General features: G+C 41.7%; 3 protein-coding genes and 2 pseudogenes across 4 annotated transcripts; 1 reads left to right on the forward strand and 4 right to left on the reverse strand.

The window, feature by feature from the left end:
* Positions 1-5,471: 5,471 nt before the first annotated feature.
* LOC148101936 (uncharacterized) lies at positions 5,472-7,513 on the reverse strand (annotated as a pseudogene).
* A 23,471-nt stretch (positions 7,514-30,984) lies between these two features.
* LOC148101937 (liprin-beta-1-like) lies at positions 30,985-56,006 on the reverse strand. Its single transcript, XM_087843010.1, has 16 exons — positions 55,852-56,006; positions 55,561-55,593; positions 53,797-53,853; positions 53,643-53,708; positions 53,448-53,523; positions 52,971-53,071; positions 52,611-52,702; positions 51,109-51,286; positions 49,442-49,523; positions 39,446-39,651; positions 38,558-38,647; positions 37,523-37,636; positions 37,114-37,245; positions 36,272-36,364; positions 31,184-31,245; positions 30,985-31,069 (listed from the first exon to the last, which is right to left on the reverse strand). Exons 9-15 carry the CDS (start codon positions 49,503-49,505, stop codon positions 31,225-31,227), a joined length of 720 nt encoding a protein of 239 aa, XP_087699136.1. The 5' UTR covers positions 49,506-49,523; positions 51,109-51,286; positions 52,611-52,702; positions 52,971-53,071; positions 53,448-53,523; positions 53,643-53,708; positions 53,797-53,853; positions 55,561-55,593; positions 55,852-56,006; the 3' UTR covers positions 30,985-31,069; positions 31,184-31,224.
* A 1,852-nt stretch (positions 56,007-57,858) lies between these two features.
* LOC148101938 (uncharacterized) lies at positions 57,859-59,105 on the reverse strand. Its single transcript, XM_087843012.1, has one exon. The coding sequence runs from the start codon at positions 58,988-58,990 to the stop codon at positions 58,022-58,024; it is 969 nt and encodes a 322-aa protein (XP_087699138.1). The 5' UTR covers positions 58,991-59,105; the 3' UTR covers positions 57,859-58,021.
* Positions 59,106-60,367: 1,262 nt separating this feature from the next.
* LOC148101939 (liprin-beta-1-like) lies at positions 60,368-82,492 on the forward strand. Of its 2 annotated transcripts, XM_087843016.1 has the most exons (11): positions 60,369-60,491; positions 60,760-60,851; positions 62,176-62,353; positions 63,939-64,020; positions 73,807-74,012; positions 74,811-74,900; positions 75,822-75,935; positions 76,213-76,344; positions 77,107-77,199; positions 82,231-82,292; positions 82,408-82,492. In XM_087843016.1, the coding sequence occupies exons 4-10, from the start codon at positions 63,957-63,959 to the stop codon at positions 82,249-82,251; spliced, it is 720 nt and encodes a 239-aa protein (XP_087699142.1). In that variant the 5' UTR covers positions 60,369-60,491; positions 60,760-60,851; positions 62,176-62,353; positions 63,939-63,956; the 3' UTR covers positions 82,252-82,292; positions 82,408-82,492. The 2 variants fall into 2 exon arrangements, with proteins under 2 accessions (XP_087699141.1, XP_087699142.1); XM_087843015.1 differs by lacking the exons at positions 82,231-82,292; positions 82,408-82,492 and having other exon boundaries at positions 60,368-60,491; positions 77,107-77,321.
* A 5,881-nt stretch (positions 82,493-88,373) lies between these two features.
* On the reverse strand, positions 88,374-93,011 carry LOC148101940 (uncharacterized; annotated as a pseudogene).
* Between the last annotated feature and the right edge of the window lie 9,306 nt (positions 93,012-102,317).

Below are 102,317 nucleotides of genomic sequence, written 5' to 3' on the forward strand. Positions count from 1 at the left end.
TAAAGATTGATGATAGTGAACATTTGTAATATATATATATATATATATATATATATATATATATATATATATATATATATATATTGTAATATGAGACTTCCAGTTTAATTTATCATCTATAATCACACAAACTTATGTTCAAGTACTTTTTCAATTTCCACACCATCTATATGAATCTGCACTTGTGCATTTCTAAGGAAATTCCCAAATAAGATTCATTTAGTTTTACTTAGATTTAGGGATAGTTTGTTCCTGTTAAACCATTTTTTAATTTTGCACATTTCTGAAGTAATTGTATCCAGCAGCTCCTTTAGATAGACACAGCTACTCCCCCTCCACTTTTGTTCCTTCTATTTACAAAATTCACATCATATCCCTCAGTCCAAAGTCCAGTCCTTTCTCAGCATTGATCCATGTTTCAGAAATTTCAATAATTTCAAGTGGATTTGTCAACTCATTTAGATATTCCTTTATATTGTTGAAGTTGGCATACAGACTGCTGCTGTTAAAATGGATTATTGATCATTTGTTTTTCGTGTTGATGGTGTGTTTAAACTGTTCATCGGTGAAGTAGCAGCAGTTATTGCTGATGTTGTAGAAGAAATTATTTTCTGGGTCTATATCCTTTTCTAAGTCTAGAACATTATGGTCTGTGTATCGAAATGTTCTCAGTTCCAGATGATCATAAACAGAATTCCAAAGAGTTATATTGATATTGTTGTCAGATGCAGATGAAGTTCTTTTAGACTGTGTTGGAGTCAAATTGTTAAATGCTGTCATTGTGCTACTTAAATTTGTAAGTCTTAGTTCAAACTATAGGATCAAAGACATTCCTTTGTCTCTGACCGCCTCTCCAGCCAATTTGTTGGTGGGGGAGGCTGACGTTTTTTTTATTATAGGCATTTATATATGTTTCTTGTGTGGTAAGCTTCCTGCTTTTATGATCCTTTTAGTGAGCAGGACACACACACACACACACACACACACACATTCTTGCACATGCATACAGGTGCTTACACATGCACACACATAGTGCCTGATCTTTTAGAGCTATAGTGGGGTTTTACAATGGGAGGGGCTTGTGTGTACTGTAAACTGTGTTATGGAAATAAAAGGCTGCTTATTGAAGAAGTTGGGTTGGAGAGAGGTGAGGAGCGTTGAGCTCCAAGAGCCTGGTTCCGACCAGCCTTCCCTTGCAAGCAAGTAAAACCCGGTTCCGTTTTGTTTCCTTGCTTTCGTGAAAGAGAATAAGTTTCTAAATTAGCGGGGCCTGTGGAAGCGCAGACCTAACAGAGTGTGCCATGTGTTGTGCTGTGTGTCATGTCACATGTGTATTCATACCTCCAGTGTAAGTTGAACCTCAGTATTTGTCCAGCTCCTCCATATTTCTGATGACTAAACACTTTGGCTTGTTCTGGTGTTCCATTGAGTTTAATGAATACTTCAGTTGGTGGTCCATGTCATTTGAATTTTTCCCTGTTTCATCAACTAAATGAATTACTGTTGAACATCATGTTTGATCACAGTGAATATAAACCGCTAAGCCCACCAGCTAAATCCTGCAACCACACAGACCATACTGATGGATTACCACAGATTAAAAATGGCTTGAGCAAGAAAGATCAGAACTCAGCCTGAACCTCTTGTGAATGAGACAAACTGTATTTGACCTCCAGTGGGACAGATCACCTTAGAATTGTAGACATATTCTTGCTATATGACAGATTCCCCGACTCATCTTCAGCCTGTTTCCAGCATTTCCTTTGTCCTTTTCTGTTAGCTGCTACTTTAGCCAAGCAGCAGTATGAGTACAAATTACAACCTAAAAAAGCCAAAAAACTGTGACCTGTGAACTGTTCTCAATATTCTACCACGGTCCAAATTCTTCAGTCTATCCAACTCTTAAATCTTAATGTTGATTCAGATTCACACTACAACCTGGGTTTGCATCTTATCTGTATTTAATTTAATAACAGTACAGTACTTTGTTTTTTAGTAAGCATTGTTCTTAATGTAAATATGTAAAAATTGTGTGTGTTTCAGTTCTGTGTCTTGTGTACTGTTTGTTCGTATGTGTCTTTCTTGCTATTGTTACATCCAAATTTCCCCTTGTGGGACAATTCAAGGATTATTCTATTCTATGTCATTTGTTCTCAGCCTCTCCCAGTCAGAGCTTTTCTCCATGCCTGTCTTACTGCACATGATGTTATTAGCACAACCACTTTAAAGGTGATAATTTAGGACTTCATCAATAATACAGACAGCAATGTAGTTAAACATCTTACACTTCATTTTATTGGGAATGAACTTAACCTACATACACATTGTATTTATCACTGCTACTCATTACAATATTCATTTGTTAATATAAATAATTAAGTTTGCTCAAATGTAATTAATACTTTCATTTTTCTAAAAATACCTCAAAACACAATTGTATGGAAGTAATAAAACGCAAACAAATCAGTAAAATATGTATTTTACAAAATTGTGCTAGATAACATTCTGCAGTATTGCACAAACTCTTTCCAATGACAAGTAAAATAAACTATTTTGACCACTTTTTTCCATTTGACTGCATAAAAATGAACATTTACAACACATCTGCTATATCCTGAACATTTAACACATCTACACAGGCATTTGAAGAAGGAGCTTGAACTGTCACATGAACTGTTAATTTAGACTTCATCATTATGCAATGCATACCCTGCTGCATCTAAGCCCAAACCAGTAACCAGGCAGAAGTACAGAACAGTATCCCTGGTAAATGAAGAGGAATCAAATGGGGCTTGTGTTTGTGTGTATTTGTGTTTTAATACATGTTTGTTAAGCATCATTTTTAAGACCCAAAGGGTTACTTTGGATATTTAGAAGTCCGCTTTACCTCCAAATGATCAAAATTTAGATATCTATACATTTCCAAGAGATCATAGTCATGTTTCCATAGTCAAGCGACTAGTCTAAATTATGCGTGATGACACTGCACTATTTCACAGAACCAGACTTCTAAAGGTCCAAACTAATCCTTTAACATTATATAGAAACATATATGCACATTTACAAAAAACAACAAAAAGGAAAACAAAACAAATCAAGAACTCCAAGGATGTCATCTGACTTCCTGAGGAAGGCCAGTGGGCCGGAAAAAAAAACAAACCCTATTTTAAAAAAATAAATAAAAATGTATCCCATCCAAAGAGCACCTCTGAGCAGAAGTAGTGAATCCAACAAGCGCTCCTTTACAAACCCTTTTTTCCAAGTTACACATACAGAACATTCTGTTCTTACATCCCGTCATTGTAAGCATGAGTTCAATTTAAGGGCAATATCCCATATCCCCAAAATAAACTAAAAACACACAATCCTTTTGCACATTTTAGATAACATGGAAGGCAAACTCATGTTGTAAATATTATTTTATTGGGTGAGGAAATTGTGCAATATAATTTACTTAAGCTGGTAAAAAGATTGAGCATTAACCCTTTAAGACCTACCATAGAACCAAGTCCGCCAGAGCTTGTATTATATTTTTACATGCTGTAGTGCCATTTTTGGGAGCATTTCAAGTTGCTATACATCAATACAACCATTATAGCCCAGATTTTAATAATATGTCTGCATTAAGTGCATAGTAATTACATAAATTGCAAAAAAGTGCAATAAACTACAAAAAAAATTGAAAATCATTTGTTTTTTTAACATATATTTCTAGTTAGAGAAATTTAAGAGGCTTATCCCTCAAAACTGTAAATACAAAAAAGTTGCACAAAATAGTTTCCCACCACAGGAAATTTATTTTGAGTGTCTTCATAGTTTTATTTTTGAAATACACCAATTTTATATACTGCAGGAAAAACAAAAATAAATCTTATAATGCAAATTTGCAAAAAAGCAGCATATGCATCAAAATAAACTATTTCCAGCAGAGCAATATGAGTCCTAAGCATCCCAGAAAGTCATAAAGTCAAACATAACTTTTAAAAACACAGTATAGGCTCATGAGGCCCTGATGGTAAAAAACTATATTTCCACGAAAATGACATCACTTCCGGTTTCGGGCAGGTCATGGCGGACTTCACGCTGACGTCTATTCTTACTAGGAAGTGTTACGAACAGCTGATCGGATCGGCAAAGCGTGTTTCTGGAATATTATGTTTTTGTTGCTGCAAGCGCTTTTTATGCAGTTTTTGCAAAGCTATATGTGGAAGGAAATGTTGACTGAGGACAAGCTGATGGCATAAGATGTAAGTACAACTCCTCTGGTTTCATATGAAAAAATTTTTTTTGCGCTAGCTCACGTGGTTGCAGTTCTACAGGGATTTAAAAATAGTTGCGCAAAGCAGAGCAAAAGGGTTAAACTGGCTGGTGTCTTTTGGGTAAGAGGGTCTAAGAGGGGAGAGATGATATAGAAACATGACGTCGTTGGCCTCTTTAATAAGGAACTGACCTGCCTAATGTAGAACAAAACACATGTAGATTTTAAGGATTACTGTAACTTCAATGGCTTCAAATAAACCTTTGTTTTACAGATTCATTTATGTCATGTCACATTTTTTCATACTGCTTAACTTAGTACAAGTTAAGCTTTGGGGTTGTGGAAGATATCCTTCACAAAACTAAAGTGTAAAATATATCAACACACACACACACACACACACACACACACTGAGGGGGAGAGGGAGTCACCTTTATCAGTCAGCAAGTCTGGTGAACCATGTGAAGGAAAAGCTGGAATGCCTTTAAGGACTAAAAAGCACTGACATTACAGCCTCTGACAGAGAAATTCATAAATAAAACATCCTCACCTTCGTAAACACAGTTTCACAGCGAGCTGCTTTTGCAAACCTGGAACCTTTGAGAAAGGGAATACTTTTTCTTTCAACACTGCATCAAGCTTTTAAACAAATGTCCCAGGAAACATGAATTAATTCATGTTTCCTGGGACATGAATTAATCAAGATTTTCTAAACATTTCCTGAGATTTGGTTTCCCTCGGTTATGAACAATTTTGAAATTCTGCTTTTTGACTTTTTCTTCCACCCTAAATATCTGTTGTGTTAGACTTTCTGCCGTCTTTGCTTGATAGTCAAGATTTTGTAAACATTTTTTGAGATTTGTGTTCTCTGTCTTTAACTTGTTTCTCTCTCCTGGGAATTAATTCAGACATGAATTCATTCACTGTCTGACAGAGAGATTTGAGAGGAATCACTGAGATTGTATGAGTCGGTGGCGAGAGAAATATCTGAGCCTATGGAACTTCAAGAGAAAATTTAAGATTTCCAGCTGGAGTTGAGCACCGTTAACCTCAAGAAGAATTATTATAAAAATAATTTCCATCGCTCAAGAGATGAGCTTAAACAGATCCATTCAGTTTGTCATGAGAACAATTTAAACATTAAGGAAAGCGCTTAAAAGGGAGACAGTTTAGGACAGTGGTTCTTAGCCTGGGTTCGATCGAACCCTAGGCGTTCGGTGAGTCGGTCTCAGGGGTTCGGCAGAGCCTCCACCGTGACATGCACGGCTCATTTTGTGCACCAATATCCCATATCTATGTCTTGAATTTGAAAAAAATCATATTTTATTTTTCACTAAAGAGGGGTTCAATGCGCATATGAAACTGGTGGGGTTCGGTACCTCCAACAAGGTTAAGAACCACTGGTTTAGGATGAAAGCTGGCTTGTAGATGGTGTCGAAAGCTCTTTCCAATGAGTTTGGCTGTATTGTCGATCTAAGATGAGTCGCGCCCCTGAGCATCATCATAACCAATCACTAATCAGATGTTGAGTTGAAGCTTTCAAGCTTTGAGTGCATTTGTTAAAAATATGCTCCTCATTATTACCTGTCAGGCTTCGCTAGTAGATGTGCATGAGAAGATGGATGAGAAAATTTGACGAAAAGATGGAAGAGTTTAAAAGAATGACTCAAAAGTCAGATGACATCAAAGATCTGATTGTGGCAGAGAACGAGAATTTGCGCGCAGAGGTTAAAACCATTCAGAGGATGCACCGTGACTTTCAGGAAAAGGCAGGATCTCTCCTTGAGCAGAACAGCAGCATTGCTGCTCAGTTGTCTAGGAATAATGGAATAGGACTCCGGTTCCATTTTGTGGGTTTTCTCTCTGAACTGGGGCCATGATTAAGTAGGCGTTTGACACCATGACGCCATAAACCACTAGTCGGAACCCCTTCAGGAGGCTGTTCTGAGACAGGAGAATCAAGCTCTTCAGGTTCAGGAGCAAGATTCTCCTGTGTCGGGACCACATCAGGAGATGGTTCTGAAATAGGAGAAACAAGCTCCTCAAGTTCATGAGCAAGATTCTCCTGCTGCAGAGGTTCACCAGTGATGTTGTGAACAGCAACTAATATTTCTTCTTTCTCCTCCCTTCTCAGCTCATCCTTAAGATTATTAATTATTTCTCTTTTCATTTTTAGATGTTCATAAAGTTCATCTATGAGATCTTCGTTATGAACAATCTTGACACTTTGCTTTTTGACTTTTTCTTCCAGCAGAAATATTTGTAGTGTCAGACTTTCTGTTGTCTTTTCTTGATACTCAAGATTTTCTAAATGTTTCTTGAGATTTGTGTTCTCTGTTTTTAATTTTTTTTTATCTCAGCAGCAATGCTGCTGTTCTCCTTAAGGAGATATTCTTCTTTCTCTTGAAAGTCATGGTGCATCCTCTGAATTGTGCTTACCTGCTCCTGCATTTTAGCCTCCAGAGATTCCACCTGTGACTGATTTTCATCCAGTGCATGTCTCACCTGATGCTGAAGAGTACAAATTTTTCTTTTCAGCTCAACTGTGAGTTCTGTCTTGCGAACTATTTCCCTATATTGTTTTTCTATAATCTCTTCTTTTTTTAATTCTTTTATGGTGAGCTTCTCCCACTTGGTGCTCAAGTCTCTGTTCAAGAGTCTCTAAAGTTTTCTCGAGTTTTGCATTCTCTTTCTTTTTATCGTTTCTCTCACTTTCAATCTGAGACAACTCAGCAGCAATGCTGCTGTTACGCTCGAGGAGATATTCTTCTTTTTCCAGAAAGTCATGGTGCATCGTCTGAATGGTGTTAACCTGTTCCTGCATTTTAGCCTCCAGAGATTCCACCTGTGACTGTTTTTCATCCAGTGCCTGTCTCACCCTACACTGAAGAATACATATTTCTTTTTTCAGCTCAACTATCTGTTCTGTCTTGTGATCTATTTCTCTATTCTGTTTTCTATTATCTCTTCTTTTTTTGTTATTTTATGGTGAGCTTCTCCCACTTGGTGCTCAAGTCTCTCTCTCTCTTCCTTGAGATCTGCGTTCTCTTTCTTTTGTTCATTTCGCTCACTTTCAATTTGAGACAACTCAGCAGCAATGCTGCTGTTCTGCTCAAGCAGAGATGCTTCCTTTTCCTGAAATTCATGGGGCATCATCCGAAAGGTTCTAAGCTCTGCTTGCAAATTTTTATTCTCTGCAACAATTAGAGCTTTGATGTCATCTGACTGTTGAGTCACTTTTTCAAGCTCAACCATGCTTTCCCTAAAATGGAAATTCCTTTCATGCGCATCTGTACTATTCTGTTCACGCTCATTTTTAAAGCGATAGTAATTTTTTTTGTAATAATTCTTTTTGCGCTTTAGGGTGCTTAACTCCAACTGGAGTTCTTGTATTTTCATTTGAAGCTCCCTAGGCTCCGATATTTCTCTCTCCATCATCCCATACAGTCTTTGTGATTCCTCTCGAATCTCTCTGTCAGACTGTCAATTATTAAATGTTTCGTGTGACATAATTCTTTAAAGGTTTAATGCAAAGTGTCGACAAGAAAAAATGTTTGCTTAATTGTTTAAGTTTAAAAATAGTCCCTTTCTGAAAGGTTTCTGGTTTGCAAAACACAACTCGCTGTTTCTGAAAATGTTCCAAGTAAAACTGTGTTTGCGAAGGTGAAGAGGGGGTATTTAAGGACAAAGGACTTGGCAAATGCTTTCGCTTTCATCCGTCTTGCGCCGGTCCAAGAATTTTACCTCTAGCGGCACAATACGAATGCCCACGGCCGTCCCTCTTAAAATAGGTTTAGGTGTTGCCGCAGTAGGCCTTAAAATACCTGCAGCTTACTGGGGCTTTTCAAAGCTTAACAGGGACTGCACAGGTGGAATCTGCTGTGATAAACAAGTTAAAAACAGAGAACACAAATCTCAAGAAACGTTTACAAAATCTTGAGTATCAAGCAAAGACAACAGGAAGTCTGACACTACAAATATTTTGGCTGGAAGAAGAAGTCAAAAAGCAGAATTTCAAACTTGTTCATAAACAAGATCTCATAGATGAACTTTATGAACATCTAAAAATGAAAAGAGAGATCACTGAAAATCTTAAGGATGAGCTGAGAAGGGAGGAGGAAGAAAAAGTATTAGCTGATGTTCACAAGATCACTGGTGAACCTCTGCAGCTGGAGAATCTTGCTCCTGAACCTGAGGAGCTCGTTTCTCCTGTTTCAGAACCATCTCCTGATGTGGTTCTGACTAGTGGTTAAAAGCCACATGGTGCAAAACGCCTACTTAATATATGTTTAGGTCTTGCCACAGCGGGCCTTGTTATTTCTGCAGCTTAATGGGCCTTCTCAATGATTTTCAACTGAAGTGAATTTCCCAGTTGTTTTCTGTGGAACTGAGCTTATGATCTACTTGAGGCCTACTAAAATTTTGGACTTGAACCAGTTACCCTTTACAAAACGGTAATATTGTTTTCCAACCATGGCCCACCAACCATACCAGTTTGTGATAACTATACTGTGATCTCCTTTACGTTAAATTATGCCCCCCCCCAGACTGAGTGTATCTCGTTTAGTTTCTGTTCTTTGATTTAGTAGTATTTTTTGTTCTGTTTCTTGCCTCCCATGTGTCAATGTTGTTTGCGTAGTCTGTCGTGTCTCTCATGCCGGTGCAGCATCAGGGAGTACGTCCACGTCGCTCCAGAGGCAGTCAAGCATGTCCATGTTGTCCACGTCACCACCACCACTGCCCACATCATCCACGTCGTCCACATCTCTGTCAGGGCGGGCAAGTGAGCACCTCCACATCGCCTCGACCTAACCACTCTTTGACTGCCTCCTGCCTAGCTGGATTATGGTCAGAGAATGACGAGGCCACCGCTTCATGATTTCAGCCTCATATGAACAATTTGGCCATGATGATGTAAATAATGTGTCTCCTGAAGGTTTTCATAGTTCTGTTTTCAGTCTAGAGAAAAGTCTAAATAAGTCTGGGGTGGCTGAGACAGCCAGCCCAGTTTGTTTTCTGCCGTTTCTGTTCTTGTGGAGTTCACTGCGTGCTCTAGGGACAACAAAAACAAGAGAACATTTTGAATTTACTTCATTAAACAGTGGTTGCACACAGACGTTTTTATTTGGCAGCAAATTAAACTTATGTTAAATTAACACAAGGTATTCATATTAAAGTAAACGGCTGTGAAATTGGACGGTCTAGCCTTCAGATTTGCGTCACCACTGTCTGCTCCTTGCTATCTAAAATATAGTAGGACACTGGTGTAAATTCTCGACCATGCCACACTTCTGTTTAATCAGTTTTCTGTTTGACGTTTATTCAGCTGTGTGAAAGCCGAGGAGGAACCCACCCGAGGGATTAATAAAGTTTTATTTATTTATTTATTTAATCTAATCTAATAAATAATAATACATAATTATTATTTTATTAAATTAATTTATTATTTATTAAATTATTAAAATAAATAATCTCAGCCAAACCGATTTACTCCGGAACAAATAAAACACTGGAAAAAAAACTTTTTTTCAGATGATCTAAGTGACGTATATATTACGTTTAACCAGTGTTGGTAAGTTACTTTAAATGAGTAACTTAGTTTTATTACTTCTATCAAAAGTAACTCAGTTACTTCAAGTTACTCGTTACTTTCAACGTAACTAGTTACTAGGGAAAGTAACTTTGGTTGTACTCAGAATTCTCTTGTTAATGTGTTGCTTCCGTAACTGGATACCCAGCAAGATTGTCAGTCTTCTAGCGTTCTTACTTGCCACAAGTGCACTGTGCCACCTACAAATAAAAAGGAAAAAATAATGTGCATATTTCTACAAGAGAAATCCCACAACTGGACCACAGTCGACTGCTGCCGTGATTCTAGCCTACGTCACAACGTCATAGGGCTGGGCGATATATCGAGTTTTTTAAAAATATCGATATATTTTTATACGAGATATAAGATGTGACAATATCTTTTATATCGATATAGTCTATGTTACGTTATAATTATAGTTGTGGAGCCACAAGTTTGCCTGTCTTTGGTCCGCTTTTGTCTTTACGCAACGTTACTCGGCTTCGCCTCTCCTTCACTGAACACAACTCCCCTCCTTCCCCATCGCTGGTGAAGCGATGGGGGAGCAGCGACAAGATGGACACGGCAAATCAACGTTAACGAGTTACTGCGCATCGCCCCGTGTGTGGGGGTGGACGGCGTCAACGTGTTAACGAGCTAACCACGCTAACGAGCTAACCACGCAAACGAGCTAACCACGCAAACGCCATGCACGGCCTGAAATCCTTTAATTTTCTCAAAAATCGACAGTGCGCCTTATGTATGAATTCTGGTTGTGCTTGATGACCGCGAACCGATTTTATGTGGTACACGGCGCTCAGCAATCTGCCAAAAAATGTTTTAGTTCGACTTTGATAAGCTACGGAGCTGCACCGGCTTGATGGATTATCGGAGCATTACGGCTACCGAGGAGCCTAGCGGAGTGATACGTACTGTGCTTCAACGTAATATTACCGTACTGTGTGTGTATAAGGACCATAAATGGCACCTGTTAAGAGACACGGTTATGAAGAGGATTTCAAACTCCAGGCTGTCAGTCATGAACTTGGAAAGAGAGCAGCTGTGAAATCTGTCTTTGTTATTATGCTCAGTGTCTCTTAGTTTACATTTTGACTGCACAATTGTGAGCTCTTTGTTATGCACAAAAACAACATAGTTTTCTTTTATTTATGGAGCATTATTATTTAATAAATGCTCATCATTTATTTTTGAGTAGTTTTTTTCATGTACATCTATGCTGTATGTTAATGTGCCTGTGTGACATCTGGGACACAGCTTTGACTAAGAACTCTCTTTTTGTTCTTACCTTATGGCTTTAAAAAAAAAAAATCGAGATATATCGTATATCGCCATCCAGCTAAAAAATATCGAGATATGCATTTTGGGTCATATCGCCCAGCCCTACAACGTCATGTGCGCTTTTTACATTTTAAATGAGAATAAGAAAGAAAAGTATTTCTTTGTGCCCCCCTCTTCCTGTTAATGCCCTACCTGGCCCCCTGGCAAAACTTTGCTAGACCTGCCCCTGCACAGTTACCAGCTGTCAGCTACGTAAAAAAAGGATCCTGGTGTTATTTGTCTCTCAGAAACAGTTCATAACTTTCCTTCAACTCATTCATGTCACCTAAAAGGTAAACCTGTTTCTCCATCACCTGTTCAGCTCTGATGATTTAGTAAGGACGTCTCCTGGCTTCATCTTCATGTTTCCCTCTCACCACATATCCAAACCGATATAGTGACCAGCAGCTTTTACAGCTGTGGCTCCAGCAAACATCAGCTGATACTAGAAAGTAATATTAAATAAATTCTAACAACAGCTGATCAAGCTTAAACGTGCTGCTTTTGTTTAACGCGACCTCCGCTGCTTTCTTCTTTCTGGCGCAAAGTGGCCGATACACAAACAAGAGAGACGGCACTTGGACAAGCCGATCAGCTGATCATTGATCAGTTTCATGAGTGAAGTAGAAACAGAAGAGACGATTCCGTTTTTTAGGGGACGGTTGGCAACTCTAATAATTAACCTTATACATCATAGCACCCACCCAGCTGTACAGAAACTCCATCATGCTAGCTAGTACCCAGTACGAAAAAGTCAGCATAACGAAAAATAACATCCAACTAAACTTGGTTTATATCTGACCCAGATAGACTGCAGGTCATAACTTCTTACCTGAAGTTCAGTTCACCTGACACTCGGACAGGTGGCCGCCTGCTTCTCCTGCCTCCCCTTTCCCTCATCCACCTCCTCGTCTCCACCACTTGCTAATGTTACTGAATCTGTGGAAGCTCCGCGATAGCTACCGCAAGAAGTAACAAATAACAACCCTATTTAAATCCCAGTAACGATTAACGCGTTCCTGATTTTGGCATAATAACGTAGTTACAGTAACGCATTACTTAATAACGCGTTAGTCCCAACATTGCGTTTAACCTGAATAGCGAAAGACCGTTCTCGGCGGCTCTAGTGACCCTCGAGCACCCGGCTAGCTATCGAGCTGGTGGGTAACAGACGTCTTTGAAAACGTCGGATCACTTTTGCAAATACAGTGGCTTGCAAAAGTATTCGGCCCCCTTGAACTTTTCCACATTTTGTCACATTAAAGCCACAAACATGAATCAATTTTATTGGAATTCCACTTGAAAGACCAATACAAAGTGGTGCACACGTGAGAAGTGGAACAAAAATCATACATGATTCCAAACATTTTTTTTACAAATAAATAACTGCAAAGTGGGGTGTGCGTAATTATTCAGCCCCCTGAGTCAATACTTTGTAGAACCACCTTTTGCTGCAATTACAGCTGCCAGTCTTTTAGGGTATGTCTCTACCAGCTTTGCACATCTAGAGACTGAAATCTTTGCCCATTCTTCTGTGCAAAACAGCTCCAGCTCAGTCAGATCAGCTGGACAGCGTTTGTGAACAGCAGTTTTCAGATCTTGCCACAGATTCTTGATTGGATTTAGATCTGGACTTTGACTGGGCCATTCTAACACATGGATATGTTTTGTTTTAAACCATTACATTGTTGCACTGGCTTTATGTTTAGGGTCATTGTCCTGCTGGAAGGTGAACCTCTACCCCAGTCTCAAGTCTTTTGCAGACTCCAAGAGGTTTTCTTCCAAGATTGCCCTGTATTTGGCTCCATCCATCTTCCCATCAGCTCTGACCAGCTTCCCTGTCCCTTATGAAAGAAGCACCCCCAGAGCATGATGCTGCCACCACCATATTTGACAGTGGGGATGGTGTGTTCAGAGTGATGTATGAAAATTGTAGTTTTCCATGTTTTTGTTTTGTAAAACCAAATTACATTATTTACCAATTTTTTTTGCCAAACAAGCAATTCCATGTAATATTCTTAGTTTCCAATAGGGGCCTATGACGGCTTACCGCACTCCAATGGGCCAAAAGAATGACACAATTTTGATATAGGCTTGATCTTAAGGAAGTAATATTTTGCGTTTGTGAATGACATTGCCGCAAAAATATGTATTTGCGAAATAGCCTGAAATAAATTACGACGCATCAAATATCACAATGGCTGCAGTGAATTTCTGTTGATGCTGAGCCAAGACAGAAATGGACTGTTACCTCAGTGAGGAGATCGTAGATGCAGAAGAAGATCCACTGGCTTGGTGGAAAATGAATGAAGAACATTTCCCGTTAATGTCCCACATGGCACGGAAATATCTGTGTATTCCAGCCACAAGCACACCACCAGAATGGATCTTCAGCACCGATGGTAATATTGTTAATCACCTGAGCACGCAGATGAAACCTGACAAGGTATACAATACATAGGAATATAGGATTAAACAAGTTAGGGCTGTGCGATATGACCAAAATCTCATATCCTGATATAAGACATCTATCGTCCCAATAACGATATAAATCACAAACACTTTACATTTTCTGTGAATCTGTTTTGAAGTGTTACCAGCTGGGCGTCGTGTACCTGGAGTCTAATGTTTTAACCGATGCATGAAACTATACATTATTAGACATAAGTTGTAACAGCCGCCGTTTTCTATGTGCTGCGGGGAAAAGCCTGTTCTAACATTTGAGTCTAAGGTTTACTTTTTAGCACCTGACGACTCTTTTTTGCTTCTCATCCACAAACACTGCATACTCTTTCATGTGATTCAGTTTATTTTGAAAAGTCTCAACAGGATCTTGGGCTTTATTCTGAAAGGTTTATGTGGAAAAAAACAAACAAGCGGTCACGCAAGGGTTTTACCGTCGTTGTTGCTAACAAAAACGCATAAAAACAACGCATAAAAACAGGCTCTTGTCCGTCCATAGTGTGGTTATATTAAATATTAGAGAAAGAGAGAACTTTAAGAAATTAATATAGCCACTACAGTGACCATCAAAACGGTGAAAAAAAAATATTGGCACAAACTGTTTATTTTATGATACCATAAAACAAACAATAGCGTATAATGAAATGATAGATGTCTTTATATTGTCATCTGATATATACGTTATATCGAACAGCCCTAAAACAAGTGTTACAAGATAATAATAAAATGCAAAGATTAGTGACAACGCTTGGAACCATAAGGCAACAGATTTAAAAAACTGTGGGAAATAAACCAAGCTCTGCCTGTGACTCACTCACTTTGCTTCTCTTCCTCCTTCCATCGCTTCGTCTCATCTATCACTCTCCACTTCCTGTTGATCTGAGAAAAAGGCACAATTTACTATTACATTAACCTATTATTTAATTATCCACACTTAACAACTCTTGCACCTAATCCATGAAAAAGTAATGATAAAAAATGTTACAGAACCAAAACATTGCAAATGTGTTTGCTATTATTATTTTTACACTTGAATACCTCTGCAGTTCAACAACTGGTACATGTGTTATTGTTGCCTGTGGTCTGGTGATGGATCCACTGCCTTTAGCAGCCTCACATAGCTCCTTTTGCCACCGTTTCCTCCTCATGTCCCTACAGGACATGTCTGGACATTGTTATATCATGAGTAATAATTTTAAAACATCTATACACATCAAATATGCACACACTGTGCAGAGTACTATACATACTATTGCCACAAGTGTTCATCATGGTGGTGATACATAATACTTCCCTCATTATTTAGTCATAGTGCTATAATAATATATAACATATATAACAAGCACTCAGTGACACGTCAAACACGTGGTGCAACGCCACATGGACTGCCCCGGATAATTTAAACATATACGTGCATTAAACAGCATGCTTCACCGCTCTTACCACAATTTAGTGTAAATTTACACTTTATTTATAGCGTAAATTGCAGTGAGAGCTTCCAATACTCAGATTTTAATGTGAATTTATGTAATTCCTGGCAAGTTACAACATTTTAATATAAATACAAGACACATGCAGGCAGAATGAGCACCATTTCACTGTGTTCGTCAGTGAAGAATATGAAAGAGATTCCACTAGGATTGGTGGTTTGCCATGTTTGGATTTGCTGTTTGTTTGGTTCTTTGGCGTCTAGTGTTCTCCGGTTATTTGTTTTTTAAATTTGTAAATTAAAAATATTGTTAAAAGAAAAACAGTCATGTATAACACATAAAATCTTTACCTTTCTGCATCTGCCGGTTCAGATTCTGACATTTTCTCTGGATCAGACGGGCTGGGTGAAGGCGAGGGCTCTTCACTTAGTCCACTGGGGCTTTCCATCTGAGTCAGAAAGACAAAAGAAGATTTAAATGCATTAAAACTGTGACTTAAAAACTCTACAGAGTCCCTGAGAACAGTCTAAATCTGCATACAGAGATCTGACAAAAGATGTTATTCAACTAATTGGTTGTCCAGCTCTTCAACACTCATTTCCAAAGGAGTGAAATTAATGTGAAGTTTTTGTGAGAGTGTTTTACTGAGCACTTTAGAGTTTAATGATATGTGAAGTCGCTCCAGGGGAGGAAAAAGAGTAAAAGCAAAATTAAAAATATCTCATGTTCTCTGCCATTTAAATAGTGATACCATGGGTACCAGTTTAGCTTAGTGGGTGAACAGGTGTTACGGATTCAAATATTGGGAATGGATACAGGAGGAAAACCAAAATAACCACACTGGTCCGGCCGGGTCAAGTCAAACGATGATTTAATGAACACACGCGTGGGAGATGGACACCATACAGCAGACAGCATCAGATCTCAAAATGGTGGAGCCTTGATCAAACTCTTATAGCCTCTAGTGGCCCCCACCTAATCATAAAAGCCTAAACATTCACATCTTTCTCACACAGCGCCTAAGCTACGACCTTGGCTCCCTGTTTATCTGCTCCTGATGAGATGGGGCAGTATGCTCTGTTCTCTTCTAATCAGACAAATAAGGCGATGACTTTCTGTGAACAATATTTCTTATAACTCAGCAGTATAATGCATCATAAAACAATATCATCCATTCACAATAAATCAGCAGTCTAATGTAATGCAAATCAATTTACCAAATGTAATAGTTATCACCTTCTTCTAATTCAGGAGCATAATGCAAACTAAAACTACATAATAATTCACAATCTTTAATTAGGGGTCTAACATGGCATAAAATAATATTATAGTCCGACAATTCCCCCTGTTGAGCTCTTTAGACTTAAAGAGCTCACTTACACCCTGCAATCCAGTGTTGCCAGGTTCATTTCTCCTTACTCCTGAGGCCCTTTGTCCCCCTGTTGGGTGAACCATATGTGAGATGACCTCTGTGTTTGCGCAGTTCAGATGCAAGAAAAACTTTTATTACAACAACAACAGTAGGTACAGATGATACTCCCATCACTCCCCAGTTCTCCCACAGCTTTATTTCGGTGCTACCTTATACCCTCCAAACGTACTCAGACTAGAACCTCTGTCCGAGGAGCTTTTAACCTTTATTTTATGGCTGTAGGCACCAGTGTCTTCCAGTCGGGTAATCCTCTGCTCTTGTTTCCTTCAACCTCAGGGGTTAGACAACCCTTCAGTCGTTGCACAGATCAGGGGATTATTCTGCCCCGATTTCAAACAATGATCTGTGTATTCTGGGGTCCCAGCTGTGTTCCCCAGGAAAAGGAACAGAAAGGTGTTCCCCTTTCGCCCAAGAGCCTATCGAACCTTGTTAGTCTGGTGTTCCCGGATTTCCGTCAACCCCTTCATGATTATTGCTGTGTTTATGGGATCCATCCTTTTGAGGTGACTAATTGGAGCCCAAAATGCCATGACACTTGAACCCCGTTGATGTTTCAGCAGTCACCGTATCTGTCTCTGCTGCGAAGGATCCTCGTATATCTGTGACCTCGTCTGGTGTCTGTTCCTTTCTCTGTAAGAGACAGAAAACCAAAACACCTCTCTTCCTAGCTCTAACAATCTAATGTTGCTGTCTACTGATCTTTTCGTGGTTCAGAATTTGTTTAGAATATTCAGAATGTCCCAAGGACTTATCCTAATTATAATGTATGTATGTGTGTAAGCGTGTTTGCATTTAGCCCGCTGCACTCAAGGCATTTCCTACACTTTATCAGTCCGGACTATCGCCGAACGAAGCTTATGACCTTCAAAAAACCGAGTGCCAACTCATTATAAGCACATTTGCAAGATATGTATAAAAATGATTAAACCCACTCATTCTAATAAAAGACATCAAAACAAATTAGCCATTTCTAATTCTAACATGTGTCAATTCAACCAAGCTAGAAAATTAAAAGAAAAGGTTAGTGACCTCATATCTTAGAAAGTATCAGACTTTCTCCTATCCAGTGTCGTTGCTCCAGTCTTGTTATCCTGTGTTAGGGAATAAAATCAATTTAATTGTCATATTAGATCTGTTCAACTCCTGGCTCCGCCCAGAGCCTGCGTCTTCACAATCGTCTACAAACAAAACCTGTATTATTATGAACTTCACTTCAACATGAACTTGTTGACTACTTTTGACACCTGTAGATAGAAGATTAACATCCGGTTATAACAATCACTGTAATACAAATGTTAATATGTCAATAGCTTCAATAAATGTTCAATGCAATGCTTGTTATATGATTCTGATGTAACAATAATGCTAATGCTAAAATAACAGTAAAACACACCCTTTTTATCCCTTACTAACCACATCACGGGAATCTATGTTTTAATTCAGCCATCAAGCTCACCTCATTCATCACTGAGCCCCACCGGCACTGGCATTTGACATGGTGGCGCTGCATATTCTTCCTTTAATGTCACTATTTTCAATCTGCTAATTAGAGTGTTTAAACATGAAGTAGACTGCGTCCACAACAAGTCAATACAACTGTGAATGTGGCCAATTATCAATCAATAACAAAAAATAGCTTTAATTTTATGCATGCTTTTAGTCAACCACTCACCCACAGGATCTCCAATCCCAGAAAATTCCTTCTCCTCATTTAATGAGTCTGTCCTCCTTCCATGCCCTGGTAACTGGTCCATCCAGAGCCATATCATCTTGAAATATACATACAACAAGCCAAACCACACCTTGGTCACACCAACCCTTTTCTGCCCTAAAGATGTCCAACGCCATCTTAGTCTGGACTGTCAAAGGTGACTTTAACGCTGACTATTCCGACAATCCATTTATAACATTTCCTGGTCAGATTAGCCAATCCCTGCACACTGGAATAAACATAATCAACATGATCAACATTTTTCCTGCGTGTTTTTCACCATCTTATTGATTCCAACGCTCCATCCTTATGTGGTTTGCTACATTATGTTTATCTAGAACTCCACTCTGTCTCTAAATGTTTGAAGAATTTTTCATATTTGGGTCAAGTTTTAAGAATTTGACCATACGTGAAATTAATTATGTTATCACCCCCATCGGGGCTTACCTTTCCCACTTCTGATGATATTCCTCCCTATTCTTTGCAATTCCCCATTTTTTGTGGCGAGAAACTGTTGGTGTGGTCAAGTGGGTGCTGTAAAAACAAAAGCTCAGGACAGAACAGTTATCAGTCATGTACTTCATACAAAATTTGCATATATTAAATTTCATATTGATCCTCTGAGTGTAATGGTACATTTTAATTTGAATTTATCAAAGCTAAACACAATAATTTTTCTTTATTTTGCTCTTGTTCTTGTGCGGCACCACATCTCAGCACATGCCCCTGTCGGTTCTATCTTACTTTTCTAAATTATTGACTATTTCACTGGAGAACCTAAATGACATGGACCAGTGTTTGTTATTACATATCTCTATTTTAAATGTGACAAGTCTATCATTCCCCTGTTATTCATAGACATTAATAGAAGTCTTTTTTTACTTTTTTTCTATCAAAGTTAATTGGCTTTTCTACAGTGGCCTGCTATGGTTAATAATCATCATCATCATCATCAACTTTATTTATAAAGCACTTTAAAAACAACCACAGCTGACACAAAGTGCTGTACATTTTAACTGTAAAATAAAATTACATAAGATATAAGTAAAAACCAAATAAAATAAGAGTGAAATCATTAAATAACTACTTCAATTAAAAGAGAAACTAAGTCTCGCTGAGGTTAAAAGCCAAGGAATAAAAGTGGGTTTTAAGACGTGATTTAAAAGTGGACAGTGAAGGGGCCTCTCTAACGTGCATGGGCAAATTATTCCATAATTTTGGAGCCACAATAGAGAAGGCCCTGTCCCCTCTGAGCTTCCTCCTGGATCTCGGTACCTCCAGGAGCAGCTGGTCAGCTGACCTGAGAGACCGACAGGGTATGTGGGGATGAAGAAGCTCAGAGAGGTAAGGCGGGGCAAGACTATGAAGGCATTTAAAAACAAACATAAGAAGTTTAAAATTAACTCTAAAAGACACAGGCAGCCAGTGCAGAGAGGCGAGCACGGGGGTTATATGCTCTCTTTTTCGAGTTCCTGTTAGGAGTCGTGCAGCCGCATTTTGAACCAGCTGCAGACGTGAGAGCAATGACTGACTGACCCCCACATAAAGTGAGTTACAGTAGTCCAGGCGGGAAGAAATAAAAGCATGGATCACTGTTTCAAGATGCTGCCTCGAAAGAAAAGATTTTACTCTTGCCAGTCGCCTTAAATGATAAAAACTGGACTTCACCACTGCTCTGATTTGGTTGTCCAATTTAAAATCACTGTCCAACTTAAAACCAAGGTCAGTAACAACAGGTTTAAAATAGACTTCCAGGGATCCTAAAACAACAGAGGAGGACTCACAGGGACCACTGGGTCCAAACACCAACACTTCTGTTTTCTTTTCATTAAAATTTAAAAAGTTTAGAGCCAACCAAGCTTTAATTTCATCTAGACATGTCAAGAGAGGTTTTATGGAGATGCCATCCTTGTGTTTTAGTGGCAAATAAATTTGGCAGTCATCGGCATAACAATGAAATGAGATCCCATGCCTTCTAAGGATAGAACCCAGAGGCAATAGATACAGTGAAAAGAGCAGTGGCCCTAAAATTGAGCCCTGTGGGACGCCGCATGACAGAGGAGCAGAAGACGATTCATAACCAAGAAGGCTGACAGAGAAAGTTCTATCTGACAAATAAGACCTAAACCAATTAAGTGCAGTTCCACCAATACCCACTACATCATGTAATCGAGAAATTAGAATATTGTGGTCTACGGTGTCAAAGGCAGCAGTTAGGTCAAGCAAGACAAGAACAACATGGTTACCAGAATCAGATGCCAGAAGGATGTCATTAAAAACCCTTAATAATGCAGATTCTGTGCTGTGAAGGGTTTTAAAACCTGATTGAAAAACCTCAAAGATGCCATTATCATCTATAAAATCTTTCAGTTGACTAAAAACAATTTTCTCTAAAACCTTGGAGACTAAAGGCAGCTTGGAAATAGGCCTATAGTTCGCTAAAACTGTGTGATCAAGGCCAGGTTTCTTAAGCAGTGGCTGCACTACTGCATGTTTGAAATTTGCAGGAACCATACCAGAAGACAGACTGCTGTTAATAATTTCAAGGACATACTGTCGTATACTAGGAAAAATTTCTTTAAAGAATTGTGGAGGGACAGGATCCCGTGGGGAACCTGTGGGCTTAATATGGCGAACCACATCCTCTAAAGTGGAGAGCGTCACAAGCTCAAACTGAGTGAAAACAGCAGCGCAAGGGACAGAGACAGAGGGGTCAGATTCAGGAGCTGTGATAAGAGCCCTGGTGGTGACAACCTTTTCAATAAAAAAGTTCAGAAAATCATTGCAAATCTCAGGAGAAACTTCCAGACAGACATTCAATGGAGTATTAAGAACAGTGTCAATGGTCCTAAATAACACACGTGGGTTATAACAGTTGGAAGAAATAATATTTGCAAAATATTCCCTTTTTGCCTCTTTAACAGTGTTCTGGTAGCGATGCCAGCAGTCTTTGAGAATTTGAAATGATACATGCAGTTTATCCTTTTTCCATCTCCGTTCTGCTCGACGACATTCCCTCTTAACAGCACGACTGCTCTCATTAAACCAAGGCTCAGGTTTAGCCTTAGGCTGCCTGGTTTTTAAAGGAGCCACAGAGTCCATGATTTTTTGACAACAAGAATAAAACCAGGAATTTAGCTCTTCTGTATCAGAGGAAACAAAGTCAGAAGGGCCGCCGAGCTGATTAAAAGCAGCAGAAAACTGCGCGGCAGTGGCGGGGTTAATAACCCGACAGCACCGAGTAGCAGCGCCAGATTTAACTGCGGTATATGTCAAACCAACATATAATAATAACATATTCAGTCTTGAATGAAATCAAAGCTTCTCTTCACTTTAGCATTTAACATTCCCAACAATATAATGTGCTGCATTAATCGAAACACAGCTAATAAAACACAATTTTCTTGATGGAAACATCAGTAACTCAAAATTAGCAACCAAAGGGTTAAGTCTGCAGTTCACACTCATGTGAAGCTACAGCCTCCCCCTTTAGTCTCTGTCCTCCTTCTACTCCTGCAAAAACAAAACAAAGCAAGACAAAACATCCACCCTTCTGTTACAGGCTGGGTGAATTGTTTGTGAGCATTTACTAATCCTAAAGTCGGTATCGTTCTTGTCTCAGTATCAAGTCAGTTAAAACTTTTAGTCGTCAGTCCATCACAGTCCAGTCACATGCATACATTCACACACATTCATACCAGATATTGCTGATAATGGAGTCTCACACGCAACCTATTCGAGGCTCCATCACCAGCAAGATGACGTCATCATTTTTAAAGGAAAACAGTTCCTTGTTTTTTTTGACTGGATTGACTCGCTGCAATCCTTTTAGCCTCAGGACTTCTCATGTGATCAATGTCCCATATAAGTGAATTTCTCCCAAGCCCATTATAATCATGGAGAAAAATACTTTGCAACTGTTTTCAGTAAGAATGTTTTATAGCGCTTTAGAGTTCAATCTCTCAGGCCTGGATTAAAGAGCTGATTTGTTAAATCAGGAACTCACAAAATACTAAAATATCACCACCGGTGGATCACTCCTCTCAGATGTTCTTATTTCAGTGCACTGTAACAAAAGCAAAAACAAACGTAACCAATAAAATACTCATATAATAACAAATACTGGGGCCCGTTGGAAACATGTCCAAGCATAAAACCATCTTTCTCTCTCTTAGAGAAAGAAAACAATCCAAACCTCACTGATAAAATCAACCTAGTGTTAAGCAAAACCCAAAATCAACCAAAACTTCACCAGAAAGTTTTTCTCTGTCCAGGGACAATATTGTGTAAGCATACAGGTACCGTAACTTCTTTTGCACTGACAAAAACGTGTTGGACTTATTTGATTCAATAGTGGACACCAGTTGCACACAAATGTTTTGCTTTGGTAAAAACTTAAACAACTGAGTTAAATCAACACAACCTTTTCATTTTCAGTTAACCTGTGCATTTTGAGTTCATATTACACGATTAAGACATGTTCAGATGGAGTAAGTTGAGCTCCTGGAATATTTTAATCCTTCACAATTCTGTCATTTTATTTCAACACTATTTCAATAACTTTTATCCAAATTCTACTTGGTCCCTTAAATACTACATGTTGTCTTCATATTGCCTACGGTTCAACAAAGTCTAAATTCTGATTACCATAAAAATTGAATGGGTCTACAACAACTACCATCCTCCTATCTTTATCCTAATTGCACGAGGGCTGGGAAATAACTCTAAAGTGATAGGTTACGAGGCAGGGTGCACCCCGAACAGGTCACCAGTCTATCACCTAGAAACAAACAACCATTTACACTTACATTCACAGATAATTTAAAATCATCAATTAACCTAGCTCTAACAGCTGCATGACTTTTCACTGTGGCAGGAAACCAGAATACCCAGAGAGAAACCACTGCAAACTAACCAGACTGTGGACTTGCACCCAGGACCTTCTTACTGTGGAGCAACAGCACTCACCAGCATGCCAACAATGTAGGAAATACAGGGAAGCTATGATTTCCTGTTGAATTTTGTACAGATCTTTAAAGCCTGAGGCAATTGTATTAAATACATGTGGGATGCTTACGTAAATCCAAGGGCTAGCCCCCTTTTCTTCTTTTTATTTTATATTTTATTATTGTTATTATTTTTATTTTTATTTATTTTATTTTATTTAGTGTGTTCCTCCTTCAATTAAATCTCAATCACAAAAATGTGGCGCTCCGAAGTAAGGCCCACACCGTTAATTCATCATTTTCACTCTGTACCACTGCTCCTTATCAGGCTGTGCGAAGCACAGTAAACAATTCAGTCGAGGCCTTGAGCCATAAACAGACATCACTCACAGACATTGTTTTCATAACCAAACTGCTCTAGACCCTGTCCCCTAAATCTACACAAATGCCCTCTGGGTGACATGAAATGCATTTAACCAATTAACAATCAATGGCTTCTTGTTGTTGTAACAAATTCTGTATTTGGACGTTTGTGTGCAGCATTTTGCGTATCAGCATAGCATTTGTTAGCAAAGCATTCTTCATTGCATCAGCGTGTGTGTATCACTCTTCATTGTACAAACATGTGTATGTATGTGTGTGTGTGTGGATCACTTCTCAGTGAATTGAATCAGCATTTCGATTTGTGTGCGTGTGTGTGTATCATTTCTCAGTCAATCAACAAGTGCATATGTGTTCATATGTGTGTTTCTCTTGCTTCTGAGTCAGTGTATGTAAATGTGTGTGTTTGTGTTCATCACTTTCCTGTTCTGGTGTTCTGGGTAAACCATGGCCTGAAGCGCGCTCTGGGGTCCTGCCTCCCCCTTTTCAGTCCGTTTGCGTCCATTGGTGCTGCTGCCCAAAGTTCTCTCCATACTGGTTCTGGCCACAATTGAGGCAGTCCTTTTCTCCAGTGTCCTGCATCTTCTCCTTGTCCAGCTTCTCCTTAACTTGACCCTTTTTTGCTTCTGTAGCCCCTTCAGGGTTTGCTCCTGCTGTTGGAGCTTCTCGTCAGGTTTGGCAACCTCCTGCTCCAGCAAGCTCTGGCCTGATTTAAAGTCCTGTATCTGGGACTCTAAGCCTGACTGATGGGTTCGATTAGCAGCCAGCTCCTCCTGAGCCATGCTCAGTTTCTGCTCTGATGTCTTGAGCTCTCACTGAGGGCAGAAACCTCAGAGTCTTTTCCGTATATGTCAGATTGAAGTTTGTTGATGTTTTCCTTGCTTTGCTCCACGGCCTTCTGCAGCTCTGCTGTTCGGCTCTTCTCAGAGGTCAGCTCCTGGCTGAGCCCCGACACCTGTGCCTTCAGCTTATGTTCTTCTGCTGTTTTTGTCCAATCTGAGGTGCCTTCTGACCTCAGTTACTCCTCGTGTCTCTGGCACGCCCTTTTTGCTGCCCGATCTTCCGTGTTGGTCCGTCACTGTCCTGCACAGTTTTAATGCAGAGTTGTTAAGGTCAGCATTCTTTTGCTCGGCCTCACTTTTCATCCGGGCTTAACAGGCGTCTCGTCACAGCTCTGTCAGCTGAAGCTGTCTAGAAATCTCCCCCGTGTAGTGAAACGGGCCTTGGGTTTAACGTTCTCCGTCTCCGCTTCATGAGATCTTTTCCTGCAGCACTGTTGACATTTTCAGGTTGTTGTTGTGGGTCCAGCTGCTGTAGCATTTGGTCAGGGTCACATCAAAGATGGTAGAAGGGAGAGCAAAGATGGTAGAGGGGAGAGCAGGAGTCCAGGTCAGCCTCGGCTTTCCGGGCCGACAAAGCAGCCTGTAATTAAGCATAAAGAGAAAAAACAAAAACAAAACAAAAACAGACGAACAGGAAAATGATGTTGTTTTGGCTGTGTTATTCAGAGAGGGGCCAGGCCCTGTGTCAGCCTTCTCCCCCCCTTTTTTTTGTTTTTTCTCACTATATAATCAACTCCTAACCCACCAAATTGACAGGACAACACAGGTATACGTTAAAATTCTTAAGATCATGTTTAATAATTCAAAAACGAATTTTATTTCATTCAGTAATCTCTTGTATTAATTCAATTCAATTCAATTCAATTCAATTCAATTTTATTTATATAGCGCCAAATCACAACAAATGTCGCCTCAAGGCGCTTCATAGATACAGAGAAAAGCCCAACAATCATATGACCCCCTATGAGCAAGCACTTTGGCGACAGTGGGAAGGAAAAACTCCCTTTTAACAGGAAGAAACCTCCGGCAGAACCAGGCTCAGGGAGGGGCGGCCATCTGCTGCGACCGGTTGGGGTGAGAGAAGGAAGACAGGATAAAGACATGCTGTGGAAGAGAGACAGAGATTAATAACAGATACGATTCAATACAGAGAGGTCTGTTAACACATAGTGAGTGAGAAAGGTGACTGGAAAGGAAAAACTCAATGCATCATGGGAATCCCCCGGCAGCCTACATCTATTGCAGCATAACTAAGGGAGGATTCAGGGTCACCTGGTCCAGCCCTAACTATATGCTTTAGCAAAAAGAAAAGTTTTAAGCCTAATCTTAAAAGTAGAGATAGTGTCTGTCTCCCGAATCCAAACTGGAAGCTGGTTCCACAGAAGAGGGGCCTGAAAACAGAAGGCTCTCCCTCCCATTCTACTTTTAAATACTCTAGGAACAACAAGTAGGCTTGCAGAGCGAGAGCGAAGTGCTCTAATAGGGTGATATGGTACTACAAGGTCATTAAGATAAGATGGGGCCTGATTATTTAAGACCTTGTATGTGAGGAGCAGGATTTTGAATTCAATTCTGGATTTAACAGGAAGCCAATGAAGGGAAGCCAAAACAGGAGAAATATGCTCTCTCTTTCTAGTCCCTGTCAGTACTCTTGCTGCAGCATTTTGGATTAACTGAAGGCTTTTCAGTGAGTTTTTTGGACATCCTGATAATAATGAATTGCAGTAGTCCAGCCTGGAAGTAATAAATGCATGAACTAGTTTTTCAGCGTCACTCTGAGACAGGATATTTCTAATTTTAGAGATGTTGCGCAAATGGAAGAACGCAGTCTTACATATTTGTTTAATATGTGCGTTGAAGGACATATCCTGGTCAAAAATGACTCCAAGGTTCCTCACAGTGTTACTGGAGGCCAAGGTAATGCCATCCAGAGTAAGAATCTGGTTAGATACCAAATTTCTAAGCTTTTCAGCGCCGAGTACAATGACCTCAGTTTTATCTGAGTTGAGAAGCAGAAAGTTAGTGGCCATCCAAGTCTTTATGTCTTTAAGACATTCCTGCAGTTTAACTAATTGGTGTGTGTTATCTGGCTTCATGGACAGATAGAGCTGGGTGTCATCTGCATAGCAGTGAAAATGTATGCTATGTCTTCTAATGATGCTGCCTAGGGGAAGCATGTATAATGTAAACAGAATTGGTCCTAGCACTGAACCCTGTGGAACTCCATAATTAACCTCAGTGTGTGAAGAGGACTCTCCATTTACATGCACAAATTGGAGTCTATTAGATAGATATGATACAAACCACTGCAGTGCAATACCTGTAATACCTACAGCATGTTCTAATCGCTCTAATAGGATATTATGGTCAACAGTATCGAATGCTGCACTAAGGTCAAGAAGGACAAGCACAGAGATGAGTCCACTGTCAGAGGCCATAAGAAGATCATTTGTAACCTTCACTAAAGCTGTTTCTGTGCTGTGATGAGCTCTGAAACCTGACTGAAACTCTTCAAATAAACCATTCCTCTGCAGATGATCTGTTAGCTGTTTGACAACTACTCTTTCAAGGATTTTTGATATGAAAGGAAGGTTGGAGATTGGCCTATAATTAGCTAAGACTGCTGGGTCTAGAGATGGCTTTTTGAGTAAAGGTTTAACTGCAGCCACCTTGAAGGCCTGTGGTACATAGCCGATTATTAGAGATAGGTTGATCATATATAAGATCGAAGAATTAATCAATGGCAGAACTTCTTTGAGCAGTTTTGTAGGAATGGGGTCTAAAAGACACGTTGATGGTTTGGAGGAAGTAATTATTGACGTTAACTCGGAAAGATCAATTGGAGAAAAAGAGTCTAACTTAACATCAATGGAACTACAAGTAGCTGTAGATAATATTACATCTATGGGATGATTATTGGTAATTTTTTCTCTAATGATAAAAATTTTATTTGTGAAGAAGTTCATGAAGTCATCACTAGTTAACGTTAAAGGGATGGTTGGCTCAAAAGAGCTCTGGCTTTTTGTCAGCCTGGCTACAGTGCTGAAGAGAAACCTGGGGTTGTTCTTATTTTCTTCAATCAGTGACGAATAGTAAGCTGTTCTGGCTTTGCGGAGGGCTTTCTTATAAAGCAACAAACTATTTCTCCAGGCTAAATGATGATCCTCTAAATTTGTGACACGCCATTTCCTCTCCAGATTACGAGTCGTCTGCTTGAGGGTACGTGTTTGAGAATTATACCACGGGGTCATGTACTTCTGATTAGAGACCTTAGTTTTCACTGGAGCTACAGTATCCAGAGTCGTACGTAGTGAGGAGGTGAAATTAATTAATTGATTGATTAATTAATCAATCATAGGAAAACGTCACAATTTGACTCTTTTAACTACTAAATTTGTTGTTTCATCACTGGTTTGTGATTTACCAGTGTCTGTCTTTTTGAAGTCAAGTTGTTGTCCTGCAACCCAGAGAGTTTATTTGTTAGTAGTGGATAGACTTTATCATTTAACATCAGGTGTATGTTAAGTTTTGCTGCTTTAAGCTTGCTGGAAAATCTTCACGTGTTCATGAATGTAAGCTGTTTCTTCATTGTGTGTGTGTGCGTTTGTGGGTGGGTTATTTTAACTTTTTCTCAAACAAGGCATTTCTCTAATTGTGTGTGTTTTTAATTTTGTTTCCCAAATTTTGATTTCCCACCTTAAATAACAGCATTCCATGTCTTCAGCCAGGAATTAGAGCTTGCTTGTGAGATTCAGGGACACATGGTGCCAAAAACAATTCAGTGAAAAACTTGCCTGAAAATTTCCGTGATGGTAACCGATAACTGGAGGAGAAGATGTCCTTTAAGCTTCTTTTTCGGGTGGGGACAAAGTGAGAGATCAAACTGTAAAATTTTGAGCCAGAGCTTGGCCTGTCTGTCATCCCAATTTTGTTAATCTATCCTTTTGCTGCTGTACTCAGGTCTCCTGGTTGAGAGAAATCCACCTGTATTAAGAGACTAAAACATTCATTTACTATTTTTCTTAAAACATCCATTTGGTTCATCTGCCTAGATTTTACTCTCTCTCTTGGTGCATAGTTCACACAGTCAGGCAGTTGCCTTTTATGGGCATGCAAGTTTCCGGTCACTTACCCCCAGCAGCTGCGAAGCCGTCTCTCCCATATCAAAACTCAGCCAAACATTAAACATTCACCGTAGTCATTCAAAACTTTATTTATAATATTATAATCAGCAAAATCAGCGTTTTAATTACAGGCATGTATCATTGTTTGCAAATCATACGTATATAAAACTCAATAACCCGCTAAACAGGAAGTCCTCTGTGGGCTTCACAGCAGCCACCTCATTTGCATGTTCACACACTATCTAAAAATAGCTCGCAGCGCACTGTCGTCACACACAACCTCGTTTCACACTCAACTCTCTATCTTATTTTACAAAGACGTCTTATATTTACAATCACTCTCAGGCCTGAAAGTTTTAGCGCCTACACAATTTTGACAAATTTAAGATAACGGGTCCAACCGAAGAAAGTCCAACTTTTTTGTAATCAATTAACCAGTATCAGCCTCTAACTGTATCTGGCCTCATCTCTAAAGTCCCTAACTCAATTTAAAGTGTCCAAAAAAGCGCAGATAAGGAGACTCTAACTCCTAGCTTGTTCCAGGATGCCCTGTACCCCACAGTCAAGCCAACTGAACTAACCCTGTTCGCCGACAGGTCAAGGTCGCGCGTCCGCGGCCAGGAGGGAGCGTAACCTCCGGGCTATGCGCCTCTTAGTGGACTCTAACCACCGTTCTAACAAAATTTATAATACTTTTAAACAACAGACAACACCCAAAAAACAAGAGCATGACTGAGGCAGATGCAACGTTATGGACATTGGAGACTCTAACTCGCAAAATGACCAACACAGATGCAATCTTTAGACCAATGGAGACTCTAACTCACAAAATAACCAATTCCCTATCCAACTACCTGAGACTCTAACTCAGTATTATTACCTTTACTTGAGACTCTAACTCAGTATTATTACCTTTACTTGAGACTCTAACTCAGTATTTTTACCTTTACCTGAGACTCTAACTCAGTATTTTTACCTTTACTTGAGACTCTAACTCAGTATTTTTACCTTTACCTGAGACTCTAACTCAGTATTTTTACCTTTACCTGAGACTCTAACTCAGTATTTTTACCTTTACTTGAGACTCTAACTCAGTATTTTTACCTTTACTTGAGACTCTAACTCAGTATTTTTACCTTTACTTGAGACTCTAACTCAGTATTTTTACTTGTAACCGTACTTCAAATTTCAACACTCATGAGATTTTTTCCTCAAAATCAAAACAGACACTCACCGGCAACTTTTACTGAATAGACATTTAATTTTATCGTCCAATTCAGCACACTTCGGATAAAATCAACAGGCCTGTGCCTACCTCTTTTATAAAGGCGCCTGTCCACTCAGTTCGATTGCCGGATAATGTCTGCCCGTCTGACCACCTCGGACCGTCCAAGCCTCCAAAACTTTCCTCCTCAATACCACAGGACGAGCCCCCAAAACTGTTACGGATTCAAATATTGGGAATGGATACAGGAGGAAAACCAAAATAACCACACTGGTCCGGCCGGGTCAAGTCAAACGATGATTTAATGAACACACGCGTGGGAGATGGACACCATACAGCAGACAGCATCAGAACTCAAAATGGTGGAGCCTTGATCAAACTCTTATAGCCTCTAGTGGCCCCCACCTAATCATAAAAGCCTAAACATTCACATCTTTCTCACACAGCGCCTAAGCTACGACCTTGGCTCCCTGTTTATCTGCTCCTGATGAGATGGGGCAGTATGCTCTGTTCTCTTCTAATCAGACAAATAAGGCGATGACTTTCTGTGAACAATATTTCTTATAACTCAGCAGTATAATGCATCATAAAACAATATCATCCATTCACAATAAATCAGCAGTCTAATGTAATGCAAATCAATTTACCAAATGTAATAGTTACCACCTTCTTCTAATTCAGGAGCATAATGCAAACTAAAACTACATAATAATTCACAATCTTTAATTAGGGGTCTAACATGGCATAAAATAATATTATAGTCCGACACAGGCAACCGCATGCCACATGACTGAGACGCACCGACCAAGTTTGAGACCGACCCGTGGCCCTTTGCTGCATCTCCTCTCCCTCTCCACAAACCTCATCTGGGCTTTTCCCTCTCAGTTGTTCAGCATCCGTGCCTTCTTGTTTTTCGGACTCCACAGACGGAGGGCTAGCTCGGACTGTGGCCCATCCATCACCAGAACTCTCAACGTGCTCATTATCATTTGTCTTTGTTTCTGTAATGGACCAAAATATAAAATCAAATTATTTAACACATGATCCTGTTCACAAGATGTAGGAAGTAGCTCAAAAGTTTTCGCACACAAAACTATACAAACAACAAGGGGAAAAGGCAAGCAACCCAGGGATAGCTGAAGGGTCTGTGTGGCAGCTAAAGCTTAAAATGCATTATTTTAGCACATCATTAATGTCAGTTTTTAAATGCTGTGAATCAAATTTTATGTAAATTTGTCAAAATACTTAAATTTTTAGATTGTAACCTTTCTTTCCCTGCACGGACATCACCATGTCTTGTACTTTCTTGTACCGCAGCAGTGACTGTTTCAGTTCTTCAATTTTACGATCCTGCAAAGGAAAAGGTAATGAAAAAGAAAAATGAGGTCAGTTTATCCCCCCCCCCGGAGCAGCTTTGGGTAGCTGGGATGTGATACACGGTGAATCCTAGTTGGTCACATGTACCTTTTCTTCATTTGCTGCCATCAAAGACTCCACTGCCTTCTTCATCCTCTGGACTTCCACATCTAGAGAGGAGAGAAAAAGATTAATGAAAGAGTTCCTGGTGTGAAGTTTGAGGGTGTTAAAATGTGAGGATATGTAAAATTTAAACATACAGGATGCAACATTACAGGCTGTCAGTCCAGCAACATCACGGCCACACTGCTTTTTAGAAACCAAACGTACACACAGTGTTGGTGTGAGCGGGTGTTTTACATGTTAACCTTTGCTCAAACATTTCCACTTTTCAACACACTGACACACACTCTGATAGCGGTCCCTTTCAGTACTTGTGTATTTTGGCATACCTCAGCCTTTTCTACCAGTTTCCCTTCTTTCTTCACAGCCACCCTTTCACTGAGAACATTTCTGATACTTTAGAAAACAGATGGATGAACAGAACTTTTTTTGTCCTCCACTTGTTCAGTTTCCTAATTTTTTTACACTGCAAATTATGCTTATATCTCTCAAACTGTTATTGTTGGCAGTAGGGATGCACCGATACCGATACTGGTATCGGGTATCAGGGGCCGATACTGTAAAATGTGTGTGTACTCATACTCGTAAAAGTTAACCGATACCATGAACCGATACCAACTTATTTCATTAATCAGAGGGAGGCTTGTCATTTCTGTTGTAGTTTTTTAGATTGGCCACTAGGGGGCCAATTATTATTTTATTTATTATTTATTTTATAATTTTTTATATTTTATTATTTATTTAATAAGAATTATTTTGTTTGTTTGTTTACAATATGGACACTCTGCAATAATTTAAAAGTTTATTTTATTCGCAAACCTAATTTGTATTTATTTTATTCCAAACAGAAGTGTTTATTTATTATTCTGAAAGCTCGAGACAGTGCCAATAGTTCAGTGATATTTTGTAAAATTACAAAGTGGAGACTCTGCAATAATTTAACAGAAGTGCTTATTTTTCACTTGAAATTTTTTTGTGGTCATTTTTATTAAGATTTTATTTTTTATCGGCAGGGAATATAATAAAACCTGTCTTCCAATTAATTGTATTTGTGTGTGTGTGTGTGTGTGTGGTAGAAGTATCGTTTTTTTGTACTCTGTATCGGCAAGTACTCAGATCCAAGTATCGGTTTGAAAAAATTGGTATCGTTGCATCCCTAGTTGGCAGTGAAACAAAAGGCCAAAACTTTGAGATAAATCTACTCAAGGATGACTACAAACAAAGAAAATCCTTCTTCTGGAGTGAACCTGATAGAAAAGCTGCAGAATTACCTCAAGAAACTCATTTATACTGAAACATTTTGAGAATCTGGCTGAGCAGAAGCAGTCCTAAGGATAAACTGTCTGTTAAACATTAAACTGGTCTGGTCTACAGCTACAAATGTTTATTCAAGGTTACTTCTACCCAAGAAAAGTTTGACTAGTTATTAAACTCGGGGGCCTCGCTTATTTTTCCTCACCTGCACTGTAAATGTTTAAAAGGTATGCTCAAGACATGAAGGTAGCTTGTGTTTTTGCTTTAGTCAATAGGATTCTTAAAATGGACACTTGTAATTTGTACTTCAATATAGAGAATCATGGAGAGTGCGTGTGCTGTGCATGAAAAATGAAACTGTTCTATACAGATGAATGTAGAGTATAGTATATATAACTGATGGGAAAGTGGACATTTATTAAGACAGCTGTACATGAAAGAAACTGAAAAGCACAACAGCAGGACAGGTTAGCAGGGTGCGCACACACGCACACACAGGTTGCTGGTGAAGAGAGGTAGGTGATTAACGTTGGAAGACATGAGTCAGAAGGTGGAGTAAGCAGTCTGAAGGGTCACAACAAACAGTTCATTCTTCATTCCTGCTAACAACACAAGGCAAACTGTTCTTGTTGCTGTTGTAGCCGGGCATTAAAAACTCAGTGACAAGATTCGTGCCATTAAAAAAAAAAAGTTGAGATGTGGCGCGCTGTGGTCGGGTACTAGCACTGCAACTGGTTATAATGGACAAGCAGAGTTCAGATGGCTCATGCTCGTTCATGCAAATAGGGGTGGAGGTGAGTGCAATAATAAAATCACGGACATAAAAACCCCCCTTACGTTTTTCTTTCAGCCTCTTTCTAAGAGTTTCATCTGGATGAGAGACTAAACAGGACAAGAAATTATAAAATTGGTGCCTAGTAAATGCAGACTTAAGGAAGTGGTGTTTCTGATTGCACTTGACTTAACCATGCATTATAGCAAAATGCAGTAATGCGTGGTCAAGTAAATTATTTGCAAAAATACATACATTTTTGAGCGTGAAAACAGAATCTAACCAGATTTAATCGTTTTATGCCTCAAAAATTAAAAAGAAGAAGAAGAAGAAGAGGTGCCAAAGGGAGAGGTCAAAAAACCATAATCATACAGCAAGCACAACAGTCATCCTGGGAAAAGCCGACCTTCATCGCCTGGAGTTTGTGCTCTTTCCTCTGTTTCTCATACTGCATCTGGCCCATTTTGATTTTCAGGCTAGAAAGTTTGGCCATTAGTGACTAGCAGTAAAGAGACAAGCCACGGAAAGAAGAAGAAAACAGAAATGGGAAGGAGAGAAGATAAAAAGAGATCAAGAAATGTTGAATATCTAAATTTCCAGGAAAATGACCACTAAAGCAGATTAAAAGTAGGCACCGCAACAAACAACAAAACCCCCAAAGCTACACGCAGTTACTACATGCAGTTCAAGAAGCATACGATAGAAAACATCCAAAGCAATCATCTGGAAAATTCTAGTAAGCAGAGTCCCTCCTTCACCTTTTCTAACGTCAGCATATAAAAGGGTGGTGGCAGTCTGATGGTCAGCTGGCCTTCACCTAGTTTAGTTTAGCTTTTTGTGTTCTTGGTTAACTTCTCTTTTCAAACTGTAAAACAAACAATTTTCTTGTCTGTGTTGTAACAATTAAGGGTCCATTTGATATTTGAACTCGTTTCCTTTTGCAACCAAAACCTAAATTCACAGCATTCAAACAGCCATGAGAATCTCTGAATGAGAAGGAAAAAAAATCCTAAATAACACGAAAAAATCTTAGATGTTGTTAATGGAATTGGATTAAGAGGCAAAAGGGTGACAAGCTCTTTGTGACCAGGAGAGAGGAAAAAAACATGGTGGTTAGTAATCCCCCAGCCTCTGACTGACCACCTTCAAAGCAATTGCATCAGTTACCTGGCAGAAGGCAATTTGACTCAAAATAACTGAACTCCTTCTCAGACAATTTGGTAAAGGTTTGTCAATATGTCATCTAATTCATAACACCCCATTACACTGCAATCAATCAGAGTCACTGTTCCAGTGAGTGCAAATCATCTATGATGAGCCTTTTTGCAATAGAGGACTCAAGTCAGTGGCTGCATTGTGGTTATATCCCACATAAAAAGGAAGGCTGCTGAGCACCAGTGTCATTTTGAAGAAGTTGAATCACCATCCTGCAGCAGTGTGGCACCATTTGTGGAGGAACTTTGAAATTTCTGTTTCAAATTTATGATGTTCTGGCTGGACCCTGAATATAAATACATTTTTGATGCAAAATTCTGTGTACGTAGACAGCAACAGATTGGCCACATATGTCAACAGATTTGCAACTTTTGCAGATTAATCACAAACACATTGCAAGTACAAAAAAATTCCAAAAAGTTAGAACTCCTATGGACAGAAAGTCCATAGGAGGTGTAGAAGTGGCAGAAGCTTTTCGTTTCAGTGGTCTCAGAATCTCCTCTCTGCTTTTCAAAGATGATGTGATTAAGCTGGCTTTATCAGATGATGGCCTCCAGCTCACACTAGAGCAGTTTGGAGCAGAGTGTGAAGCAGTGGGAATGAGAATCAGCACTTCCAAATCTGAGGCCATTGTTCTCAGGCGGAAAAGGGTGGAATGCCCACTCTGGGTCAGGGATGAATTCCTGCCCCAAGTTGAGGAGTTTAAGTATCTCGGGGTCTTGTTCATGAGGGAGGAGAGAATTGAGTGGGAGATCGAAAGATAGATTGGTGCTCTGGGTGCAGTGACGCGGATGCTGTGCGGGTCCATTGTAGTGAAGAGAGAGCTGAGCGTGAATGTAAAGCTCTCAATTTACCGGTCGGTGTACGTCCCATCTATGGTCACGAACTTTGGGTAGTGACTGAAAGAACGAGATTGCAGATACAAGGGGCAGAAAAATTAGCTTTTACTGAGTGGCTGGCCTCTTCTTAGAGATAAGGTGAGGAGTTCAGCCATCCGGGAGACACTTAGATTAGAGCCGCTGCTCCTCCATGTTGAAAGGAGCCAGTTGAGGTGGCTTGGGCATCTGACTAGGATCTCTCCTGGGCGCCTCCTGGGTGAGACATCCGCCACCTTGAGGAGGTCCCAGGGCAGATGCAGGACATGCTGGAGACATATCTCTCAGCTGGCCTGGGAACACCTTGGTATTTCCCTGAAAAAGCTGGAGGAGTTAGCCAGGGAGAGGGAGGTCTGGGCTTCTCTGCTTAGGCTGCTGCTCCAATAGTGTAACAGAGCCCCGGATAAACGAAAGAAAACATAGATGGATGGATGAATAGATTGCATTCAGTTTCCCCCCTCCCCTTCAGATTTTACACAGCATCTGAACTTTTTAGGAATTAGGGTTGTAAATGCCAACTCAACCCCATTTCAATTTAAAACCGACACTGTATTATCACCATTTTGATCCATCAAAGCCGCTCTGCAAATACCAGCTGACTGAGTGATCACAGTCCTCGTCCACATCTGCAAAGGAACCATTTCCAAGGCAACAAGATCCAAATGCTCATTGCATAGTTGCAAAAATTCTGGCTGTGCTGTGGTCTCAAACCACTGTTTTCCCTACTGTGACTACAGCATAATACTATACAAATAGCAGCTGAAATGGTTGCATGAATAACTTTATCCAGGTAACAAGAGATGTACAGATATTATATTTTTTTAAAGGGCATAAAAGAACATTTCAGCTGTTAAGTATTGACTTTAAACAGAATGGTGGATTTTGGCTGTTTAAAAAAGGGTAAAACTAGTCCTTAAGATACATACACAGCCAGTAAAGTGCTCTGGGATGACTCACCTTAGTGGATTTAAGTTTCTTTTCATACTGTAGTTTTTCAGTCTCCAGTTCAGTCAGTCTGTACCGCAGCTCATTAATTTCAAGAATCAAATCCTGACAAAAGAAACAAAGAACAGGTCACACCTTAAATACTGAAGGATAATCCCCCCCCCCCCCCCCCCCCACACACATTTTTTTGTCCTCTAGATAAAAATTTAACTCTAAGATTCCAAAATGAAATTTAAGTGAATCATTTTAACATCTCATTAACTGCTTCCATCTTGCAAATGTGACTTGTATCAGCAAAAAGTTCTATAAAGTGACTACAAATGCATTTGAAAGCAGCAAATCAGTGCTTCCAAGCAGCAGCAGTGACAAAATGAGGGGAAGCTGCTTGTAGAAAAGAAGTGATTTATGTGCTGTGAGGCGGAACACGGACAGCAGCTTTTTGTTCCAGCGGGGTGGAAAAGATGGCCGCGCTGCTACAACAAGACCATGACATGTTTGAAAGCTTTCCAGACATTCTGCTCGGTCTATCTGGGAAGCAGAGAGCTTCCCATCTCTAGTAAACAAATGACTGACAACATCTTTATAAAAATCTTGTCTAATAAAGTAACAAAAAAAAATCCAATTAATATTACAATAATGTGGGTATACCGTCAATGGCTAGTTTAGCAAATACTAACAAGGAATAAAAATGACTTTGAGACTGATAATAAGACGGGATCCTCTCTCCCCGAGATTTAGGACAAAATAAATGAGTGTTTCATTATTGTTGAGCCTGTGTGTGTCTGTGTGTGTGTGTCTGTGTGCGTTAAGTGAGATAGAAAAGAAACATTCAGAAACAAAGAGGATTAGTTCACCTCGCTGTCCCTAAATCCGTCATCAAAGTCAAGCCTCTCTTTTTTCATACTGTTGAGTTTCAGCTTAAGGTTGGACACTTCAGACATAAGCTCAAGCTTCTGAGTCTCCAGAGTAGTTCTACACAGAAGCTCCTGTAATAACAAACAAATAATCTGTGTAAACAACACTGGTAGTACAGGAATTATTGTGTAAAGGTGGAGACACAAAAAGTCATTTGCAAAGCCTCAATGAGTAACAGTTTTAACAAGACGCCCCTGTTACATCCACTTATAAACTTAGCACAGCAGTGCACACAGTAGATGTTTACTTGACAGGAGGGTGTGAACTCAGCTCTTCCAGTTGAGAGTCAGCACCACCCAAACTTTCCCGTCCTCAGAGTGTAAGACAAACACACAAACACACACAGACCTGTTGCAGCATCTCCTCTGTGGCGTTGAGCTTCTCCCTGTGCTCATCCAAACACAAGTCCAGATCCCGAATCTTCTCCCCCTGAGCCTCAACCTGGTCTGTCAGTACACTCACCTGCATGAACACAAGGTAACACATTTTTAGAAAGGACAGCAAAGCCTGATATTAAACAAACCAAGGGCCAAGTTATTAAAGAACATGATGAGCCAAAGTTATCAGTTCCACTCTTTGTACTATTATAGATTTTTAAGAGTTTCAAGTCAGAAGAGAAATCTCTCTTAGTACGTCAGGGGTGGCGGCAGCTTTAGAATCATGCAATCAACATATACAGATACCCTGCTCCTAAAAACAGTGAGGGAGAGAACTAAACAAATCTGATCACAGTTCAAGTGCAATAAATCTTTTGCATGTGGGGCAGAAACACGAGCAAGCTTTGAAACCTCCAGTTAGGTTTTACAATGTTTCAGTTCCTTTCCAGATCCTGGAGAGTCCACCTGTAGCTACCCATAAATTATACAAACACTGGCTAATAATTACATTAGTAACCATTTGCCACCCCAGGGAAATTCATTAAAAATCAACAAACAAAAATGAATTCAATAATAAAGCATTATGTGAACTATTATTCAGAAATTTGCGGTTTCTTGACGTTTTCAGAGCAGCAGCAGATTTATTGAGTTTATTAAGGACGTCAGGCTGTGCTCCATTTTCACCTTTTAACTCTGCGTTGGTTTAAGTACTAGGAGTATTTTCTTAAGTAAAACAATATTTATCAGTAAGTGTTTTTTGTGTGTCAAACCCCTGACTTAATTTTTAGAGCTTCAAGCATTCTTTCAATGCTTGATGTTGCTAGGTTACAAAAATGGTTTTCTCGCCCGCCATTGTTTACAGTGTTGATAACGCAAGTCCTGCCCCTTCTTGTTTTTGACTGGTCGATGAGAGGGAGAAGTAACATCGATGAGCTTCACAGGACTTTTACAGAAAATAGACGGTGGAGGAGATGGTAAAATTATGGAATTACTGCTAGACAGGTACCTGAAGCACAAGAGACTCCTTATCACTCTCTAGTCGTGAAAGCCTCTCCTGGTAGTGGTCACCTCCACCCAATGAAATGTGTCCGTTAGACTGGGGAGAGAAAAATAAATTATTAGAAGAACTCTTTAATGTCTACTAATGTTCTCAGCTGAAATTCTTCACATCAAAGTGCCTGAGCAGCTACACCACTTCACCCTGCACAAATAAAACCTTACATGGTTGAAATGGAGAGCTCACATTCAGACTGCTGTACACAGAGTGGGTTACAGTATTACACAAAAACTCTCACTGGCCTGCAGCCAGTCACTGCTCTGATTCACAAGAAGTCTGTGCGTTTCTTGCTGCACATCAACTGTGACACCAATACAGCTAATCCATCTTGGATTCCATGGGAACCCAGCAGTACAGGACAATTGTTCTGCGTTTTCGCTTAGCAAACAAGCCATTTGTGGACTTGGATACAAGACTGTTTGCCCACACTGTTCTGTATTAATACAGCTTTAATTTGGCACACGCAACAATCAGAATCAAACCAGCTGTGCTACAGTTTGTTTGAAGGACGTCATGCCCAGCCATCACAGGAGAAACTCCTTCCATGATTTTTTGATTTATTATTAGTCCTTTATTTATCCAGGTAAAAAAATCTCATTGAGATTAAAAATCTAATTTCCAAGAGAGATCTGGCAAGATTACACAACTTGCACCGATTTCAAAAACAGAAAATGCAACACGAGCGCTACAACGGTTTACCCTGAGGCTACACTTTTCTGGATGGCAGAAGAGCAAAAAGTGGTCTGTTTGCTTTAATTTCTAAAGACCTGCTAATAAACTTTATCTCTTTCCATGAATCCAACTGATATTTCTAACATCCACAAGTAAGGGTCTTACCATGTGACCGTGGAGCCACTCAACAAAGCTGTCAGCTGTGGAGTCGGGGATCTGGCATCGTAGACTCTCCCTTTCCTCCGAGTCCATCAACTCTAGGACACTTCTTAGGTCTTCCAAAAGGTGAAGCGCTCGCAAACTACCCATAAAAGGTGACGTAGGCGACTGGCAGTCAAACAAACCATTGGAGTAGTCTATAGCTTTGGAACCTGAGACAAAAGAATCACAACAGGAATAAATATGAGGATAAAATTAGTCCAGAGACAGACTGCAGTGTCATCTTATGCTGCATGTGATGTTTGTTGACAAGCTTTAGTGAGTAAAAGTTCTCATCTGCTAGATTACAGAGGACATCAATCATTTTGTGGCTCAGGCACTAACAGTAATTGAAGAACACAATATAATTTTCCAAAATGTTGGGATGCTGTGTAAAATGTAATCACATTATTTAAAGCCAACACTGAATACACAATTTATAAAAATGTTGAAACTGAATAACTGTCATTAAAAGAAAAAGCGTATGTTAAAAAAAAAAAGTGTATTTCATAAAGGTTGGAACATGTTTACCACTGTGTTGCATCACCTCCTTTTTTAAGCAACATTTTAAGCCTTCTGATGAGGACACAAAAGGCTGGCAAAGTCACAAATGTTCCATCCTTACAACAGGTTTGCCTCTCCTTTCTGGACCCTTCTTATAGACCTTTGCTACTTTAATTAAAGTAGAATCTGGTTTGGCATAATCTTGCTAACATAATCAAAGATCTTAAAGACATTGTCTGGATGGCAGAACACATTACAATTATGCTGCAGCATCGATAGCACCTTTACAGATTTGCATGTTACCCATGTCACAAGCACTAATACACCTCGTCACATCAATACTGATTGATCAGACTAAAGAACTTTTTTTTCTCTCGACTTTTCACCAGTTCATGTCAAATGATGTCATGCCAAGTCATTTGTGTTATATATATGTAAGGCAGTGACTGGAATAGGTCACAAGGTGTCGCTGTTGAGCTGCATATACATTGTAAATTTTTGCAATTTTGACCATTTGTCCTCTGCAGGACACCGTAGTTCAGATTTCTTGTTCGCGCGGGCGCCATCTTTGTTCAGTGTTTACTGTGATTTGCAAAGGTAAGCACTGTCAGAGGTGTACTGCATTGGTTTTTTGTTTAAAAATAAGTGTTCCACTGTGTAAAATGGCGGTTTGCTAAGCATATATTGTGTTTGTTGGGAGGTTCATGTATTGTCTGATGAGAGTATGAGCAGTTTGTGTGCATGTTTCATTTGGTAATATCTGCCGCGATTTCGGGCTACATTCCCGCTAGTTAGCAGAGCACTCATTCGGGAAAAGTAATGCAAGATGAAGTATTAGCTTTCCAGCTACAGTTTGCTGGTAGTCCAGCTATGTTAGTTTTGTCTCATACACATTCCTGAGACCGAGGAATTTTGTAAAGACATGATTATTTTTGCTTAATGTGTTTTTTATATATTTGTTGTTGTCTTTTACTATGTCGATAATCACGCAGTGTTTACTGTGATTTGCAAAGGGCCAGCAGCAGAGTTGGATTGGTGCTTGCCCCAGCATCTGAATAAACGGCGCGGTCCGAGCCACAAATTGAACGCCTGTGTCCGACTGGTCTCTCTACTGTGCACCCCAATCCAACACAAACTTACACAACGCAGAGTCCGGGGTGTAGGGAGGCCCCTGCACTGGTTGGGTTACATCTTTGGTGCCGTGACCCGGATTTGTGGCACTTCGAGACCGGAGAGAAAGCAATGCCGACACCCCCAGCTACGCTGCTGCAGTAAGAGGTGTTGCCGTCTGACGGGGTACTGAACTAAGTATATAACTGCCTGTGCAGCTGTATTACTGGGACTTTCACCTCCCCAGGCGTATCCTTTGAAAGTGAAATCTTGGGGTGGTTTCATTTGAGGGTTTTCTGTCATTGAAAAAAAAAAAAAAAAAGACTCAGAGACTTGAATTGTAGTGAGAATGTTAACTGATGTTCCCTGTCTATAATGATAATCATCAAATGCGGTTAAGAAATTGCTTCTGATTTGTGTCATTCACAACCTCTGTGTTGAAGATAGTTGTTTAACTGCACTCTGAGTTTAATGCTGTTTTTTTTGTGAATTCTTTTTTGCGTTATGAGATGATAGTTGTCATACATCTGTGTTGTGTTCTATTTTACTAGAAATAGATTGTACTTACTCACACTGAAAAGCATACAACCCACATACATTTTTTGGTGCAGCTAAATTGGAAATACAGGACAGTGAAAATGATGAGAGACTATGCAGACACTCCGAAGAGGGCACAGCCTCACCTTTTGAATGAAGGGGCAACAGCTAGCGTCCGTACAGTGGACCAACAGTCATCAGTGAAGTCGAAGCTGGTCACCCAGTTCCCCAGCTTCACTGGCCAGCAGCTACAGTATCACACCCCAATCAGGGACCTCACCGACTCTGGGCTGGGCACACAACAGACCCCACCACCAACCATGCTTTCACCCCAGACTGATCTTGGCGTGGCTCCAGCTCATGCCCCACCACTGCCAGCCTATGGAGGCCAAATGCAGGTGCCCTCACACCTATCTGAAATTCGCCCAAGTTCAGTGCCAGCCAATCAGACAAGCCAGTCCAACCACAGCCCTCTAACTACAGCCCCTCCAGTGTTTCAGCCAGATGTACAGATAACTATGCCCCCTGCTTTTTCTCCTCAGGCCAGTGTCCATGCTACACCGGCACCCCATGTTGCCTCATATCCCAACTACCCAGCGGTGCAAAGTACTCAGCAGCCCACCCTGAACCAATCATTTAACACTCCTTACCCAACGATGACCGTTCCATTCAGCTCCCAAGCATACACCAGCCATCTGTATTCCACACCTGCCCCCCAAGCCACCTAACAGTGCAGGGAGTGGGCATAATGAATAATCGTTCTGCAGCCGAGCAGACCCTTGAAAGTTCAAAGCATGGGCTGACCCCCCGTTTGCCCCGCATGCCACTAGCTGCTGTCCATGACTCTCGAGCTCCCCTCCACTCATCTGCTATAAGCTCCAACACTGTCATGCCCCCTATTGTGAATATGACCCATGGAGGTTTTATAGCCCCACCCGGCACCCATGCCTCAATGCACGTACCAACCTCTGCTTTAGACCCCCAAGTTAGTGGACACCCTGGTATACCCCCCCAGCAGGTGCATACCTCTTTAAGTGCTCCTGGCGGGGCTGCAGCCAACGCTAACCCCCCACTAGCTGCCTACGGTGGTTTTATACAGACTCACCAAGTGAAAAATGTCCAAGCCTTCACTGGCAGTGCTGACAGCAAGGTCCTTGTAGAGGACTGGATTCGTGACATGCAGTATCTTCTTGAGGCAATAGAGCTCCCGATTCACCTACGCTTTTCCACGGTGGTGCGTCACCTAACTGGTGAAGCCCGAAAGCTGGTCCTGAATCTACCTCTCCATGTCCAAACACCTGAAAGGGCATTCGAAGAACTGAGAGCACGGCGACACACAGAGCTCCTCAGATCTACTAGCGGACTTCTATGAGCGTGTTCAGAGGTCTGGGGAGTCTGCCTGTTCATATGCTATAGCACTGGAGGCAACACTGCGAGCTGTGGAAGAAAACCAAAGAGGAGGCAAGCCTTTCCCTGACCGTGACAGTAAACTCACCCGGCAGTTCATACGGGGGATTAATGATGAAGATGTGTATGCGAGGATCTCGCCAATGAAGCCCCGGCTTTTGAGTTTCCGTGAGCTGCAGGCTGAGCTCCGAAATTTAGCAAAAGAAACAAAGAGATTCCAGCCTCAAAACAAGTCAAAGAAAACTTATGCCCAGGTACAAGTGGCATCAGAGTGTAGTGTGAATGTGAAGGCAGAAAAGGCTAAACATTCCTCAGAGTGGTCAGAGCTAGCAGAGATGGTCAAGAAATTAGCATTGAGCCAGGAGGAGCAGATGGCCAAGTTGACCCACCTTGAATCGAGAATTGATGCTCCATCCTCTGCCACTCCACTGAGAGTCCGACCACCTCCTGGGGCTGCAACCCCAATGTCAGTGGTCACATGCTACCGGTGTGGGAAGCAAGGACATATAGCCCGGGTTTGCAGAGCAGTGCTCCCAGGGCCTGATCAGACATGGGCAGGCGATCCTCAGCCTGTGACCCCCATGGAGGGAAACACTTACTCAGCTCAGCCTTTAAACTGATAAAGCCCATGGTCGCCGGGGCAACCATGGGTGAGCAGCAAGTCCCCACAGTGCAGGTGAACAAAGGTGACGGAGGAGAGAGCACTCCCCTAGTTGGTCCCAGGAATGAGGGAGAGGTGGAAGTCAACGGAATGAAGTGCAGGGCACTCATCGACTCTGGCTCCCAGATAACCAGTATTACGCATCAGTACTGGCGCAGCCACCCCACCCTCCATAAACAAAAGCTACAACCTTCTAAGATACCTATAGAAGGTGCAGGGGGCCAGAGTGTCACCTACCATGGTGTGCTACGCATCGACCTGAAATTGTTGGGGAGAGAGTTTAAGGGTGTGCCCGCTTTTGTTGTCACTAACACAGAGTACCGCTCCACTGTTCCTCTGCTTGTAGGAACTAATGTCCTCCGTGCCTCCAGAAGCCACCTCCAGGCAACCTACGGCTTGCAGTTCCTTCTCCAGGTCAAGGAGACTCATCCGGAGTGGTACACCTCCCTGCTGGAGATTGAGAGCACTGAACAGTGTGATGTGGATGACACAGTGGGCCCTGTTGTTTACACTGGTCGTAAGGTACACATTCAAGCTGGGAAAGAGATGGATTTAATGTGCAAAATAAAAGCTGGACCACAAAGAAAGACTTATACAGTCTTAATTGAAGGCCATCCCTCCCTGCAGCTCAGCCAAGACATCCTGGTCGCCAGAGTTCTTGCTGATGTAAAGAAAGGATGTGCCCCGGTAAGAGTGATGAACCTCTCCCAGCATGCTATCACTATCAAGCCTCACACGCATCTGGCCAAGGCATCTCTGGTGGAAAGTATTGTGGACTTTTCAGACAGGATGCAGGGCAGTCATCACATTCGCGGAGGCAGAGAAGCATGCCTGGGTATGGACCACGTTGTGGCAAGCCAGGAAGTGGATTTAAGTGGCGCAGACGTCGAAAACGAGCACCAGCGTTCCCTTCTTAAAGAGCTGGTGGAAAGGAACGTAGGTGTGTTCTCACAGCACCCCCTGGATTATGGCCATACAAAGACTGTGCAGCATGAAATCCCTCTGGTCGACTCTAAGCCATTTCGACTGCCTTACCGTAAGATCCCCCCATCACAGTGGCAGGATGTGAGAAGGTTGCTGACAGAAATGGAGGCAGCAGGCGTTATCAGGCCCAGCAAAAGTCCATATGCTTCACCTGTCGTGATCGTAACCAAGAAAGATGGATCACTAAGGCTGTGTATTGACTATAGGAAACTGAACTCCTGCAGCACGAGAGATGCTTTTCCTCTCCCCAGAATAGAGGAAGCTCTGGAGGCTCTAGGGCAGGCAAGATACTTCTCCACCCTTGACCTCACTTCTGGTTATTGGCAGGTAGAGGTGGCGGAGCATGACAAACACAAGACGGCATTCAGCACCCCTATGGGGCTGTTTGAAGCAAATCGGATGCCCTTTGGACTCCAGAATGCTCCCTCCACCTTTCAGAGACTCATGACCTGCTGCTTTGGCGACCTGAACTTCACCCACCTCCTAATCTATCTTGATGATCTCATTATATTCTCCAAAACCTTTGATGACCATCTGGAAAGACTGCAGCTGGTGTTCGATCGGCTTCGGGAGCATGGCTTGAAGTTAAAGCCTTCTAAATGCCAGCTAGTGAGAAAGGAGGTTCAGTATTTGGGTCACTTAGTGTCTGCTGAGGGGATCCGGACAGACCCAGAAAAGATCAGCAGGGTGAAAAACTGGGTGAGGCCCACAAACCGCAAAGAAGTGTTGCAATTCCTGGGATTTGCTGGATACTACAGGCGGTATGTAAGTGGGTACTCTACCCTAGCTGCTCCCCTGTACCGCCTAACTGCTGGTGACCCCAGGAAGAAAAAGAGAGGGGGAAAGAAAAGTCTGGCCACCGATCCACCCTTTATGTGGACAGATGAATGCGAGAAGGCATTTAAGACCCTAAAAGAAAGGCTGACAAGCGCTCCAGTGCTGGGATATCCTGACTATAGCTTGCCTTTCGTTCTGCAGACGGACGCCTCAGGGGAGGGTCTGGGCGCCGTTCTAGCTCAGGTCCAAGGGGGAGCTGAGAGGGTCATAGCCTTCGCCAGCAGAGGTTTGAGCCCAGCAGAGACAAGGTATCCTGCACACAAACTTGAGTTCCTTGCTCTCAAATGGGCGGTCACAGACAAATTCTACGACCACCTCTATGGGCGTAGGTTCTCTGTCCAGACAGACAATAACCCTCTCAAGTATGTTATGTCCTCAGCAAAGCTGGATGCCACAGGCCAGCGGTGGGTGTCTAGGCTGGCTGCTTTCGATTTCGATGTCCAGTATCGGAGGGGACAGAGCAACACAAACGCTGACGCCCTCTCTCGCATGTCTAACCAGGAGGTCATGCACATCCTACAGACATGCCCTCAGTGGGTGGGTGTCGATGAACAGGGGCATGGTGTGACACAGGCTACCCAGGATATTCAAAGCCTCACTGGCCATGGCACGCCTGCAGGGGAGGAACTGGAACTCGGGCCCCCTACATCCACTGAGCCTTACAGGGATGTGGGGATGGAATCCCTGCCCACCATGACCAAACAGGAGATCCGTGCAGGGCAGAAAAAAGACCTTGTTATTGGCCCTGTCTTGCACTATAAGAGTATGAACCAGAAGCCAAGCCGCAGTGAGCGAATGAGTGCTGAAGGGCACGTGCGCCTTCTCTTAAAGGAGTGGAGAAGGTTAGTGGTAAGGGATGGCATCCTGTACCGCTGCGTCCAAGACAGCCAAAGGGGAGTAGTTGAGCAATTGGTGCTACCAGAGGATTTGCGTATATCAGTCAAGACTGCTCTCCACGATGACTCAGGCCACCTTGGTTTTGAGAGGACATTGCACATGATAAGGGAGAGATTTTATTGGCCACGGATGTTTCAGGAAATCAAGGCTTGGTGCGAGCAATGTGAGAGGTGCTGCCTTAGGAAAACTCCAACCGCAGGGGTCAGGGCCCCCCTGGTCAGTATCCACAGCAGTGCCCCCTTGGAGCTAGTTTGTGTGGATTTCTTGACTCTTGAGAAATCAAAAGGTGGTATCGAAAATGTCCTTGTTGTCACTGACCATTTCTCACGCTATGCACAAGCATACCCCACTAAAGACCAAAAAGCCAGCACAGTGGCTAAGGTGCTGTATAGAAACTTTTTCTGTCGGTTTGGCTTCCCAGCAAAATTGCATGCAGACCAAGGGCGTAATTTTGAAAGTGCTGTGGTGAAGGAGCTTTGTAAATGCACCGGCATCACTAAGACCCACACCACGCCCTATCACCCACAGGGCAACGGGACAACTGAACGGTTTAACCGCACCCTCATGAACATGCTGGGGACGCTAGAACCTCACCTGAAGCCCCGGTGGCACGAATATGTGGATGCAATGACACACGCCTACAACTGCACCCGCCATGATTCAACAGGGTACACACCATACTACTTGATGTTTGGCAGGCATCCACGGCTCCCTGTCGACTTGGTTTTTGGGCTGTCAACCACTAATGGGTCGGGGGGATATAGCGAGTATGTCCAGACCCTGCATGACTGCTTGTCACAGGCTTCTGCACAGGCTAATCAGGCCTCTCGCCAGGCTAAGGGTCACCAGAAAAGATACTATGACCGACAAGCAAAGAGTCAAAGCTTCAGCCCGGGTGACAGAGTCCTTGTTAAAGTGTGTCATGTGGAGGGGCGAAGCAAACTCGGAGACAAGTGGGAGTCATGTCCATACATTGTGGTGAAGAAACAGCCAGACATGCCGGTGTATGTGGTGCGATCGGAAAATGGTGATACAGAGAGAGTGGTCCACCGCAACCTACTCACACAGTGTATGTTTCTTCCAGTGGAGCAGGTGGGAGAGGAGGCAAGGGAGGAAATGGAGCTCGATGTGGAGGAGGTGCATAGAGGAGAGATTGAGGATGTAGAGGACAGTGGAGAGCAGGCTGGTGAAGTAATCAGACACGAGGAAGAGTCGGACACGATCGAGGACTGGGAGGCTGATAGCCTGGAAGGAGGTGGGGAGGGAGTTTCAGCTGAAGCAGCAAATGGATCACTTGCCCCCACAGGACCAGGGGAAAAGGACACAGGGGCAGGACAAGAGAGTGAAGATTGGAGGGGGAATGAAACTGCCAGGGTCACCCACTCACCTCCCAGACCAAGTGAACCAAGGAGGAACTTGCCGAGGAGTCGGCATCCCCCAAAGAGACTGACTTATGGGTCGAGAGTTAACGAACCAGAGGCGGATCAAAAGAAGATAGAAAGGGGATGGAAGCTGTGGCAGAGGGCCAAAGCAAGGAGGGCTGCAGGAAACACGTAGGATGACACAGCCAGTGTACCCATACTAATAGGATACACACATAGACATTTTCGCATTACACTGCACATCTTCCCACACCGTTATTCTTTTATACATAGTGAGACTGTTTTGTTTTGTTTTGTTTGATGACTGGGACGCCATCACTTAAAGGAGAGGCGGATGTAAGGCAGTGACTGGAATAGGTCACAAGGTGTCGCTGTTGAGCTGCATATACATTGTAAATTTTAGCAATTTTGACCATTTGTCCTCTGCAGGACACCGTAGTTCAGATTTCTTGTTCGCGCGGGCGCCATCTTTGTTCAGTGTTTACTGTGATTTGCAAAGGTAAGCACTGTCAGAGGTGTACTGCATTGGTTTTTTGTTTAAAAATAAGTGTTCCACTGTGTAAAATGGCGGTTTGCTAAGCATATATTGTGTTTGTTGGGAGGTTCATGTATTGTCTGATGAGAGTATGAGCAGTTTGTGTGCATGTTTCATTTGGTAATATCTGCCGCGATTTCGGGCTACATTCCCGCTAGTTAGCAGAGCACTCATTCGGGAAAAGTAATGCAAGATGAAGCATTAGCTTTCCAGCTACAGTTTGCTGGTAGTCCAGCTATGTTAGTTTTGTCTCATACACATTCCTGAGACCGAGAAATTTTGTAAAGACATGATTATTTTTGCTTAATGTGTTTTTTATATATTTGTTGTTGTCTTTTACTATGTCGATAATCACGCAGTGTTTACTGTGATTTGCAAAGGGCCAGCAGCAGAGTTGGAGTGGTGCTTGCCCCAGCATCTGAATAAACGGCGCGGTCCGAGCCACAAATTGAACGCCTGTGTCCGACTGGTCTCTCTACTGTGCACCCCAATCCAACAAAAACTTACACAACGCAGAGTCCGGGGTGTAGGGAGGCCCCTGCACTGGTTGGGTTACATATATATACATACACACACAAATACCAGCATTGTAACATTACTCTGAACAGGTGAACAGACATCTGGGCATAGACCCACTGAGGGGGGAAGGGATATGGAGAGAAATGTAATGCATATAGGTGACTGAATGAGATTTACATAGGTAAAAAAAAGAAAAAAAGAAGGGACGACCCCCCCCCCCCCCCAAAAAAAAAATGATGCTATGAGATTGACCTTCACTTGGATTCTTTTATTGGTAAAGACTGACAAATACATGGGGTGGGGCATTAACTTTTCCCAGCTTTTAAAAGGGGTAGAAAAAGTTTAAGAACCACTGGTTTAGAGTTACACAGACTCAAAGTGCAAAGAATAAAGGCTAGATGGAGCACAAGGTATCACATGACAGCTTGAATGTCAGCTGTGCAACAAGCCATAACAAGACACCAGATAAGGGCTTATCAATGTTGACTCAACCTAGAAGACCTGCAGAGACTTTGTTGCTTTAGGCTTTCACAAGTACTAAAAGTCATGGTAAAATATTGCGCTGATACTTTTTAACGGGAGAGGTTTACCTGCTATAATTCCATCCATCTGCTCAAGAGCAGCAGCCAACATGTCGCTGGCATCAGACATCATCTTCAGTCACTGACAAACCTATAAAGACCAATAAAACCAGTTTAAAGGGTTAGCCCCGAAACACAGTAAATGTTTTAAAACTATTTTTTAAACTACAGTTCAGTTCACATTTCAACTTACAGGTTACAGATTTTTTTTTTTTTCCCAAACATGTCTGCTCATTTGCTCATGCACATAAAATAAACTTTTATTGTTATGTATTTCCAGTTCACTCTTGAGCAGGATGATCTTTGAATGTTACAGCTTTAACCAGACATACATTTTTAAAAACTTGTTTAAGCCACAAAAAACAAAACGAAACAAAATAAAATTTCCTGATTAGCAGAGGCAAATCAAAATTGTGAGATACCCAGTTGGGATAATGATTACAAATTTTGACTTATGGATGGCAGCAAAGTGGCAGAAACCTAGCGCACCGTAGTGCTGGAAGATAAAAATTGTGTTTTGCTAAGAATTTTGATTTCGATCTGATGTTATGCATATTTTGATATGCCAGTTGTTTAATATTAAATTAAACCAATATCTAAAACACTGGTGTTCTGAATGTCCTATCAACAGGACAGTGGGAACTTTGTTTGGATTGAAATAAAGATGCATTTCCGTGTCCCAGTCTTTACATTTGCCCAAACAACACAGCAGTCCCTTTCTCTTCTGATGTTCGAAAGACCCTGCTGTATATTTGTACATGTTTAAGCATGCAAATAGAGATGTTCATGTGCACACAAACATCCACTGACACCTCTTCTTTATTCAGCTACCTTCAATCCTGGGAGTGCCCAGCACTGGGACGTTCCACCAGTTTCAGACTTTATGGAAACCACCCACAGACTGAGCACTGTTATTTAAGCATTTCTGTAGTCACAGTTTCCATTATGTGTAAAAGAAGCACGTACTAAAACACAAGACTCGACACAACACACAGCAGACTGAGAGGAGATGAGCACCCAGCATGCCACTGGTCCACAGTAAAGTGCTGGGTGGTTTCCAACAGTAAAATCCTGAATGTGTGTAAAGATGCTTCTCTCAGTAACAACAGTAGCTGCTTACTACACATTTTGCAAAAGACCTGACATTTAGAAATGGCAGGGCAGAATTCGAGCATTTTACAATGTTTCCATGGAAGGACGAGGGCTGGTATACAAATATTTCTGCACATATATCCATAAATATTTCATGCCTGTGTGTGTAGACACCCCGAAAAAACAATTGCAACCCATTAGAAACCCTGCAAGGGATGACCTTTGAATGGTTGTCAGCTAAAATCTAAACTAAACTGACTAATTGATTAATTATACAAATCATACTAGTTTATATAAGAATTTGGTTTGCTAATAAGCAGCACGAATTCAAAAGTCAATATAATTTAGAAGCTAGAACTAAGAAATAGTTGACATAATATCAGCTACAGTAATGTGCAGGGGTACTAATGTACATTTTTTATTTAATTACACTCTCTTGTTAACACAATTATAACATCAGAGCCATCTTTGGATCCTTGGTTAACATCCTTGCAAGCTTTGATTCGGCTGCTGTTCACAGTATACTGCTCAGTGCATGGTTAAGCTGCTCAATTAACACTTTGACAAAGTTGGATTTCACTCACTTTGCTTTTGCAGGCAGAAAAGCAGTTTAGAAATTAGTAAATTAGAACAGCTTTTGCACGCTGGCCGAAGGATCAGGTGTGCGACTGGCTGCAGGAGCAGGGTCTTGGTCTTTATGTAAACATGGCTCGCGTGTGGATCTCCTCTGGACAGACGCTGCTACAGGCCTCGCAGCTGGACCTGGAGAGGGTGCGATGAAGCAGAAGAATTTAATAAATTTACCAACACTGGAAGAAAAGCATTCCTGCCCTGAACTTCCTGTGCAGTAACTGGGGAATGTTGTGTGTTTAATCCAAACTTGTGGATGTTTAGGAGCTGGGCATCAAACAGCCACTGCACAGAAAGAAGCTGCAGCTGGCTCTTCAGGCCCTCGGCTCAGAAGAGGACAATAAAGGAAAGCTGGACTACAACTGGGTGACAAGTAAGTACCAGCTGCTAGTCGAAGATATGAGTCTGCTGGTCTGTTTTTTATGTTTGTGATGTTTTCATCAGAATTGTGAACATCACAGCAGATGCCTTTGTGTGAAAGTAACTGAGAATAAAACAAAAAAACATGAAGGAGATTTTTCTGCCTGGATTTTTATAGCAGACAACCTTAAAAAGATTCTGCAATTTTGCATAATTTTAAAAAGTTTTAGTTTCTTCAGTATTGAACAGCAGAAATTAGGCTTTCTTGTCCGAGGTCATTTAAGTAAAAAAAAGAAAAAAAAAAGACAGCGGCCGACAGCGCTGTAAAAAATGGTAGACTTGTGGGTAATAAGCAAATGAATAATGCAGAAAACAGAGATTTGAGATGGGTGTTTGAAGTAGAGAGAGAGAGAGAGAGAGAGAGAGAGAGACGTAAACACAGAGCGGACCCGACGCATCAGAATCGGTGAGCTCCGACAGCGTGTCCGTGTACAGGCCATCAGGTGAGAAAGCCGAGAAAGAGAAAGCTGATTCTGATGCATCGAGTCCGCTCTGTGTTTACGTCTTTGTGTGGAATCCGTGTACCTGCTCTCATTTGCTGTTTGGTGGTTGTTGAATTAGTTTTGTGAGCTTTAATCTGAGAATCTGGCGTTTCTGGCAAAACACAGTTCTATTTAAAAGTCGTTTCAGGATTTAATGAATCGATATCGCTTTATTCAAGCTACTCACCTCTCTCTATCCACCTGCACTTTCAACTGGACCACGGCCAATCAGAGAGGTCCCGCCCCTGACTATCTCTGAATGGTTTAGTCCACGATAGGGGCATACTGTGTGTCTGTTGTTGACCACAGAGAGTTGCAGAGATTTTTTTTTGTTACCCGAAGAGTTGGTCACACTGGTGTGACCAAATATTTTTTTTAGTTGCACCACTGAAAAATTTGGTCGTATTTGCGACCAAATTAGTCGCACTCTAGAGCCCTGAATGGTCATCAAACATTTTACTGATATATACTGAGATGCCAAAACTCATCATTAAGGGTCCAGGTGAGGCCCTTCAGGGGGAAAAAGTTAAAATGAGAGTGCTATGGTTACGTGCCTGGATCCAGGGGACATTCGTTGAGTTTTGAAAACTCCATGGGCGTCTTTCCCGTGAGAATGCAATTCGAGCTTCGCAGCATGATGGGCATCCTGAGAAAAGCAGAGTTATCTTCATTAATAAAATATGAATATTGCTTCAGTGTTGTTATAAAGCAGAATACGTCAGCACAAATGAGTGAAGAAGGTCAGTTTATCAGCAAACAAAGCTTAAAAATCACAAAAGCTAAATCTTTTTTTAGCACTTGTTGGCTTACTGAGCTTTGCTGGAGAGGTTTTAAATTTGTAGATTTGATATAAATGTAACATAAATATGTCTGCATCACAGAAAAGAAGCAGGGGAGGGGGAAAAAAAAGATACCTTCCAATGGGCAGCGCATTGCGAATTATCCTCTGACTGCCACGGGTGTACTCTATATCCACTGTGATGGGCGCAGAGTAGGTCATATCTCTGAGACGACACTTTGGGATGAAACGGATGACTCTCAGCTATATCTCATCATCTTTAAAGGAAAGTATTGGAGGTGTAGGCACTCAAATATAAGTAACAAAAATAATTAATTAAGAAATACCTCTGAGGGCTACAACTAAATGCCAGCTGAGTCTAGAGATGCCTGAGTGAGACATGTTCCCTCTGTATTTAATGTGTGATTATCTGTCCAAAGTGTAGAGAATTAATGTGCAATGATATATATAAATATATATATATATATTTTTTTTTTTTTTTTTAACTCATTTAAAGCTGTGTTTTTGATTACTCAAAGGCTTTATTCAACTTTAATTAAACCACAGTAAACAATGGTTCATATTTAACAGCAGAAACACATGCTACTCTCACCTCGTGGGGAGAGACTGGTCTGGTCACATTGAAGCTTTCTTCCACATCCGGCATGCCAACATAGATATTGAGGTATCTGCAAATATTTAAAAATCCATTATTTCCTCTTTTAATAAAAAACAAAACAAAAAAACAACTTGTTGTGCATGTCTGCAGTGTTAAAGTCAGTGATGGTGGATGCACACAGTGACTTACTTGAGGTACCACATTGGATCAGCATCACTTGTGATTTTCTCATTTGCCTTCATAATTTTTTTTGATCTAGAAGAAGAACAAATGAGACATTGATGCTCAAAATCCAAATGTACATGAAAAAGCAGCAACAGACAAAGACATGCTCGTGTTTTACCTCTACATTAATGAAATAGTTGAATGAGTCGATGTGCTGCTTTACCAAACCTTTCACCTGCAAAACACACATGATATACATGTTTACTCTCCCAAATAATATTACTCACACAGATGTAGACCCACCAACTGTTCTGTCATCATCACACAGGAGGATACTTTGATATTTGATGACAAAGAAAAGTAATTTAAAGAAGGTCCATGACTTAAAACTTTGACAGGGTAAAAGAACAAGACACGCTGTACGCGGTATATTTGGTCATTATGGCAATATTTCATTATTTCATGGCCATACTGGACTCAAATGTTTCACTTTTTACTAAATGTATTTCTTTGGCCAAAAATATCTTGCTAAGGAATCAGAAGAAAAATGACCAGATAACCACATCAATAAGCTTACCAAAACTGCTTTATGTAACTTAAAAAATATAAGATTAGAAAATCCCTATCTCAAACTGACTGTGAGAAATTGGACATCAGGGGAGGTTAGTTTATTGCAGCGCTCTAGTTTCAGGACTCCCCAAATTATCAGTTGGATTTCCCTTACTCATTTAAAATCTAGCCTTGGAATCCTTACAGGTACACAGAAATCACAAAGCTTTTGATGATTTGGTACCCAGTACAGACATCTCAGGTCATCAGTTTCAGATCTGTTCTCAAAATCGTATCTTAGTGTGTTGAGGGTACTTTCAGATATTCTGGCTCTGTTCCTTGGAGCAGGCTGCTGACCTAGGATCAGTTACATCTCTGTGTACATTGAAAAACAGACTCAAAACCTTTTTAGCCGCACAGGCCCACAGCTAATAGATGCTGTTGTTTTATTTAATTGTTTTTAATGCCTTAAGACATCATAAACCTACAAAGGGTTTTTTTCAGCTGTCATGTAATTCTGTATAAATAATCATTCTGTAAAATATGTAAAATTTCTGTATAGCTGTATATCTCATATTTCTGTATAGTTTTTTTAATTTCATATTTCTGTATAGATTTTCATATTTATATCCTGTTCATAGCCTGTACATAGCTTGTACTCACTACAGCCTGTACATATTTATAGTTATAGCATATTCATAACATACCTTCATACCGTGTACATTATGACATACCATAATAGATCCATTTCTGTAATATACATACATATCTATATTATTGCTAATAAATATTTGTAATACATCTATATTATGGCTAAAGCACTTCTTGATGGATGCAAACTGCATTTCGTTGCCTTGTACCTGTGACATGTGCAGTGACAATAAAGTTGAATTCTATTCTATTCTATGTAATGACCTGTACTATTTAAATAAACATGTCATTGTTATTGTTTGACTGCTTTGGAGTGATAGGAAGGCAACAGTAAGTCAAATTACTACTACACCACTACACGAAACTGAGGCTACATTTTGCACAGACTCAGCAATATAAGATTGGAAAAAGGTTTTCTGGTCTAATGAGTTTTGATTTCAGAATTTGGTGTGAACATCATGAAAGCATGGGGCTGCTGGTTGGGGGACATTATCTTCTCACACTTCAGTCCCCAGTTGACTAAGCACCATTTAAACACCAAGGCTTGCTGAGGATTGGTGCTGACCACAGTATGGCTGCTTCCAGCAGGGTAACGCACCATCTCACAGAGCTCAGATCACCTCAAACTGTTTTTATAAACATGACAGCACACTATTATAGTTTCTACCATACTTTAAACATATTTTAATCAAGCAGCATTAAAATTTAGTAAAAGTGTGTAAGGGCTGGTGTGTTCTGTTACCTTCAGGAAGGCTGGTAACAACTTCCATTTTTCCTGTTAAAAAGGGAAAAAGAGCAAATAAACAACAAGTCCGTTTTTATTCATAACGCGAAAACTATTCAAACTGTGTACATACTTATGCACTTTCTCCAAATTGTACACTAGAAAAAATATCTGTCAGAAACAACAAACTGGGACACAGGACGTTCCCCTTCACTCTGCATCTCTATGAGCTAACAGCCTCCACGCTAGCGTTAGCATCTCTGTGCTCGTGCTGCTACACTTTCGGTCCTTTCCAGTCTTCATACTCACAGCTACGGTGTTGACAGGAGCCGCCAGCTCCTGTGGAGTCATGTCGCTAAACTGTCCTCCCAGGACCTCCATGGTTTACTCCACTGCTTACTCCACTGCTTAACAGCAAACACACAAAAACCTGTACCAACTGTCAGTGTTGATATCTTGCAAGCGTGACTCCTTTGTGTTGCACTCTAAAACGTCCGTACGACCGGAACCAAGAAAAGCGTTCCGATTCTGTAACTCAAAAGGACTGTATCGTTCTACTTTTTAAAAATTACCTCATATAATATTGTATTGTAACGCACAGTTACTCACGATTGCGTCACAAAAAAGTAACTGTGCGATGCAAAAAACAGTACAATGAGACTTTAAAATGTTTTCTGTCTTATTGGATTCATTTATTTAATCTAAGTTCATATTCTCTCTGATCTCGCACTCTCGTGTTTTCTTTAATGAACTACTGTGATAAAATTTTAAGAGAAATGAATGGCACGTGGTTCATTAGACTTAAGTCAGATGTCTTGCTCTAGAAGTGACATCTCCAGTTTCATTATTCACTGATGACTCCTCTACTTCAGTGCACATCAGTGCATTGAAAATATTTTGAAACCACCATTACTAAAATTTAAAAACGAACTTAACCTTGACTTCATTAATATCAATCTAGTTAACACAAAAGTTAAACAGTAAGATATTGATAGACCTGTAGCTTGCTACTGTCAACAACCTTCTACTGCTTAGAGGTATTTCTAATTTGGCTTTCTGTTTTTCTTCTTTTTTTCACATATGGTGTACAAACAGTGTAATGACTGTGAATGCTTCTATGCTGGTAATATCAGGGCTATGTGTGCGGGCAGGCGGAGATGAGGATCCAAATGCAGGACTCGAACACAGAATTGTAACTCAAAACCTCAACTTCATTGCTGGAGAAAACAAATCATGAACTGAACACAAAAATACTGAACACGAAAACACACAAGTATAACCCGATGGTACGACGCAACACTGAGCAAGGGCAAACACAGGGCTAATATACACAGGGAAGTAATCAGGGAATGGAAAACAGGAGGGAGACACAGCTGGGAGAGATTGGGGCTAACGAGTCAGGGGATCAAAGCTGGACACACTGACATAAGACACAATCCTTCAAAATAAAACAGGAAACAATACACACTAAACTAAGACACGGACTGGACAGAGAGAGACAGACTAGACACTGAACTAAACCAGCAATAAACACGAGAACACAAAACCTAAGAACTAATCCCTAAACAAGAATAACTAAAACATGGATTATTATTAATAATAATAATAATAATAATCATCATCATCATCATCATCATCATAACCAACAAAAGCACCACAAGAGAATAAGAAAACAATCCATAATGCAAAAACACACCAAAACATAACAACTCAAAGTACTGGGTCAAACTGACCCAGAACCGTGACAGGGCTAAATTTAAAATTATTAAACTTACTTAAGACAATGTATATTCTTCTATGACAAAAAATACAAGTGTTCATTTAAGCAAATAAACAGAGCCGTAAGAGATGTTTTTCAAAAATTGTTTTCTTTATTTTTATTTGCCGCTAACAAATCTTTTTAAAAGATTTGTAGCTTTTGTAGTGCTCCCTACTATGTGAACCCCTCACCAGAATGTTGAACTTTTTTAGTTCAAGCAAATTAAACCTCAACAATCAAATGATCCCCTGTGAGCAAGCACTAGGCACGGTGGAAAGGAAAAACTCCCTTTTAACAGGAAGAAACCTTTGACAGAACCAGGCTCAGGAAGGGGCAGCCATCTGTCACGACTGGTTGGGGGTGAGAGGCAAAAGAAAAGAAAAATGAGAGCACGAGTTAGCTAAATGTTGCTCATGTTGTCTAACATGAACAACGTATGGTTTTCTGGACTGTGGATGAAAAGCAGTCCATCATTACTAGTCTTTAAAAGGGAACTAATCCATCACTAAGGTAGCAATATGGCTCAAGGAGGCTATAGGCAGAGTTAAAAAGGCAATCACTGTAAAGCATTGAAAAGCCCCAGTAAGCTGCAGGTATAATAAGGCCTACTGCGGCAACACCTAAACCTATTTTAAGTAGGCGTTTGGCACCATGACGCCATGAACCACTACTAGTCGGAACCACGTCAGGAGATGGTTCTGAGACAGGAGAATCAAGCTCTTAAGGTTGAAGACCAAGATTGTCCTGTGTCGGGACCACATCAGGAGATGGTTCTGAGACAGGAGAAACAAGCCCCTCAAGTTCATGAGCAAGACTCTCCTGCTGCAGAGGTTCACCAGTGATGTTGTGAACAGCAGCTAATACTTTTTCTTCCTCCTCCCTTGTCAGCTCATCCTTAAGATTATTAATTATTTCTCTTTTCGTGTTAAGATGTTCATAAAGTTCATCTATGAGATCTTGTTTATGAACAAGTTTGAAATTCTGCTTTTTGACTTTTTCTTCCAGCAGAAATATTTGTAGTGTCAGACTTTCTGTTGTCTTTTCTTGATACTCAAGATTTTCTAAATGTTTCTTGAGATTTGTGTTCTCTGTTTTTAATTTTTTTATCTCAGCAGCAATGCTGCTGTTCTCTTTAAGGAGATATTCTTCTTTCTCTTGAAAGTCATGGTGCATCCTCTGAATTGTGCTTACCTGCTCCTGCATTTTAGCCTCCAGAGATTCCACCTGTGACTGTTTTTCATCCAGTGCCTGTCTCACCTGACGCTGAAGAGTACAAATTTCTCTTTTCAGCTCAACTGTGAGTTCTGTCTTCTGAAATATTTCCCTATGTTGTTTTTCTATTATCTCTTCTTTTTTTATTGTTTTATGGTGAGCTTCTCCCACTTGCTGCTCAAGTCTCTCTAAAGAGTCCTTGAGATCTGTGTTCTCTTTCTTTTGCTCGTTTCTCTCACTTTCAATCTGAGACAACTGAGCCTTCATGTTTTTAAGCTTATCTCTTGACTGATGGAAATGATCTTTATAATAATTCTTTTTGCACTTTAGGGTGCTCAACTCCAACTGGAGTTCTTGTATTTTCATTTGAAGCTCCATAGGGTCAGGTATTTCTCTCTCCATCAACCCATACAGTCTTTGTGATTCCTCTCGAATCTCTCTGTCAGACTGTGAATTATTAAATGTTTCGTGTGACATTTCTTTAAAGGTTTAATGCAAAGTGTCGACAAGAAAAAATGTTTGCTTAATTGTTTAAGTTTAAAAATAGTCCCTTTCTGAAAGGTTTCTGGTTTGCAAAACACAACTCGCTGTTTCCGAAACTGTTCCAAGTAAAACTGTGTTTGCGAAGGTGAAGAGGGGGTATTTAAGGACTTTTGTGGCCGCGAATTTGACGTCAGTGCTCTTTGAGCCTTTGATCCTTTGTTCGATCACAGGATCACAGGACAGCTGTGCGTAATTCTGCGCATGCTCAGAGAATGCCCATTGAGATGCACGGTTTTGTTTTGTTTTGTTTTGAATTTTTTTAAATACCCTGAAAACAGTGTTGCCAACTTAGCGATTTTGTCGCTATATTAGGGAGTTTTCTACGGTGGCCCCTAGAGACAAAGCACGTACAAACTCCAAAACACTTGCAAACTCCAAAACACATGCAAACTCCAAAACACATGCAAACTCCAAAACACTTGCAAACTCCAAAGCACATGCAAATTCCAAAACACAACGGAAGTGCTCCAGGACGCTAGGGGCAGTGTTGAGCTCGATTTGCAAAATAAACGGCAAGTTTGTCTGTATGGGACGGTCTAGTCTCTGTCGTGCTTCCCAGGTTGCCTAGCAACCATGATACTAACCGCTGGAAACGTGTCATACAACTTTGTTTGACAGAAATGAAGGAAAACATATTTTGTTCATTTGTTTGTTTGTTTCTACAAGAGCTTTGTGTGATTCGATAAGTATCTGAGGTTGAGACCACAGGACAGTAAAACATGATTTTTGGGCTTAATTTCTGTACTGAACAGTCATTTAAGATTAGTTAGTAAATAACAATTAGCTAATGTTGTTCATGAGACTAAAGTCATATCACTTTGGTAATGTAAATATAATATGGCCAATATTATAGTTATTATATTAATCATTATTAGCTATTACAGCAGTGAACATGAACTCTGTGTCAAATACTGAGCCTCAGTACAGATTCAAGTTGCAGTTATTTATAGGTCTTATCACCTTAAATCTTCACTCAAAGACAAGTATCTTTGACAGTGCATATATAGGTGTATCATATATATATATCATATATATGTTTATATATATATATATTTATATATATATATATATATAAATATATATATATATATATATATATTTATATATATCATTGCACATTAATTCTCTACACTTTGGACAGATAATCACACATTAAATACAGAGGGAACATGTCTCACTCAGGCATCTCTAGACTCAGCTGGCATTTAGTTGTAGCCCTCAGAGGTATTTCTTAATTAATTATTTTTGTTACTTATATTTGAGTGCCTACACCTCCAATACTTTCCTTTAAAGATGATGAGATATAGCTGAGAGTCATCCGTTTCATCCCAAAGTGTCGTCTCAGAGATATGACCTACTCTGCGCCCATCACAGTGGATATAGAGTACACCCGTGGCAGTCAGAGGATAATTCGCAATGCGCTGCCCATTGGAAGGTATCTTTTTTTTCCCCCTCCCCTGCTTCTTTTCTGTGATGCAGACATATTTATGTTACATTTATATCAAATCTACAAATTTAAAACCTCTCCAGCAAAGCTCAGTAAGCCAACAAGTGCTAAAAAAAGATTTAGCTTTTGTGATTTTTAAGCTTTGTTTGCTGATAAACTGACCTTCTTCACTCATTTGTGCTGACGTATTCTGCTTTATAACAACACTGAAGCAATATTCATATTTTATTAATGAAGATAACTCTGCTTTTCTCAGGATGCCCATCATGCTGCGAAGCTCGAATTGCATTCTCACGGGAAAGACGCCCATGGAGTTTTCAAAACTCAACGAATGTCCCCTGGATCCAGGCACGTAACCATAGCACTCTCATTTTAACTTTTTCCCCCTGAAGGGCCTCACCTGGACCCTTAATGATGAGTTTTGGCATCTCAGTATATATCAGTAAAATGTTTGATGACCATTCAGGGCTCTAGAGTGCGACTAATTTGGTCGCAAATACGACCAAATTTTTCAGTGGTGCAACTAAAAAAAATATTTGGTCACACCAGTGTGACCAACTCTTCGGGTAACAAAAAAAAATCTCTGCAACTCTCTGTGGTCAACAACAGACACACAGTATGCCCCTATCGTGGACTAAACCATTCAGAGATAGTCAGGGGCGGGACCTCTCTGATTGGCCGTGGTCCAGTTGAAAGTGCAGGTGGATAGAGAGAGGTGAGTAGCTTGAATAAAGCGATATCGATTCATTAAATCCTGAAACGACTTTTAAATAGAACTGTGTTTTGCCAGAAACGCCAGATTCTCAGATTAAAGCTCACAAAACTAATTCAACAACCACCAAACAGCAAATGAGAGCAGGTACACGGATTCCACACAAAGACGTAAACACAGAGCGGACTCGATGCATCAGAATCAGCTTTCTCTTTCTCGGCTTTCTCACCTGATGGCCTGTACACGGACACGCTGTCGGAGCTCACCGATTCTGATGCGTCGGGTCCGCTCTGTGTTTACGTCTCTCTCTCTCTCTCTCTCTCTCTCTCTCTACTTCAAACACCCATCTCAAATCTCTGTTTTCTGCATTATTCATTTGCTTATTACCCACAAGTCTACCATTTTTTACAGCGCTGTCGGCCGCTGTCTTTTTTTTTTCTTTTTTTTACTTAAATGACCTCGGACAAGAAAGCCTAATTTCTGCTGTTCAATACTGAAGAAACTAAAACTTTTTAAAATTATGCAAAATTGCAGAATCTTTTTAAGGTTGTCTGCTATAAAAATCCAGGCAGAAAAATCTCCTTCATGTTTTTTTGTTTTATTCTCAGTTACTTTCACACAAAGGCATCTGCTGTGATGTTCACAATTCTGATGAAAACATCACAAACATAAAAAACAGACCAGCAGACTCATATCTTCGACTAGCAGCTGGTACTTACTTGTCACCCAGTTGTAGTCCAGCTTTCCTTTATTGTCCTCTTCTGAGCCGAGGGCCTGAAGAGCCAGCTGCAGCTTCTTTCTGTGCAGTGGCTGTTTGATGCCCAGCTCCTAAACATCCACAAGTTTGGATTAAACACACAACATTCCCCAGTTACTGCACAGGAAGTTCAGGGCAGGAATGCTTTTCTTCCAGTGTTGGTAAATTTATTAAATTCTTCTGCTTCATCGCACCCTCTCCAGGTCCAGCTGCGAGGCCTGTAGCAGCGTCTGTCCAGAGGAGATCCACACGCGAGCCATGTTTACATAAAGACCAAGACCCTGCTCCTGCAGCCAGTCGCACACCTGATCCTTCGGCCAGCGTGCAAAAGCTGTTCTAATTTACTAATTTCTAAACTGCTTTTCTGCCTGCAAAAGCAAAGTGAGTGAAATCCAACTTTGTCAAAGTGTTAATTGAGCAGCTTAACCATGCACTGAGCAGTATACTGTGAACAGCAGCCGAATCAAAGCTTGCAAGGATGTTAACCAAGGATCCAAAGATGGCTCTGATGTTATAATTGTGTTAACAAGAGAGTGTAATTAAATAAAAAATGTACATTAGTACCCCTGCACATTACTGTAGCTGATATTATGTCAACTATTTCTTAGTTCTAGCTTCTAAATTATATTGACTTTTGAATTCGTGCTGCTTATTAGCAAACCAAATTCTTATATAAACTAGTATGATTTGTATAATTAATCAATTAGTCAGTTTAGTTTAGATTTTAGCTGACAACCATTCAAAGGTCATCCCTTGCAGGGTTTCTAATGGGTTGCAATTGTTTTTTCGGGGTGTCTACACACACAGGCATGAAATATTTATGGATATATGTGCAGAAATATTTGTATACCAGCCCTCGTCCTTCCATGGAAACATTGTAAAATGCTCGAATTCTGCCCTGCCATTTCTAAATGTCAGGTCTTTTGCAAAATGTGTAGTAAGCAGCTACTGTTGTTACTGAGAGAAGCATCTTTACACACATTCAGGATTTTACTGTTGGAAACCACCCAGCACTTTACTGTGGACCAGTGGCATGCTGGGTGCTCATCTCCTCTCAGTCTGCTGTGTGTTGTGTCGAGTCTTGTGTTTTAGTACGTGCTTCTTTTACACATAATGGAAACTGTGACTACAGAAATGCTTAAATAACAGTGCTCAGTCTGTGGGTGGTTTCCATAAAGTCTGAAACTGGTGGAACGTCCCAGTGCTGGGCACTCCCAGGATTGAAGGTAGCTGAATAAAGAAGAGGTGTCAGTGGATGTTTGTGTGCACATGAACATCTCTATTTGCATGCTTAAACATGTACAAATATACAGCAGGGTCTTTCGAACATCAGAAGAGAAAGGGACTGCTGTGTTGTTTGGGCAAATGTAAAGACTGGGACACGGAAATGCATCTTTATTTCAATCCAAACAAAGTTCCCACTGTCCTGTTGATAGGACATTCAGAACACCAGTGTTTTAGATATTGGTTTAATTTAATATTAAACAACTGGCATATCAAAATATGCATAACATCAGATCGAAATCAAAATTCTTAGCAAAACACAATTTTTATCTTCCAGCACTACGGTGCGCTAGGTTTCTGCCACTTTGCTGCCATCCATAAGTCAAAATTTGTAATCATTATCCCAACTGGGTATCTCACAATTTTGATTTGCCTCTGCTAATCAGGAAATTTTATTTTGTTTCGTTTTGTTTTTTGTGGCTTAAACAAGTTTTTAAAAATGTATGTCTGGTTAAAGCTGTAACATTCAAAGATCATCCTGCTCAAGAGTGAACTGGAAATACATAACAATAAAAGTTTATTTTATGTGCATGAGCAAATGAGCAGACATGTTTGGGAAAAAAAAAAAAATCTGTAACCTGTAAGTTGAAATGTGAACTGAACTGTAGTTTAAAAAATAGTTTTAAAACATTTACTGTGTTTCGGGGCTAACCCTTTAAACTGGTTTTATTGGTCTTTATAGGTTTGTCAGTGACTGAAGATGATGTCTGATGCCAGCGACATGTTGGCTGCTGCTCTTGAGCAGATGGATGGAATTATAGCAGGTAAACCTCTCCCGTTAAAAAGTATCAGCGCAATATTTTACCATGACTTTTAGTACTTGTGAAAGCCTAAAGCAACAAAGTCTCTGCAGGTCTTCTAGGTTGAGTCAACATTGATAAGCCCTTATCTGGTGTCTTGTTATGGCTTGTTGCACAGCTGACATTCAAGCTGTCATGTGATACCTTGTGCTCCATCTAGCCTTTATTCTTTGCACTTTGAGTCTGTGTAACTCTAAACCAGTGGTTCTTAAACTTTTTCTACCCCTTTTAAAAGCTGGGAAAAGTTAATGCCCCACCCCATGTATTTGTCAGTCTTTACCAATAAAAGAATCCAAGTGAAGGTCAATCTCATAGCATCATTTTTTTTTTTGGGGGGGGGGGGGGGGGGGGGGGGGGGTCGTCCCTTCTTTTTTTCTTTTTTTTACCTATGTAAATCTCATTCAGTCACCTATATGCATTACATTTCTCTCCATATCCCTTCCCCCCTCAGTGGGTCTATGCCCAGATGTCTGTTCACCTGTTCAGAGTAATGTTACAATGCTGGTATTTGTGTGTGTATGTATATATATGTAACCCAACCAGTGCAGGGGCCTCCCTACACCCCGGACTCTGCGTTGTGTAAGTTTGTGTTGGATTGGGGTGCACAGTAGAGAGACCAGTCGGACACAGGCGTTCAATTTGTGGCTCGGACCGCGCCGTTTATTCAGATGCTGGGGCAAGCACCACTCCAACTCTGCTGCTGGCCCTTTGCAAATCACAGTAAACACTGCGTGATTATCGACATAGTAAAAGACAACAACAAATATATAAAAAACACATTAAGCAAAAATAATCATGTCTTTACAAAATTCCTCGGTCTCAGGAATGTGTATGAGACAAAACTAACATAGCTGGACTACCAGCAAACTGTAGCTGGAAAGCTAATGCTTCATCTTGCATTACTTTTCCCGAATGAGTGCTCTGCTAACTAGCGGGAATGTAGCCCGAAATCGCGGCAGATATTACCAAATGAAACATGCACACAAACTGCTCATACTCTCATCAGACAATACATGAACCTCCCAACAAACACAATATATGCTTAGCAAACCGCCATTTTACACAGTGGAACACTTATTTTTAAACAAAAAACCAATGCAGTACACCTCTGACAGTGCTTACCTTTGCAAATCACAGTAAACACTGAACAAAGATGGCGCCCGCGCGAACAAGAAATCTGAACTACGGTGTCCTGCAGAGGACAAATGGTCAAAATTGCTAAAATTTACAATGTATATGCAGCTCAACAGCGACACCTTGTGACCTATTCCAGTCACTGCCTTACATCCGCCTCTCCTTTAAGTGATGGCGTCCCAGTCATCAAACAAAACAAAACAAAACAGTCTCACTATGTATAAAAGAATAACGGTGTGGGAAGATGTGCAGTGTAATGCGAAAATGTCTATGTGTGTATCCTATTAGTATGGGTACACTGGCTGTGTCATCCTACGTGTTTCCTGCAGCCCTCCTTGCTTTGGCCCTCTGCCACAGCTTCCATCCCCTTTCTATCTTCTTTTGATCCGCCTCTGGTTCGTTAACTCTCGACCCATAAGTCAGTCTCTTTGGGGGATGCCGACTCCTCGGCAAGTTCCTCCTTGGTTCACTTGGTCTGGGAGGTGAGTGGGTGACCCTGGCAGTTTCATTCCCCCTCCAATCTTCACTCTCTTGTCCTGCCCCTGTGTCCTTTTCCCCTGGTCCTGTGGGGGCAAGTGATCCATTTGCTGCTTCAGCTGAAACTCCCTCCCCACCTCCTTCCAGGCTATCAGCCTCCCAGTCCTCGATCGTGTCCGACTCTTCCTCGTGTCTGATTACTTCACCAGCCTGCTCTCCACTGTCCTCTACATCCTCAATCTCTCCTCTATGCACCTCCTCCACATCGAGCTCCATTTCCTCCCTTGCCTCCTCTCCCACCTGCTCCACTGGAAGAAACATACACTGTGTGAGTAGGTTGCGGTGGACCACTCTCTCTGTATCACCATTTTCCGATCGCACCACATACACCGGCATGTCTGGCTGTTTCTTCACCACAATGTATGGACATGACTCCCACTTGTCTCCGAGTTTGCTTCGCCCCTCCACATGACACACTTTAACAAGGACTCTGTCACCCGGGCTGAAGCTTTGACTCTTTGCTTGTCGGTCATAGTATCTTTTCTGGTGACCCTTAGCCTGGCGAGAGGCCTGATTAGCCTGTGCAGAAGCCTGTGACAAGCAGTCATGCAGGGTCTGGACATACTCGCTATATCCCCCCGACCCATTAGTGGTTGACAGCCCAAAAACCAAGTCGACAGGGAGCCGTGGATGCCTGCCAAACATCAAGTAGTATGGTGTGTACCCTGTTGAATCATGGCGGGTGCAGTTGTAGGCGTGTGTCATTGCATCCACATATTCGTGCCACCGGGGCTTCAGGTGAGGTTCTAACGTCCCCAGCATGTTCATGAGGGTGCGGTTAAACCGTTCAGTTGTCCCGTTGCCCTGTGGGTGATAGGGCGTGGTGTGGGTCTTAGTGATGCCGGTGCATTTACAAAGCTCCTTCACCACAGCACTTTCAAAATTACGCCCTTGGTCTGCATGCAATTTTGCTGGGAAGCCAAACCGACAGAAAAAGTTTCTATACAGCACCTTAGCCACTGTGCATAGCGTGAGAAATGGTCAGTGACAACAAGGACATTTTCGATACCACCTTTTGATTTCTCAAGAGTCAAGAAATCCACACAAACTAGCTCCAAGGGGGCACTGCTGTGGATACTGACCAGGGGGGCCCTGACCCCTGCGGTTGGAGTTTTCCTAAGGCAGCACCTCTCACATTGCTCGCACCAAGCCTTGATTTCCTGAAACATCCGTGGCCAATAAAATCTCTCCCTTATCATGTGCAATGTCCTCTCAAAACCAAGGTGGCCTGAGTCATCGTGGAGAGCAGTCTTGACTGATATACGCAAATCCTCTGGTAGCACCAATTGCTCAACTACTCCCCTTTGGCTGTCTTGGACGCAGCGGTACAGGATGCCATCCCTTACCACTAACCTTCTCCACTCCTTTAAGAGAAGGCGCACGTGCCCTTCAGCACTCATTCGCTCACTGCGGCTTGGCTTCTGGTTCATACTCTTATAGTGCAAGACAGGGCCAATAACAAGGTCTTTTTTCTGCCCTGCACGGATCTCCTGTTTGGTCATGGTGGGCAGGGATTCCATCCCCACATCCCTGTAAGGCTCAGTGGATGTAGGGGGCCCGAGTTCCAGTTCCTCCCCTGCAGGCGTGCCATGGCCAGTGAGGCTTTGAATATCCTGGGTAGCCTGTGTCACACCATGCCCCTGTTCATCGACACCCACCCACTGAGGGCATGTCTGTAGGATGTGCATGACCTCCTGGTTAGACATGCGAGAGAGGGCGTCAGCGTTTGTGTTGCTCTGTCCCCTCCGATACTGGACATCGAAATCGAAAGCAGCCAGCCTAGACACCCACCGCTGGCCTGTGGCATCCAGCTTTGCTGAGGACATAACATACTTGAGAGGGTTATTGTCTGTCTGGACAGAGAACCTACGCCCATAGAGGTGGTCGTAGAATTTGTCTGTGACCGCCCATTTGAGAGCAAGGAACTCAAGTTTGTGTGCAGGATACCTTGTCTCTGCTGGGCTCAAACCTCTGCTGGCGAAGGCTATGACCCTCTCAGCTCCCCCTTGGACCTGAGCTAGAACGGCGCCCAGACCCTCCCCTGAGGCGTCCGTCTGCAGAACGAAAGGCAAGCTATAGTCAGGATATCCCAGCACTGGAGCGCTTGTCAGCCTTTCTTTTAGGGTCTTAAATGCCTTCTCGCATTCATCTGTCCACATAAAGGGTGGATCGGTGGCCAGACTTTTCTTTCCCCCTCTCTTTTTCTTCCTGGGGTCACCAGCAGTTAGGCGGTACAGGGGAGCAGCTAGGGTAGAGTACCCACTTACATACCGCCTGTAGTATCCAGCAAATCCCAGGAATTGCAACACTTCTTTGCGGTTTGTGGGCCTCACCCAGTTTTTCACCCTGCTGATCTTTTCTGGGTCTGTCCGGATCCCCTCAGCAGACACTAAGTGACCCAAATACTGAACCTCCTTTCTCACTAGCTGGCATTTAGAAGGCTTTAACTTCAAGCCATGCTCCCGAAGCCGATCGAACACCAGCTGCAGTCTTTCCAGATGGTCATCAAAGGTTTTGGAGAATATAATGAGATCATCAAGATAGATTAGGAGGTGGGTGAAGTTCAGGTCGCCAAAGCAGCAGGTCATGAGTCTCTGAAAGGTGGAGGGAGCATTCTGGAGTCCAAAGGGCATCCGATTTGCTTCAAACAGCCCCATAGGGGTGCTGAATGCCGTCTTGTGTTTGTCATGCTCCGCCACCTCTACCTGCCAATAACCAGAAGTGAGGTCAAGGGTGGAGAAGTATCTTGCCTGCCCTAGAGTCTCCAGAGCTTCCTCTATTCTGGGGAGAGGAAAAGCATCTCTCGTGCTGCAGGAGTTCAGTTTCCTATAGTCAATACACAGCCTTAGTGATCCATCTTTCTTGGTTACGATCACGACAGGTGAAGCATATGGACTTTTGCTGGGCCTGATAACGCCTGCTGCCTCCATTTCTGTCAGCAACCTTCTCACATCCTGCCACTGTGATGGGGGGATCTTACGGTAAGGCAGTCGAAATGGCTTAGAGTCGACCAGAGGGATTTCATGCTGCACAGTCTTTGTATGGCCATAATCCAGGGGGTGCTGTGAGAACACACCTACGTTCCTTTCCACCAGCTCTTTAAGAAGGGAACGCTGGTGCTCGTTTTCGACGTCTGCGCCACTTAAATCCACTTCCTGGCTTGCCACAACGTGGTCCATACCCAGGCATGCTTCTCTGCCTCCGCGAATGTGATGACTGCCCTGCATCCTGTCTGAAAAGTCCACAATACTTTCCACCAGAGATGCCTTGGCCAGATGCGTGTGAGGCTTGATAGTGATAGCATGCTGGGAGAGGTTCATCACTCTTACCGGGGCACATCCTTTCTTTACATCAGCAAGAACTCTGGCGACCAGGATGTCTTGGCTGAGCTGCAGGGAGGGATGGCCTTCAATTAAGACTGTATAAGTCTTTCTTTGTGGTCCAGCTTTTATTTTGCACATTAAATCCATCTCTTTCCCAGCTTGAATGTGTACCTTACGACCAGTGTAAACAACAGGGCCCACTGTGTCATCCACATCACACTGTTCAGTGCTCTCAATCTCCAGCAGGGAGGTGTACCACTCCGGATGAGTCTCCTTGACCTGGAGAAGGAACTGCAAGCCGTAGGTTGCCTGGAGGTGGCTTCTGGAGGCACAGAGGACATTAGTTCCTACAAGCAGAGGAACAGTGGAGCGGTACTCTGTGTTAGTGACAACAAAAGCGGGCACACCCTTAAACTCTCTCCCCAACAATTTCAGGTCGATGCGTAGCACACCATGGTAGGTGACACTCTGGCCCCCTGCACCTTCTATAGGTATCTTAGAAGGTTGTAGCTTTTGTTTATGGAGGGTGGGGTGGCTGCGCCAGTACTGATGCGTAATACTGGTTATCTGGGAGCCAGAGTCGATGAGTGCCCTGCACTTCATTCCGTTGACTTCCACCTCTCCCTCATTCCTGGGACCAACTAGGGGAGTGCTCTCTCCTCCGTCACCTTTGTTCACCTGCACTGTGGGGACTTGCTGCTCACCCATGGTTGCCCCGGCGACCATGGGCTTTATCAGTTTAAAGGCTGAGCTGAGTAAGTGTTTCCCTCCATGGGGGTCACAGGCTGAGGATCGCGTGCCCATGTCTGATCAGGCCCTGGGAGCACTGCTCTGCAAACCCGGGCTATATGTCCTTGCTTCCCACACCGGTAGCATGTGACCACTGACATTGGGGTTGCAGCCCCAGGAGGTGGTCGGACTCTCAGTGGAGTGGCAGAGGATGGAGCATCAATTCTCGATTCAAGGTGGGTCAACTTGGCCATCTGCTCCTCCTGGCTCAATGCTAATTTCTTGACCATCTCTGCTAGCTCTGACCACTCTGAGGAATGTTTAGCCTTTTCTGCCTTCACATTCACACTACACTCTGATGCCACTTGTACCTGGGCATAAGTTCTCTTTGACTTGTTTTGAGGCTGGAATCTCTTTGTTTCTTTTGCTAAATTTCGGAGCTCAGCCTGCAGCTCACGGAAACTCAAAAGCCGGGGCTTCATTGGCGAGATCCTCGCATACACATCTTCATCATTAATCCCCCGTATGAACTGCCGGGTGAGTTTACTGTCACGGTCAGGGAAAGGCTTGCCTCCTCTTTGGTTTTCTTCCACAGCTCGCAGTGTTGCCTCCAGTGCTATAGCATATGAACAGGCAGACTCCCCAGACCTCTGAACACGCTCATAGAAGTCCGCTAGTAGATCTGAGGAGCTCTGTGTGTCGCCGTGCTCTCAGTTCTTCGAATGCCCTTTCAGGTGTTTGGACATGGAGAGGTAGATTCAGGACCAGCTTTCGGGCTTCACCAGTTAGGTGACGCACCACCGTGGAAAAGCGTAGGTGAATCGGGAGCTCTATTGCCTCAAGAAGATACTGCATGTCACGAATCCAGTCCTCTACAAGGACCTTGCTGTCAGCACTGCCAGTGAAGGCTTGGACATTTTTCACTTGGTGAGTCTGTATAAAACCACCGTAGGCAGCTAGTGGGGGGTTAGCGTTGGCTGCAGCCCCGCCAGGAGCACTTAAAGAGGTATGCACCTGCTGGGGGGGTATACCAGGGTGTCCACTAGCTTGGGGGTCTAAAGCAGAGGTTGGTACGTGCATTGAGGCATGGGTGCCGGGTGGGGCTATAAAACCTCCATGGGTCATATTCACAATAGGGGGCATGACAGTGTTGGAGCTTATAGCAGATGAGTGGAGGGGAGCTCGAGAGTCATGGACAGCAGCTAGTGGCATGCGGGGCAAACGGGGGGTCAGCCCATGCTTTGAACTTTCAAGGGTCTGCTCGGCTGCAGAACGATTATTCATTATGCCCACTCCCTGCACTGTTAGGGGGCTTGGCATGGTGGCTTGGGGGGCAGGTGTGGAATACAGATGGCTGGTGTATGCTTGGGAGCTGAATGGAACGGTCATCGTTGGGTAAGGAGTGTTAAATGATTGGTTCAGGGTGGGCTGCTGAGTACTTTGCACCGCTGGGTAGTTGGGATATGAGGCAACATGGGGTGCCGGTGTAGCATGGACACTGGCCTGAGGAGAAAAAGCAGGGGGCATAGTTATCTGTACATCTGGCTGAAACACTGGAGGGGCTGTAGTTAGAGGGCTGTGGTTGGACTGGCTTGTCTGATTGGCTGGCACTGAACTTGGGCGAATTTCAGATAGGTGTGAGGGCACCTGCATTTGGCCTCCATAGGCTGGCAGTGGTGGGGCATGAGCTGGAGCCACGCCAAGATCAGTCTGGGGTGAAAGCATGGTTGGTGGTGGGGTCTGTTGTGTGCCCAGCCCAGAGTCGGTGAGGTCCCTGATTGGGGTGTGATACTGTAGCCGCTGGCCAGTGAAGCTGGGGAACTGGGTGACCAGCTTCGACTTCACTGATGACTGTTGGTCCACTGTATGGACGCTAGCTGTTGCCCTTTCATTCAAAAGGTGAGGCTGTGCCCTCTTCGGAGTGTCTGCATAGTCTCTCATCATTTTCACTGTCCTGTATTTCCAATTTAGCTGCACCAAAAAATGTATGTGGGTTGTATGCTTTTCAGTGTGAGTAAGTACAATCTATTTCTAGTAAAATAGAACACAACACAGATGTATGACAACTATCATCTCATAACGCAAAAAAGAATTCACAAAAAAAACAGCATTAAACTCAGAGTGCAGTTAAACAACTATCTTCAACACAGAGGTTGTGAATGACACAAATCAGAAGCAATTTCTTAACCGCATTTGATGATTATCATTATAGACAGGGAACATCAGTTAACATTCTCACTACAATTCAAGTCTCTGAGTCTTTTTTTTTTTTTTCTTTTCAATGACAGAAAACCCTCAAATGAAACCACCCCAAGATTTCACTTTCAAAGGATATGCCTGGGGAGGTGAAAGTCCCAGTAATACAGCTGCACAGGCAGTTATATACTTAGTTCAGTACCCCGTCAGACGGCAACACCTCTTACTGCAGCAGCGTAGCTGGGGGTGTCGGCATTGCTTTCTCTCCGGTCTCGAAGTGCCACAAATCCGGGTCACGGCACCAAAGATGTAACCCAACCAGTGCAGGGGCCTCCCTACACCCCGGACTCTGCGTTGTGTAAGTTTGTGTTGGATTGGGGTGCACAGTAGAGAGACCAGTCGGACACAGGCGTTCAATTTGTGGCTCGGACCGCGCCGTTTATTCAGATGCTGGGGCAAGCACCACTCCAACTCTGCTGCTGGCCCTTTGCAAATCACAGTAAACACTGCGTGATTATCAACATAGTAAAAGACAACAACAAATATATAAAAAACACATTAAGCAAAAATAATCATGTCTTTACAAAATTCCTCGGTCTCAGGAATGTGTATGAGACAAAACTAACATAGCTGGACTACCAGCAAACTGTAGCTGGAAAGCTAATGCTTCATCTTGCATTACTTTTCCCGAATGAGTGCTCTGCTAACTAGCGGGAATGTAGCCCGAAATCGCGGCAGATATTACCAAATGAAACATGCACACAAACTGCTCATACTCTCATCAGACAATACATGAACCTCCCAACAAACACAATATATGCTTAGCAAACCGCCATTTTACACAGTGGAACACTTATTTTTAAACAAAAAACCAATGCAGTACACCTCTGACAGTGCTTACCTTTGCAAATCACAGTAAACACTGAACAAAGATGGCGCCCGCGTGAACAAGAACTCTGAACTACGGTGTCCTGCAGAGGACAAATGGTCAAAATTGCTAAAATTTACAATGTATATGCAGCTCAACAGCGACACCTTGTGACCTATTCCAGTCACTGCCTTACATATATATAACACAAATGACTTGGCATGACATCATTTGACATGAACTGGTGAAAAGTCGAGAGAAAAAAAAGTTCTTTAGTCTGATCAATCAGTATTGATGTGACGAGGTGTATTAGTGCTTGTGACATGGGTAACATGCAAATCTGTAAAGGTGCTATCGATGCTGCAGCATAATTGTAATGTGTTCTGCCATCCAGACAATGTCTTTAAGATCTTTGATTATGTTAGCAAGATTATGCCAAACCAGATTCTACTTTAATTAAAGTAGCAAAGGTCTATAAGAAGGGTCCAGAAAGGAGAGGCAAACCTGTTGTAAGGATGGAACATTTGTGACTTTGCCAGCCTTTTGTGTCCTCATCAGAAGGCTTAAAATGTTGCTTAAAAAAGGAGGTGATGCAACACAGTGGTAAACATGTTCCAACCTTTATGAAATACACTTTTTTTTTTTTTAACATACGCTTTTTCTTTTAATGACAGTTATTCAGTTTCAACATTTTTATAAATTGTGTATTCAGTGTTGGCTTTAAATAATGTGATTACATTTTACACAGCATCCCAACATTTTGGAAAATTATATTGTGTTCTTCAATTACTGTTAGTGCCTGAGCCACAAAATGATTGATGTCCTCTGTAATCTAGCAGATGAGAACTTTTACTCACTAAAGCTTGTCAACAAACATCACATGCAGCATAAGATGACACTGCAGTCTGTCTCTGGACTAATTTTATCCTCATATTTATTCCTGTTGTGATTCTTTTGTCTCAGGTTCCAAAGCTATAGACTACTCCAATGGTTTGTTTGACTGCCAGTTGCCTACGTCACCTTTTATGGGTAGTTTGCGAGCGCTTCACCTTTTGGAAGACCTAAGAAGTGTCCTAGAGTTGATGGACTCGGAGGAAAGGGAGAGTCTACGATGCCAGATCCCCGACTCCACAGCTGACAGCTTTGTTGAGTGGCTCCACGGTCACATGGTAAGACCCTTACTTGTGGATGTTAGAAATATCAGTTGGATTCATGGAAAGAGATAAAGTTTATTAGCAGGTCTTTAGAAATTAAAGCAAACAGACCACTTTTTGCTCTTCTGCCATCCAGAAAAGTGTAGCCTCAGGGTAAACCGTTGTAGCGCTCGTGTTGCATTTTCTGTTTTTGAAATCGGTGCAAGTTGTGTAATCTTGCCAGATCTCTCTTGGAAATTAGATTTTTAATCTCAATGAGATTTTTTTACCTGGATAAATAAAGGACTAATAATAAATCAAAAAATCATGGAAGGAGTTTCTCCTGTGATGGCTGGGCATGACGTCCTTCAAACAAACTGTAGCACAGCTGGTTTGATTCTGATTGTTGCGTGTGCCAAATTAAAGCTGTATTAATACAGAACAGTGTGGGCAAACAGTCTTGTATCCAAGTCCACAAATGGCTTGTTTGCTAAGCGAAAACGCAGAACAATTGTCCTGTACTGCTGGGTTCCCATGGAATCCAAGATGGATTAGCTGTATTGGTGTCACAGTTGATGTGCAGCAAGAAACGCACAGACTTCTTGTGAATCAGAGCAGTGACTGGCTGCAGGCCAGTGAGAGTTTTTGTGTAATACTGTAACCCACTCTGTGTACAGCAGTCTGAATGTGAGCTCTCCATTTCAACCATGTAAGGTTTTATTTGTGCAGGGTGAAGTGGTGTAGCTGCTCAGGCACTTTGATGTGAAGAATTTCAGCTGAGAACATTAGTAGACATTAAAGAGTTCTTCTAATAATTTATTTTTCTCTCCCCAGTCTAACGGACACATTTCATTGGGTGGAGGTGACCACTACCAGGAGAGGCTTTCACGACTAGAGAGTGATAAGGAGTCTCTTGTGCTTCAGGTACCTGTCTAGCAGTAATTCCATAATTTTACCATCTCCTCCACCGTCTATTTTCTGTAAAAGTCCTGTGAAGCTCATCGATGTTACTTCTCCCTCTCATCGACCAGTCAAAAACAAGAAGGGGCAGGACTTGCGTTATCAACACTGTAAACAATGGCGGGCGAGAAAACCATTTTTGTAACCTAGCAACATCAAGCATTGAAAGAATGCTTGAAGCTCTAAAAATTAAGTCAGGGGTTTGACACACAAAAAACACTTACTGATAAATATTGTTTTACTTAAGAAAATACTCCTAGTACTTAAACCAACGCAGAGTTAAAAGGTGAAAATGGAGCACAGCCTGACGTCCTTAATAAACTCAATAAATCTGCTGCTGCTCTGAAAACGTCAAGAAACCGCAAATTTCTGAATAATAGTTCACATAATGCTTTATTATTGAATTCATTTTTGTTTGTTGATTTTTAATGAATTTCCCTGGGGTGGCAAATGGTTACTAATGTAATTATTAGCCAGTGTTTGTATAATTTATGGGTAGCTACAGGTGGACTCTCCAGGATCTGGAAAGGAACTGAAACATTGTAAAACCTAACTGGAGGTTTCAAAGCTTGCTCGTGTTTCTGCCCCACATGCAAAAGATTTATTGCACTTGAACTGTGATCAGATTTGTTTAGTTCTCTCCCTCACTGTTTTTAGGAGCAGGGTATCTGTATATGTTGATTGCATGATTCTAAAGCTGCCGCCACCCCTGACGTACTAAGAGAGATTTCTCTTCTGACTTGAAACTCTTAAAAATCTATAATAGTACAAAGAGTGGAACTGATAACTTTGGCTCATCATGTTCTTTAATAACTTGGCCCTTGGTTTGTTTAATATCAGGCTTTGCTGTCCTTTCTAAAAATGTGTTACCTTGTGTTCATGCAGGTGAGTGTACTGACAGACCAGGTTGAGGCTCAGGGGGAGAAGATTCGGGATCTGGACTTGTGTTTGGATGAGCACAGGGAGAAGCTCAACGCCACAGAGGAGATGCTGCAACAGGTCTGTGTGTGTTTGTGTGTTTGTCTTACACTCTGAGGACGGGAAAGTTTGGGTGGTGCTGACTCTCAACTGGAAGAGCTGAGTTCACACCCTCCTGTCAAGTAAACATCTACTGTGTGCACTGCTGTGCTAAGTTTATAAGTGGATGTAACAGGGGCGTCTTGTTAAAACTGTTACTCATTGAGGCTTTGCAAATGACTTTTTGTGTCTCCACCTTTACACAATAATTCCTGTACTACCAGTGTTGTTTACACAGATTATTTGTTTGTTATTACAGGAGCTTCTGTGTAGAACTACTCTGGAGACTCAGAAGCTTGAGCTTATGTCTGAAGTGTCCAACCTTAAGCTGAAACTCAACAGTATGAAAAAAGAGAGGCTTGACTTTGATGACGGATTTAGGGACAGCGAGGTGAACTAATCCTCTTTGTTTCTGAATGTTTCTTTTCTATCTCACTTAATGCACACAGACACACACACACAGACACACACACAGGCTCAACAATAATGAAACACTCATTTATTTTCTCCTAAATCTCGGGGAGAGAGGATCCCGTCTTATTATCAGTCTCAAAGTCATTTTTATTCCTTGTTAGTATTTGCTAAACTAGCCATTGACGGTATACCCACATTATTGTAATATTAATTGGATTTTTTTTTGTTACTTTATTAGACAAGATTTTTATAAAGATGTTGTCAGTCATTTGTTTACTAGAGATGGGAAGCTCTCTGCTTCCCAGATAGACCGAGCAGAATGTCTGGAAAGCTTTCAAACACGTCATGGTCTTGTTGTAGCAGCGCGGCCATCTCTTCCACCCCGCTGGAACAAAAAGCTGCTGTCCGTGTTCCGCCTCACAGCACATAAATCACTTCTTTTCTACAAGCAGCTTCCCCTCATTTTGTCACTGCTGCTGCTTGGAAGCACTGATTTGCTGCTTTCAAATGCATTTGTAGTCACTTTATAGAACTTTTTGCTGATACAAGTCACATTTGCAAGATGGAAGCAGTTAATGAGATGTTAAAATGATTCACTTAAATTTCATTTTGGAATCTTAGAGTTAAATTTTTATCTAGAGGACAAAAAAATGTGTGTGTGTGGGGGGGGGGGGGGGGGGGGGGGGGGAATTATCCTTCAGTATTTAAGGTGTGACCTGTTCTTTGTTTCTTTTGTCAGGATTTGATTCTTGAAATTAATGAGCTGCGGTACAGACTGACTGAACTGGAGACTGAAAAACTACAGTATGAAAAGAAACTTAAATCCACTAAGGTGAGTCATCCCAGAGCACTTTACTGGCTGTGTATGTATCTTAAGGACTAGTTTTACCCTTTTTTAAACAGCCAAAATCCACCATTCTGTTTAAAGTCAATACTTAACAGCTGAAATGTTCTTTTATGCCCTTTAAAAAAATATAATATCTGTACATCTCTTGTTACCTGGATAAAGTTATTCATGCAACCATTTCAGCTGCTATTTGTATAGTATTATTCTGTAGTCACAGTAGGGAAAACAGTGGTTTGAGACCACAGCACAGCCAGAATTTTTGCAACTATGCAATGAGCATTTGGATCTTGTTGCCTTGGAAATGGTTCCTTTGCAGATGTGGACGAGGACTGTGATCACTCAGTCAGCTGGTATTTGCAGAGCGGCTTTGATGGATCAAAATGGTGATAATACAGTGTCGGTTTTAAATTGAAATGGGGTTGAGTTGGCATTTACAACCCTAATTCCTAAAAAGTTCAGATGCTGTGTAAAATCTGAAGGGGAGGGGGGAAACTGAATGCAATCTATTCATCCATCCATCTATGTTTTCTTTCGTTTATCCGGGGCTCTGTTACACTATTGGAGCAGCAGCCTAAGCAGAGAAGCCCAGACCTCCCTCTCCCTGGCTAACTCCTCCAGCTTTTTCAGGGAAATACCAAGGTGTTCCCAGGCCAGCTGAGAGATATGTCTCCAGCATGTCCTGCATCTGCCCTGGGACCTCCTCAAGGTGGCGGATGTCTCACCCAGGAGGCGCCCAGGAGAGATCCTAGTCAGATGCCCAAGCCACCTCAACTGGCTCCTTTCAACATGGAGGAGCAGCGGCTCTAATCTAAGTGTCTCCCGGATGGCTGAACTCCTCACCTTATCTCTAAGAAGAGGCCAGCCACTCAGTAAAAGCTAATTTTTCTGCCCCTTGTATCTGCAATCTCGTTCTTTCAGTCACTACCCAAAGTTCGTGACCATAGATGGGACGTACACCGACCGGTAAATTGAGAGCTTTACATTCACGCTCAGCTCTCTCTTCACTACAATGGACCCGCACAGCATCCGCGTCACTGCACCCAGAGCACCAATCTATCTTTCGATCTCCCACTCAATTCTCTCCTCCCTCATGAACAAGACCCCGAGATACTTAAACTCCTCAACTTGGGGCAGGAATTCATCCCTGACCCAGAGTGGGCATTCCACCCTTTTCCGCCTGAGAACAATGGCCTCAGATTTGGAAGTGCTGATTCTCATTCCCACTGCTTCACACTCTGCTCCAAACTGCTCTAGTGTGAGCTGGAGGCCATCATCTGATAAAGCCAGCTTAATCACATCATCTTTGAAAAGCAGAGAGGAGATTCTGCGACCACTGAAACGAAAAGCTTCTGCCACTTCTACACCTCCTATGGACTTTCTGTCCATAGGAGTTCTAACTTTTTGGAATTTTTTTGTACTTGCAATGTGTTTGTGATTAATCTGCAAAAGTTGCAAATCTGTTGACATATGTGGCCAATCTGTTGCTGTCTACGTACACAGAATTTTGCATCAAAAATGTATTTATATTCAGGGTCCAGCCAGAACATCATAAATTTGAAACAGAAATTTCAAAGTTCCTCCACAAATGGTGCCACACTGCTGCAGGATGGTGATTCAACTTCTTCAAAATGACACTGGTGCTCAGCAGCCTTCCTTTTTATGTGGGATATAACCACAATGCAGCCACTGACTTGAGTCCTCTATTGCAAAAAGGCTCATCATAGATGATTTGCACTCACTGGAACAGTGACTCTGATTGATTGCAGTGTAATGGGGTGTTATGAATTAGATGACATATTGACAAACCTTTACCAAATTGTCTGAGAAGGAGTTCAGTTATTTTGAGTCAAATTGCCTTCTGCCAGGTAACTGATGCAATTGCTTTGAAGGTGGTCAGTCAGAGGCTGGGGGATTACTAACCACCATGTTTTTTTCCTCTCTCCTGGTCACAAAGAGTTTGTCACCCTTTTGCCTCTTAATCCAATTCCATTAACAACATCTAAGATTTTTTCGTGTTATTTAGGATTTTTTTTCCTTCTCATTCAGAGATTCTCATGGCTGTTTGAATGCTGTGAATTTAGGTTTTGGTTGCAAAAGGAAACGAGTTCAAATATCAAATGGACCCTTAATTGTTACAACACAGACAAGAAAATTGTTTGTTTTACAGTTTGAAAAGAGAAGTTAACCAAGAACAGAAAAAGCTAAACTAAACTAGGTGAAGGCCAGCTGACTATCAGACTGCCACCACCCTTTTATATGCTGACGTTAGAAAAGGTGAAGGAGGGACTCTGCTTACTAGAATTTTCCAGATGATTGCTTTGGATGTTTTCTATCGTATGCTTCTTGAACTGCATGTAGTAACTGCGTGTAGCTTTGGGGGTTTTGTTGTTTGTTGCGGTGCCTACTTTTAATCTGCTTTAGTGGTCATTTTCCTGGAAATTTAGATATTCAACATTTCTTGATCTCTTTTTATCTTCTCTCCTTCCCATTTCTGTTTTCTTCTTCTTTCCGTGGCTTGTCTCTTTACTGCTAGTCACTAATGGCCAAACTTTCTAGCCTGAAAATCAAAATGGGCCAGATGCAGTATGAGAAACAGAGGAAAGAGCACAAACTCCAGGCGATGAAGGTCGGCTTTTCCCAGGATGACTGTTGTGCTTGCTGTATGATTATGGTTTTTTGACCTCTCCCTTTGGCACCTCTTCTTCTTCTTCTTTTTAATTTTTGAGGCATAAAACGATTAAATCTGGTTAGATTCTGTTTTCACGCTCAAAAATGTATGTATTTTTGCAAATAATTTACTTGACCACGCATTACTGCATTTTGCTATAATGCATGGTTAAGTCAAGTGCAATCAGAAACACCACTTCCTTAAGTCTGCATTTACTAGGCACCAATTTTATAATTTCTTGTCCTGTTTAGTCTCTCATCCAGATGAAACTCTTAGAAAGAGGCTGAAAGAAAAACGTAAGGGGGGTTTTTATGTCCGTGATTTTATTATTGCACTCACCTCCACCCCTATTTGCATGAACGAGCATGAGCCATCTGAACTCTGCTTGTCCATTATAACCAGTTGCAGTGCTAGTACCCGACCACAGCGCGCCACATCTCAACTTTTTTTTTTAATGGCACGAATCTTGTCACTGAGTTTTTAATGCCCGGCTACAACAGCAACAAGAACAGTTTGCCTTGTGTTGTTAGCAGGAATGAAGAATGAACTGTTTGTTGTGACCCTTCAGACTGCTTACTCCACCTTCTGACTCATGTCTTCCAACGTTAATCACCTACCTCTCTTCACCAGCAACCTGTGTGTGCGTGTGTGCGCACCCTGCTAACCTGTCCTGCTGTTGTGCTTTTCAGTTTCTTTCATGTACAGCTGTCTTAATAAATGTCCACTTTCCCATCAGTTATATATACTATACTCTACATTCATCTGTATAGAACAGTTTCATTTTTCATGCACAGCACATGCACTCTCCATGATTCTCTATATTGAAGTACAAATTACAAGTGTCCATTTTAAGAATCCTATTGACTAAAGCAAAAACACAAGCTACCTTCATGTCTTGAGCATACCTTTTAAACATTTACAGTGCAGGTGAGGAAAAATAAGCGAGGCCCCCGAGTTTAATAACTAGTCAAACTTTTCTTGGGTAGAAGTAACCTTGAATAAACATTTGTAGCTGTAGACCAGACCAGTTTAATGTTTAACAGACAGTTTATCCTTAGGACTGCTTCTGCTCAGCCAGATTCTCAAAATGTTTCAGTATAAATGAGTTTCTTGAGGTCATTCTGCAGCTTTTCTATCAGGTTCACTCCAGAAGAAGGATTTTCTTTGTTTGTAGTCATCCTTGAGTAGATTTATCTCAAAGTTTTGGCCTTTTGTTTCACTGCCAACTAGGGATGCAACGATACCAATTTTTTCAAACCGATACTTGGATCTGAGTACTTGCCGATACAGAGTACAAAAAAACGATACTTCTACCACACACACACACACACACACACACACACACAAATACAATTAATTGGAAGACAGGTTTTATTATATTCCCTGCCGATAAAAAATAAAATCTTAATAAAAATGACCACAAAAAAATTTCAAGTGAAAAATAAGCACTTCTGTTAAATTATTGCAGAGTCTCCACTTTGTAATTTTACAAAATATCACTGAACTATTGGCACTGTCTCGAGCTTTCAGAATAATAAATAAACACTTCTGTTTGGAATAAAATAAATACAAATTAGGTTTCGAATAAAATAAACTTTTAAATTATTGCAGAGTGTCCATATTGTAAACAAACAAACAAAATAATTCTTATTAAATAAATAATAAAATATAAAAAATTATAAAATAAATAATAAATAAAATAATAATTGGCCCCCTAGTGGCCAATCTAAAAAACTACAACAGAAATGACAAGCCTCCCTCTGATTAATGAAATAAGTTGGTATCGGTTCATGGTATCGGTTAACTTTTACGAGTATGAGTACACACACATTTTACAGTATCGGCCCCTGATACCCGATACCAGTATCGGTATCGGTGCATCCCTACTGCCAACAATAACAGTTTGAGAGATATAAGCATAATTTGCAGTGTAAAAAAATTAGGAAACTGAACAAGTGGAGGACAAAAAAAGTTCTGTTCATCCATCTGTTTTCTAAAGTATCAGAAATGTTCTCAGTGAAAGGGTGGCTGTGAAGAAAGAAGGGAAACTGGTAGAAAAGGCTGAGGTATGCCAAAATACACAAGTACTGAAAGGGACCGCTATCAGAGTGTGTGTCAGTGTGTTGAAAAGTGGAAATGTTTGAGCAAAGGTTAACATGTAAAACACCCGCTCACACCAACACTGTGTGTACGTTTGGTTTCTAAAAAGCAGTGTGGCCGTGATGTTGCTGGACTGACAGCCTGTAATGTTGCATCCTGTATGTTTAAATTTTACATATCCTCACATTTTAACACCCTCAAACTTCACACCAGGAACTCTTTCATTAATCTTTTTCTCTCCTCTCTAGATGTGGAAGTCCAGAGGATGAAGAAGGCAGTGGAGTCTTTGATGGCAGCAAATGAAGAAAAGGTACATGTGACCAACTAGGATTCACCGTGTATCACATCCCAGCTACCCAAAGCTGCTCCGGGGGGGGGGGATAAACTGACCTCATTTTTCTTTTTCATTACCTTTTCCTTTGCAGGATCGTAAAATTGAAGAACTGAAACAGTCACTGCTGCGGTACAAGAAAGTACAAGACATGGTGATGTCCGTGCAGGGAAAGAAAGGTTACAATCTAAAAATTTAAGTATTTTGACAAATTTACATAAAATTTGATTCACAGCATTTAAAAACTGACATTAATGATGTGCTAAAATAATGCATTTTAAGCTTTAGCTGCCACACAGACCCTTCAGCTATCCCTGGGTTGCTTGCCTTTTCCCCTTGTTGTTTGTATAGTTTTGTGTGCGAAAACTTTTGAGCTACTTCCTACATCTTGTGAACAGGATCATGTGTTAAATAATTTGATTTTATATTTTGGTCCATTACAGAAACAAAGACAAATGATAATGAGCACGTTGAGAGTTCTGGTGATGGATGGGCCACAGTCCGAGCTAGCCCTCCGTCTGTGGAGTCCGAAAAACAAGAAGGCACGGATGCTGAACAACTGAGAGGGAAAAGCCCAGATGAGGTTTGTGGAGAGGGAGAGGAGATGCAGCAAAGGGCCACGGGTCGGTCTCAAACTTGGTCGGTGCGTCTCAGTCATGTGGCATGCGGTTGCCTGTTCACCCACTAAGCTAAACTGGCACCCATGGTATCACTATTTTAAATGGCAGAGAACATGAGATATTTTTAATTTTGCTTTTACTCTTTTTCCTCCCCTGGAGCGACTTCACATATCATTAAACTCTAAAGTGCTCAGTAAAACACTCTCACAAAAACTTCACATTAATTTCACTCCTTTGGAAATGAGTGTTGAAGAGCTGGACAACCAATTAGTTGAATAACATCTTTTGTCAGATCTCTGTATGCAGATTTAGACTGTTCTCAGGGACTCTGTAGAGTTTTTAAGTCACAGTTTTAATGCATTTAAATCTTCTTTTGTCTTTCTGACTCAGATGGAAAGCCCCAGTGGACTAAGTGAAGAGCCCTCGCCTTCACCCAGCCCGTCTGATCCAGAGAAAATGTCAGAATCTGAACCGGCAGATGCAGAAAGGTAAAGATTTTATGTGTTATACATGACTGTTTTTCTTTTAACAATATTTTTAATTTACAAATTTAAAAAACAAATAACTGGAGAACACTAGACGCCAAAGAACCAAACAAACAGCAAATCCAAACATGGCAAACCACCAATCCTAGTGGAATCTCTTTCATATTCTTCACTGACGAACACAGTGAAATGGTGCTCATTCTGCCTGCATGTGTCTTGTATTTATATTAAAATGCTGTAACTTGCCAGGAATTACATAAATTCACATTAAAATCTGAGTATTGGAAGCTCTCACTGCAATTTACGCTATAAATAAAGTGTAAATTTACACTAAATTGTGGTAAGAGCGGTGAAGCATGCTGTTTAATGCACGTATATGTTTAAATTATCCGGGGCAGTCCATGTGGCGTTGCACCACGTGTTTGACGTGTCACTGAGTGCTTGTTATATATGTTATATATTATTATAGCACTATGACTAAATAATGAGGGAAGTATTATGTATCACCACCATGATGAACACTTGTGGCAATAGTATGTATAGTACTCTGCACAGTGTGTGCATATTTGATGTGTATAGATGTTTTAAAATTATTACTCATGATATCACAATGTCCAGACATGTCCTGTAGGGACATGAGGAGGAAACGGTGGCAAAAGGAGCTATGTGAGGCTGCTAAAGGCAGTGGATCCATCACCAGACCACAGGCAACAATAACACATGTACCAGTTGTTGAACTTGTTACGGATTCAAATATTGAGGAGGGATACAGGAGGAAAACCCAAAATAACCACACTGGTCCGGCCGGGTCAAGTCAAACGATGATTTAATGAACACACGCGTGGGAGATGGACACCATACATCAGACAGCATCAGATCTCAATACAAACTCCACACACTCATTGTTTTATGAAAATCAGGGTATTAGAACGCCCCCTCATGCGTACAGATAGTACAATACAGTCAATATTGACAACTTTAGACACATCAAGAAAAACATTCTCTTCGTCTCGAGGACAGACACTGGCTCCAGTGCCTCTCCTTGGAGCGGACTGTCCCCTACGGAGACACAACATTACAGCTGCAAGGTTTTCCAAATTATCAAGTTGACGTGTATATAATTCGCTGAGTCAGGGATACAATATTAAATGCATGTTGGTTTAATGAACTACCATTACTTAAAAACTTAATAAAAAGATATAACTGAATAAAAAATCACAAAGAATCACATAATATCAGTGTTATGTAAGCGCGTGCAACCTCCTGGGCCCAAAGTCATCTCACACCATGGATCAGCCAGTCATAGCGCTGACTGAAGTTTTTGACCTTTATTAACTCGGGCACAACTCTATAATAAGCAACAAACTGCCATATGTGTAAGGTGATCATGTTTACACCTGCAAAGAGAGATCATATAATTATTCTGACACCTGTAAATAAAAGATTAACACCAGGTTATAACAATCACTGTAATTCAAAGGTTAAATGTAATGTCAATAGCTTCAATCAATGTTTAATGCAATGCTTATTAAATGATTCTGATATAATGATGATGATTCTGCTAAAAATGAAATAAAACACCCCTTTTCACCCGACAATTCCCTCTGTTGACCTCTAGGAGAATCCAGAGGTCACAACACCAAATGTTATATCAATTCTTGATCTACACAGCCTGTTCTACGTGCATCAATGGCATCATGGACATCGGAGTCACAACTCTAGGGTCCACTGCCCTTGTGATTACTTTCTCTAACAATGCTCTGGCACAAGGAATGAAACAACACCCACAAATAACAAAAATACCCACCAAAATAGACAAAGTAAGCATGACCGAAAGCACAAGCCCTTTCCACCGTCCGAACACAGAGTCCATCCAGCCCTCCAGCGGATTGTCAACTCCTGAGTGATCATGCATCGTTTCAGACAGGCTCTTTAAGCCCTCAAGAGCCTGAGTCACTGAGCCGTCCGGAGCGGTGTTGTTTGGAATGAAGGTGCAGCACTGATCTCCAAACATGGCACAAACGCCCCCTTTTTCTGCTAATAGCATATCAAGGGCCATCCTATTTTGCACACCCATTAATGAGGTGGGACCCACCTGCTCCGCTAACCCCTCCATCCCGTCTCTGGTCAGGTTAGAGAGTCTCAGCACATTATAATGAACATAATTAATCCTATCTACGTTCTTGTTTGGGGTCACTGGAAAGAAAGCAGAGATTATTGGAAGATTTTCAAAACCGGCTGCTATTTGGTCAGCAAGTTTATATTCACTTGGAACCCCCCTGGGCACTCCAATGGAGTCGATCCAGGTTGGTGAATTCATTCTAGGGTCATAAACATGTGTTCCATCAATTTGTCTTTTTAGCGAAATGTGTCTCTTGCGTCTGGCTGCCAATGTGCGTGTGTTGCGCTGTGGGGTCGCTTTTACCTGATTTCCAATTAGCATAAGTGGCGCTCCTAGTCTCACCATCGCGCACGTCCCCACGCTTCCCAGAGGAACACGAACCAAAAGAGTCTTGTGGCCGCAATAAGCCCGCTCCTGGCCCAGGTTCCAATCAGTGTGGTCGCATCACTTACATTATTTGTGGTCCTCCCCATGTGTGTAACAGAACACCAACTGGGATCAATTTCTCCCAAATTATACTTTACTTTATCGGTGGAGAACTTAAAACACGTATAATTATCCTTTCTAGGCATAAACGGTCCTACTTGGGTGTATTTGTGGATAGGGGGAAATAAACTGGACAAAACAGTGCAATTCCCACTATTCACTACTTCTCTCGTCATCCGCAACATGCAATTATAGCCCCACTGATCCTCTGGATGCAGTGGCGCCGGCTCTGTGAACAAACGCGGTCTAGCGGAAGCACAAGCTACACAATTAGACAATTTTTGTTCTCTCGCATTTTGAGCCATCCAGTCCAGCCAGATGTTACTGTCACTGAACCCGGTGGCGCGTTCAATCAAATCTCGAGGTTTTAATGTGCTGTAGTCCACTGACAGGACCCGTCTACCGTTTGGTTCCTGCTCCTCTGGTACCGCCTCCGACGACCCGCTTCCTTTTTGGCCTGTAAAAGAAGTAACAGAGTTGATTGAATTGAAAGTCACGTGTGTTGCTGTTTCTTTTCTAACTGACTGTACTATGTTATGTTTTCCTAAGAAATTAACTTTAATTAACCTTTTTGGATCAACTCCTACAGTTTCCACGCCCACAACTAAATATACAGGTTTTTCCCGCTGCCAAAGTCAACAGATTTTTAGATGGACTGTAATCCCTTTGAAGTTTAAGCTCATTTCCTGGTCCTAATTCTGACGGTTCCCAATTTTCCCCAGTATAACCCTTTACCTGATTCCAATTCCTACACCACCCGTCATAAGGCCGATTTCCCCTTTCGCAGTGTGTACTCACTGAGTAATCCCAGCAGATCCACACATTGTATCCTCTCCAATTGCCGCTCGCGCCCTTACAGTTAAAAACATCACACAAATCAAACGTAAAAGAGGTTGTGGAGCCATTAACATAATCTAATTCTAAACCACCATAAGTGCTGAGACACTCATCTGTTTTACCAGAGATTTCGCGCTTCATTCTCGCCCGCGACTTGAGTTCACTGAGTGGTATATCAAGTGGCGCTGGGCTGGAATGACCTCCGTGCTCAGACAGTCTGCGTGGGCCGGTCTGCAACAAATAAACCAAAAAACATATAGCGGTGATTAATAACATAGTTAACATCAGACGAAGTAACATTTTGTTAATTTTTGTAACTTCTCTCTCATCACAGGTTTCTGATTGTTGTAATGGCATTGTATCATGTATGACTTGTTTTTTGTTATTTTTGTCTTTTTTTTTTTTTTTTTTTACATACAAGTTCAAAACTCTTCTTATCAAAGCCTTTATGTGAAATCTTCAATTTGATACCGCTCCTTTTTGCTGTCGCGGTGACTTCCTCCTAAGCTGGTCTTCGTTCTTCGGCCTCCCAGGTAGACTACCGGTCGGCCCGTTGCACAGGTGTGAGGGTTTATTCTGCCTCTGTTTTTCACCTGTGTTGGGTGGAGTTGCAATTTTTTCCACCCAGCTGTCGTGTGCCGGTGCACACTGCGACCAATGGTACCAGTTGTCGCCTTTCCCTTTCAGTTGAACCGCTTTCGCCGTCCGGGCCAACACCTCGTATGGACCAGTCCAACGAGGTTCCTTCCACTTGCGTTTGATGACCTTCAGCCACACTACTCTCGCGACTGGGACCTCTCCTTCTCCTGGGGGTTTTTCACAAGCCACCTGCTTTGTGAAGCTGGACACAAGCGCCTTTAACTCGTTCCAATAGTCTGCGTGAGACCTGTTCCCTCTCGTGCCCTGTTCGACCGGGCCCACCGTCCAAGGTGCCGGAAACTGTCTCCCAGTCAGCAGCTCGTATGGCGTGAAACCTGTGGACTGATTAACAGAACATCTTATGGTCATCAACGCAATCGGCAGGGCCGCGACCCAATTGAGCCCTGTTTGCGCGCAGATTTTAGCTAATTTATTTTTCAAATTTAAATTCATCCTTTCTACTTTCCCTTGGGATTGAGGATGATACACTGTTCCAAATTTGTGCTGAACTCCCAACATTTTTTCCACCTTTGCCAAATCTTGATTTTTAAAGTGGGTTCCATTATCTGATCGAATTTTTTTAGGGAACCCATGTCGAGGAATATAATGATTGATTAAACATTTGATCACGGTCCTCGCATCTTCCTTTTTAGTCGCCCATGCCTCTGGCCAGCCGGTCAGTACATCTACACACACCAACAAATAACGAAGACCACCAGGGCCTGAATCAATCATATCAGTGAAATCAATGACAATCTCCTCTCCCGGCCTCTCAGGCATCCGGAACTTACCCAATTCTGGTTTGATCACTGGCTTGGGATTGTGTGCTCCACAGATTAGACACCTTTTGGTGTCGGAGTTTGTTTCGGAAATATCCAAATAGAATGGCTCATCATAATTAGGTGTAACCAAATCAGATGCTCTTGACAGATCCTGTTTTAATGCAATAAACGCGATTTCAGTGTCAGGCGTCCAAGGCAATTCAGCCTTAAGATTTCGAACGCCAACTTGCTTCAGTAGGCCCCTTAAAGGGGCAGTTTTACCTACATAGTCAGGAATGAACTTTCTGCTGTAACCTGTCAACCCAAGGAAAGAAAGCATTTCTCTCACTGTTCGCGGTTTTGGGTGTGTCAGAATTTGGTCTCTGTGTGTGTTCATTAAACCCACTGATTTGTGTGCGATTACCCGACCCAAAAATGTTACCTCAGGTCGAACCAATTGCAACTTTTCTTTACTCACTTTGAAGCCACACTCCACCAATCTATTCAACACGACGAGCGAGGCTGCCGCACAATCCGCTGCTGACGGGGCTGCAATGAGAAGATCATCGACATATTGAATCAATGTACATCCATCTGGCAAATTACATGTTGACAGGGCCTCTTTGAGCACCTGATTGAAAATGCCAGGAGAAAGTGCAAAACCTTGTGGTAGACGTGTGTATCTGAATTTTTTGCCTCTGTATGTGAATGAGAAAATGTCTCTGAGTGACTCATGCAGTGGAAGACAAAAGAATGCATTTGCTAGGTCAATACAAGTGAACCACTTTTGGTCACACTTAATATCTGATAGTGCAGTGTAAGGGTTTGGAACAGGTACAGTGTTAGTGTGCAATATGGCATTAATGGCACGCAAATCATGTGCCATACGATACTTTCCTGTTCCAGATTTCTCCACCGGTAGAATTGGTGTGTTCCAATGTGAGTAAGATGGCTCTAACACTCCGGCATTTAACAGCCCTTCAATTGTTTCTGCAATTCCTTCTTCTGCTTCAGGTTTATGTTTATACTGCGGTCTGTTGATTGGTGTGTTTGATTTCAGGTGGAACAGGATAGGCGAACAGGTGGCCAGGCCAACATCTGTGGGCCCTTTGGACCACAAACTGTCAGGCAGTTTTGACAGTTCAGCAACTGCATCAGGATGATCTGCTCTCTCTCTTCCATATGTTTCTGAAATTTCTTGATGTTCAAGGGTCACTACATCATTAGACATGCAAGTTATACGATAGATTTTAGAATTTGGTGCATAACATAAATTTGGAATTTGGGTGCTTTGCCACCCTGCGTCGTCCAGCGCCCGCCTGACCATTGGTCCCAGATCACATGCTCCATGACCTTCGTGGACCGCCAATGTAATGTGAGGGGCCGAATTTTCTCCCACATTATACCAAGGCAGTTGTTCATCAGTTAATTTTACAGCCGCGGCTACACCTTCTGGCCCAATGTAAATGTTATTTGTTTGCACATTCCAGCTCTGACCCTCAAGATCAGACTGGAATAGTTCACGATAGGTGTCATCATTTTCCCTGTCATAAAAAAGAGTGACGTGGTATGGATCTCGTGGTGGGGAGTAAACTGCCAAGCTCATTATCCAGGGTCTCCACAGTTGGAATTGACTTAGAATGCCTTCCTCCAGCAGCCTTCCCCAGTAAATGTCGGCTTTGGGTTGTTCACAGTTCTGAAGCAGATATTGAGTCTTTGAGTTTGTTCCCAGGCACGGGAAATGCTGTCCTCCTGGCAGAGTAACAGACAGTCCATCTGCAGAGCACATGATAGTAGCTCCCAGCTTCACGAGCAGGTCCCTGCCCATGAGATTCACTGGCACTTGAGGTGACACCACATATTGATGTTTCACAGTCTGCTTTCCCAGCTTTGTCACGGCTGGATCGGTCAACGGCAGAGTCATTGGAACCCCGGAAAAACCCACCACATTAACTGTGTGATAGGAAAGTGTGGCACAGTCTGGTGTTGCTCTCAATGTGGAATATGTTGCTCCAGTGTCCACTAGAAAGGGCAATTCTGTCCCTTCCACGGTCATTGACAGCATAGGGTCTGCCATCCCCATGCTGTTTGGTCTCTCCGGGCTCCTTCAGTACTGCTGCTGTTCCCAGCCCCAGTCAGCCACTGGGTACTGAGCGACTGGCGCTGCACTTGGGTTCGGGGCTTGATATGCTCCCCTGTACCCATTTCTCCCTCTTTGTGTTCCACGTGCCTGGGGTCGATAGCCTCTCCTTGGATTGCTTTGAAAAGATTCTGGACAATCTCTACTCCAGTGTCCCTCTGCTCCACATTTCCAACAGGCATTCCAAGGCATGTTAGTGGGATTCCCTGTTTCACGAGCTCTTTGCACTCCCCTCACTGATCCACCACGCCCTCTTTGCGGACCACCGGTTCCCCAATTCCCTATGGGTTGACGCTGCCTTGGTGCATTGACGGGCCACCTGTCATCAGAGCACAGACCCGGGTCTCCCTCTGGCCATTCAGGCGCGGGACCAGGCCGGGGCCCAGCTATCATTATTTTCTTTGCGTTCTCCTTTTCCTCCTTCTTTTTCTCTCCAACTTTATTTCTCGCCTCTGTCAGCTGTAACTTAACCAAGGACGCCTGTGCCTCCTCCAACTCTTTTTTTTGTCTGTTCGCGGTATCCTGTTCCTCCTGCAACCGGTGTGTTACATGTCTTTCCCACTGCACAGAGTCCGCTACAGCAAAATCTGGATTTTTCTCTAAGTCAGCTTTTACTTGATTGGGCAGCCCTGCCAGCACCGCAGAACGGAACCACGCACGATGCTCACCTTCATTACCTGGATGGATACCTGTTTCTGACAACCACTGCTCTTTGGCTTTTGCTAAAAACTCCCTAGGTGTATGTTGGGGGTCCCAATTTATTTTAGGTATAGCTCCAGTATTAGGGGTTGGGTACTTCTCACGGACTGCGTCAGATAAGGCACATTGCACTTCATGGTATGGCAGATCATTTGCATACCGAGTTGTATGGGCTATAGCCTCTACATCAGCTAGCCCACCACCGAGCATACAGTGGCCAGCAATAGCACGGAAATCGCCAATGGCAAGTTCCTGGCCTTCGGTCAATCTACTCAATGTTCTTAACCAACTCGCTCCTCCCTCAGTTATAGGTGGAAGTTGTTTAACCAATGCTTCCAAATCTCTTATTTTATATGGGCGGTACAGTGGTTCATTTTTTGAACCTGCTATTAAAGGGAGATTATAACCAGGGGCAGCAGCTCCTGGCTCTAAGGACACTTTTTTATAGCGAACCGCGTGTTGTTTTCCACTTGAACTTTGAAACATGGGCCTTCTTACTCCTATTCCTCCACGTCCCGATCTCAAATTTCTGCCTACGTTTGAGTCTGACTCAACTACTCTGTCTTTTTCCTCATCACTCTCCTCTTCTGATGAAGTCGCACCATCTTCACTCTCCTTCTCTGGCTTAGCTTCAGTCAGTTTTTTCTTGACGTCTTTTAGCGTTTTTATTACTTCCCTTAATGCATTTGGATGTTCATGCATCCGGCCATAGACTTCTCCTCTCCAATTTTTGTCCTTAGCCGTTGTGTCAGGTTTCTCCGACCTACTGGTTTGGGTCTGCCCTTCTCGTACTGGTGTTGGCAACTCCTGAAAGGTTGACCGTTCACTTCCATCCTCCGTTGACATTGTATCCTCCATTTTAAGGGTCTGTTCAGTCTGTCCACTGTAACTTGGCTGTTCCTCCATTATTACCTCTGAGTCTGACATTTTTTCTTTACTTAGTGGGCGGGGAGGCGAGGTTAAGCCTTCATCTGCAGCTGAGGCTACCTTTCTCCCTCCCCCACTTTGGGGCTGACATTTAACTGTCACTGACCTTTCTTTGGGACGAACTATAAGTGGGCTGGTATATTCAACGTCAAGAACCACTCCAGTTTGTCCATCTGGACCATGAACTTGTCCCCCACCAAGAGTCATCACAGGCATGATGTATGATTGTGGTGGGGCACTAGGTGATACTGCGGCCCAAGTATATAATTTTGGTGTGTCAGGTTTGTTAGCATCTTCTGGGTTTGACATTAAATCCTTCATTTGGCTCTTTATCTTCTTATTTTCCTCCTTCAGCTGTTTCAATGACTCCATGACATTTTCCATGTCTCCTGTTTCCTCCATGACATCCTCCATCATCCAAGATGATGCTCCATTCCACAGGAACAGCCATTTACAGCACTTTGCATGGGTCTCCTTTAAATTCTTGATTTCTTTTTTGGCTTTCCGGTTAACTGAATGTCCCTCTGTTTCCTTTTCCAGTTGTTCCAGTTTCTGCTCGCATCTCTCTCCTTCCGTTTTAAACACAATGTTTAGGGCTATCTTCTCCTCCAGCCCTCTCTGTTGGGAGGCAATAATTTTTCTTACCTCCACATCCATCATTTTGCATTCTTTCTCCGCTGTTTTTAATGATCCAGGGAAAGCCAAGCGAATGGCTTTTTTAGCTGTTGCAGTTGTTCCTCCATAGGCCTAAATGCCCTAGACCCACTAGATGTCGCGCTGGAGCTGTTTGCCATTTTCCTGAAACACAGGCTTACCTCCCTCTCAATGACGTTACTCGACTCCTCCTCCTGGGTCACCCCACTACGTCTCCTTGAGAGTTCTCAGAATTAATCTCACCACTCCAACGGTCACAGTCTCCTCCAGACCTGCTCGGTGACACACAATTAACCCAGTGCGTCAGAGAGTTGACCGTGGTTTTATTAATGTTCACACTTAATCACAATATTTCACTCTCCCATTTAATTTAATAAACCCAAATACATTGTGTGCTGTACTTTATGCACGCTACAGCCACACAGTTTAACACCTTCTCACCACACCAAGTCGTCACAAAACCTGCGTCAAGGCGCTCTCGTATCACATAATAATAAATAGACACCATTCTATTTTAACCGGTGGGAGAGTGATGAACCAGTCAAACCCAAACTCCTCAATAGTTCGCCATTTTACTTCAACACTAAACAATCAAACTCCACTTAGTCTCATTTACTCCAGACACCATTAACCATTTCAAACACACAGTCACAAACAATTCATGTCAGCCACACAATTTCAAAAAGCCAATTATCTCCTTTTAAATAATTTCTCACTTCGGGACTTCTCCACCACTAACTCTACAAATTTTAAGAAAGCATATCAAATTCAGTACCGGTTATTACCGCTTGTACCATGGAGAAAACAAACATAGCCGCCTCTGTGACTTCATACTCGGGGTCATCCGCCTGTATGGCTAGTTCAATCACCCCTTTAAATAAAAGTAAACACCGACTAATATATAGATCTAAGTCGTCCAGATCTATTTCTGAACTTACTGACACCTCATAAGGGGCATCTCCCTCTTCTGTCTGTGCAGAACAGTTACAATTCACCTCCAGAAGCCCCTCTACCCCTGTAACTTCAATGTGACAGGACGCTGATCGCAACATTATTAGGGTTTTTATAACTTTATATGAACAGGAATTTATCAATATTGAGTGGGGTTTTTTTTCTTCTTTCAAATATGTGTGTGAATGTAAATGAATTTCTTACTTTTCACAAGTCCACTTTATTGCGTGCTCATAGATTCACTTCTGTTAAAGTTATTCAACAAATATATTTTTCTTTATTTATTCCTTATGGATTATGTCACGCTTATTAGTGGCTCATATATACTTAAACTTATGTCTAGACTTGAACACAGAGTTAGAGCATCATTCCATCCTTTTTAGGGTGACAAACTCCACTTTCTCTGTATCAAGACAGCTCATAACCTTTCAACAATTTTATCTAATGTATTATTGATTAAGATTCTTCTAGGAGAATAAATGTGTGGTTTTCTAAGTACACTTAAATTTTGTCTCAGATTAGTTCACTACAATTTGATCCAAATTGTAAACACTCACCTCCCCATACACCACAATAACTCAGAGTTATATGTATTATATCTTATATTATCACAAGAAAGCAACTGGGTTAATCAAGCATACTTGTCTATAGTCTCACACTGAAAGAAAAAGACGCTCACAGTCTTATAACTTCATATATATCTTGCTTGAATCAAAAGCATTTTAAACTTTCCACTTTTCAGCCATGCAACACAAGAGAAATATGCCAACCACAGTCATTAATCATATATTCACAGCAATATTCAAAACTCATTTATATTATCATAATACACAAAACCAGCATGTTATTTACAGGGCTTTAACAATACTTGCAAAGCATAATTATAACAGTCAATCACACTCTAAACAAAAATGAACGTCCTCTGTGTACCTCACAGCAGCCACGTCATTTGCATGTTCACACACACAATCCAATCAGGCACGCAGCGCTGCAGCACGCTATCGTCACACACAGCCTCGTTTCACACTCAACTCTCTATCTTATTTTACACAGACGTCTTATATTTACACTCACTCTCAGGCCTGAAAGTTTTAGCGCCTACACAATTTTGACAAATTTAAGATAACGGGTCCAACCGAAGAAAGTCCAACTTTTTTGTAATCAATTAACCAGTATCAGCCTCTAACTGTATCTGGCCTCATCTCTAAAGTCCCTAAGTCAATTTACAGTGCCCAAAAAAGCGCAGATAAGGAGACTCTAACTCCTAGCTTGTTCCAGGATGCCCTGTACCCCACAGTCAAGCCAACTGAACTAACCCTGTTCGCCGACAGGTCAAGGTCGCGCGTCCGCGGCCAGGAGGGAGCGTAACCTCCGGGCTATGCGCCTCTTAGTGGACTCTAACCACCGTTCTAACAAAATTTATAATACTTTTAAACCGCCGTCAACCCTCTAAAACAAGAGTATGACTGACGCAGATGCAACGTTATGGACAATGGAGCCTCTAACTCTCAACATGGCCAACACAGATGCAATCCTTTAAACCAATGGAGCCTCTAACTCACAAAATGACCAATTCCCTATCAAACTACCTGAGCCTCTAACTCAGTATTATTTTCCTTTACCTTGGGCCTCTAACCCAGTATTATTACTTTTAAGCTTATTTCAAGTTTCAACACTCATGAGATTTTTTCATCAAAATCAAAACAGGCCTTCACCAGTAATTTCAGTGAGTAGACTTTTAATTTATACAATCCAATTTGGCACAGTTCGGATTTACATTCAACAGGTTGTGCCTTACCCAGGTTGTGCCTTACCTTTAGATGTGCTGGCCTGCCCACTCACGTCAGACCACTGGCTCGTGCCTGCCCGTTCGACCACCTCGGACCGTCCAAACCTCCAAACCTTCCTCCTCAATACCACAGGACGAGCCCCCAAAACTGTTACGGATTCAAATATTGAGGAGGGATACAGGAGGAAAACCCAAAATAACCACACTGGTCCGGCCGGGTCAAGTCAAACGATGATTTAATGAACACACGCGTGGGAGATGGACACCATACATCAGACAGCATCAGATCTCAATACAAACTCCACACACTCATTGTTTTATGAAAATCAGGGTATTAGAACGCCCCCTCATGCGTACAGATAGTACAATACAGTCAATATTGACAACTTTAGACACATCAAGAAAAACATTCTCTTCGTCTCGAGGACAGACACTGGCTCCAGTGCCTCTCCTTGGAGCGGACTGTCCCCTACGGAGACACAACATTACAGCTGCAAGGTTTTCCAAATTATCAAGTTGACGTGTATATAATTCGCTGAGTCAGGGATACAATATTAAATGCATGTTGGTTTAATGAACTACCATTACTTAAAAACTTAATAAAAAGATATAACTGAATAAAAAATCACAAAGAATCACATAATATCAGTGTTATGTAAGCGCGTGCAACCTCCTGGGCCCAAAGTCATCTCACACCATGGATCAGCCAGTCATAGCGCTGACTGAAGTTTTTGACCTTTATTAACTCGGGCACAACTCTATAATAAGCAACAAACTGCCATATGTGTAAGGTGATCATGTTTACACCTGCAAAGAGAGCTCATATAATTATTCTGACACCTGTAAATAAAAGATTAACACCAGGTTATAACAATCACTGTAATTCAAAGGTTAAATGTAATGTCAATAGCTTCAATCAATGTTTAATGCAATGCTTATTAAATGATTCTGATATAATGATGATGATTCTGCTAAAAATGAAATAAAACACCCCTTTTCACCCGACAAACTGCAGAGGTATTCAAGTGTAAAAATAATAATAGCAAACACATTTGCAATGTTTTGGTTCTGTAACATTTTTTATCATTACTTTTTCATGGATTAGGTGCAAGAGTTGTTAAGTGTGGATAATTAAATAATAGGTTAATGTAATAGTAAATTGTGCCTTTTTCTCAGATCAACAGGAAGTGGAGAGTGATAGATGAGACGAAGCGATGGAAGGAGGAAGAGAAGCAAAGTGAGTGAGTCACAGGCAGAGCTTGGTTTATTTCCCACAGTTTTTTAAATCTGTTGCCTTATGGTTCCAAGCGTTGTCACTAATCTTTGCATTTTATTATTATCTTGTAACACTTGTTTTAGGGCTGTTCGATATAACGTATATATCAGATGACAATATAAAGACATCTATCATTTCATTATACGCTATTGTTTGTTTTATGGTATCATAAAATAAACAGTTTGTGCCAATATTTTTTTTTCACCGTTTTGATGGTCACTGTAGTGGCTATATTAATTTCTTAAAGTTCTCTCTTTCTCTAATATTTAATATAACCACACTATGGACGGACAAGAGCCCGTTTTTATGCGTTGTTTTTATGCGTTTTTGTTAGCAACAACAACGGTAAAACCCTTGCGTGACCGCTTGGTTTTTTTTTTCCACATAAACCTTTCAGAATAAAGCCCAAGATCCTGTTGAGACTTTTCAAAATAAACTGAATCAGATGAAAGAGTATGCAGAGTGTTTGTGGATGAGAAGCAAAAAAGAGTCGTCAGGTGCTAAAAAGTAAACCTTAGACTCAAATGTTAGAACAGGCTTTTCCCCGCAGCACATAGAAAACGGCGGCTGTTACAACTTATGTCTAATAATGTATAGTTTCATGCATCGGTTAAAACATTAGACTCCAGGTACACGACGCCCAGCTGGTAACACTTCAAAACAGATTCACAGAAAATGTAAAGTTTTTGTGATTTATATCGTTATTGGGACGATAGATGTCTTATATCAGGATATGAGATTTTGGTCATATCGCACAGCCCTAACTTGTTTAATCCTATATTCCTATGTATTGTATACCTTGTCAGGTTTCATCTGCGTGCTCAGGTGATTAACAATATTACCATCGGTGGTGAAGATCCATTCTGGTGGTGTGCTTGTGGCTGGAATACACAGATATTTCCGTGCCATGTGGGACATTAACGGGAAATGTTCTTCATTCATTTTCCACCAAGCCAGTGGATCTTCTTCTGCATCTACGATCTCCTCACTGAGGTAACAGTCCATTTCTGTCTTGGCTCAGCATCAACAGAAATTCACTGCAGCCATTGTGATATTTGATGCGTCGTAATTTATTTCAGGCTATTTCGCAAATACATATTTTTGCGGCAATGTCATTCACAAACGCAAAATATTACTTCCTTAAGATCAAGCCTATATCAAAATTGTGTCATTCTTTTGGCCCATTGGAGTGCGGTAAGCCGTCATAGGCCCCTATTGGAAACTAAGAATATTACATGGAATTGCTTGTTTGGCAAAAAAAATTGGTAAATAATGTAATTTGGTTTTACAAAACAAAAACATGGAAAACTACAATTTTCATACATCACTCTGAACACACCATCCCCACTGTCAAATATGGTGGTGGCAGCATCATGCTCTGGGGGTGCTTCTTTCATAAGGGACAGGGAAGCTGGTCAGAGCTGATGGGAAGATGGATGGAGCCAAATACAGGGCAATCTTGGAAGAAAACCTCTTGGAGTCTGCAAAAGACTTGAGACTGGGGTAGAGGTTCACCTTCCAGCAGGACAATGACCCTAAACATAAAGCCAGTGCAACAATGTAATGGTTTAAAACAAAACATATCCATGTGTTAGAATGGCCCAGTCAAAGTCCAGATCTAAATCCAATCAAGAATCTGTGGCAAGATCTGAAAACTGCTGTTCACAAACGCTGTCCAGCTGATCTGACTGAGCTGGAGCTGTTTTGCACAGAAGAATGGGCAAAGATTTCAGTCTCTAGATGTGCAAAGCTGGTAGAGACATACCCTAAAAGACTGGCAGCTGTAATTGCAGCAAAAGGTGGTTCTACAAAGTATTAACTCAGGGGGCTGAATAATTACGCACACCCCACTTTGCAGTTATTTATTTGTAAAAAAAATGTTTGGAATCATGTATGATTTTTGTTCCACTTCTCACGTGTGCACCACTTTGTATTGGTCTTTCAAGTGGAATTCCAATAAAATTGATTCATGTTTGTGGCTTTAATGTGACAAAATGTGGAAAAGTTCAAGGGGGCCGAATACTTTTGCAAGCCACTGTATTTGCAAAAGTGATCCGACGTTTTCAAAGACGTCTGTTACCCACCAGCTCGATAGCTAGCCGGGTGCTCGAGGGTCACTAGAGCCGCCGAGAACGGTCTTTCGCTATTCAGGTTAAACGCAATGTTGGGACTAACGCGTTATTAAGTAATGCGTTACTGTAACTACGTTATTATGCCAAAATCAGGAACACGTTAATCGTTACTGGGATTTAAATAGGGTTGTTATTTGTTACTTCTTGCGGTGGCTATCGCGGAGCTTCCACAGATTCAGTAACATTAGCAAGTGGTGGAGGCGAGGAGGTGGATGAGGGAAAGGGGAGGCAGGAGAAGCAGGCGGCCACCTGTCCGAGTGTCAGGTGAACTGAACTTCAGGTAAGAAGTTATGACCTGCAGTCTATCTGGGTCAGATATAAACCAAGTTTAGTTGGATGTTATTTTTCGTTATGCTGACTTTTTCGTACTGGGTACTAGCTAGCATGATGGAGTTTCTGTACAGCTGGGTGGGTGCTATGATGTATAAGGTTAATTATTAGAGTTGCCAACCGTCCCCTAAAAAACGGAATCGTCTCTTCTGTTTCTACTTCACTCATGAAACTGATCAATGATCAGCTGATCGGCTTGTCCAAGTGCCGTCTCTCTTGTTTGTGTATCGGCCACTTTGCGCCAGAAAGAAGAAAGCAGCGGAGGTCGCGTTAAACAAAAGCAGCACGTTTAAGCTTGATCAGCTGTTGTTAGAATTTATTTAATATTACTTTCTAGTATCAGCTGATGTTTGCTGGAGCCACAGCTGTAAAAGCTGCTGGTCACTATATCGGTTTGGATATGTGGTGAGAGGGAAACATGAAGATGAAGCCAGGAGACGTCCTTACTAAATCATCAGAGCTGAACAGGTGATGGAGAAACAGGTTTACCTTTTAGGTGACATGAATGAGTTGAAGGAAAGTTATGAACTGTTTCTGAGAGACAAATAACACCAGGATCCTTTTTTTACGTAGCTGACAGCTGGTAACTGTGCAGGGGCAGGTCTAGCAAAGTTTTGCCAGGGGGCCAGGTAGGGCATTAACAGGAAGAGGGGGGCACAAAGAAATACTTTTCTTTCTTATTCTCATTTAAAATGTAAAAAGCGCACATGACGTTGTAGGGCTGGGCGATATGACCCAAAATGCATATCTCGATATTTTTTAGCTGGATGGCGATATACGATATATCTCGATTTTTTTTTTTTAAAGCCATAAGGTAAGAACAAAAAGAGAGTTCTTAGTCAAAGCTGTGTCCCAGATGTCACACAGGCACATTAACATACAGCATAGATGTACATGAAAAAAACTACTCAAAAATAAATGATGAGCATTTATTAAATAATAATGCTCCATAAATAAAAGAAAACTATGTTGTTTTTGTGCATAACAAAGAGCTCACAATTGTGCAGTCAAAATGTAAACTAAGAGACACTGAGCATAATAACAAAGACAGATTTCACAGCTGCTCTCTTTCCAAGTTCATGACTGACAGCCTGGAGTTTGAAATCCTCTTCATAACCGTGTCTCTTAACAGGTGCCATTTATGGTCCTTATACACACACAGTACGGTAATATTACGTTGAAGCACAGTACGTATCACTCCGCTAGGCTCCTCGGTAGCCGTAATGCTCCGATAATCCATCAAGCCGGTGCAGCTCCGTAGCTTATCAAAGTCGAACTAAAACATTTTTTGGCAGATTGCTGAGCGCCGTGTACCACATAAAATCGGTTCGCGGTCATCAAGCACAACCAGAATTCATACATAAGGCGCACTGTCGATTTTTGAGAAAATTAAAGGATTTCAGGCCGTGCATGGCGTTTGCGTGGTTAGCTCGTTTGCGTGGTTAGCTCGTTAGCGTGGTTAGCTCGTTAACACGTTGACGCCGTCCACCCCCACACACGGGGCGATGCGCAGTAACTCGTTAACGTTGATTTGCCGTGTCCATCTTGTCGCTGCTCCCCCATCGCTTCACCAGCGATGGGGAAGGAGGGGAGTTGTGTTCAGTGAAGGAGAGGCGAAGCCGAGTAACGTTGCGTAAAGACAAAAGCGGACCAAAGACAGGCAAACTTGTGGCTCCACAACTATAATTATAACGTAACATAGACTATATCGATATAAAAGATATTGTCACATCTTATATCTCGTATAAAAATATATCGATATTTTTAAAAAACTCGATATATCGCCCAGCCCTATGACGTTGTGACGTAGGCTAGAATCACGGCAGCAGTCGACTGTGGTCCAGTTGTGGGATTTCTCTTGTAGAAATATGCACATTATTTTTTCCTTTTTATTTGTAGGTGGCACAGTGCACTTGTGGCAAGTAAGAACGCTAGAAGACTGACAATCTTGCTGGGTATCCAGTTACGGAAGCAACACATTAACAAGAGAATTCTGAGTACAACCAAAGTTACTTTCCCTAGTAACTAGTTACGTTGAAAGTAACGAGTAACTTGAAGTAACTGAGTTACTTTTGATAGAAGTAATAAAACTAAGTTACTCATTTAAAGTAACTTACCAACACTGGTTAAACGTAATATATACGTCACTTAGATCATCTGAAAAAAAAGTTTTTTTTCCAGTGTTTTATTTGTTCCGGAGTAAATCGGTTTGGCTGAGATTATTTATTTTAATAATTTAATAAATAATAAATTAATTTAATAAAATAATAATTATGTATTATTATTTATTAGATTAGATTAAATAAATAAATAAATAAAACTTTATTAATCCCTCGGGTGGGTTCCTCCTCGGCTTTCACACAGCTGAATAAACGTCAAACAGAAAACTGATTAAACAGAAGTGTGGCATGGTCGAGAATTTACACCAGTGTCCTACTATATTTTAGATAGCAAGGAGCAGACAGTGGTGACGCAAATCTGAAGGCTAGACCGTCCAATTTCACAGCCGTTTACTTTAATATGAATACCTTGTGTTAATTTAACATAAGTTTAATTTGCTGCCAAATAAAAACGTCTGTGTGCAACCACTGTTTAATGAAGTAAATTCAAAATGTTCTCTTGTTTTTGTTGTCCCTAGAGCACGCAGTGAACTCCACAAGAACAGAAACGGCAGAAAACAAACTGGGCTGGCTGTCTCAGCCACCCCAGACTTATTTAGACTTTTCTCTAGACTGAAAACAGAACTATGAAAACCTTCAGGAGACACATTATTTACATCATCATGGCCAAATTGTTCATATGAGGCTGAAATCATGAAGCAGTGGCCTCGTCATTCTCTGACCATAATCCAGCTAGGCAGGAGGCAGTCAAAGAGTGGTTAGGTCGAGGCGATGTGGAGGTGCTCACTTGCCCGCCCTGACAGAGATGTGGACGACGTGGATGATGTGGGCAGTGGTGGTGGTGACGTGGACAACATGGACATGCTTGACTGCCTCTGGAGCGACGTGGACGTACTCCCTGATGCTGCACCGGCATGAGAGACACGACAGACTACGCAAACAACATTGACACATGGGAGGCAAGAAACAGAACAAAAAATACTACTAAATCAAAGAACAGAAACTAAACGAGATACACTCAGTCTGGGGGGGGGGG

This window comes from Neolamprologus brichardi, chromosome 7 (genome assembly GCF_056152115.1).
Source record: "Neolamprologus brichardi isolate AB-2024 chromosome 7, ASM5615211v1, whole genome shotgun sequence".
Taxonomy (NCBI): domain Eukaryota; kingdom Metazoa; phylum Chordata; class Actinopteri; order Cichliformes; family Cichlidae; genus Neolamprologus; species Neolamprologus brichardi.

Excerpts from the sequence above, each read along its gene's own strand:
- LOC148101938 (XM_087843012.1), bottom strand. The coding sequence starts at position 58,990 with ATGTCACACGAAACATTTAATAATTCACAGTCTGACAGAGAGATTCGA.
- LOC148101939 (XM_087843015.1), top strand. The coding sequence starts at position 63,957 with ATGATGTCTGATGCCAGCGACATGTTGGCTGCTGCTCTTGAGCAGATG. Across the intron at positions 64,021-73,806 it reads GATGGATGGAATTATAGCAG|GTTCCAAAGCTATAGACTAC; the intron begins GTAAACCTCTCC and ends CTTTTGTCTCAG. Across the intron at positions 76,345-77,106 it reads ACGGATTTAGGGACAGCGAG|GATTTGATTCTTGAAATTAA; the intron begins GTGAACTAATCC and ends TTCTTTTGTCAG.
- LOC148101937 (XM_087843010.1), bottom strand. The coding sequence starts at position 49,505 with ATGATGTCTGATGCCAGCGACATGTTGGCTGCTGCTCTTGAGCAGATG. Across the intron at positions 38,648-39,445 it reads AGTGGCTCCACGGTCACATG|TCTAACGGACACATTTCATT; the intron begins GTAAGACCCTTA and ends TTCTCTCCCCAG. Across the intron at positions 36,365-37,113 it reads ACGGATTTAGGGACAGCGAG|GATTTGATTCTTGAAATTAA; the intron begins GTGAACTAATCC and ends TTCTTTTGTCAG.